The following is a 144,179-nucleotide window of genomic DNA, read 5'->3' as shown; positions in this document are numbered from 1 at the left end:
TGTCTCTCAGGTTGTTACTCTGTCATTTCCGGCCATGCAATGGGCATGGAATATTGGAATGGTTTTTCTCAAGGCATGGAATATTGGAATGGAAGGGAAGGAATATTGGAATGGAATGGAATGCTATTTTCAGCCGTGTTGGATTAGCCTGAATTATTTGTTCTTATTTGTTCGAAAGGGTTGTGCGGCAGTCCTCATTACTCGAGATACAGCAGTACTGAAAATTTGAAAGGGTTGTGTTATTTTAATTTTCATAAAGTTCTCAGATTTTAAAATTTGAAAATCTCATATTTTAGAAAATTTGAGGGGATACAAATCCATTATTTTCTTAGTTTGTTGATTTTCTTAACCATTTTCAATGATATCTTGTTTACTTTTGTGATGCACTTCTAGCATCCAAAAATTCATCCAAAGCAAAGCGGGCCTGCTAGTCTGCTAAAAGCCTATTCCAGTTGGTTAGTTAAACTCTAAATAAGCTCATGAAGGAATTTTCCTGAACTTCAAAAATGTGTGATGACTCATAACTTGTGTGCGGTGTACTTCACTTTTAGTGTCATCTAAAGGCTCCGAGAAGGTTTTTTTCCAAAAGATAAAAGGAAAGGGGTAACAGTAAACTACTATTCCTTATTGAAAGCCAATTCGAGATGGCAAATCTCCTAACAATTCTTTACACTTCAAAAGCTACTCCTCCTTGCACTTAGTCAGCCTTATATAAGGCTTAGCAACTAAAGCAATTCAGTTACAAAGTTGATTACAACTAACTAAAATAACTGCCACTTATACACGTGCAATGCTTATTGAAACAGAATTAACTACTTCATAGAATCTAACTTCATCTAACTGTATTGTTTCTCCTCCAGCTCATCTTCTCTTCCTTGCAAATCTGCCTTAACCTCTTCTGCATCTCCCGTGACATAGCCTCCCCCTCTAAAGCACCTTGCCCACAAGGTGCGGACAAGAATGTTGTAAGTGGAATAATTCCTCCCAAGAAGCATCATCTTTAGTTTGCCCCACCCACTGAACCAACACCTCAGTGATTGCTCAATAGGACCAACCTCTCTGGTTTTTTTCCTTCCTTCTTCATTCTCCTGCCTGGGGGTAATAACATCATGAAGAGGCTGCAACAAAACACTCTTGTTCTCACCTCTAGTTAGTTTCACAGATTCATCATTTTCCATACGAAAACTTGAATTAGCAGCTGATCCATCCAGCAAACAGGTTCGTTCCTCATACACAAACTGCATAGTGAGATTTAGAAAATCCGACAATATAGGTCCTAGAGTTCTTAACCATTGAATGGCAAGTACCATACCACAACCATCCAAAGGTAAGATGTAAAAATCAACAATAAAAATATAACCTTGCATCTTTACCTTTGTGTTTTTGCATTTTCCAGAACTTACAAATTCATCTCCATTGGCTACTTTAACTTTTATAGCTTCCTGAAGCATAGGTTGAATTCCCAATCCTTTAGCCATTTTTTGATCTAAAAAATTATGTGTACTTCCAGAATCAATCAAGATTACTACTTTGTGACGTCTAATCATACCTACAAGCCTCATAGTCTTATGAATAGGAGTTCTAATGAGAGCATATAAGGAAATTTCAGGAAATTCTTCCAAAAACAAAAAGTCACCTGGATCGGGTTCTTCAACATCTTCCAAATTGGTCACCTTGTGCTCAACCACCTCAAGCAAGAACAATCTTGGTGAAGCACAAACATGGCAACGGCTCCACTTAGCATCACAATTATAACATAACCCATTTTTTCTTCTTTCCATCATCTCAACATTAGAAATTTTCTGCACTGGCAACACTGCCGAACCAAAAATAGGAATATTAGACTTGTGCTGATTATCAACAATACCAACATTCTCAGAATTCTTTTGCTGCCCAAACAAATTAGTTTTTCCTCCCAACAACCTAGTACCCTTATTCTCTCCCCCAAAACTTCTGGCAGCATTATTACAGGGAAGGGCATTCCATTGGGGCTTATTGCTCTTTCTGAAATTGAATATATAATCCTCTTGGATTTTGGCTAAAGAATAAGCATCCACTAGAGCCTTAGGTTTAAACATCTTCACTGCCAATCTAATTTCATCTTTTAACCCCCCCCCCCCCCCATAATACAACTCAGTTTATGTGCTTTAGGCAAATCAGCCACCCTATTGGCTAAAACTTCAAACTGTTTTTTATATTCTCCCAAAGATCCTTCTTGTTTCAACTTTGACAATGTTTTCATAGGATCATCATAAGACCCCATACCAAATCTAATCTGTAATGCTCTAGCAAAATCATCCCAAGTAGCAAAATAATTTGATTTAGGCAATTCTTGAAACCAAATTAAGGTTGTACCTTCCATATGAAAAGAAGAAATCTTCAACCTTTGACAATCTGGTGTAGAGTAGTGATCAAAGAACTGCTCAACCTTGTAACACCAATTCAATGGATCCTCCCCATCAAATTTAGGGAACTCCAACCAAATGGACTTAGTGTGGAATCCATCTCCTGCCTGAAACCCTCCACCATCTGCTGCGTGAATCCTTCCTTTTCAGGTTGAACCAAAGTTGGCCTCCATAGGATCAAAAGAGGAACTTTTATGTCTCTGTTCTGGTACCCTCTTCGATTCCTGAATGCATCTCATCACATGTGCCAACTGTTCACTTAAGAAAGCAAACTGGTCATCCTGCTTCTTCTCAAAACGATCCTGTCTTGCACTTATGAAAGCAAACTGGTCATCCCACTTCTTCTCAAAACTATCTTGTCTTGCATTCCTCTCCTGCAACTGTTGATCACGAGCTACACAATCAACCTGGAACTGTTTAAACTCCTTCCTTAACTGCACCAATTTAGACTCTTGCCCCATTGATCTAGTTTTCATGAAAAGAAAACAAATGGCTCTGATACTACTTGTAACAGTAAACTACTATTTCTTATTGAAAAGGTCAATTTGAGATGGCAAATCTCCTAACAATTCTTTACACTTCAAAAGCTACTCCTCCTTGCACTTAGTCAGCCTTATATAAGGCTTAGCAACTAAAGCAATTCAGTTACAAAGTTGATTACAACTAACTAAAATAACTGCCACTTATACACGTGCAGTGTTTATTAAAACAGAATTAACTACTTAATAGAATCTAACTTCATCTAACTGTATTGTTTCTCCTCCAGCTCACCTTCTCTTCCTTGCAAATCTGCCTTAACCTCTTCTGCATCTCCCGTGACAAAAGGAAGGTGAAGGATACAATATTCATGGATCGATTGAAGTAAATAAAGTTGCTGGAATGTTTGATTTTGCACTTGCGAAAAGCTTTCAGCAGCCAAATGTAAAAGATTTAGGAGAAGCTCTGTTTTGGTTGCTTGCCAATAACAGAGTGGTAAGCATCTATTAAATAGCCTTTTCTAGTTTTTTTTTTTTTTTGGATAAGTAATCCACCCTTAAATCAAAATTTGTTCGATATAATTAATATGTTATTTACATTTTTCACTTCTCAACACCTTTTAGGGTGTAATGGGTACATGAAACACCAAATGGTATGCACCAATATTTCATCAAGGTTGGTATTATGTTCTTGTTATGTTTCTGTCTTTGAGGTTTCATAAACAAATGCTGAATGATATTTTCCTATTTATAGAAATTTCATTTTTGCGTTTATTAACTTTGATGTTTATATTGTGATCGAAAACTAAGCAGTGATATAAATTTAATAATTGAATTAAATGCAAGAACAAACAATCAATATCGGAAAGATTTATGATGATTGTAGATCTTGGGCTGCTGTAACACATTGTATCTAAATTGTCTATGGAGTTTTTTATAAAATCGTCATGTGCTTAACTCATTTAAGGAATGGTGTTGTTTTATTAGATCAGAATCATATATATATATTTTGATGACAAGGAACCATTGTGGTAGTCTTGAACATCTAGTTGAAGAATTTTGGTCTTTTATTTTTTGTGACTGTTGTTTCGAAATCAGCAGGGATCTTTATGATTTTCTTATAAATTTGCCAGGTGGTCCCTACTATATACACTGACATTAGAGGCCGTATGATCCGGTCAAATCAAGTAAATTGAAGATGACAAAATCTTATTCTTTTATTTTATTGATTAGATCTACTATATGCCTGAGAAGCACCATCAATGGTTTTATGCAGTATTCCATGACAAAGCATTTTTGGAGTTCCGAATCGGGTTACTTTTTTCAGTCTTCCTGGAATTTTCTTCTTTTATGACATTTCTCCAGTTAAGGTTCGTATATTTGTTCACAGCTAATAGGGTATTTGAAAGTGTGATTGTGGAGTCTGTCATGATTATTGGGGTGGTTTATGTGTCATTGATGAAAGATTATGTTTCTTTTTCTTTTTTCACATGTTTAGTTTTGTTTCCTTTCGAAAGAAAAATTATAAATGCACATTATCATCGCTGCATCTCCACTCATGAGATAGTCAAACATGGATAAGGACCAACAAGGAGAAAAATCCCTGGATTCAGGGAAACTGAGGTAGATTAAGTGTTAACGAACTTAAGTTCATAACAGGATAAATTAGGTTCTAAGGGAACCTAAACCTTTTAAACACAAGGTTTGAGATTACTACTTTTCATGACTTTATTCATAGCATAACCCCTTTAAATAAAAGATTCATTACATATTACATAAGAGAGTTAGGACTGAGTCAACAACTTTTATTAAAATAATATCATAACCTAATAAGTCTAGGGTTAGCCAACTAATGCTAATATAATATAAACCTAATACATGTAACATAAACCTAATACGACTAGCCTAATATGAAAAGGCCCGTAACATTAAGATATATATGGTGGTGTACTCCAACAAGCCAAACGTGGAAGTAATCATACAATTGCACTTCTGGATAGATAAAATAAGGGGCTATTATTATGTTACTGAGATAAACTCGAAAATCAGATGCATCATAATATTCCAGATCATCTTTTACGTACGTTTATATTGCAGGTGACTTTCAAAGAGGAGCATGTTCCTTTTTTACACTTTTTGACCAATATTTCTGCAATAATTGGAGGTACTGTTCTCTCTCTTTCTCTCTCTCTCTCTCTCTCTCTCCCCCCTCCTTTTTACCTAGACATAAGCATGCATACATTTCATCCAAGTATTTCGTTAAAGAAAAATATGAAGGGTTCTCTCTTCTAGTAGTGGACATTTATGTTTCTACATACCAGATGCTTTGCCTGGATACTGGTTTATTATCTCTTTGTTTAGGTATTTTCACAGTTGCGGGAATAATAGATTCATTCATCTATCATGCATAGTCAAAAAGTGATCAAGAGAAAAATGTTAACTGGCAAATATTGCCAATATTGTCGCCATTCTGCACGTGTTGCTCCAATATTCTGGTTGATTTTGTGCAGGAGAAAATTGTTGGGTAGGGAAATCATTGAATCATTTTCTTATGAGGATTATCAATTGATGTTGTAATTATTAAGATCATGTGACTTATTTCTTCGTGGAATGAATTGTGTCAAACTTCTTATTTCATTTTGTCTAATCGCTCACTTTTATTTTCCCCTTCAATTCATTCATTCATTCGTAGATCCACTTGCCAATTGGTTTTTCATGAAGCTTTGGACGGGATTGTGAATCTGATGCATATATATGTCCAGTGAAGTAAACCCAACTTACAATATCTAAATATTGCTAATTGAAACAATAAGAGGCCTGCTGAGATCAAATTTTGATTGCACCCAGTTTTTAACGTGCAAAGCCTAATCTATTTATGTTGGCTTCCAATTTCTTCCAAACTCCATCCCATTCCTTCATTCTGTAGATTTGATAAGAAACTTCTTTAACGTCACCATTATGACAGAAGATAACAGAAGATTACAATGCACTGAACTTAAAAATGGCTCATTCAATATTATTCAATACAATGGCTCAAAGTTTTGTTTGGAAGTCAGAAGGTGGTTGTCACTAAAGACAAAGCAAGAGAATAAAGGAACATGTATATAAGGAAAAGAAGGTTTGGTGACGAAGGAAAAAAAAAAAAGGAATAATTATGTGTTACATGCTCAATTTCTCAATTGTGTAATAGGATAAATTTGAGAAGGTTGTTAGACGGAATCAGGACATCTTTCAAAAATTAGTTTGGGAATAAACTTCTTGGTACCTTTACTCCATGTCTTTAAAAAATCTTTTACAATAATTCCCCAACTCATCTTCATACGTTGGTGAATGATGCGTAGTTAAAGATAATAATAACACCAACTTATGAAAGATAAATGAACGACAACGATAAGAGAAAACAAGAATGACTAACTACCAAATGCTTTTTTTCAATGTTGAGCTGTTATTGCCTCCTCATAGTATTTTTACCCTTGAACTTATTTCCTTTGGCCATTTGTAACGTTATGTTTGCTATAACTCACTTTTGTCATATATTCTTTTGGAGCGTTGCAAAGTTTTTTTTTTCTCTTTTTTTTTTTTTTTTTTTTTCACGAAAGTTGAAATTTTATCCTAAACCATCTCTATGATAATTAGGCCTAGTAGTCAAAGATGATAAACTATAATATTGATGGTAACTTGGTGAGGCTTCCCATCGATATCTAAGTTCACAAGAAAAGGTGTGGATTATTAAAGAGAATAAATGAGCATGCAAAAATAATTTTTAAAAAAGTAGGTAGAAGAAAGGAAAAGAAGATAAAGAGAAGAACAAAGAACAAAGCAAGAGAATAAAGAAGCACGTACAAAATGAAATTATGGCACTGTTTGTTAATGTGTTTTTGGAGGGTGGTTTTTTATTTTTGGTTTAAAAAAGTATTCTGATGCAACATTAAGGTGAAAAGCTTTTTTGTGTTTTTAAGAGTGTTTTATATTTAGGTTGTTTCTTAACGTTTTTGTTTTTAGAAGATAAAATAAAAATTTTAACAAACAAAGTCAAAGGTTTAGAGACAGAAGGAAAAAAAGAGAGAGAAAAATAGGTTCATTGTAACCTGTTTCTTTCATCGTTTTGGGGGCATATCAAATTTTTGTTTTGTCTACCAAAGTGGAAATTTCATCATTTGTAAACCATCTTACTAATAGTTAGGCCGAATATTCATGGGTGATGAACTTCAATATTGGATTTTAACTTTGTAAGTCTTGTAATAAATATAAGAACTTGCAAGAAACGAACTTTTGGGGAAAAAAAAGAAAAGAAAAGAAAGAAAAAGTAAGAGAATAAAAGCCTAAGTACACAAAACAAGAAAAAAAATAATGATGAAGAAGAAAAGAAATGAAGATTTGGAGATGAAGAAAGGAACAAAGAAAGAGAATAGATAACATGTACACAAAGAAAAGAAAGTTTAGAGAAACAGGAAGAAAGAAAGGAATAATTATGTTCATTATTAATCACAGTTTTGGAAGATTAGGAATAATCATATTTTCTACCAAATCATCATTTGTAAACCATCTTTGTGATAGTTAGAAGGCACAACAGATTTGTATTTTCTTTTAACAAAGGAGAAAAAAGGACACGACAAGCTTGAAATTGTATAACAGATACTATTATAAAAAAAAAACCAATCATGAGCTACAAGATAGATAAATCATGCACATGAGCCAACTTATGTGCAATAGAATTTCAAGGATAAGTTAAAAGTCAATTTCCTTGCATTATTTAAAATTAAAGGTTTCAACTTTGAATATATAACCCTTCTCAATTTTTTGGTCTTCAAGAGTATAAAGGTTTGTTAACTAAGTGCTGTGCAAATTCTGATCTTTGAAAAAAATAAAATTAGTGCTAACAATGGTAAGTCACACATTGAGACCCACTTGAAAAGCGTGGGTCAAATGAGTATAGAAAATGCTTTAACATTATCAAGAAAACCCAACTTACAATAAGAGACTGGCCTGAGATCAAATTTTAGCAAGATGTTTCCCCAAAAATCTTTTTTTTATTTTTTATTTTTTATTTTTATTCGTACATGAAATTAGAAGTTTTATCCTTTATAAACCATCTCTATGATAGTAAGGCCTAGTACTCAAGCATAATGAACTTCAATATTGGTGCTAACTTGGTGAGGCTTGCAATAGACATCTAAGATCACTAGAAAAAAAGATGTGGATATTTAAAAAAAAAAAAAAAAAAAAAGGAGGAAGCAAAAAAACCAAGGATATAAAGGCGAAGAAAATGATAAAATAAGAGAATAAATGAGCATGTACAAAAAGAAATAACAGCTTTGTTTGTTAATGTGTTTTGGGGAGTTTTTTGTTTTTAACTTATAAAAGTGTTCTGACGTAATATAAATTAGAATACTATTTTTGTATTTTTGATAGTGCTTTGTGTTTAAATTGTTTGTTAATGTTTTTATTTTGAGAAAAGAAAATAAAAGACAAAAAAAATCTAACTGATGAACCCCCGAAGGTTTGAAGACAAAGGAAAAAAAAAATAAAAAATTAAGGAGGTTCATTATAAACCGTTTCTTCCATACTCTTACGGCCATAGCAATTTTTTTCTTTTTCTTTTTCTTTTTTTGTCTAAGACAATAGAATAGTCATCTTTTGTAAAATATCTAAACTTGCAAGAAACAAAATTGTGGACAAAATGAAAAAGATAGAGTAAGAGAATAAAGTAACACAGATAGAGAAAACAAAAAAATTGATGAAGAAGAAAAGAAAAGAAGATTTGGAGATGAAGAAAAGGACAAATTCAAGAGAATAGAGAAACTTGCACCTAAAGAAAATAATGTTTGGAGAGTAAAGAAAAAAAGAAAGGAATAATTTTTTTTTATTCAAAGCGGGAGAGGGGGAAAAGGGGAAGAAAGGAATAATTATGTTCATTATAAATCATGTCAATCACATTTTTGGAAGCACAGCAATATTGTTTTATTTCTTCTACCAAATCATCCTTTGTTAATCATTTTTGTGATTTGTATTTTCTCTTACGTATCAGAGGAGAAAAAAAAAGAGATTTGTTTGATCATTTAAGGAGAAAGAAAGCACAACAAACTTGAAGTTGTATAACAGGTACTACACGTACACTCTCTCTCCCTCTCTCATTTCTTTCCTCTGTTATCCTCTTTTCTATTGCTAATTTGCTATTGATATTTAACATGTAATTCTTAAAAGCTAAAAAGTTAATAATTTTTATAGTACGTACCTAGCTATTATTGTTCCATTTGATCATACGCGCGTGTACGTGATTGATCATTGATAATAAGAAGTCCAAAACATGCTTAATTTTCTGTATCTCTATCTCACAATTCTTTATCCTTGACAATGTTTATGAAAATACCTATTAAAAAAAATGAGTTAATCCTCACAAAAATAATATTAATAATATAAAAAACCCTAATTACCTTTATATCCTCGATCCGCATCTGTTTGAACTTTGAATGGTAAAGACGAATTAAAGAGCATCATAAAAATGCCTTTGTTATATATATATATATATATATATATATCTAACAAAGATTCCAAAAATCACCAATATAATCTCTCCATTATATTTAATTAACAATTTTATGATTTATCAAAAAGATTCAAAAAATCAGCAATATATATAATCTCCTTTAATTTGACACCATATATACAAAAGGAGATCCTTTTGAAATCGATCACTTCAATATATAATTGTGGTAGCTTAATTGGATTCTTAATTAAATCACTCACTTTGTAGGGCAGGGCGGGGCGAGGTATTAGTATTACTTAATTTGAACTAATCTTTCCCTACCCAAATTTACGTAAATGCCATCTAATTAATTTTTTGGTCTTCAAGAGGATATATATATATATATAAAGGTTTGATAAAATTAATTTAAGTGCAAATTCTGATCTTTGAAAATCTTATATTTTAATTTGACTTCATTCATTCATGATCAGACCCAATTACAAATTATATATTAATTAGCAGATTCATTTTAAAATGTTTACAAACCCTGCTCTACGTATCATCATCCTATATATATATCTGAATGCTAACCCCACCCTTTGGGTTTTGTGCCTCTGTGACTGTGTATTAATTATATATAGCAGAGAGTAAGTAAGATGGCAGGAAGGTTATGGCATCACTTGCAGCTCATAGATAAGCTGGAAAGTGCTGTATATGATTGCCAGCTATGCCGAAAGTCAGTATTGGGAAGTCGCGGCTACAAATGCGGGGAATGCTCCTATTTTTTCATTCATGAATCATGCCCCGAGCCAACAGATCACAACCGATCACATGATTTGAGAAGTACACACCACTTGATATCCATGAAGGAGGTGGAGAAGAAAGGAGATGAGAAGAAAGTAGTAGTTTGCTCATTGTGCGAGGAACCGGTATCGTCTATGTTAATGTTAGGTAACAACGACAACATTAATAATAATGGGCCTACCTTTTATTACAAATGCTGCTTCCCCAACTGCACCTTCCTCATTCATCAACCATGTGCACAATTACCCTACAAAACACCAAAACACCCTCTGCACATCACACATAGCTACCTTTTTCTCATAGCGCCAACAGAGACTCAAAATCATTGCAATGCTTGCCTTAAAGTTTTTAGTAAACGCTTCTATTACGAATGTATCAACTGCAATTATAAGCTCGACATCAAATGTGCTACACGTTGGCGAAATTTTAGTGTTGACAAATGTAACGAGCACGCATTTCTCCCCATCCTAAATCCAATCCAGTTCACTTGCCAAGTGTGTGGTGGGGAAAGCAGAGAAATTGCCAATCTATGTACCAACTGTCTACTTCTAATTCACTCTAACTGTGGAAAATTTCTAGGCACCATCAAAATTAGAGGACATGATCACTCCCTCACTTGCACATTCTCTCTTAGTCAAGTCAAAAAGCACAAGTGTGAAGTCTGTTACGAAAATGTGGATGCAAAGTATGCAGCTTACTGTTGTGATGATAAGACGTGTGATTACATTGCCCACTTACGGTGTGCATATTGGATTAGGAAGAAGGGTGAGACCATTGATTCCTCTGACTATGCTACTCATTTAGTCGAGGGCAACGATCTAAAAGAGGGTGAAAAAGCTACCCCTAAGGAGATTGTACATTTGAGTCATCCACTACATAAATTAAACCTTCAAAATGAAGAGCTCTTGGATGTGAAGCGTTGTGAGGGGTGCATGCAATTTATAGTGTTGTCCCCATTTTATGGCTGTATGGAGTGCAACTTCTCTCTCCATATAAGATGTACTAAACTACCCCAAAAGGTTATGCAACCATTACATCACAAACACCTGCTCAACCTACATGAGGTAGATTCCAATGTGCAATTGTTCAAGTGTTGGGCTTGCGAGCGAAAACGAAGTGGCTTCAACTACAAATGTGTCATGGATCAGTGTGACAATCAAATATTTGATGCTCAATGTATTTTAATTCCAGAAGTCTTTAAACATAAAGGTCACCAGCACCGCCTCTTCCTCGGTGGGTTTCAGCAACCAAATTGCAATGCTTGTGGTGAACGTCCTTATAGAATTCAGGCATTTGAATGCACTACTTGTGGGTTCCGCTTGTGTATTAAATGTGCTACTCTTCCACTAGTAACTAGGCATAAATATGACACACATCTCCTATATCTCACTTATACCGCCGAAAACAACTCTAAAGAATATTATTGTCAAATTTGCGAAGAAGAAAGAGATGAAAAGCTTTGGTTCTATTACTGTAAAAATTGTGACTTCGCTGCACATCCTCAATGTATACTTGGAAGAACTTGTTTCAATTAGTTACATTTGTTTATGTGACAGAAACATGGAGGGAGAACCTTACTGTATATAATTTAATTCAATATACAATCATTATGACTAAAACTCATGCTAATAAAGATATTTTACTCATTGTCTTCAAGCATCAAAGCACAGTGTAAAGGACAACGTAGACTTACCCTTTCCATTAGCAAAGATCAAAACTTTAAAGCTCAAAAAATATTTTGATCTTATTCCCCATTCTCTATGTCATGAACGGCTACAATAGAGAGTGGAATCTCTTTATTTTATCTTCTTCTCGTTTAGAATGAGAAAATATAATAAAAATAAATAAATAATTTGTCTTACAAAAGCATGACCGACCACCCCTTTAGTGGGGATTATACAGAGATAGAGAAGGAAAGTAAAAGAGAAATAAAAGTTGGCTCCAATAAGTCTTGAGTTTCAAGTTATCTCATAACCCCATTGCAAAGTCCTATTAATTATCATTTACTCAACTGTAAATTAAAAATTGTACTATAGGTTTTATTTAATAACAAAAGATCTCTTTATCCTACTAATGTCTACAAATAAATCTCTACATATGATATTCAAAATTGAATAAGGTATTTTAATTTTATAGTCACCTTATCCAATCTAAATCTTTTATCTTTGAGTACTCAATCACATGATCATCCACAATACTTTTATTAAAGAATAAACTCTTTTGAGAGTATTAATTGTAATAACGACTTTACTAAAATTATTAGGCATGGACTTAGACTAGCAATTCTATTAAATTATCTCAAGGAGATACTTATATTTCCTATGACTCAATGTATAAGTATTTAGGGGACAGTAATTTGTACAACACATTATTAACAATTAAAAATACTCAATGCATTCCCAATACATCAACATATGAACTAGAAGCCTCGTTTTCAATAATCAAGACAAACCATTCTATCATATAGTATTGATATGCTATTATGTTATAGTCTTCATGATAAAAATGCTCAATTTTATTATTGACAGTCAACTCAAATTTACAAGTTATAAGGAGCTTGTGATTTAAATCTTTTTAGATTAATCACACTCAATGCTCATGAATTCATTGCATGAATCACAATTTCCCCAACAAAATAAATCTAAAAAACAAAAATTAAACTAAAAAATAAAATAAAATAAAGGCATGCATCTGCCTCCATAGAGGGAGACCCATTTGCCTTGTCAAAGTAAAATCAGTAAACATCATTTTTAAGGGGAAACACAGTTTTGAGTTGGCAATTTTGAAAGAACTTAAGCGGTTTGAAAATAAAAGGGGGGGGGGGGGGGGGGGGGGGTTAAGGACAGCTAACCTAAACAAGCTTTTATTTAAGTTAGAACTCAACTTTGAATCTCATTAATTAAAAAAAAAAAAATCCAACATTAATATCGAGAACAAAGTAGCAAACAAGACAATCATCTATTCTCTGAATCTACCTTTCTAGGCATATCTATCTTCAAGAAAAACAATTAGTTAAATATGACAGCATAAATGCCAAAAATGAGATGGTGAAAATGAATTTGATAAAGAAGATGAATATTCAATTCGCAACAATTCACTTTCAATAGGAACCTGAATTCCTCCCTGATTAATAGAGATAGCTTCAAACTCTGCATTTTGACTCTCTTCATTGGTCAACTACAAAGACACGCAACAATCAATTAAGTCCTTGCTGCAACTCACTGGAGAGCCCCTGTTAAAAATTGGGGACCTCCCAAATCTTGTAATCTTTGCTAGATTCAAATCAGAAAGCTCGTCGGCATAACTCTCTAAAATGTTTCGGATGGCACGACACCAGATCGATTGAGCTACCATAAGGAAGTCATGAGCAGCCAATATAGGAAGGTTCACACTTCCCAATTCAGATTCACCATGCCCACCTCTTCCATGATAATCTGATCCTCCCAGCTTTAAAAGACCATAACCATCTGCTAGGTCACTGTATGCTGTTGACCAACACAAGTAAACTACCATGTAAGTACCAAATGTTTTAATATAAGCAAAAGATGAGGTTCCATATATAGGTTTGAAGGAAATAAATTCCCATCACAATAGCAGCACTGCAAATGTTCTACTACAGCGTATAATCATTAATATGGTCAACAAGGCTCCCAGATTTGTCTCGCATATCAAAAAGTAACTGACCCACACAAAGCTGTGTGAACAGTACTTGTTACACTATATGACCAGTGCACATTAACAGTACCTCTTGAACAGTGTTATAAAGAGTACACAGTACAATATTTTCTGTTTGTGAATGTTAAGAGAATTTGGTGGTCTAGGATTTGAAGATTCAAGTTTTCAAAAAAGAATTCTAAATTTTGTGTTCGTTGGAAAATTGTTGGGAATTTCAATGGGAAAACCTAAATGAGAACGACAAACCTAAGCATCACACCTCAAATGGTTACATCACACAATCCATAAAGTAACAATGGCTGAGAACCACTTTTCTTTTAACCCTTTACATCCATCGTTATGTAGAAACAAAACCAACATCTCATCCATGCACTAAAATATAAAAACATAATAACAAATATGAGTCGAAACATTATAAAGGATGAAGTTTAACTATAACTCAACTTCATCTGCTGATTTATCCCTGGAATTGTTTTGTAAGGATTTTGATATGTTCCTAAGATAGCATCTTTGTTTGACATCCATTACATGTCTGAAGATCGATGGAGAAGTAAATGTTTTACGTTCTATGGCAATTGATTGGACAGTCACCGAAAACAAAATTCCACAAACAACAATGAAAAAGAAAAAGACGTAGCAAAGTAAATAGTATACCTGCTAGTTTTCATCACTTGTGTAAACCTCCATCCCATGAAGGCCAGCCTCTTTCAGCCTCCTGATAATGGCAACAGGATTTTTCAGTGCCCCTGGATGAGCTAGCACAGCTACACCCCCAGTATTAGATATCAATTGTATAGCTTCTTCTGCAAGAGGCTCACTTCCCCGGAAACCATATATATCATAAATTCTAAGTCAACAATATGCATCAAGAGCAACAAGGAAAGGTTTAACTAATCAACAGAGCATCAGAGACATACAAACTAGAACAGGATAAATCCTCACAACTCAGACTCTTCTTGCAACTTCTTGCAATTTTGAATCACAAACAAGGTTTTATAAAACAGCTCTCTCTGATGTCAGAGAAAATCAAAATTACACAACTTTCTTCAAGCAACTACTAAGAACAAAAGGTACACACACATGTGTATGTATTTATGTACATATGTATGTGTATGGATGCATGCATACGCCTCCTAATGCTAGAAATTTAGAAAAATGACCTAATATTGTTCTGATTTCAACATCTGGAATTATCTTGATGCGAAATCTTCTAGCAGCTTCTAGAGCCTCAGGGATGCCTGACATTGTGTCATGATCTGTCAGAGCAAGAACTTTCACCTGTTATGAGAACATTTATTAAACAACTTGCAATACATCTTATGTTGTATTCAAGAATTAAAATATGAGAATTGTATAGCAAATGAACTTTTAAGATCAAGAATAACGTACAAAGTTTTGCAAGTAGTTTGGACATCAATTCCACAAGGGTCCCACACAATTAACAGATAGCATTGTGGAAATTAATACCTCTCTTTCGACCAAATGTCCATCATTAATGTGTCATAGCCCAATTTAATTCAAGTTTCTAAATTATTTTTAGAATGATATGAAACTAAAGTTCCATTATTTTTTCTTTGTTCCAAGACTGTTAGTAGCTAAGAAGTTAAATTCCATTCAAAATAATTGAAAATAGTCATTTTATCCAAATGACAACCGCTACCACAATAAGGATGGCTAAATACTCTCCCCCCCCCCCCCAATAAAAAGCAATAAATTTCCTTATTGCCTTAAATCATTTGGTTGGAAGAATAACTTATTAAAAAGGAGGAAGAATAGATTTCCTCCTTTTTCATCCTTATATCTTATCTAAAATACTACTCTTTGTTACCTCTAGATTTATTATATCCTTATTTGAGACAAATGGTGGTAAGAGCCACAAGGACAAAAGAGTCTTTACCTTCTCAAAGAATTCTGTGTCCAGGACCAAAGCCTCTTACCCAGAGCTTATAGTTTGAGTTTGTCCTGCTTCCATGTCATTAACCAACTGCACTTCTCGGAATCTTAATGAAATCACTTATGCTCCTTCTACCGCATAACACACTATGCCATACACTTCAATAGCACCTTGAAATGTTATCTGATTCTAAATGTGCCCCAATAATTCTAGAGCTCACTTTTTAGGCAATACGGGAGCCCATAAAGTAGCCAGCATGAAGATCCAATTGAATGACAATTGACTTCCCTTAGCGGAGTGATTCTCCGAAAGGATTGATTTACTTCCTTTAGTCTCATACTCGGTTAAAAAAATAAATTAACTAAAGTTAGAGTTGTCACATCCTTTTTAATAAAACAAAGTTCAGTAGTCATCTTGGAATGCCATATGAGCACCATGGCTTTTTCTTTTCCTTTGGAAATCCCTTTATAGTCCTCTTAAAGCTAATCTCTTCCTTACTAACATCAGCGAGCTTGGTGTTATCTTGTGTGTGATTGTTCTCGCCTTATTTAACCATAATTGTGATCGCGTGTTTTTTGCACAACAAGTGGTATCAGAGCTCAGGTTCAAGAAATCAAATTTACGGAAAATATGGCGAGTACCAAGTTTGAAGTGGAGAAGCTTAATAGGAAGAACAATTTCTCTCTTTGGCAAAGAAGGATGAAGGATTTGCTGATTCAGCAAGGAGTTCACAAGGCGTTATTGGGAAAGGCAAAGAAACCCGAGAAGATGGACAATGATGTTTGGGAAGAGATGGATGCAAAGGCTGCCAATGCGATCCGTCTTAATTTGTCAGATGAAGTCATTCACAATGTGATTGATGAAGAAGAGGCAGAACCAATTTGGCAGAAATTGGAGAGTCTGTATATGGCGTAGAATTTAATGAATAAGTTGTACATGAAGAAGCAGCTATATGGTTTACAGATGGAGGAAAATACAGATTTGCTGGAGCACCTCAACAAGTTCAATATGTTGAATACACAGTTGTTGAATTTTGCAGTGAAGATTGGAGAAGAAGATAAAGCGATACTTTTGTTGGCATCGCTTCCCCCTTCTTATGATCACCTGGTTACAACATTGTTATATGGGAAATAGACTCTAGCGTTTGAAGAGGTGACGGGATCTCTCTTGTCACATGAGACACGGAGAAAACCTGTCAATGATCAGACTGATGGGCTTGTGGCACGGTTTGAGCCAAAGCGCCAAAGATATAAGTTTAAGGAGAAGAATGGCAGAGGTAAGCAGTATCGGTCTATGTCACAATCAGCACAGGGTGGAGAATCTCGGTTAGATGCAAAAGACGTGGAGTGCTATTATTGTCACAACAAAACGCACTACAGAAAATTTTGCAAGCTGATGAAACAAGATCTTGAAGATAAGAAGAGTCTGATGACAGCGAGGTTAGCGCAGATGTTCTTTCAGTTTCCTCAGGTAAAAATTCTGTCATAGACTCTTGGGTTTTGGATTCTGCTTGTTCATATCATATGTGTCCGAATAGGCAGTGGTTCGACACATTTAAATCCTATAATGCGAGTACAGTGCTAATGGGCAATGATGCTAGGTGTAAAGTCATTGGACAGGGTACCATAAAAGTCAGGTTGTTTGATGGGATTGTCAGGATACTCACTAATGTCAGATATATTACCGACCTTAAGAAAAATTTGATCTCATTAGGCACATTAGATTCTTGGGGCTATGGTTATTTAGCCAAAGATGGAGTTATGAAAATAACTAAAGGTGCTATGGTGATAATGAAAGGCAAGAAAATTGGCAATTTGTATAAGTTACTCGGGGACACAGTTACAAGTGGCAAAACCAAATAATGACAACGCAGTTTTGTGGCATATGCGGCTTGGTCATTTAGGCGAGCACAGTATGTTTGAACTTCACAAGAGGAATCTGTTGAAAGGTGTGAAGTCATGTAAATTGAGTTTCTGCAAGTCCTGTCTATATGGGAAGCAACGAAGAGTCAGCTTTAAGGTGGTGTCTCATACAAGCAAAGGTGTTCTTGACTATGTTCACTCAGATGTTTGGGGGCCAGTGGCGGTGCCATCAAACGGATGTGCACATTATTTTGTCAGTTTTATTGATGATTTTTCAAGAAAAGTTTGGGTGTATTTTATGAGACACAAGTCAGAGGTTTTCACCATCTTCAAGCAGTGGAAGGCGCAGGTAGAAAATCAGACTGGAAGAAGAGTGAAGTATCTGAGATCCGACAATGGGTTAGAATACAAAGACACTGCATTCTTGGAATTCTGCAAAACAAAAGGCATTACTCGTCACTTCACAGTGAGAGGGACTCCACAGCAAAACGAAGTTGCCAAAAAGATGAACAGAACACTGTTGGAAAAGGCGAGATGTATGAGGTTGAGTGCAAGATTGCCAAAGAGTTTTTGGGCTGAGGTAGTTAATTATGCATGCTTCGTCACCAACCGATCTCCAGCCACTGGGATTGACTTCAAGGTTCCAGAGGAAGTATAGTCAGGTAAACCGGTAGATTGCAGAGTGGAGAACGATCGAAATTAGATTCAAAGTCAAGAAAATGTATTTGTCTTGGTTTGGAATCTGGTGTTAAAGGTTATAGGCTCTGGGATTCAATCTCTAAGAAGAAGATTGTTAGCAGAGACGTGGTGTTTGATGAGGCCTATATGTTAAGGAAGGGTGAGAATGAAGCATCGATTGAGAGCCAGATAGGGAAACAGGTTGTGGAGGTGGAGCTTGATGAACAGCGTTCACTCACAAACATATGTGATGACGAAGAATCGTCAAGAGATTCAAAGCACCAAGAAGAACCTTATTCTTTAGCAAGAGGCAGAGAGAAACGTGATCGAAAAGCACCGGAAAGGTATGGATTTAAGAACATGGTTTCCTTTGCTCTAATAGCTGGTAGTGGAGTCTCATTGTCTTCAGAATGGCATGCCGACAGAGGTGGAGTTACTACAGAAAGGTAAAGCTTGGGAATCGACATAATTGCTCAAGGCAAAGAAGGCTAAAGGATGCAAATGGGTCTATAAAAAGAAAGAGCCAACAGAGAAAGCTGTGTGGCTTAGAGGACTGGTAGAAAAGCATGGTAGTCTGTCTAAACCAGGTCCTATGCTCAAGTTCAAGAGGTGCTTGGACTTGAGTGACACTTATGAATTGTGATAGCCCTCAGGGGCTTGGGCGGAGGCATCAGAAGAAGATTCGTTTTGTTGCGACTTGATGGGTTTCAAGTCAAGATGGAGATTGTTGACTATGTGACTTTTCAACCCTCAATTTAGTCATGGGCCCATGTCTTGCTTTATTGGTTTATGGGTACTGCCGTGGGAGACTAGCTCTCCAAATCCTTCTCTAAGTCGGAGTGTGTGGGGCTCACGTGGTGTACAAGTCTTTCTTGTAAAAGGCTTTATAGTTTTTGTCTTATGGAATCCACGAATGACTTGCATTAGGAGAATTGGAGTGTACCGACTTTGCCCATGTATAAAGCCAAAGTTTTGTGCGTGAATAGGGTGTGCGAAAAACATCAACAGAGCCGCACAAGTGAATTTGTGGGCTGCTGTTTGAAGGGCAGCAGAGTAGTGCGCTGCACCTCTTGTATTTTCTTCTTGGTTTCATGAGTTAGAGACAAGAGAGAAAATAAAGGAGAAAAGACAAAGAGCGCCGACTGTTTTCTTCTTGATTTTGGAGGATCCAAAATAAGAGAGAAAAAGAAAGGGTGCTACTGCGGGAAAGAAAAATAAATAGAGAGACCAACCGCAATCGTATCCCAGCAAAAGAAGAAGAGTTTGTATTCCTGTCTTTTGTTTATTCCTTTGAGGATAATCTCTATTGTGTGATAGTGAGATTTGGGTGTATTGGGGTTTTGGGTCTGAGTGATTTTCTCTACTATATTTTTGTACTCCATCTTTCATAGTGAATTTCTTCGTGATCGCCTCCGCCAGTGGACGTACCTCACATTGAGGGAACCACTTAAATCTTTGTGTTATCTTGTGTGTGATTGTTCTTGCCTTATTTAACAGTAATTGTGATCGCGTGTTTTTTGCACAACATATTGGAAACAGATGATTAGACTATTTATAAACAGATTGAAAAGGATGAAAATATATGTTAACAATTACTAACGAGCCCTAATACCAACAAAAGAATTACTAGGAAATGGTGATCAAAGTGGTGCCAAAATGAGGTAGCCAAACTCAAACAAAGGGTATAGAGCAGCAGTGATTCAAATCAATTACAAAACAGACAGAAAACTACAATCAACTAATTACTGCAAGAACAGTTATCATGGCTGACAAAAACAGAGCAAATAACTGTGTAGCAAGAAACCAGAACCAGTTACGAATTACAAAAGTTTGCAGAGGAATTCTCGCTTTCAGTGGTAGGCTGGTAGCTGTAGAATAAATACAAGAACAATCACCGTTATATCTGCGAACAGAAAAATTTGGAGTAATTTTGGCATTGGCAATACAAAGGAAAGACCACCATAGAGACATAAGACAACCAAGTACTTCTTTTCTGTTGTATTCACAAAACAAATACCGAAACACCATTATGGAGACATTTTATCAAACACTGAGTAGCAAACCAGACATTTTATCTTCCAGCCCAACGAACTCAATCAAAACAAAACAAAACTATACAAAGAAACCCCACACTAAACACCCACAACAAAAATCTATACAGGGTAGAGGCTTATCCAATCTCAACATTCACAGTTCAATGATTCAAGCAACATTTGCAAGCACAAAACAACGCCCTTGCCAAACGACCACTTCTTTCAATAATGCCAAAGAAACAACAACTTTACAATTAGAAGTGAACCAATTAGCATCTTTACCATCCCATTGGCCCAAGACGATCCGGTCGTACAACCCATCGTAGCGAGTTTCAAGACACAGTGAATGAATCCTAGGATGAAATTCTGGGAATTAGCTAGAAATTGAAGTGGGCTGAAAAAGGACGCTTCAGCTGAGAGAGAGGCGGGCTTCACGCTTCACTGCTTCAACCATATCCAGTCCATTGATGCCGTCTGCCGAGCTAGAGAGAGAGAAACAGAGGCGGGAGATGATGAAATAGAGGTGGGAAAGAAAATAAAAGGGTGGAGGATGTTGTAATGTGTGTGTTACAATCATGATTTCCTTTTCTGCCTTCTTTAAATGTTTTTATGAAGAAAAAAAATCAAATGAATTTAATTGATTTTTATTTTTATTTATTTAATTTTTTTACATGTCTGCACGAGGGGAGATTCGAACTAATAATCTCCGTTTTATAAAGCATGGTCTCTAATCAATTGACCTACCCCTTAAGACAATTTAACCATTTTGACCATTAGCCTTTAACAATTTGTTTTGACCGTCATTAACAAATGTTTTATGGCTTTTGACTATGACCGTTTGGTCATTATATTGTCTTTTATGTTCCTATAGGAAAAACCTAACACTCACTTTTATATATATTGAGTGGGAAGGATATCCTTCCCTCTTCTATATCTGTATTGATCATAATGTTTGAAGGAAAAATAGGGAAAATTGTTAATACCCACTTCCAAATATGCGAATAATTATCAATTGATGATGTAGATTTTTTTTTTTTTTTTAAATGAATTTGTTGTTGAGTTGGCAGGGTTTAAAGAAGAAAGAATGTAAACAGGAAATTAGGAAAATAAAAATAAAATCCGGCAGCATCTCTGTAAAAAACATATCCTTTTGAATGGGGGGACCAAATTAAAGCGAGGAAGCTGAAAAACAATAACGGTTGGAGGAGTCTGAGCCTTGTGCTTGTGTGAGCTTGCGAGCAAGACAAAGTTAAGGCATAGTTTGGATGTTTCAGTTTCAGTTTGCCATATCAAGTAGTCCTCACTCCTTGGGATCTACCAAACACCTATACTTCAGAGAACTCCTTTTGCAGATGTCAATTGATATTGACTAGAAAAATGTTTAGTTAGAACTCTTAATGCAGGATGGGAAGGTAATCTAAGCAAATGGATAGATCAAGGTATGCTTCTTTGTATGTTAATCGTTAGTCAGGGTTGAGAGAGCAAATTTCCACCACTTTCAGTTTAAACAAAGCTAAAAATAGACATGCCGGGAGCAGATATAAGCTGACCCATGCCGCATTATCAACAATAAAGCTAAAAAAAAAGAAATCAAAGCACAGATAAACAAGATGCCACTATTATTTACATCAACAATCCACAAAATCAGAGCAGATATTCAGATTTGAGAGAGCAAGAGATTGAAAAGAGAGATACGTAACATACCGGATGCGACATCGGCGGAAGAGAGAGCGGCGGTAGAGAAGTCTGATGACTGAAAGTGGAGGAGCGGCGAGAGAGAGAGAGACCGGCAGTGGCGTGGGCGGTGGGCGTGGGCGTGGGCGTGGGCGTGGGCGGTGAGCTTAGTGAGGGGAGGGCCGTGACTCGTGAGGCCGAGAGGGAGGAATGGGTATGGGTTATGGCCTAACCGGCAGTGGCGTGGGCGGTGGGCCGTGGGCCGTGGGCGTGGGCGTGGGCGTGGGCGCCTGGGCGGTGAGCTCAGTGAGGGGACTCGTGAGGCCGAGAGGGAGGCGGGAGGCTTATGGGTTTCTTCTCGCGGTCTGGGCAGGGGCTGCACCGAATGGGAATCGTTTTTAGCCTTTTAGATTTTTTACTTTAATTCTTTTAGGTTAAAAAAAAAAAAAAAAAAAGAACAAACGGGTCTGGCGGGTCACCCGCGGGTCGACTCGTGACATGACCCGCCAGGCACTCCTAAACGGGTCATAAACGGGTCGACCCGTTTATGACCCAAACCCGTTTAAGGTAAACCCAAACCCGCTAATTTCGTGTCGTGTTCGTGTCGGGTTCGCGGGTCGTGTCAAAATTGCCAGCCCTACCTCATACTCAGTTAAGTTTGATTACAGCCCAAAGCTCCCGTTATTTACATTTTTCACTTCTAGACGACATATCAGTGTGCAATGGGTACATGAAACAACACACGGTATGTACAAGGTGGTCTACATGAGGCATAAAAGTGACTCACCAAACATTAAGGTTGAAAATGCGGGTACAGTTAATGGTTATTAACTAAAATCGCTAATCGTTACCGCCTAGGCAGTTAGTAAAATTCACTAACCGCCTTCGTTAACCGCCTAGGCAGTTAAGCGGTTAACCGGTAGTTAACGGTTAGTAACCCCAATAACCGCTAACCGCTTTTTAAAAGAATTTTTTTTAAAAAAAAAAAATTAAAATTTAAAAGAAAAAACCAAAACATCGTCGATTCTATTGTATTTACAATATAACCCCAATAACCACTAACCGCTTTTTTTAAAAAAAAAAAATTAAAAAAAAAAATTTAAATTTAAAAGAAAAAACTAAAACAACGTCGTTTCTATTGTATTTACATCATTGTTTCTATATATATATATATATATATATATATATGCTGTTAGCGGTTAGGAAAATGGGTTAGCGCGGTTAATAACTACTAACCTTCAAAAGTGGTTAGCAATCCTTTTCACCCCTACCAAACACCAAATAATTAAAAACCAAAGAGTTCAAGTAACTAAGTTTAAACATATAACACCGGTCCATCTTATCTATCCAATGAGAATCTTCTTGAGAGCTATTCTCCACACAAAGAAAGCCATGCTTTAGGCATACCGAACTTTCGTATGTTTGTAGTGTATAGACATATGTACGTGCTCTACACATTCTACCCTCTTTTCATCCAAGTATTTCATTTTGTTATATGATATTGAATGAATTTTAAAAATCTTCATGCAAGAAATGCAAATGAAGGGTTCTCTCTTCTAGTAGTGGAGATTTATGTTCCAAACCAGGTTCTCTCATTCATTCTAGCAAATCAGCAACTTTTATTTTCCCTTTAGCTCATCCATTTGTAGAATTACTTGGCAATTGGTTTTTCTTGAAAATTAGATCTTATTTCAAGGGTCAAAAAGGATTGTGAATAAGATGCGTTGTCAAGAAAACCCAACTTACAATATCTAAACATTGGTGGAAGCCTCGGACTTTGAATGCTCCCAATGGTCTTAAGTTCGAAACCTAATAAGTGCAAAATGCCTCTTAGCTAGAGCCAGCCTCCTGGCTAAGATCTTGACTTGACTAGTCCATGTTGAAAGGGGTGCAAAGCATGGGTACAAGAAGTGACCCTACTGTTGGAATATTTTATATTTTCTAAATTAGGTTTATTAATATTTTCCTTAACAAGTTATTTCTGTTTATGTTAGAATATTTTTATTCTCCATTATTATATTTCCTTGTAAGGTTTATTCTCTTTCTTAATTAGTTTAGGTCTACTTTAGGGTTTCTTAGTAACTATTTATTGTCTCTCTATAAATAGAGAATTATGTAATATTGTTTGATAAAGTGAATATACAAGATGTACTCCATATGTTTCTCTCCGCTTCCGCTCTCTTTTCTTTCTCTTTCATATGTTAGTATTTTATATTTTATATATATTTCAACACCTACCTTGGAGAGATTCCAAGTCATCAGAGAAAAAAAAAAATATAATATATATAGGTTTGAATGAAAATTATTGAAAGAGCTACCATCAACATGCCCCCGAAAATTAAATGCTCCTCTCCTCTAGCCCTCTATGTTGCTTAGGAAAAAACACTAAACTAAGCTAAATTATCACACGTCAAACCTATATAATTATTGACTAAAGTTGGAAGCAAGAATGGTAAACTTCAGTATTGGATGCTAACTTTGGTGAGGCTTGCAACAAATGTCTAAACTCTGCTCAAAAACAAGGTGTAGAGATAGAGAAATTAAAGGATGAAGCAATGGAATAAAGGAGAGCGCACACACATATATATATTATTTTAAGAAAAAAAGAAAAGAAAAGAAGATATGGAAAGCAAGAAAAGGACAAATCAAAATAAAGGAACATGTAGTAATTAAAGAAAAAGAATATTTGGAGACAAAGGAAAAAATAACAAATAATTATGTGTTGCGTGCTCAATTTTTGAAGCGCATTATGAGATAAATTTGAGTAGCTTCTTAGAGCCGAGAGGGAACCAATGCCTTTTTCAGACAGAAGTTTGGGAATAAACTTCTTAATATCTTTATTCATCGACTCCATATCTTCAAACAAACCTACTTTTACATTAGTTTTCTAACTCATCTCATAGGTTGATGAGTGATAGTTAGCTAAAGATAACAAAATCACTAACCGAGGAAAGATAAACGAATGATAACGTTAAGTTAAAAAGACCGACTCTGCCAAGCTCAAAAAATAAAAAAAATAAAAAATCTCCGGGGTCCTTCAGCCCATTAATTAATTACCTCAAGATTAAAAAATGAAAAAAACAAAAAGGTTGTTGCAACAAGTTTTTGCTCATTTGATTCTTCTATTAAAGAAAATGAAAAAAGAAATGTTAAAATCTATTTTCTAGAGAGTCCTTACGCCAATGCTTGTTCATTATAATTTCCTACTCCCCACTTGTGTCGTCAGTTTTTATTTTCTGAAAACACTCTTTTTTTTTTTTTTAATAAAAAATAAAAGTTGTGGGGGCCATGCCCCACTGGTCTCCGGTTCCACCACTTATCTTCATTGATGTTAAACTTTCTAAAAAAGTTCACTTCAAAATACTATCCAATTGACAATGTCCTTCTAAATTTTTAATTGCGACAACTATTAAAAAATGACAATGTACTCTTTAAAGCCAACAAAAAGACAAAAACTACCCAAAATTTAAAACTATATAAAAAAAATAAATGACAATGTACCCTGAATTTTTTATTTCTATTTTATGAAGGGAATTTTGGTCATTGGGGGGGGGGGGGGGGGGGAGACAATGCCACTTTTTAGTAGTTTTTTTTTTTTTTTTTTGGAAAGAAATCAGTTCAGTCTTATTCGTTGATAAACGAGTATAAAGTTCAAATAACACAGAGTAAAAGCTCTAAAGCAACCATAGTCGAAGTTACGAGGTTACAAGCGTCAAAGATGATGTATTACATTCTAGACTCAAAACAAAATCCACTAACCTATGACTAATTTTCAAATTAAACAGCAGATCTGCGCCAAACAATTTCAAACTAATGCATAGGTAGCTCTTATTTCTCGGCACCGAGGGCAAAAAACCCGAAGCCAAAGCTCATTCTCCTCATTTTTTTAGTAGTTTTGGGGAAGGGGAAATTGTCACAACTGAAAGTTGTGAGAGACATTGTGAAATGAGTCGTAATTTGAGTAGGGTACGTAGACTTTAATTTACCCTAATTAAATTTTAATATTGGGTGCTAACTTTGATGTATCTTATAATAAATATCTAAACGTGCAAGATACGAATGTGTAGAGAAAAAAGATAAAGATAAAATAAGAATAAAGGACCATATATGTACCAAAAAAAAAAAAAAAAAAAAGAAAAGAAAATAAAATAAAATAAAATAAAAGAAGGTTTAGAGAGAAAGGAAAAAAGAAAAGAAAAATTATGGTCATTATAAACCAAAGCAATCACAATTTTGGAAGCATAGCAATTTTTTGGTACATAGGTTTCATCTTTAATCCAATATACTAATTATAAGATGGTGTGCCTCATATAAACTGAACTACTTATACAACTCAACTTAGCTGTAATCCCAATTAAATCAGGTCAGCTTTATGGATCATTTTTTTTCAATTAATCGGAAACAGCCCTATCTTACTAAAATACTACTCTTTGTTACTTCTCTATTTATTATCCTTATTTGTGACGTCTAACCATACAATTTTACGGGGGTGTTTGTTAAACAACACCCCACCACACTGCACTGTTCATGAAAAAAATAAAAATAAAATAAAATAATGATTGATATGGGAAAATGAAAAAGTGGTATTGGAAAATAGAAAATTTTGTTTTGTAGTGATTTTTTTATTGAATAGTAATAAAAAGTAAATGATGTGATATAAAAAATGAATGATTTGATATAAAAGTAAGAATTTTTTTTTTTTTTTGAAAAAAATAAAGTGAATAGTGTGGTGGAATGTGGGGGAATGTGAGGGGGTTTAACAAACACCCCCTAGATCTCCCTCTACTTATTTTCACTCCTTGAGCTTAAATAACTCTTTTTCAGTACGTGACCCATTAATTGCTCCTAATGCACATGTCCAAACTGCATGTCTTAAGTTACTCTTCTTCATCTTTTTCAATACGAATTAAGATCTTCTCCAATTCATTTGAATTTGATAATATCTAGTTAGTTTATATTAGATGAGTATTTTTTTTCAATATTAGTTCAAAAAGTGAAAAAACAAAAATGCTCATCAAATAATATAACTAACTGGATACTCTCTAATTCAAATGAACTTGAGAGAATCTGGTTCCTTCCGATATGGACCACTTTATCAACTTTTCCTCAATTGCACATTAACTGTGAAAACCTGAACTAGTTATATTAATGACTACAATTGAGCTTTTTCAAAGCTTAGGTTACACACAAACATACACTCACTCACTTATTGATAACATTATGAAAGAGAGGGAGTAAGAGCCACAAGGACAAGAGTCTTCTAAAATCTGGCCAATTCACTTTCTCAGAGAATTCTGTTTCCTGAACCAAAGCCCTTATCGAGAGAGCTTATAGTTTGAGCTTGTCCTCCTTCCATTTCATTAAAAGAGATGATATGCCAATTAGCCCAGTTTCCTAAAATGGAGACAAAAAAGAGGCAACATAGAATTTATTTTTTTATTTTATTTTATTTTTTTTATAATAAGTAAATCAATCTCATTAGAAGGTGCAGAGGAGTGCATCCTGGGTACATATGGAGTATATAGATATCCTAAAAGGGAGAAAAAGAAGAACCAAGATAAATTTTTAGATGAAAAATTAAAAGAAGCATAAGGGAAGGTCCAATTATTAATTCTTGTCTGGAGTTTAAAATGAACCACACTACCATAGGACTGGCACAAAATCAAGCTAAAGTAAACAGAGCCTCTACCAGCTTTCTCATGTACCAAATAAGACAGTTTATATACATCTTAGCCTTCTTATAATTCCCATAAGATTCAAGCATGTCCTAGTGTTTACTCTCTCCAAAATTATAACAATTTTTTTTTTTTTTTTTGGATAAGTTAGAGACAAAATTATAACTATTTTACCTGATGTAGATGCTCTCAAAAAGTGATGGAACCCCATGACTAATAATAGAAATATGACCACAATAACTTCTTTCGGGTAGGAGAGACCACAATCGAATTCAATTAGGGTTGGAAACAAACCACAAACAAGCTTTTGCTTAATAATTCTTCATTCTCAATAAACTACAACTACTATCCCCTATTTATAATATAAGGAATACAAGATAAAGATGGACTAGAAAGACTAATTAATATTGGACTCAAAGACTAAATAACTTAGACTAGGACTCTCAAGATATTAAATAAGAAAGCAACTAATAGACTCCTTGGTGCAGTAAATAACAAAACACTAATAGACTCTGTATTGTGGTGGAACTCTATCATAACCACTCTAACAGAAAGCCTGTTACAATTGGGCTCAACCATTATTTAGTTACACCACTAAATATACTACTATTATAGCTCTATTATTGTATTCCTTATTGTTAAATGTATTAAAAATGCTTTCAGACACTAGTTTAATTAGTAAAAGCCCACTTGGCGAATCCTTGAAATGTTATGAGATTTTAAATTTGCTTACTAATTCTAGAGGTTCATTCTTAGGGCCAGTTTGGATGTACGTTTGAGATGTTTAAAAGTACGTTTAAAATTCAAAAAGTTTGTTTGAAAAAGTACCCGTTTGGTAAGAGAAATTGAAAGTGTTTTTAAGGGCAAAAAAATGACCAAAACCCACTTTTGAAAAAAGCTTTAAAATGAAGCTTTTGCCAAGAAAAACACATTTTAACTTAAAAGATCTATTTATCAAACACAATCTCAAATATGCTCTTAGGCAATATTAGAGCTGTAAATTAACAAGCGTAAAGATACAATTGAATGAGAATTGACTTTCCCTTAAAGTAGTGCTTCCCCAAGAATCTTCTGTTAATCCCTTTTTCTATTCTTTTTGTGATGCACTAGCATCCAAAAATTCATCCGAAGCAAAGCGGGCCTGCTAGTCCACAAAATAATTTTCCAGTTGGCTATATAGTTAAACTCTTAATTGTTTTACTTCAGTTTTAGTCGTATTCTAAAGGCTTGGAGAGTATATATATATATATAAAACTGAAAAATGCTCAATTGTTTTTTGACACGATTTGCTGGGCGCAGTAGAAATTTTATCTTTTGTAAACATGAAACGAAGTTGTGGAGAACAAGAAAAAGATAAGAGTAAGAGAACTATATATGTACATAGAGAGAGAGAGAGAGAGAGAAATTGATGAAGAAGAAAAAGACGAATGCAAGAGAATAGAAAGAAAAGAATGTTTAGAGAGTAATTAAGGAAAGAAGAAAGGAATAATTATGTTGATTATAAATCATGTCAATCACATGAGTTTGAGAAGCATAGCAATATTGTTTTATTTCTTCTATCAAATCATCCGTTGTAAACCGTCTTTGTGATTTGTATTTTCTCTTACCAAAGGAGAAAAAAAAGGTTTGTGTGATCATTTAAGGAGAAAGAAGGTACAACAAGCTTGAAGTTGTATAACAGGTGCTACTCTCTCTCTCTCTCTCTCTCTCTTTCCTTTCATTATTTATGAGGTTTTCTATTGCAATTATGTTTGTAGTGATATTTAACATGTATTTCAAAGACTTTGAAAAAGCTCAGAAGTTGTTAAATTATTTCCTTGTCATATATATGATTAATCCACGTCCCAAAATCAAATATTTGAAATATGATTAATCATGGATAATATGATTAATCGATCAAAGTAGCCTGGATTCGATCTTAAAATCAGTTTGTGGGCGAGGTAATATTACTTGGAACTAATATTTCCTCAGTTAAATTTAGGTAAATGCCATCTTTATTTTTCGGTATTCAACTAGAGGATATATAATATATAAAAGTTTGTTAATTAATAAAAAATGTGCATCCACAAATTATATATTCATCTAATTTGACTTCATTAATTCATGAAGAGTGAAGACCCAACAAATGCTCTATGAATCATCCTATCACAATATATATCTCAATGCTAACCCCACCCTTTGGGTTTTGTGCCTCTGTGACTGTGTATTACCATAATAGACTAAGATGGCGGGCGAGCAATGGCATCACATGCAGCTCATAGATAAGCTTGAAAGTCGTAGTTATGATGATTGCCAGCTGTGCGGACAGTCAGTATTGGGAACTCGCGGCTTAGCTACAAATGCAAGCATTATTGCGCCTCTTGTTTCATTCATGAATCATGCCTCGAGCCAACCGATCGCAAGAGAGAGATAAGGGCACATGATTTGAGGAATAGACATCACTTGATATCCATGAAAGAGGTGGAGAAGAATGGAGATGAGAAGAAAGTAGTAGTTTGCTCATTGTGTGAGGAACCGGTATCGTCTTTGTTAATGTTAGGTAACAACAACAACAACATTAACTTTTACAAATGCTACTTCCCCAACTGCACCTTCCTCATTCATCAACCATGTGCACAATTACCCTACAAAACAAGACACCCTCTGCACTTCTCAAACCACGAACTTCGTCTCGAAGTACCAGTAGAGACTCAGAATCATTGTAGTGCTTGCTTTAAAGTTTTAAGTGGACGCTACTTTTACAAATGTTTCAGATGTGAATATGCGCTTGACATCAAATGTAATTCTCGTTGGAGAAATATTAGTGCTGACAAATGTAACCCACACGCATTCATCCCCACTCGAGATCCAATCGAGTTCACCTGCACAGCTTGTGGTGTGAAACGCAATGACTTTGCCAGTCATTGCAGCAACTGTCTAATTTTCATTCACACTAATTGTGGTAAATTTCTAGGCACCATCAAAATTAGAGGACATGCTCACTCCCTCACTTGCACCTTCTCTCTTCCCCAAGGCAAAAAGCACGAGTGCCAAGTTTGTTATGAAGAATTGGATACAAAGTATGCAGCTTACTGTTGTGATGATCACAAGTGTGACTACATTGCCCACTTACAGTGTGCATATTGGTTTAGGGTTGTGGGTGAGACAAGTGATTTCGTTGACTATACTACTCATTTGGTCGAGGGCAATGATCTAAAAGAGGATGAAAGAGCTGCTCCTCAGGAGATCCAACATTTGAGTCTTCCACAACATAAATTAATCCTTAAAAATGAAGAGCTCTTAGATGTCAAGCGTTGTAAGGGGTGCATGCAATTTATAGTGCTGTCCCCGTTTTACGACTGTACACATTGCAACTTTTCTCTCCATATAAGATGTACTAAACTACCTCAAAAGGTTATGAGACCATTACATCACGAACACCCGCTCACCCTACATTTCAGTTGGTACTTGTTCGATTGTCAGGCTTGCAAGCGAAAACGAAGTGGCTTCAACTACAAATGTGACAACCGTTGGTGTCGCAATGAAACATTTGATGCTCAATGTATTTTAATTCCAGAAGTCTTTAAACATAAAGGTCACCAGCACCGCCTCTTCCTTGGTGGATTTGATCAACCAAAGTGCAGTGCTTGTGGTCAAAGATTCGGTGGCACTCAGACATTTGATTGCACTACTTGTGGGTTCCGCTTGTGCATTAAGTGTGCTACTCTTCCACTAGTAACTAGGCATAGATATGACACACATCTCCTATATCTCACTTACGCCACTGAAGACAACTCTGATGAACATTATTGTCAAATTTGTGAAAAGGAAAGAGATGAAAAGCTTTGGTTCTATTACTGTAAAAATTGTGATTTTGCTGCTCATCCTCAATGTATTCTTGGAAGCATTTGGTTAGATTAGTTATATTTGTTTATGTGAGAGAGACATGGAGGGAGAACCTTATTGTATACAATTTAATTCAATATTCATTCATTATGACTAAAACTCATGCTAATAAAGATATTTTACTCATTGCATGTCTTCAGGCATCAAAGCACAAAGTAAAGGACAACGAAGACTTAACATTTCCATTAGCAAAGATCAAAACTTTAAAGCACAAAAAATATTTTGATCTTATTCCCCATTCACTACGTCATGCACGGCTACAAGAGAGTGGAATCTCTTTGGCAGTGTTTGCCAAGAGGCTGGATTGGGCCTCTTCTTCAATCCCAAAAAAAAAAATACCTTCACTTCAAAATTAACTCCAACATTCTTACTTTTTATACCACATCAATGATTTTTATTATTATTATTTAAATAAAAAAATCAGTACAAAACAAATTTTTTACATTTTTCCATATAAAATATATTTTTTTCACAAAACATTTTCGCTAAAACCAATCAAACATTTTTTTCTCTTCTTCACGTTTAGAATGAGAAAATATGATAAAAAACAAATAAATAATTTGTTTATTACAAAAGCATGACCGACCACCCCTTTAGTGGAGATTATACAGAGATAGTTACCTCAGCTCCAATAAGTCTTGAGTTTCAAGTTATCTCATAACCCCATTGCAAGTGCTATTAATTATAATTTACTCAGCTGTAAATTAAAAATTGTACTATAGATTTTATTTAATAACAAAAGATCTCAGTATCCTACTAATATCTACAAATAAATCTCTACATAAGATATTCAAAATTGAATAAGGTATTTTGATTATATAGTCACCTTATACAATCTGAATCTTTTATCTTTGAGTACTCGATCACATGATGATCCACAATACTTTTATTAAAGAATAAAATCTTTTGATAACCACTTTACTAAAATTATTAGGGCTGGACTTAGACCAGCAATTCTATTTAATTATCTCAAGGAGATATTTATATTTCCTATAAAGACTATGGATGCCATATTGGTATGGATCATTCTAGATCTCACTTATTGGTAAATCAAAGTGATTATAATTTCAGATATGAGTTCATTATTCCCACAAGATTAATAGCATTTTCAATTAGTAGATATGAGAAATGCATTTAGGTGACGGTAATTTGTACAACACATTATTAACGACCAAAAATACTCAATACATTCCGAATGCATCAACATATGAACTAGAAGTCTCATTTTCAATAATCAAGACGAATGATTCCATCGTATAGTATTGACATGTTATTATGTTATAGTCTTCATTTATAAAAATGCCCAATTTTATCATTGATTGTCAACTCAAATTTACAAGTTATAAGGAGCTTGTGATTTAAATCTGTTTAGATTAAAATCACACTCGATGCCCATGAATTCATCGCATGAATCACAATTTTCCCAAGAAAATAAATCTAAAAAACAAAAATGAAACAAAAATAAATAAATAAATAAAGGCATGCGTCTGCCTCCACAGGGGATAACCCATTTGCCTTGACAAAGTAAAATCAGTAAACAACATTTTTAAGGGGAAACGTAGTTTTGAGTTGACAATTTTGAAAGAACATTGTCCCAGTAAGCAACAAAAACTTAAACCTAATATGAAAATCTAGATTAGCTTTTATTTAAGTTAGAACTCAAATTGAATCTCATTAATTAAAACAAAAGACAATCATCTATTCTCTACATCTTGTTAGATCCTTCACTGTCTAACATCTACCTTTCTAGGCATATCTATCTTCAAGAAAAACAATTAGTTAAATATGACAGCAGAAATGCCAAAAATATTGAGAAGGTGAAAATGAATTTGATAAACAAGATGAATATTCAACTCACAACTATTACTCTCAATAGAACCTGAATTCCTCCCTGATTAATAGAGATATTGGAAAGCTTCAGCTTGATGGTTTCAAACTCTGCATTCTGCCTCTCTTCATTGGTCAATCACAAGATCGACAAGCGATGATTGATTAAGTCCTTGCTACAACTCATGCGGGAGCCCCCTTTAAAATCTGTATGAACAGTGCACATTAACAGTACCCCTTGAACAGTGTTATAAAGAGTACACTGTACAATATTTTCTGTAAATCTTATGAGAATTTGGTGGTCTAGGGTCTGAAGATTCGAGTTTTCAAGAAAGAATATGTCTAAATTTTTAGTGTTTGTTGGAAAATCGTTGGGAATTTCGGAGGAAAAAACATAAATGAGAAAGATAAACCGAAGCATCACACCACAAATGGCTACATCACACAATCCATAAAGCAATAATGGCAGAGAAACAATTTTCTACCGTCACGTAGAAACAAAACCAATATCTCATCTATGCACTAAAATATAAAAACATTATAACAAATACGAGTCGAAACAATACAAATGATGAATTTTAACTACAACTCTATTTCATCTACTGATTTATTCAAGAAATTGTTTTGTTAGAATTTTTATATGTTCCTAAGATAGCATCTTTGACATCCATTACATGTCTAAAGATGGTGAAGGAGAAGTAAATCTTTTACATTCTATGGCGGTTGATTGGACAGTCACTAAAAACAAAATTCCACAAACAACAATAAAAAAGAAAAAGACCTAGCAAAGTAAATAATATACCTGCTAGTTTTCCATCACTTCTGTAAACCTCCATCCTTTGAAGGCCAGCCTCTTTCGGCCTCCTGATAATGGCAACAGGATTTTTCAGTGCCCATGGATGAGCTAGCACAGCCACGGCCCCTATATTAGATATCAATTGTATAGCTTCCCCTGAAATCATAATATATATCACTAATTCTAAGTCAAAAATATGCATCAAGAGCAACAAGGGAAGGTTTATCAATAAGCTTAGAATATTACGTAGAATAAGCCGGTCTACCATCAGAAGTTATTAATGAAAACAAATCCAAATTCACACGCACAAACAAATGCTGATTCTGGAATTTCATCAAACATTACGTACACATAGACTATAGGACTAAAACTGCACCTCATCATTCACTAATAGTAGATTCTCGCAGAAAAGCATCGAAAATACTTCTAAATAATCACAATCCTGCTGAGCAAGATTAATATAATGACATAAGAAACAAAACCCAGAAGTCCAATTTGTGTATTAAAAAAAAAAAAAATCAACCGAAAACACAACGCGGGCATGAACAAACATTGAGCCAAATCGATGAACAGGCATAACCCACATTACTTCAGATCTAAAACCCAATGAAAAACCACATCCAAACATCAACAACCGTCACTAAATGTCAATATGCTTTTCTTTATGTCGATGTTTTATTTTGTACTAGAGTTTTGTTATGTAACTTCTCCAGCTCCTCAGACCTTGTTAGAGTTAGTCCACAGCTGCTATAAATATGCAAGGATGTACACTCTGTTCCTCTAATGTTATGTATTTTCTATATTTTTTGGTGTTTATAAATTGGAATAATGGAATAGAATGAAAATGGTTGAATCTTGAATGGGCTGAAAATAACGAATTGTATTGAATGTAAATGGGCTATTCTAGATGCCCGGGTCTCCTCTTACATGGTAATGACTTTTGACTTATCTATTTCAATACCTCCCTTATGAGCTGGCCTTCCCTTTTATAAATTCTAAGTAGTTATTGAATCCCTTTAACCACTATAACAGAAAGCCTATTACAACCGAGCCAAACTATTATTTAATTACACCACCAAACATACTACGATTATACCCCTGTTATTATATTCTTTAACCTCATATGTGTTTTTCCCTAAAAAAAATATTTGACTATATATATATATATTCTAATTAATATGAGTATGGATTAGAATCATGTGGTTCTACCATATAACTCAGTTAAATGGTAACTTAACTAAAGCTAGAGCTTTTTTTAATAGAACAGAGTTTAGTAGTAAGCTTGTAAAGCAATTATTATAGTCCTCCTAAGTTAATTTCTTCCTCACTGACATCAGAAAGCTTTCATTTGCTCTTTTTATAGCCACTAGTTGGGGAGGCATGCACGTGCTTGATTCCCATGTTCAATAATAATAAATGTAGTTTGTATGTGATATTTAACATTAAAAACTTAATTTCATATGTAAAATGTGATATTTAACATTAACAACTCAATTCTTACACAAACACGTTTATTCAATAGCATAGTATATGTTCTACATGTTGAAGAAACTACTTTTCATTTCTATTTTTTTTTTTTTTTTCCGCTTTTATTTTCTTCATACTCTGCTATTATTATGATTGGTTTTCCAATTACACAACGAAGTCATGTAAACGCTATTATTTAAAACAAAATGCTGCAAATTTGAATATAAGACTATGACCCATCTTAAATTTTTTGTCTTCCGAGGATAAGTGCAATGATCTTTGACAAACAAAAAAAAAAAATTAGTACCCACTATGACCCATCTAATTTAATTTGACTTTATTCATGGAGACCCAACAAGTAGCTTCTACAAATTATTAGCATATTTTATAATGTCTACAAACACAAACCCTGCTAAACATACTCTAAATACTAATTAACCACCTCTAGGTGTTGTGGTTGTGTGTGTAAGAGAGCGAGAAAGATGGGGGGGCAAAGAAGATTTCAGCAAATGGCATCACATGCAGCTCCCAAATAACCTTGAAAGTGATGGAAATTAAATGAGGAAGTTGGTTGCTGGCTGTGCAAAAAGCCAGTACTGGGAACTCACAGCCTACAAGTGCTGTGAATGCAATTTTTTCCTTCGTGAATCATGCCTTGACCCTGTTCGATTATAGACTGTGTGCTGCTCGTTGGCAAATTACGCATTCATTCTCACCCGGAATCCAAACCAGTTCACTTGCGAAGCGTGTGGTGGGAAAAACATTGACATTGCCTATTGTTAGAGACATCTCCTTATCCAACTCTCTTCCAGATAATGAAGATGAAGATTCAAATAATAAGATAAATAGATAACTCTTATTATCTTGTATAGCTTTCAAATTATACTTGATAGAATAGATTTCAAATTGTATTTGCTTTAGTATTTGATTCCATCTCTTTGTAACAAACTCAATTATAAATACAAAGCCTTAGCCTACGTTAAAGGCAAGGCAGCAAGCAAATTCAATTTATTGGATTTTATATGGTATCAGAGCCCTAGTGACTCACGTCAATTTTTTTTTTCCCTGCTCTACGTTTTTTTTTTTCTTTCTTTCCTCAATGGCAGAAATACCACTCCTCCCAACCCAACAAACACCACCACCCATCACAACCCACCAAACGCCACCCTTGGTGACCTTCACCAACTTCAATCCTATTAAGCTCACTCAAGATACATATCCTATATGGCTACCTCAAGTTGTTCCTCATCTCAAGGGAGGAAATCTCTATGGCTATGTTGATGGCACTTACAAGTGCCCTCCAGAAACAATTACCACCACAACAGATGGAGTTGAGACCACATCCTCCAATCCTGCCTATTTGCATTGGTATATGCAAGATCAACTTATTCTTGGTGCTATAACATCTGCTCTATCCAGCAAGATGCTTTCCCATGTCACACGGTGCACCACCTCCATGGAAGCATGGACCACTCTGAAGAATTTATTTTCTTCTCAGTCTAAGGCACGCTCAATGCAGGTGCATTATCAACTGAATACTCTCAAGAAAGGCAACTCCTCCATTGCGGATTATTACCAGAAATTCCAGGCTCTCACTGATACGTTATCTAGTATCGGCCAACCTCTCACTGACGTTCAAATGCAATCTTTTCTCCTTGGGGGTCTAGGATCTGAATATGATCCCTTCGTTACTTCCGTTACCACACGGATTGAACCTCTTTCGGTTGAAGAAATTTATGGCCATCTTCTCTCGCATGAAATGCGCCTAGAACAACACCACAATTCGATTGACTTATCAATTGCTGGAGTTAATGTTGCTGATCGTAGCTATCCCTCACGTGGTCGTGGAGGACGCCACAACTACCGTGGTTTCCAATTTGGGTCATCATCACATCCGTTTCGAGGTAGGGGGCGTGGATCCTCACATGGGGCATCTTCACGCCGTGGCACCTCAAACAATTATTCTCAGTCGCAGTCTCACCGCCCAATCTGCCAGGTATGTAATAAAATGGGTCATATTGCATTCGACTGTTATAATCGATTCAATCAAGCATATCCCAGAGATCTTCACAGAGATCAGTCCAACTCATTACATGCATACTACACCGCTCCTTCCGGTGGAATGGATCCTGCTTGGTACCCTGACTCCGGTGCTACCCATCATCTCACTTCAGACATTGACAATCTGAATCTCACAGCTGATGAATACAAGGGGTCTGATCAAATCCGAGTCGGCAATGGTAATGGGCTTTCAATCAAAAACATTGGAAACACTCGCATTTTTACTCCATCTCAAAACTTTGATCTTTTCAATGTTTTACATGTCCCTGCTATCTCCAAAAACTTAATCTCTGTTCATAAATTCACAAAAGACACTAATACTTTTTTTGAATTCCATCCTCATTACTTTCTTTTGAAGGATCGCAAATCCGGGAAAATCTTGCTCCACGGCCCGAATAAACATGGCCTCTATCAATTTTCAAATTCCGCAAATAAGCTCCCTGCATCTGTCCATGTTGGTGAGCGAGTCTCTACTTCTCAATGGCACTCCCGGCTAGGTCATCCCGCCTTACGTGTGGTCCGTCGTGTGCTCTCAAATTTTCGTCTTCCAGTTGCGTCAAATAAATCGATGTCTCCTTGTCCCGCTTGTCTAAGTTCCAAAAGCAAGCAGCTCGTCTTTCATTCTTCACATTCCATAGCCACGTGTCCTCTAGAATTAATATACACCGATGTATGGGGTCCAGCTCCAGTTCTTTCTAGATCTGGCTCCAAATATTATGTGTCTTTTTTGGATGCTTTTAGCAAATATACGTGGCTTTATCCAATGTCGTGTAAGAGTGATGTTAGCTCTATTTTCTTGAAATTCAAATCTAATGTGGAATGTTATTTTAACTCTACTATCAAATCTGTTCAATCTGATTGGGGTGGAGAATATCGTCCATTAAATAAAATTCTTGTTCAATTTGGCATCTCTCATCGTGTTTCTTGTCCACACACACACCAACAAAATGGTTCAATTGAACGCAAACACCGACACATTGTCGAAACTGGTCTTGCCTTATTATCTCATGCAAAAATGCCCTCAAAATTTTGGGATGATGCTTTCTCTACTGCATGCTACCTCATAAATCGTATGCCAACATCCGTTCTTAAAAATAATTCTCCATTTGAAATTCTTTTTAAATGCTCTCCCGATTACACTTTTCTTCGCACTTTCGGGTGTGCATGTTGGCCAAACCTTCGTCCATATAATTCCAACAAATTTCAAGCTCGATCTATTCAATGCCTTTTTCTAGGTTATAGTCCTTTACACAAGGGTTACAAATGCTTACATTTATCCACTGGCAGAATTTATATTTCCAGAGATGTCCGCTTCAATGAATCAATTTTTCCTTGTGAAATTGAGGCCCCTTCAGAACTACCCACACAAAATCAAGAGATCCGGCCATTTTCCATAGCCCAATTCATACCTCCGGTTGGCCCATCTCACTCTCCCAAAAATTCTGTCTTAGAGTCCAGCCAAAATTCAGCCTTAGAGTCCAACCAAAATTTTCCTGCACCTACGTCATCAAGTACTCCATCTTTATCCACTACATCATCTTCACCCACATCACCCACCTACTCACAATCTCTTCCAGATTCATCCTCTGTTTCTATCGCCTCACCTCCATCTCTCTCACAAGTTGCAATACCCACTGAATCACCCTCACCCAATATTCAATCCAACTCTCATCATCAAATGATCACTCGTGCCAAACACAACATCTCCAAACCAAAACAATTCACAGATGGAACTGTTCGGTATCCCCTTCCTCGAGCGCTCATTGCCGAATCCACTCCATCTTTGGTTGAACCCACTTGCTATTCATCAGCTGTCAAAGACGAAAATTGGAGGAAATCTATGAATGTGGAGTTTGATGCACTTCTCAGGAACCAAACGTGGGTACTTGTTCCACCGTCGACAGCCAAAAACATTGTTGGGTGCAAATGGGTCTTTCGGTTGAAAAGGAAGGCGGATGGATCAATTGATCGCCACAAATCACGGCTTGTCGCAAAAGGTTTTCATCAGCAGCCTGGAATCGATTATGGTGAAACTTACAGTCCGGTCATTAAACCCACAACGGTACGTATTGTGCTCTCTGTTGCTATCTCTGCTGGCTGGCCAATACACCAGATTGATATTCAAAATGCTTTTTTACATGGAAATTTATCTGAGGAAGTCTATATGTCTCAACCACCTGGGTTTGTACACCCTCAATTTCCCTCTCACCTGTGCAAATTACAAAGAGCATTATATGGTTTAAAACAAGCCCCCAAGGCTTGGTTCTCCAGACTTAGCAATAAACTCCTGAGTCTCGGCTTCTATGGGTCAAAATCAGACACCTCTTTGTTTATATTCAAGAGTGAACTGTAGACCATGTTTGTACTTATTTACGTAGATGATATACTGATTACTTCTTCTAAACCTGCTGCTATATCTGAGCTACTTGAAAATCTTCACACTGAATTTGCTGTCAAAGATTTGGGAAAATTAAATTTCTTCCTAGGCATTGAAGTGATTCCCCGCTATCATGGTGTTCTGTTATCCCAACATCGTTACATTTTGGACATTCTGAAGAGGACAAAAATGTCTGAGGCAAAACCAGCAACTTCTCCCATGGCCTCATCCACGAATCTCTCAGCTTTTGAAGGCAGTTTGTTTTCAGACCCAACACTATATCGTAGCACAGTTGGAGCTCTTCAATATTTATGTATTACAAGACCCGACATCTCCTTCAGTGTGAACAAACTATCTCAGTTTATGCATAAACCTACAGACATTCATTGGCAATCAGTGAAGCGGCTACTTCGGTACCTCAAACACACAATTCAGTTTGGTCTCCAGTTCCACAACTCACCTTCAAATTCAATTCAAGCCTACACAGATGCTGATTGGGCTGGCAACCGGGATGATCGTCGTTCCACCGGTGGTTACTGCATATTTCTTGGAAAAAATCTGGTCTCATGGAGTTGTAAAAAACAACAGACAGTCGCACGGTCTAGCACAGAGGCCGAGTACAAAGCACTCTCAAACACAGCAGCTGAACTCCTATGGATACTTTCTTTGTGTTCTGAACTCGGTCTGCAATTCACACAAGTCCCTACCTTGTGGTGTGATAACATAGGAGCCACATATTTATCTTCGAATCCAGTTTTTCATGCACGCACAAAACACATTGAGATCGATTTTCATTTTGTACGTGACATGGTCGCTCACAAGAAACTCACCATCAGATTTTTGTCCAGCAAAGACCAACTAGCAGACATTTTCACAAAACCACTGTCCTCAATTAGGTTCGGATTTCTTCGTGACAAACTCAACATCACTCCGTTACAGCTGAGTTTGAGGGGACGTGTTAGAGACATCTCCTTATCCAACTCTCTTCCAGATAATGAAGATGAAGATTCAAATAATAAGATAAATAGATAACTCTTATTATCTTGTATAGCTTTCAAATTATACTTGATAGAATAGATTTCAAATTGTATTTGCTTTAGTATTTGATTCCATCTCTTTGTAACAAACTCAATTATAAATACAAAGCCTTAGCCTACGTTAAAGGCAAGGCAGCAAGCAAATTCAATTTATTGGATTTTATACCTATCTATGTATACAGCAACTGTCGACTTTGGATTCACTCTAGTTGTGCTCATTTTATAGGCACCATCAAAATTAAAGGACATGCTCACTCCCTCACTTGCACCTTCTATTTTAGTCAAGTCAAAAAGCACAACTCGAAAGTCTGTTTGGAAAATGTCGATATAAAGTATGCAGCTTATTGTTATGATGATCACAAGTGTGACTACATTGTCCACATACGATATGCATATAGGATTATGAAGGTGAGTGAGACCAGTGATCCCGTTGACTATTCTATTCATTTAGTTGCGGACAATGATCTAAAAGAGGATGAAAAATCTGTCCCTTAAGAGATCGAACATTCAAGTCATCTGATAATAACTAGCTTAAAAAATGCTTATTTTCTATATTAAAGTAAGTTTTATTATACTTTATTTTATACCAATTCTTTTATTTTATATTTAGTTGTGAAATAATGTTTAATTATTAAATGTGAGCTTAAAATAATATTATAATACAAATTATTGCCTTTTGTAGGAAAAGAAAGAAATAAAAAATAGAAAAGAAAAGAGAAGCCAAATAAGAGCAAGCCAAGCCATATGCAATGAAAGAAAAGACAAAATAAGAAGAAAAAAAAAGTTCTAGAGGCTTAAGCCAAGCCAAGCCAAGCCAAAACAAAAACTCAAAAGAAATGAAAGGTGGTAACACGTGAAAAGATGAAGAACAATTGCGCAAGAAAAGTATCAAGTGGAGTATCAAGTGGGCCATGCGTAAGCAAAGGAAGAGAAGAGACCCAAGTCAACAAAGGAGACCAAAAAGAAGAGAAAAATCCCTAGCAGAGAAGGATAGAGTACGTGGAAATAAGAAAAGAAGAAAATGCGGTGAAAGCTTGACAAATCAAATTAAAATAAAATAAAATAAAAAAAAAGGAAAACCTTTTCCCTTAAGAAATTTGATGTAAAAGAGGATGAAAAACCAATCTCTCATAAGATCAAATATTTGATTCATTCACAATATAGTTTAATCCTAAAAAATGAGGAATTCCTAGATGTCAAGCGTTGTGAGTAGTGCATGCAATTTATAGTGGTGCCCTTGTTTTACAACTGTGCGTAGTGTAACTTCTCAATTCATACAAGATGTACTAAACTACCCTAAGAGGTTATGCGATAATTACATCACACTACAAAAAATCAATTTTTTACTGACATAGATTTTTTGACGTGTCAGGTGGTCTGACACGTCAGTAAATCTTCCTGACGGGGCAATTTTGACGTGTTTCATGCGTCAATATTATAAGCGTCAGGAATGGAAAATTTCTGACGCGCCAAAGATGGCACGTCAGAAATTTCTGACGTGTTAAATCCAACACGTCAGAAATTTTTGACGTGTTGGATTTAACACGTAAAAAACAAAATTTGACGTGTCTTTTTTTGACACGTCAAAAATTTCTTGACGTGTCAAAATTGACACGTCAGGAAATTTAAAAATTAATTAAAAATAATAATTTTTTTTTTAATTTTTTCTGAATTTTTTTTTCAATTAAAAAATGTATTAATTTATTTATTTATTTTTTTTTTTTGTAATTTATTGAGTGGTGCAGAGAAACGAATTTCTCTGCACCACTCGTTTCTCTGCACCACTGGTGCAGTGAAGTGGTGCAGAGAAACCCAACAAATTGTTGGGTTTAAAACAACGAAAAAATTTTCTCATCTCTGCAAAAATTTTCTCCAAAATCTTTCTCCGTTCTCTCACTTCTTTTCGATCTCCATTTTCAAAAACCCAAACCCACACTGAAAAATCTTCAAACAATCAAAACCCAAATCAAAAAATCAAAAACCGAAATAAAAAAAACAATCTGAAAAATCAAAAACCTAAATGTCAAACCCAACAAATCTTTAAAAACATAAAAAAATCTTCTTCTCTTCTCTTCTCTTCTCCTCCTTTTTTTTTTTTTTTTTTTCTTTTGCGCAGAAACATGCTTCTCTTCTTCTTCTCTTCGATCTCCCTTCTTTTTCTTCTTCTTCTCTTCTCCCTTCTTTTTCTTTTGCTTCTCTTCTTCTTCTCTTCTCCCTTCTTTTTCTTCTGCTTCTCTTCTCCCTTTCTTTTTCTTCTTCTGCTTTCTTTGATCTGCCATGGAGAGAGAAAGGAGAGGAGAGAGATCAGAAAGTGTTGGGAAAATAAATGAGGAGGAAAGAATAAAAAGAGGAAAAAATTGAGGGAAAATAAGAAGTGTTTCAAATTTCAAAAATCCGTCCAAATTTTTTTTTTTTTTTTTTTCTTTCTGACGCTCTATTTTTGGTGCGTCAGAAAATTCTGACGTGTCTAACTGACACGTAAGAATTTTCTGACGCGCCAAATTGGAGCGTCAGAAATCCGCCCAAATTTTTTTTTTTTTTTCTTTCTTTCTGACGCTCTATTTTTGGTGCGTCAGAAAATTCTGACTTGTCCAACTGACACGTCAGAAATCCGCCCAAATTTATTTATTTATTTTTATTTTTATTTTTATTTTTTCTTTCTGACGCTCTATTTTTGGTGCGTCAGAAAATTCTGATGTGTCCAACTGACACGTCAGAATTTTCTGACGCCCCAAATTGGAGCGTCAGAAATCCGCCCAAATTTTTTTTCTCTTTTTTTTTCCTTTCTGACGCTCTATTTTTGGCGCGTCAGAATTTTTTGACGTGCTAAAAATAGCATGTCAGAATTTTCTGACGTGCTATTTTAACACGTCAGAAAAATATTTTCTGACGTGGCATTTTTGCCACGTCAGAAAATAGTGACGTGGCAAAAATTATGTACTGTTTGCCACGTCAGAAAATAGTTATTTTTTTGTAGTGTCACCAACACCCGCTCATCCTACATAATGTAGATTCCAATGTGCGATCGCTCTATTGTTGGGCTTGCGATCGAACACAAGGTGGCTTCATTTATAAAAGTGTCAAGGATTCGTGTTACCTTGATGCTCAATGTATTTTAATTCTAGAAGTCTTTAAATATAAAGGTCACCAGAATAGCCTCATCCTTGGTAGATTTTATCAACCAGAGTGTAATGCTTGTGGCCAAAGACCTCTTGGTGCTAAGACATTTGACTGCACTACCATTGTGAGTTCCGCTTGTGTATTAAAAATGTGCAACTCTTCCACTTATAACTCGGCATAAATATGATACACATCTCTTATTTTTCATTTATGCTTTTGAACATGACTTCAAAGAATATTATTGACAAATTTGGAAGGAAGAAAATAATGGAAAGTATTAGTTCTATTATTGTAAAAATTTTCTTTGAAAAACATGGTTGGATTAATTAGATTTATTTATGTGAGAGAGACATGGAGGGAGAACCTTATTTTATAAAATTTAATTCAATATACATTCATTATTACTAAAACTCGTGCTGATATATACATATATAAAATATGTTATCTTGCCTGCTCTACTTATCAGTGGTTTTCAAAAACACCATATCTTTATCTTGATCATTCTCTCGTCAACAAAAAAGTAGAACCCATGAAATAAAAAAAATAAAAAAAAAAGTAAGATCTACCATCCCAACCTGTAACACCTTGCAAATTTAATAAAAAATATTTTATCAAATTATATTTTAAAAGTATGAATATTTAAATCTCTCCTGCTTCTTCTATTGTAATTTAATTTTTCTCGCAAACTTCAACGTAATATCATACCCTATCATTATTTCAACAACAGGATGCATTGAGGAGTTCATTAGAGATACTTTGAGTATCAAACGAATCATGCATGTCAAAAATATTAAATAGCCTATGAACATCTTAGCACAATCAGTCACAAGTTATTGTCCATACATGTCTAGCTAGGGTACCTATGTTTGGCACGTTGAACATCTCTTATCTCTCTGTTCAGGTATTTTCACAGTTGAGGGAATAATAGATTTATTCATCTATCACAGTCAACAAGTGATAAAGAAAAAAATGTAAACTGGGAAATATAGCAAGGATATTGGTTTTCTGCAGGAGAAACTTGTGACTTATTTTTATTTTATTCTGTCAAATCCCCCACTTTTATTTTTATTTTATTCTGTCCACTCCGTTTCATTCCTTCATTCTGTGGATTTGATAAGAAACTTCTTAACGTCGTGACCATTATGGCTCCGGCAATAAAAAAAAAAAAAAAAAAAAAAAAAAAAAAAAAGGGGGATGTAGAGACCTAGAAAATAACAACTTAAGAGAATAAATGAACATATATGTTAGAATATATGGAAAATATATTATATTTTTCATATATTACATAATTATGTTAATATTTAAATATTCTCTATTTATGGGTTGATTGTAATCATATATTGATATCGTAATCAAATCAAAGGGATTTGATTACCAAACTTATATTTAGACATTACCCTATAAATAAAGACCTTTGTATTGTAGACAAATAAAGTTAATAAGCACAATGTAGCCCTTAGGGGTATTACTAGTGGTGGACGTAGGTGTCTAACACCAAACCACCCGTAATTTCTGTTGTAATATATGTGTTACAAACTATTGTTTTTATTTTCTTTCTTCTTAAGCCCTTTTATTCTTTGATTAATATCCAACTAGTGGTTTCTTAGAAATTATTATTGTGACCGTTTGGTTATTAAATACCATGTAATTTCTCTATACGTTTTTTCACCATGAGTGGTTAAACCCTTCACTTTTATTGCTTATGACCGTTGGTCATTAACAATTCCATGTGTTTTAATTCTTCAACAATTTTGACCATTTACAAGGTTTTATGGCATTGTTCGTTAATAAGCTTTTACGGTTTTTCTTCAATCATTGTTGACCGTTTGGTCATAAAGTCTTTCAAGACTTTGGACAGAAAAAAGTGTGAGCTTGCTTTATATATATTAAGCCAATTTTCTTTGTCTACGTGATATACGAAAAAAAAGCACTTGAGATATATATTTTTATATCTATAAATGTTACTTCTATTTTTTTAATTATGGAGTTGTTGTTCTACAAGAAAAGGTTTGGGTTGTTCTATTACTCTTCGTTATTTGGAAGTGCGTCCTTAACGAAGATAAACGCTATAGTCTAATCCTGGGAGGTTGCGTGTCAAAGGATCCGATCGCACCGAGTTATACACTCCGGGAGGCACGAATCAACCTTTAAGGACAACGCTCTTGCGTGATTCTATAGCACATTGTGAGATCTTTCCATACTCTATTTTCATCTCTTATATTGTATTTATTTTATTGTTAATATTCATATTGTAATTATTTTATATCAATGAGAATTTGTGCACCATCCAAAATTATTTCCAACAATCTTAAAGGTTGATTATGATGGTTGCACAAATATTTTGATTAGTATCATAACAATAGTATTTAAACTTATAAGAAGGCAAATACTATAAGAGTTTGCGGTATGTAGTTCACATATGAGAAAGATGAAATCAAATATTTGAATGGAAAGATTTTGTATTCATTTATCAGAAAAAGAATTTAATTTCTTGTGTAGTTGTTGAAAATGAAAATATTTTAATTGTATGAGTTTTCAATTATTTGAACTCAATCTATTGATTGTCAAATAAACTTTTATTGTTGGGTTACTATTCTTACAATAAAAAGAGTTAAGCATTTTTATGGATTTTTTAGAACTTAGCATTTTTTTTGTTATGATGTGCTAAGCTTGGCTGGAAAACATCCATGTAGATTAATAATAATAACTGTGAGTGATTACTCATTTTTGTGATGGAGAAAATAGATAGACGTTGCTAATTGTGTGTAGAGAATACTACTTTGCTAAAGATTCTTGCAGGAAAGCATATGCTAGGAAAAGGAGATATGGTGCGCGTATTGAGTCGATTGGTTCTCACGACACCTAATTGGTGTATAGTGGCGACAATCTATTTTGGAGGATATTGGTAAAATTGTTGGCTCCACTGTGAGTTCTTAAATTATGATTCATAGATCTTGATTTATTTTTTTTCAAGACATAATATACAATCTCATTTATTAAAATGAGAAAAAAAAAATTGAAGTTATGATGTTGCTCCTTGATTGAATTAAAGCTGGTGCAAAATTTTATAATTACATGAATCTCGTATATGATAAGTGGTGGTTTCTATTGATTCATCTATTTCAAAAAAAAAAAATAGTATCTAGCATTTATGTTAGCTATGACATGCTAGATTAGCATAACTACTTTAAGTTATTTGGTAATTCCTCATATATACCATTCAGCTTTCAAATTTCTCTGACATGATGATTCCGAATAAAATATATGTGATTATTGAGGTTCATTTGATACATGATAAATTTATCATATCATAAGAATGATATCATTGGCGTATTTACTAAAATGAGCCAATAATAGTTGATTATTTGGTTGGGCTTGATACTTTGAATATTTATTGGGGCTTTAGTTAAAAAGATTTTATTTTTAAAATCTTGATAGAACTTGAAATATGCAATCCCTATATATATAATATATAAGGATCATGTTAAAAAATCACAAGTGATGATTAATATTTTAAAAAAAAAAAACAGCTTTAGAACTGTCAATTGACAGAAAATAAAGAAGATGAAGTGACATATCATACTTAGAGAAAGATGAGCTCATAGAAGTCTTTTCTTAAAGCACTTGTGAGCTATTAATGAAAATTTATTTTCTTGTGAATATTTGGTTTATTCCATTAATATTTAGCATGATAGATTTATACATGTAAATCTTGGCTACATCAAGGGGATGAAAAGAAATTAGAATATTGGAATAAATGATGAATTCTATAATTGTCAGTTTTGGGCTCACCACAAAAAAAACAAGGTTTAGCGACATGGTTATTTGGGGCATTTTTGGCCAAAAAAATGTCCCTATTGATTTCGCAACGCTTGATTAGGGGCACTTGGGACACGTCGGTTTTTATGGCGACTAGAATTTAAGATTGAGACGTTTTTTTACTAAAGAGCGCCTCAAAAAGGGGACGTTTGGAACAAAGCGCCCCCTTTTTTAAAAGGGGGCGCTTAGTTGTGAAAAACGCCCCATTTTTAAAATGGGGACGCTTCCTAGGCAAGCGCCCCTTTTTTAAATGGGGGCACTTCCTAGGCAAGCGCCCCCTTTTTTAAATGGGGGCACTTTCTAGGCAAGCGCCCCCGTTTTTAAATGGGGGCGCTTCCTAGGCAAACGCCCCCATTTAAAAAAGGGGGCGCTTCCTAGGCAAACGCCCCCAGTTAAAAAAGGGGGCGCTTCCTAATCAAGCGCCCCAATTTTAGAATGAGGGCGCTTCCTAGGCAAGCGCCCCCCTTTTTTAAAAGGGGTCGCTTGCCTAGGAGGCGCCCCTTTTTTAAAAGGGGTCGCTTGCCTAGGAAGCGCCCCTTTTTTAAATGGGGGCGCTTGCCTAGGAAGCGCCCCCTGTTTTAAATGGGGGCACTTACCTAGGAAGCGCCCTCATTATAAAAATGGAGCGCTCAGGTGGGCAAGAAAGGGGGCGCTTGGTGTAAAGGGCCCCTATTTCTATATGGGAGCACTTCTACGCCGCAAAGCACCTTCAATAATTAATATATAGAGAAAATATTTTTCCCATGCAATCCATATATATTTTTTATATTCTCCTGATATACAATACGCAATACAATATTGTATTGCGTATTTTCTCCATAAATATTGAATTAATCCATAAATATTTTCTCCATTCATCAATCTCATACAATCTTTTATATATATATATATATATATATATATATATATATATATATATATATATCTCACAATACATATCTAATCCATATATACAATCTCATATCTCATAAGACATCTAAATCCAAAATGATGATGTCATAAACACAAACTGTACCACATCTTAAAGAGTTAACAAAAATTGTACCATAGATATGAAATAAAATAACCAAAACGATATCATAAACACAAAGTGTACCACCTCTTAAAAGAGTTCACAAAAATTATATATTGCTCGTAAACGGCCAGTGTATTCTGCATTTTCCATGACCTTGTCATAAGCGTCGTCAGTTGCCCAATTTATTGATCCATGTGTCAAGCTTGAGCTTACTGCAGTGTCTTGTGAACTCAGAGCCCTCATCTTCTCCTATATTTATATAGAATATGGAAAAGTGTTACGCACCAACTAATCGACTCATAAAGACTTACAATATTATAGTGTTTTTGAAAAAATAAACACATGCATACACAAATTAAATATACAAGTTAATCACATACAACTTTGTCCTCAATGTTTGTATTGAGGAAATTGATATGTTACATGGTGAAATGCTTAGAATTTAATTTTTTGGAGCAGATAACTTTTTGGGAGGCATGTCTTACTCTTACTGATTATTATTTGAGACACCTTTTCCTTAGATTGCAAGATCGATGATTAGCTAAGAGTTTAGATTTGCCTTATTTGGTTTTGACTCTAAAATAAATTTTCTTTACTGTTTTACCTAGTGCCCATAAACAAATTTCAAAATGATACAGTAGTCAAAATTTAGCAGTAGAAAGGGACTTCAATGGAGTAGATCACTATTGATGATGCTATATATTTTTCTACCCTTTTCAACACATCCGTGCAAAGTATTTTCTCCAAATGAAAATATTATTTGATCTCAAATTTCTAGCTAGTATGTGTGAAAAGATTTTTGTTAGTTGAAAGTGGCACCTTAATTATCATGAGAAAAATACTTTAAAACTTATTTTTTTTTCGAAAATCAGATGATTGACTAATAATTTCCTGATGATAAGATAAATTTTATGGCAAAGATAAGATCTATCTGGTGGATAAGACAATTAAAATTCAAAAAATGGCACCAATCTCGACGAGTAATTTTGGATAGTAAAGCAGACTATTCTGGCACTACCAATGAAGAGGAAAAACAAAGGAACATGCTAATAAAGGATAAGGAAAAACAATAAAATTAAAAAAAGAAAAAAAAAAAAAAGAGAAGGTATTACGAACGAACTGCACAGTGAAATCAAAACTGAATTAAATCTGAAAGAACACTACAAGACAACCACGGAGATTCTTCAAAATTGTGATTACTGCATTCAACAAACCAACTACACCCTAAAAGCAGAGAAAAATTTGCTGGATTTAAAATCTCTAATTCTCCTAAAAATCATAATACATCAAAAATCTGACTATTAGAATCCTAAATCGACAACTTAAAGAGACAGCAGATACAAAGAAAAACAGAGACAGAGAGAGACTCACTAGTACAGGAACGTAGAGAGAGGCAGGCCGGTTTCGACTAGAGAAGATGGCCGGTGGGTTGGCCAACCGTGCGGGTCACTGGGCGCCGGAGAGAGAGATAGGAAAATCGAGATTGAGAGAGGGGCAACTGGCGCTGTAGAGAGAGATATGGATCGATATATATTGAGGGAGAGGGGAGAGGCTAGGGATCAAAAATATATATCAGGATATATATATATATATCCTGATGCAGAGAGGGGGGACTGGCGGGCCACTCAGGGAGAGGTTAGGGAAAATATATATTGAGGGAGAAATTAAGTCTTAGAGCGGGAGCTGAGGAATCAAAAGGAAAATTAAGTTCCCGCTCGCAAAAACAAAAAATATGAATATATTAAAATTAAAAAACACTTATAAATTTATTTATAAAAATAAACAGTAAATACAAAAATTAAAATACATTTAAAAGAGACTTAAACTAAAAAATATATAAATGCAAAATCAGTTAATGTGGTTGTCTAGATTAAAAATTCATCTATGTGATATGAAAACAAAAATAATACTAATTCAGAAATTATCGGGATAGGCCACAATAATAATTTAATTCCTGTAATCAATTAAATTCTGTCAAAGTAGTTAACGGATTCCATTAGTGTATCACATCATTACCAATAAATACATGTCATTCTTATTTAAAAGTAAATAAATATATTAAATATATAAATTAATTTTAATATTAAAAAAACAATGAGGGCAGGGATCGGAGGGGGTGGCCAACAAGCCACCCCTAGAAATGGCCGAGAGTGGCGTGCGGCCACCCCTAGCCACCATGGGGTGGCCCGCGTCCCACCCCTTAGGTGGGGGTGGCCTTTGGGCCATCGTTGATTAATTTGGTTGGGGGCTGGGGGTGGTGCACGGCCACCCCCAGCAAAATCTGGGAGTGGCTCGACGGCCACCCCACTTGCGGAGTGGCACGCAAGGCACCCCAGGGTGGCCAAGGGTGGCTGCGCGCCACCCCAATGGGTCGAGGGTGGCGGCAAGGCACCAGGATGGCTCCTTGGCCACCCCTGTGGCTACCAACCGGCAACCAACCCATATTTAAAAATAAAAAATAAAATAATAATAATAATTTGTAAATTTTATGGGTATTAATTATCATTTCCCCCCATTGAACTACGACCACTCGATTACCATATACCCCTATCAACTACCAACTTTACATTACAACCCCGACCATCAAATTAAACTATATCCTTTCGCTACTAAAACCCACATTCCGTCCGCCAAGGTTGTTTAGTCAGACGGGATCAACCAGCCATCACGTACGTGCGACTAGTTCATAGGTAGGGATTCGGTGGTGAGTGGGTGGGCGTTGGGTTAGAATTAACGAAAAATTTCATAAGATTTATTTGAATTAAAGATATTGTACGGGGAGAGGGAAAATATTGAAGGGAAAATTAAGCTCACGCACTAACAAAAATAATTTCGGTGCGCCTACTATCCAGGCGCCCCTATTTAAGTGCGCCGGCTGGCAAGTATCCCTAATTAGGGGCGCCTACCAACTAGGCACCCTTAACAAAGGGCGCCTAGCTGGCAGGCGCCTCTAATTAAGGGCGCCTAGATGGCAAACTCCCCTAATTAAGGGTGCTTGCCAGCCAGGTGCACTTAATTAAGGGCACCTAGTTGGCAGACGCCCCTAATTAAGGGCGCCTAGATGGCAAGCGCCTCTAATTAAGGGCGCTTGCCAGCCAGGTGCACTTAATTAAAGGCGCCTAGCTGGCAGGCGCCCCTAATTAAGGGCGCTTGGATAGCAGGCGTCACGAATTAAGAGCGCTTGCAAGCCAGGTGCCCATAATTAGGGGCGCTTGCCAGCCAAGCGCACTTAATTAAGGGCGCTTGCCAGCCAAACGCACTTAATTAAGTGCGTATAGCTGGCAGGTGCCCCTAATTAAGGGCGCCTGGATAGTAGGCGTCCCGAATTAAGGGTGCTTGTCAGCCAGGCACACTTAATTAAGGGCGCCTAGCTGGCAGGCGCCCCTAATTAAGGGCGCCTGGATAGCAGGCATCCCGAATTAAGGGCGCTTCCCAGCCAGGCGCCCTTAATTAGGGTTGCTTCCCAGCCAGGCGCACTTAATTAAGGGCGCCTAGCTAGCAGTCGCCCCTAATTAAGGGCGCCTGGATAGCAGGCGTCCCGAATTAAGGGCGCTTGCCAGCCAAACGCCCTTAATTAGGGGCGCTTGCCAGCCAGACGCACTTAATTAGAGGCGCCTACCAGCTAGGCGCCCCTAATTAAGGGCGCCTAGATAGCAGGCGTCCCGAATTAAGGGCGCTTGCCAGCCAAGCGCACTTTATTAACTAAATTGGGGCATGTCCTATTGGAATGTCCCGAATTAAGGGGACGTTTTTCTGCGCAGGTGTTGCTAATTTTATTTTGTGTCGTTTACACAATAAAACGTCCCTATAAGGGGATGTTTTCTTAAAGCGCCTCTATTCCAAGCGTTACTAAACCTTGTTTTTTTTGTAGTGGCTATTCACCAAAGTGTGGGGGGAAGCCATTATTTTGTTTGTCACATTCATAAGCATTGTTTGGAATACCTCGAAGTGTGGAGGAATTTAACAAATGTTATGTTACCCAAACCTAAAATGAGGAAACTTGGTTTTAAAACCTATGATTGTGATTTTATTGGTTTTACATGTAATAGTTCATGCTATAGACTCCTTATTATCAAGAGTGATGTTTTAGATTACAATACTATTATTGAATCTAAAAATGTTATTTTCCTTGAACATGTGTTTCCTTTGAAAAATAAGAAAAAATTATTTCATGAATTTTCTGTTGCTTCTAATAAATTGTTGATGGTGTGTAAGAATTGAAAAGAAGCAAGCGAGCTAGAATGGAAGGAATCTCGGTAATGATTTTATTGCTTATATTGTTGATAATTATTCAATATATTATGATGAAGCAATTAAATCTCTAGTTGATGCATTTTTTGGTTAAAAGCTATAAATAATAAATTGGAATAAATTATGTCTAACCATGTTTGGGAACTCGTTGAGTTACCTCATAAGACTAAACCAATTGGTTATAAATAGGTGTTTAAGAAGAAACTTAAACCGGATGATACAATAGATAAGTACATGGTAGACTTGGTAGCTAAAAGCTACAAGTAAATGCATATGTTGATTATTTGATACTTATTTTCCGATTACTAAAATTGCATGTATTGGAATGTTATTTGCCATTGCTTATATTTATAAACTTGTTGGACATCAAATCGATGTCAAAGTTATTTTTCTAAACAATGAAGAGATTTATATGGAGCTGCCCAAGGGACTAGTAATCCCCGGTATGGATTAAAGCAAGCTCCTAAACAATGGCATGAAAAGTTTGACAAGGTGATATTGTTTAATTTATATTTGATTAATGATGCAAGTAAATGCATAGCAAGTTTTACATTAATGAATGTGTCATTATTTGTTTATATTCATGACTTGCTTATTTTGTGAACTAACATTGATGTTGTGCATGAAGTTAAAAGATTTCTTGCATCTAATTTTGATAGGTAAGACATAGGTAAAGCGAATGTCATGTTGGACATTAAGGTTATTAGAGATAATTATTACATTATTTTATCTCAGATATATTATGCACGAAAGATGCTTAAAAGATATGAGCACTTTGATTATCTGCCTATGTTTACACCATATGATTCAAAAATATATTTGGTTAAGAATCACGGTGATTGTGTTTTGCAAGAAAAATATGCACAAATCATTAATAGCTTGATGTTTTGACAAACTGTATATGCCTTGATATATATTACATATATTGTTAGTAGATTGAGTAGATATACTCATAATCATGGTATTGAGCATCGAGATGCTATCTCTAAATTGTTGAGAAACTTTAAAGGCACAATTAATTTTGGTTTGTCATGTTGTGATTATCCTGTTATATTGAAAGGATATTGTGATGCTAACTGGATTTTTGATTCAGATAAGCAAAGCCTACTAGTGGCTATGTGTTTACTCTGGCTAAAGGAGTTATCTCTTGGAAGTCCTTTAAAAAGAATTGCTTAGCAAGGTTTACTATGGAGTCAGAGTTAATTGCCTTGGAGAAGGCAGGAACTGAAGATGAATGGCTAAGAACCTATTGGTTAATTTATTTTTATAAGCTAACACAGTTCCACCTATGTGTTTATTGTGATTTTCAGGCTGCCAAAGCTCGAGCAAATAATTTATAATAAGAAAGTGCACAATATTGTGAGACAGCTTATTGAGACCGGTATATGTCCATGGACTTTGTGAGGTCATAAAAGAATTCTGCAGATTCTTTGACCAAACCACTAGCAAGAAGGCTAGTGAGAGAAGCATCGAGGGGGATAGGACTGATACCCAAATCATGACACTGTGATTGATACCCAACCTCTGTGATTGGAGATCCCATGAATGAGGTTTAATGGGAAACGAAGTCACAAGTGAAATGAGTTATGGTACTGTCAATTTATGTTTATTAACTATCTTGTTGAAAAGATTAGTTATGAGTCCATCCCTATGGTGTAAGACAGTACAAGATGCAGAGTGATTAAGGATGAGCTTAAAGCTCTTAATGGATCCATAGTCCCTACCTGTTGGGATGGGGTGTTCCCTGCACACACTCTTGATGGATACCACCTATATGAGTGTGGAGGTGCTATCTCCTATGAGACTTGGGTAGGTCTCTAAAGCGCTCATGAAAGCCATTTTATGGTGTAATAACAAAAGATGCAGAGTGAGTAAGGATGAGTTTAAAACTCTTAATGGGTCCATAGTCCCTACTTGTTGGGATGGGATGTTCTCTGCACACATTCTTGATGGACACCACCTATGTGAGTGTGGAGGTGGTGCCGCTTCCTATGAGACTTTGGCAAGTCTCTAGAGCACTCATGAAGCCCAAAGGCGCATGGCCTGTATAAGGCGCCAACCCGCTATAGAACAACCCAATTTTCTTTATTTGATTTGATTTGACTTTTTGTTTATTTGATTTGATTTAATTTTTTTTGTTTTTGGAGAAAGTTATGCGGATGATAAGTTTGTTTAACTTGTGGATTTGGTTAAAAGAGTTTAACTCTACCACGATTCATTAAGTTCCTACTTATTTATCCTGGGTGCGATTAAAACCTTCGGGTACCACACCGATGCGTGCTTTCAATCTCCTTTTATTTTAATGTTTGTAACATGTGGGGGATTGTTGTAATATATGTGTTACAAACTATTGTTTTTATTTTCTTTCTTCTTAAGCCCTTTTATTCTTTGATTAATATCCAACTAGTGGTTTCTTAGAAATTATTATTGTGACCGTTTGGTTATTAAATACCATGTAATTTCTCTATACGTTTTTTCACCATGAGTGGTTAAACCCTTCACTTTTATTGCTTATGACCGTTGGTCATTAACAATTCCATGTGTTTTAATTCTTCAACAATTTTGACCATTTACAAGGTTTTATGGCATTGTTCATTAATAAGCTTTTACGGTTTTTCTTCAATCATTGTTGACCGTTTGGTCATAAAGTCTTTCAAGACTTTGGACAGAAAAAAGTGTGAGCTTGCTTTATATATATTAAGCCAATTTTCTTTGTCTTCGTGATATACAAAAAAAAAGCACTTGAGATATATATTTTTATATCTATAAATGTTACTACTATTTTTTTAATTATGGAGTTGTTGTTCTACAAGAAAAGGTTTGGGTTGTTCTATTACTCTTCGTTATTTGGAAGTGCGTCCTTAACGAAGATAGACGCTATAGTCTAATCCTGGGAGGTTGCGTGTCAAAGGATCCGATCGCACCGAGTTATACACTCCGGGAGGCACGAATCAACCTTTAAGGACAACGCTCTTGCGTGATTCTATAGCATATTGTGAGATCTTTCCATACTCTATTTTCATCTCTTATATTTTATTTATTTTATTGTTAATATTCATATTGTAATTATTTTATATCAATGAGAATTTGTGCACCATCCAAAATTATTTCCAACAATTTCTTTGTGTTTATTTTATCTATATTGCTTCCGCTTATTTCCGCATAATCATTATTTCAACAATATACAAAATGAAAGAAAGTTTTGGAGACATACGAATAGAAAGAAGAAAGGAATAAATATGTGTTATGTGCTCACTTTCTCAAGCATGTAACTGGATAAATTTGAGTAAGTTCTTAGAGGCTTATTCCAAACAAAAGTTTGGGCATAAACTTCTTGATACCTTTATTCATCGACTCCATTCCTTTAAATAATCCAGCTTTTACAATAATTCCCCCAACTCATCTTCACAGGTTGATGAGTGACAGGTAGCTCAAGATAATAATAACACTATCTAATGAAAGATATAACAAGAATGGTTAAATAGCTTAAGCTTTATTGAAATGTTGAGCTGCTGTTGCCTCTTCATAATATTCTTGCCCTTGCACTTACTTTCTTTGGCCATCACTATTAAAAATTAGAAATTTTGGAAGCGTAGCAAAGTTTTTGTTTTTTTTTTTTTTTCGTCCAAGAAATTAGAAGTTTTATCCTTTATAAGCCATCTCTATGATAGCTAGGCCTATTACTCTAGGATAATGAACTTCAATATTGGTGCTAACTTGGTGAGGCTTGCAATAGATATCTAAGATCGCTAGAAAATAGGATGTGGTTAAAAAAAAAAAACAAAAAGAATAAATGAGCACATATAAAAAGAAAAGAAAAGGTGGAAGCAAAAAGAAAAAGATGTAAAAAAGAAGAAAATAATAAAATAAGAGAAGAAAGGAGCATGTACAAAAAGAAATAACAGCTTTGTTTGTTAATGTGTTTTGGGAAGTTTTTTTGTTTTTAACTTGTAAAAGTGTTATGATGTAAAATAAATTAGAAAACTATTTTTGTATTTTTAATAGTGTTTTGTGTTTAAATTCTTTGTTAATGTTTTTATTTTGAGAAAAGAAAACAAAAGACAAAAAATCTAACTAATGAACCCAAAGGTTTGAGGACAAAAGAAAGAGAAAAAAAAAAGTAGGTTCATTATAACCCGTTTCTTTCATACTTTTGGGTGCATATCAAATTTTTGTTTTGCCATCGACAGTAGAAATTTCATCTTTTGTAATCCATCTGAACTTCCAAGAAATAAAGTTGTGGAGAAAATAGAAAAGACAGAGTATCAAAATCAAGGACTATTTATATTGAGAGAGAAAAAAAAAATTGATGAAGAAGAAAAGCAAAGAAGATTTGAAGACCAAGAAAATGACAAATTCAAGAGAATAGAAGAACTTTCACCTAAAGAAAAAAATGTTTAGAGAGCAACTAAGGAAAAAAGAAAGGAATAATCATGTTCATTAATATAAATAATAATATCAATCACGGTTTTGGAAGCATAGCAATATTGTTTTATTTCTTCCACCAAATCATCCTTTGCAAACCATCTTTGTGATTTCTCTTGCCAAAGGAGAAAAAAAGGTTTGTGTGAAAATTTAAGGAGAAAGAAGGCACTACAAGCTTGAAGTTGTATAATGTAAGGTGCTACACTCTCTCTCTCTCTCTCTCCCTCTCTCATTCCTTTCATTGGTTAGGCTCTTTTCTATTGCAATTATGTTTGTAGTGATATTAAAAATGTAATTCAAAGATTTAAAATATTTAAAATGTATTTAAAAGTTGTTAATTTTTATGGTATTTTTATAGTACCTGTTATTTCAAAATTTCCTTTCAGCCATAGATCTACTCAACATGAAACCATGTTTGTAAAGTTGGAAGTTGTTTCTTCCGGAAGGAAACCAATCAAGAGTTATAAGATAGAAAAATAGATTAATCCAGCCAAAATCAAATTTACAAGGATAAGCTAAAAGACAATTTCCTTGTTATAAGATTAATCCACCAAAAAATGACCATGACAATCTCCTTTGGACAGAAATTTTTTCCGAACCAGTCTGGAGGAAATATCCTCAAACCCATTTAAAATATTGTCTATAAACATTTAAAAAAACATATTAAATTTAGTCTAAGTTAGTAAACTGTTATTAATGACTTTAAAAATTTAATGTGTCTTTTAAATGTTTATAGACACATGACACTATTTTAAATGGGCTTAAAGATATTTCCTCCATACTGGTTTGGAGGAAATTTCTGTCCAATCTCCTTTAATAACAACCATATGTATATACCCTTACAAAAGGAAAATAAGATCCTTTTGAAATCACTTAAATAATTGCAGTAGCTTGGATTCGATCTTAAATCACGTATTACTTGGAACTAATCTTTCCTTAGTCAAATTTACGTAAAGGCCATCTTAATTTTTCAGTCTTCAAGGGGATATATATATATATATATAAAGGTTTGTTAATTAATTAAAATATTATATATTAATCTAATTTGACTTCATTCATGAAGACTGAAGACCCAACAAATGCTCTATGTATCATCATCCTATCACAATATATATATATATATATATATATATATATATATATCTGAATGCTAATTAACCACCCTTTGGGTTTTGTGCCTCTGTGACTGTGTATTAATTAGCAGAGAGTAAGATGGCGGCCGGTGAGATTTGGCATCATTTGCAGCTCATAGATAACCTGGAAAGTTATAGAAACTGCTGGCTGTGAGGAAAGTCAGTATTGGGAAGTCGCGGCTACAATTGCGGGGAGTATTGCGATTTTATCATTCATGAATCATGCCCTGAGACAACAAATCGCAAGATATGGATAGAGGCCAGACATGATTTGAGCGAGAACCATCACTTGATATCCATGAAAGAGGTGGCGAAGAATGGAGATGAGAAGAAAGTAGTAGTTTGCTCATTGTACGAGCAACCGGTATCATCTTTGTTAGTGTTAGGTAACAACAACATTACCTTTTACAAATGCTACTTCCCCAACTGCACCTTCCTCCTTCATGAACCATGTGCACAATTACCCATCGAAACAACACACCCTCTCCACTTCTCATACCACAACCTTTATCTCATACCGCCAACAGAGATTCAATATTGTTGCGGTGCTTGCGGTAAAGTTTTCAGTGGACGCTTCTATTACAAATGTAGCACATGTGATTATAGGCTCCATGTTACATGTGCTTCTCGTTGGCGAAATATTAGTGCTGACAAATGTAACCCACACGCATTCATCTCCACTCGAGACCCAATCGAGTTCACTTGCCAAGTGTGTGGTGTAAAATGCAGTGGCATTGCATGTCTATGTAATAGCTGTCTACTTCTAATTCATTCTCACTGTGGTAAATTTCTAGGCACCATCAAAATTAGAGGACATGGTCACTCCCTCACTTGCACATTTTCTCTTAGTCAAGTCAAAAAGCACAAGTGTGAAGTCTGTCAAGAAGAGGTGGATACAAAGTATGCAGCTTACTATTGTGATGATCAGAATTGTGACTACATTGCCCACTTACGGTGTGGATATTGGATTAGGAAGGAGGGTGAGGCCTGTGATTTTGTTGACTATGCTACTCATTTGGTCGAGGGCAATGATCTAACAGAGGATGAAAAAGCTGCCCTTCAGGAGATTGAACATTCGAGTCATGCACAACATAAATTAATACTTAAAAATGAAGAGCTTTTGGATGTCAAGCGTTGTGAGGGGTGCATGCAATTTATAGTGTTGTCCCCATTTTACGGTTGTGTGCAGTGCAAGTTTTTCCTCCATATAAGATGTACTAAACTACCCCAAGAGGTTATGCGACCATTTCATCACCAACACCTGCTCAGCCTACATAATGTAAATTACAATGTGCAATCGTTCAAGTGTTATGCTTGCGAGCGAACTAAAAGTGGCTTCAGCTACAAATGTGTCAAGAATTCGTGTCGCAATAAAATATTTGATGCTCAGTGTATTTTAATTCCAGAAGCCTTTAAACATAAAGGCCACCAGCACTACCTCTTCCTTGGTAAATTTGGTCAATCAAAGTGTAATGCTTGTAGTCAAAGACCTTATGGCACTCAAACATTTGATTGCACTACTTGTGGGTTCCGCTTGTGCATTAAATGTGCTACTCTTCCACTAGTAACTAGGCATAGATATGACACACATCTCCTATATCTCACTTATGCAGCTGAAGATGATTCTGGAGAATATTATTGTCAAATTTGCGAAAAAAAAAAAGGAATGAAAAGCTTTGGTTCTATTACTGTAAAAATTGTGATTTCGCTGCTCATCCTCAATGTATTCTTAGAAGAACTTAGTTGGATTAGTTACATTTGTTTATGTGACAGAGATATGGAGGGAGAACAATTGTATACAATTTAATTTAATATACATGAAGGGAGAATCTTTTTTCTTATGAATGTAAAATATTTTGATATTTTGAATGTAAAAATAATGTAAAATGTAAACCCTAAAATATTTTGATATTTTGAATTCTCAATGTCATGCACGGCTACATGAGAGGGTGAAAAAAAAAAAAAAAAAAAGAAAAGAAAAAAAAGTTATATAGAAATAGGGAAGGACCTAAAAATAAAACTTTGCAAGCCCAATTAATTATAATTTACTCAACTTAAACCTCTCCTTGAGATATTCATAATTGAATGAGGTATTTTGATTTTACGTTCACCTTATCCATCTTTTATCTTTGAGTACTCAATCACATGATCATCCACAATACTTGTATTAAAAATAAAATCTTTTAAGAGTACTAATTTTAGTAACCACTTAACTAAAATTCTTAGGCATGGACTTAAACGATCAATTCTAGTAAATTATCTCAAGGAGATATTTATATTTCCTACGAAGAATATCTCAGTGCAACAACCAAAAATACAAGCTATGGATCTCAATTGGTGATGAGTGCTAAATATTATATATTTTGGCCCCTTAACTTGTATTTGTTAAGTCCTTAACTTTGTTATTTTCTGATATTTTTGTTAGTTTTAGTATCTTAGTGCTTTGCAGATTGTTAAGAGAGAACTGCGGGTTGAAGGGGAAAATTACGAAGAAATTGAAGGTTTTTGGAACTGCGCTCGAGTGCACGTCCATGTCAGCTCTAAGCGCAGCGCTTAAGTGCTACACCGCAGACGCCTTGAAGACCCGAGTGCGCTCAAGCGCACTCACGCTGACATGGAAGCGCTGAAGCCCTAATTTTTTAGTATATAATGCATTCTTTTCTATTATAAACACATTGGGAGGTGCCATTTAGAGCCGTTTTTCGACTTGTTGTCGTTCTTACGCTCTGTCTACGTTTCTCTTCATAAGTTTTTGGTTTTTTTTTTTTATGATTTTAATTCATTTTAATATGAGTTTTGTAATAATAAGAGGCTAAAACCTTCAACTAAGGTTAAAGATGACACCTTGCCATTGATAAAAAATTACGTTCTTGTCGTTTTATGTATACAATTCGATGTCTGATCAAATTGTTGTTCAAATTTAATTCAATTGCTTGATTAATTTCATGTGATTGAATGTTGTGTCTTTTATTCATACAAAGTTTTATATTCGTTGTGTTTCATTCATGGATACATCGAATGATTCGATTGAGAACTTATATCCATTGTGATTCGTCTATCAAACGGATACAGTGGATGATTTGATCTCAATTGGATATTCGTTGTGATTGGTTTAACAGTTGGATTCATCGAATGATTTAATATACATGTCTACAAATTTGAACAATGTATAAAACTTATTGTTTGTCGGTTGTATGTATAAAATGCAAGAATGTGTTGTTTGATTTGGTGAGGTGGATTCGAAAAACCTTAATGTTTTTCCATTAATTGTTTTTAATTATTTTAATTAGTTTATTTTATTTTGCACGACATAATTCAAAATTGCAGAACTAGGTTAAAATAGAGTTAGTTTAAATAGAAATTAATTTTTGCAACACAACTCCCTGTGGTTCGACCTCGCACTTGCACAATCTACACTACACACGACTCATGCGCTTGCGAGTTATTAAATTTGCACACATCGATTGGTAAATCAAAGTGATTATTATTTCATATCTGAGTCTACTATTCCCTCAAGATTAATAGTATTTTCAATTAGTAGATGAAACATATTCAGGTGAAAGCAATTTGTAGTACACATTCTTATGGTGGTTCATTTCAATGCTTTCTGAATGCGTCAACATATATATGAACTAGAAGAATCACTTTCAAAAAAATGCTGAATTTTATCATTGACTATCAACTCAAATTTACAAGTTATAAGCAGCTTGTGATTTAAATCGTTTTACATTAATCATACTCAATGCCGTCGAATCCATCTCATGAATGACAATTTCCCCAACAAAATAAGTCTAAAAAACAGAAGGATTTATATACAAATCAAATCAAATTCAAAATGATTCATAGGGCACCAACCCTAACATTAATCCTAACAACATCATGCATACTCAAGATCATCCCTAGTGGCCACTAAATGTTGTTGAACAAAAAAGAAAAAAAAAATGGATGAGAAAATTAATATATATAATACATTAAGTTGAGATTAAAAATAATTAGAATGAAATACAAGTGCTTACAAGATGAAAATGATAACAATAAAATTCAATGAAATAAGATAACACCACCATAATTTTAATTAAACAAACATTAAATTAATAAATAAATAAATAATGAAAGGCATCCAGCCCCACAAAGGCAAGCCCATTTGCCTTGACAAAGTTAATCAGTTAACAATATTTTTAATGGAGACGCAATTTTGGCGTGTCAAATTTGAAAGAACATTTTCCTAGGAAGCAACAAAAACTATAACAATGTGATAATAAAAGGGGAGGATAAGGATAGCTAGCCTCAACAAGCTTTTATTTAAGTTAGAACACAAATTGAATCTCATTAATTTAAAAACAAAACCTAAAATCCAACTTTATATCGACAACAAAGTAGCAAACAAAAGAGTCATCTAATTTCAGCGTCTTGTTAGATTCTTCAATGTAATATCTCCTCTTCTAGACATATCTATCTCAAAGAGAAACAATTAGTTAATAGCAGAAATGCCAAAAATGAGAAGGTGAAATTGGATTTGAGAAACAAGATGGATATCATCACCTAGGAAGAAAATTAGTACAAGGAAACAACTCACAACTATTTACTCTCAATAGGAACCTAAAGTCCTCCCTGATTAATAGAGATACTAGAAAGCTTCAACTTAATGGCTTCAAACTCTGCCTTTTTTCTCTCTTCATTGGTCAACCACAAAGACAAGTAACGATCTATTAAGTCCTTGTTACAACTTGTGAGGGAGCCCCCTTTAAAAATCTGGGTCCTCCCAATTCTTGTACTCTTTACTAGATTCGAATCTGAAGGCTCCTTGGCATAACTCTCTAAAATGTCCCATATGGCATGACACTAGATTGGTCGAGCTATGTTTAGGAACTCATGAGCAACCAATACTAGAAGGTTCACACTTCCTAGTTGCAACGGCCCGAAAATTAATTAATTAGTAATTAACTCCACGATTCCTCTCTCAGCCTTATCTCTCGCGGGACAAGACTTAGGGATCTCTACTCCTCAAAAAGAGAAGATACTAAGCAACGGAAAGTATTAAAATTCTATAAACATAATCATTATAACTAGAGCATCTACCAAGGAACATCAAATTAGCTGAAATTACGCTATACAAGTCATCTTTACAAGGGATCTATGTTATACCTTAATATGCAAGCATACATCAAAGTTTCTAGGTCTACAGCATAACTCAAAAGTAATAGTTACCATGATTATCCGCCTAAGCTTGCAATAAGTCCTCAAGCATCTTCCGGATCGAATCCTCTACAATAACCGGATGCTTCGCGGTATCCATCTTCTGCTAAACCATCTATAACCGCATAGTTGTACATATGGAGAAAAAAAGGAAAATAATACAAGGGTAAGTCCGACGACTTAGTGAGTATAAATGCACATGACGTACCCGTCATTAAATGGTGAACTCAGTTGTTTATAAAGCACATACAACATTACGAGATGACAGTTTATCAAGAATGCAATATAGCTATAATATATGCTTATAACATAGAAATCATGTTATAGTTCAATAGTATGGTTTACCCGAGATATTACCCCTTCTCAGCAGGGTTGGCGCTGTCCCGAGGGACCTGTAATACAACATTGGTGCCCTGAATATTGTACGCTACCGTCCATCCCATTAGTGGCAGGATGGAGTCCGACCTCAGGTAGTCCACACCACTAATGATGTCCGTCCTACAATGACCAACCATTTGGAAATGGCTGCATTGGTCACGAAACTATTGAATCCAAAGCCCACACACACACATTGACCATAAAGTTAACCTGTATAGTAAGCCCATGGCCGTTATCTCGCATATACCGGTGTACCATATCATACGATGCAATTAATCTTATCAGTATTTTATATGCATAGTTTTACAAAGCTCATCATTATCTTGTTAATCAACATACGTTTTTGCGAAAGGGAGTTCAGAGTCGTTCCAAAATGTATTTAATGAGAGTTGCAAAATATGCATGTTTGATATATATAAAATAGACGTGCAATGCGGGAAAAGTAACAACAAGCATCCATGCGAGTTTGTACTCACCCAGGTCTTAAGGCTCTTCCATAAAATTCCCTTGAGGCTCTATAACCTCGAATACTAAGAAAAAACCTATCATTAGTTCTAAATCCAATTAAAACGAACATAGAACATTAAAACAGAGGTTACCAGACGACTGGCCAAAGTGGTGTTTCCTAGAACGCTTCTGATTGTACGTCTGGGTCTGTGGCCGTACGTCCGCCCAGAAGGCACATACATCTGGTCTTGTGGCCGTACATCCGCCCAGAAGGTTCAAGTAGAACCTCACTTGGTTCAACCATTCTCCTATCCTCCCAAACTAGTTCTAAAGCTACCAAAAGGATTCCTAGGACCTCCTTTCTCAAAACAATACTTCCATGTAAAAGGAAATATGCCCAATAAGAATTAAACACTAACCCATGCTTAAACCTAGATTAAGGACAACAACATAACTAGAAGCTACAAACTACCAACTAAGTTAACTATGAAAAATACTTAAACAACATAACAACTAAGGAACAAGCAAAGCTTAGAAGATTACCTCCTTGATGCCAAACCTCCAAGAAATCTCTCATTCTCCTCCAAGAATTCTCAAAACTCACAAAACACTCATAGAGGAGTCTCCAGAGGGTTTAGGGGCGGAAATGAGAGTGAAAGGGCGAGCGGGTAAGGGGTATTTATAGGTGAAAAACAGCTGAGGCGCTGCAAGGCAATTTTGAAAAGCAGCATACATCCGGTACTATTTATCCAGCGGTCTAAAGGCTGTAACATACGTCTAGTCAGGGATTAACCAAAAGTAGCATACATCCGGTGGTCCCCCTGCGTACGTCCGTGTACTGGTGTCAGCGTTCATGTACTATTTTGCAGGCATTCGTACGGTGGTCCTTCTACGTACGTCTATACTAAAAATAAGAGCGTACGTATAGTGGTCCCCCTGTGTACATCCTTTACTAAAGATAGGAATGGACGTACAATACTGTTGGGCATACATATGATTAGAAAGTCCAAAATTCTTAAAATGCCTTTCCACCTATTCCTAGTGACCCAAAGTCCAAATTATCCCTCTAACTAAGCTACTTAAGCTTAGTTAATTATTTAGGTCACTACACCAGTTCAGACTCACCATGCCGATCTCTTCCATAATAATCTAATCCTCCCAGCTTAAAAAGACCATAACCATCTGCTAGGTCACTGTATGCTGTTGACCAACACAAGTAAACTACCATGTAACTGCCAAATGTAGCATATATACAAAAATGAGATTCCATGACTTTGAAGGACATAAATTCCCTTCAAAATATCAGCATTGTAAATGTTCAACAACATCATATAATCATATTAATAACGTCAACATGGCTCTACAGTGCAGAAAGCATACAAGGAGAATGTCTTGCATATATAAAAGTAAATGACCCACACAACACTATGTGAACGATACCCGCGATGCTGTATGAACAGTACCATCGACTAATGTTATAAACAGTACCTTGTACAATATTTTATGTTTGTGAATCTTATGAAAATTTGGTGATCCCTAGTTTGAAGATCTGAGTTTTCGAGAAATAATGGGGCTGAATTTTTTGGATATGCTGGAAATTGTTGGGAATTTCAAAGGAAAAACATAAATGGGAAAGACAAACCTAGCAGCACACCTCGAAAGGTTACATGAGACAATCCATGAAAAAAAAAAAAAAAAACGATAATGGCTTGGAACCAATTTTCTTTCAACCTTTTACATCCAACCTTAAGTAGAATCAAAACCAATATCTCATCTATGCAATAATATATATAAAAAAATTATAACAAATATGAGTCAAAACATTACAAAGGATAAATTTTAAGTCTAAGTCATCTTCATTTGATGATTTATTACTGAAACTATTTTGTGAGGATTTTGATATGTTCCTAAGTGTTAATATATTGTTGAATATATTGTAGAGCAGAAGAATGAGAGAGAGAGGAGAGAGAGTGGAAGGAAACAATGGACTACATTGTATTGAGTGATATGTTATACGATACGCTTACATAACTCTCTATATATAGAGAGCGAAGAAGTAGTGGGCAAGAAACCCTAGACTAAACCCTAGAACATATAAGGCAACATAATAAACTAGAATAATATAAAATATTCCAACACTAAGAGATACAACTTCTTTACTTATTAAAAAAAAAAAAGAAAAAGGAATATGAAGAAAGATAGGCAGCATCTACGAAAGAAAATCAAAATTACACAGCTTTCGCCAAGCAACTACTAAGAACAACAAGTACACGCACGCACACACATATGTATGTATTTATGTATGTATGTGTATGTATGCATGCATACATATGCCTCCTAACCCAGGAACTCTAGAGAAATTACCTAGGGGAAAATATTGTATTGATTTCAACACCTGGAATTATGTTGATGCCAAATCTTTGAGCAACTTCTAGAGCCTCGGGGATCCCTAAAAAACATTTATTAATTAAATTGCAATACATCTTATGTTGTATTCAAGAATCTAAATATGAGAATAGGAAAGCAAATGAAACCATATCCTCAAAGCCATATCTCTTTGTTGCTTTTTGATCACATTTCTCTTTTCCTCTTGCTATAGAATAAGACTCTTCCCGGTGCTGTGAGTCTCTTGAAGATTCTCCGTCATCACATTCATCCGTGAGTGAACACTGTAAATCAAGTTCCACCTCCACGAATTGTTTCTCTTTCTGCACTGTACTTTCAGAAAGATCATCTAAGTTAACAAACTTAGACCTTTTCGGTTCTTGCTCTGTAACTTCATGTTCTACACTTGACCCATCCTTGTACATAGCACACTCATTAAAAGTCACATTCCGACTTCTAATGATTTTCCGATTTTGATCATCCCAAAATTGATAACTGAAGGCCTCATCTCCATATCCAATGAAGTAACACTTACTAGATTTACCATCTAGTTTACTCTGAGCATCAAACTCAACATGGACATACGAAGCACAACCAAAAACTTTCACATGTGAAAGATTTACCTTTTTTTCGCTCCAAACTTCTCCTGGTAGTCTATGGCTCAGGGGAATGGAAGGCCCCCTATTTATCAGGTATAGCACTGCATCAGCCCAGAAAGTCTTTCGTAACGCAAAATGCAACATCATACTCCTAGCACGCTCATTGAGGGTCATGTTCATGCGCTCAGCCACACCATTCTGCTATGGTGTTCCCGGGATAGTTTTCTCCATTCTAATCCCATTCACTGCACAAAACTATTTAAACACCCTATCTTCGTATTCTCGTCCCTTGTCTGATCTCAAACACTTGAGCTTCAAGCCAGTTTCAGTCTCAACTATGGCCTTCCATTTCTTAAAAGTCTCAAATACATCAAATTTGCTTTTCAAGAAATAAGCCCATACCTTCCTGCTTGAGTCATCAATAAATGTGATGTAATACTGCGAGCCTCCAAGAGATGCCACTGGTGCGGGACCCCACAAATCTAGGTGTACTAGCTCCAGCTTTCCAAGCTTAGGTGCTTTGTCAACTTTCACGAAACTCACCTTCTTCTGCTTCCCTAGGATGCAGCTTTCACACAAATCAGACTCAACTAACTTCAACTCCCGTAGTTTCCCCTTTGACATAAGTACCTTCATCCCTTTCTCGTTCATGTGCCCAAGCCTTATGTGCCATAGTTTTTAGTCAGTACCCGTATCTGCAACAGCAACTGTATCCTTGTTGTTCGTGGTCATATAGAGAGTATCTGTCTTATAATCACGAGCCAAAATTCTGGCTCCCTTGCTCACCTTCCACTTTCCATTGTGTAAATGAATTGAATGCCCTTCCTCATCAAGCTGTCCCACTGAAATTAGATTCTTCTTCAGCTTTGGAACATGCCTGACCTTTTACAGCTTCCATACCGAGTTAATGTGAACTCTAATGCGAACATCGCCTAGACCCACAACATCTAGCGCCATTCCATCAACCAAATACACTTTCCCAGAATCTCCAGCTACATAATTGTCGAAAACTTCTTGGATCAGTGTGGTATGAAAAGAAGCTCATGAGTCCAAGACCCAAGAATCAAGAGGACTCTCAACAGATAGAAGTAGGACATCGTGCACTTCTTCTGTTACCACAACATTTGCAGTGTCGTTGTCAGTCTTCTTCTTTAGCTCTCTACAATTCTTCTTGAAGTGGCTTGTCTTGCCGTAGTTCCAACACTTAGGTTGTTGTTCGAATCTGGATTTACTTCTCTCTTTTCTAGAATTTGATCTGCCTTGACCAGAGTTTCTGTCTTGTCCTCTGCCCCAAGTCTCGAGGTTTAAAGCAACACCAGAACAAGAGGCTTCACCCGCATCTCTTCTACGAACCTCTTCACTAAGAATCAAATCCCTGACGTCTTCATAGCTTAGTTTACTCTTTCCTATAGAGATACTCACAGCCATCCTCACGGCTTCTCAGCTATTTGGCGAAAAAGCCAAGACGATCAATGCGCGAACCTCATCATCAAAATCAATTTCCACCGAGGACAATTGATTTGTGATAGTGTTGAACTCATTGAGATGTTGTGCCACCGAAGCCCCTTCCGCCATCTTTAGGTTGAACAATTTCTTCATCAGGTGCACCTTGTTGTTAGCCGACGGCTTCTCATACATGCTTGACAAAGCTGCCATTAGACCTGCTGTGGTCTTCTCCTTTACAACGTTGTGCGCAACTGATTTTGACAGTGATAACCTGATAACTGCCAGAGCTTTACGATCAAGAGCCCACTCGCTCTCATACATGTAGTCAGGTTGTTCTCCCAAAAGAGGTTGATAAAGGTCCTTCCCATAAAGAATATCTTCAATCTGCACCTTCCAGTACCCAAAATTTGTGCCGTTGAATTTTTCGATTCCTATCTTTCCTTCTTCTATTGCCATCGCTCCCACTCAAACCAAAAACTTTGATACCAGTTGTTAGGAAATTAATCCTATTTCCCAAGACCCGTCAGATGTGAAAAATAAGAAGAATGCAGAATAACAAAGATTAGGCAATCAACACACGACACCAAGATTTAAGTGGTTCGACTTAATAAGCCTACATCCAGTGGCGGAGACGACCTGAAGAAAAATCCACTATCAAAAGATGGAGTACAAAAATAGTAGAGAAAAAAATCACTCAGATCTCAAAGCCCCAATACACCCAAATCTCACTATCACACAAGAGAGATTATTCTCAAAATAGAATACAAAAGACAGATGTACAAACTATTCTTTTGCTGGAACTGATAGTGGCTGATCTTTATTTTCTTCTCTCACTCCGCAACACTTTTTTTTCTTCTAATCACTTGTTTTTGGCTCCTCCAAAAAACACCAAGAAGAAAAACACCTTGTGCAGCACTCCCACTTTGTGCTTGCTGCCTTGCACACTTTTGATATCTCTCTCACGTTTTGTCCCACTCTAATTGAAGCTATTTAGCTTGTGGCACTAACACAAAAGACTAAACATGCCTTTAAATAGTGCTCCTAAGTCGGTCAAGTAAATCCTAGTACAAGTAGATCTCGAAAACCAAATACAAGACAAACTAGGAAAAAAAAAAACCAAATATGAGTCAAACTTAGAGTGAGATCTCCAAAACCCACAAAGAGAAGAAAAAACCAATAGGGCCCGCATATATTGATGACAGGTTGAAAGTCACAACGCTAACATTTTCTAACCCTTATCTATCCCAGTACACTTAGCCATTGGAAATAGATGATTGGACTATTCATAAATAGACTCAAAAATATGAAAATATATGTTAACAATTACTAACGAGACTTTTGGCTTTGATACTATGTATGTTAAAATTACCAATTATCCCATAAGCTTAAGTTTATAGAAAGAAGTAACTTTAACAAAGAGACCGACCATAAGGTTACAACCCAATCGGCTTATATGTTTTTACTTTGGCATCACCATACCACTAGAGGTCTATTTTTGGCTATGGACTTCTCCTTATCTTAAAGAAATCAATTATTATACGCTCCTTCTACCATGTAAGATACTATTACACCTTAACGTTGATTTTTCTTTTTTTTTTTTTTTTTTTTTTAATTTGTTGGAGCAAATACAAACAATAGGGAATCCATCCGACTATATTGATCCTAATACCACTTGACAAATCCTTGAAATGTTATGTAATTTTAAATGTGCTCACTAATTCTAGATGTCCTTTCTTAGCAAGCATAAAGATACAATTAAATGACAAATGGCTTTCACTTAAAGTAGTGCTTCCCCAAAAAGATTGATTTGCTTCCTTTTACCTCATAATAATTAACTTTTGCCAAAGCTTCCTACCCTTAAATAATTTTGTATATAGACTAAAAGTTTGTTTGAGATTGCGTTTGATAAATAGAGTTTTTAAGTTAAAAAACACTTTTTGACAAAAACATCATTTTAAAGCTTTGCCCAAAGTGTTTTTTTAATCATTTTTAGGCTTTTTGAACCCTTAAAAGCGCTTTTAATTTTTTTACTAAATCAGTACTTTTTTTTTTTTTTTTTTCAAATGAATTTTTTGAGTGTTAAAAGTACTTTTAGGCACCTCAAACACAATCTCAAACCGAAATTGCGTTTGAGGTGGGCCGATTGGGAATTGCATTTGAGAGACCTAAAAATACTTTCCAAACAAATTTTTTGTAAAAAAAATAAAAAATAAAAAATTACATTAATATTAACAGATATATACTTGGAAAAAAAGTAAAATTCAGATATTATTCTAAAAATAATATTGAAATGTTAAGTATGATTCTTTTCATTATTTCCACCATATTTCTATTATTCTCTTCTCCCAATTCTTCTAACCCTCATCATCTATCCCATATTCTCAATACTGCCGGCCCACTCTTTCAGAGGTTAGTTTTGTGACGCCATCCTTCTAGTTTTCTTATTCATGGTTTTTCACTCTCTGTGTCCCTCTGTCTCTCAGGTTGTTACTCTGTCATTTCCGGCCATGCAATGGGCATGGAATATTGGAATGGAAGGGAAGGGATATCTTCCCAACCAATGGGTCGAACCCTCCGCCGCACAATCAATGGTACGTACTCTGTTTGTTTAGCCCGCATACCCATTGAAGTTTGAACCCGTCCTTCTCTTTAATTTGGGGCCAAAACCCCACAATTTCGTCTTGCCTTTTCTCTTCTAGTCCCTCATCAATCCTCTCAAAATCTACCTAATTAAGAACCCAAAGACATATCCAATCAAAAAGACATTGCCAATGTGAGAATATTGCCAATGTCATATGGAATGCTATTTTCAGCCGTGTTGGATTAGCCTGAATTATTTGTTCTTATTTGTTCGAAAGGGTTGTGCGGCAGTCCTCATTACTCGAGATACAGCAGTGTGCTTAGTTTTGATGGAAGAAGTAGAGTGTTTTTTTTTTTTCAAATTTCTTTTGACTGGGCAACTGCTCTGCATCTTAATTTCGGATCAACATCCCCTCAAAATTTTTTTACATATGAGATTCTCAAATTTTAAAATTTGAAACCCTCTATTTACATAATTTATATCTAACAGTCCAAATAAATGAAGAGATTTGTGTGTTATTTTAATTTTCATAAAGTGCTCAGATTTTAAAATTTGAGAATCTCATATTTTAGAAAATTTGAGGGGATACAAATCCATTATTTTCTTAGTTTGTTGATTTTCTTAACCATTTTCAATGATATCTTGTTTACTTATTAAAATGTAATTTTTTTTTTTAAAAAAAAAAAATCTTCTGTTAATCCCTTTTTCTATTACTTTTGTGATGCACTTCTAGCATCCAAAAATTCATCCAAAGCAAAACGGGCCTGCTAGTCTGCTAAAAGCCTATTCCAGTTGGCTAGTTAAACTCTAAATAAGCTCATGAAGCAATTTTCCTGAACTTCAAAAATGTGTGATGACTCATAACTTGTGTGCAGTGTACTGCACTTTTAGTGTCATCTAAAGGCTTTGAGAAGGTTTTATCCAAAAGATAAAAGGAAAGGAAGGTAAAGGGTGTAATATTCATGGATCGATTGAAGTAAATAAAGTTGCTGGAATGTTTGATTTTGCACTTGCGAAAAGCTTTCAGCTGCCAAATGTGAAAGATTTAGGAGAAGCTCTGTTTTGGTTGCTTGCCAAGAACAGAGTGGTAAGCATCTGTTAAATAGTCTTTTCTTGTTTCTTTTTTTTTAAGATAAGTAAGCAACCCTTAAATCAAAATTTGTTCGATATAATTAATATGTTATTTACATTTTTCACTTCTCAACGCCTTGTAGGGTGTAATGGGTACATGAAACACCAAATGGTATGCACCAATATTTCATCAAGGTTGGTATTATGTTCTTGTTATGTTTCTGTCTTTGAGGTTCATAAACAAATGCTGAATGATATTTTCCTATTTATAGAAATTTCATTTTTTCGTTTATTAATTTTGATGTTTGTATTGTGATTGAAAACTAAGCAGTGATATAAATTTAATATTTGAATTAAATGCAAGAACAAACAATCAATATCGGAAAGATTTATGATGATTGTAGATCTTGGGCTGCTGTAACACATTGTATCTAAATTTTCTATGGAGTCTTTTATAAAATCATCATGTGCTTAACTCATTTGAGGAATGGTGTTGTTTTATCAGATCAGAATCATATATATATATATATATTGATGACGAGGAACCATTGTGGTAGTCTTGAACATCTAGTTGAAGAATTTTGGTCTTTTATTTTCTGTGACTGTTGTTTCAAAATCAGCAGGGATCTTTATGATTTTCTTATAAATTTGTCAGGTGGTCCCTACTATATACACTGACATTAGAGGCCGTATGATCCAGTCAAATCAGGTAAATTGAAGATGACAAAATCTTATTCTTTTATTTTATTGATTAGATCTACTATATGCCTGAGATGCACTATCAATGGTTTTGTGCAGTATTCCGTGACAGCATTTTTGGAGTTCCGAATCGGGTTACGTTTTTCAGTCTTCCTGGAATTTTCTTCTTTTGTGACATTTCTCCAGTTAAGGTTCGTATATTTGTTCACAGCTAATAGGGTATTTGAAAGTGTGATTTTGGAGTCTGTCATGATTATTGGGGTGGTTTAGGTGTCATTGATGAAAGATTATGTTTCTTTTTCCATTTTCACATGTTTAGTTTTGTTTCCTTTCGAAAGAAAAATTATAAATGCACATTATCATAGCTGCATCTCCACTCATGAGATAGTCAAACACGGATAAGGACCAACAAGGAGAAAGATCTGTGGATTCAAGGAAACTGAGGTAGATTAAGTGTTACGAACTTAAGTTCATGACAGGATAAATTAGGAAGGGAACCTAAACCTTTTAAACACAAGGTTTGAGATTACTACTTTTCATGACTTTATTCATAGCATAACCCCTTTAAATGGAGGATTCATTACATATTACATAAGAGAGTTAGGACTGAGTCAACAACTCTTATTAGAATAATATCATAACCTAATAAGTCTAAGGTTAGCCGACTAATGCTAACATAATATAAACGTAATACATGTAACATAAACCTAATACAACTAGCCTAATATGGAAAGGCCCGTAACATTAAGATATATATAGTGGTGTACTCCAACAAGCCAAACGTGGAAGTAATCATACAGTTGCACTTCTGGATAGATAAAATAAGGGGCTATTATTAAGTTACTGAGATAAACTCGAAAATCAGATGCATCATAATATTCCAGATCATCTTTTATGTACGTTTATATTGCAGGTGACTTTCAAGGAGGAGCATGTTCCTTTTTAACACTTTTTGACCAATATTTCTGCAATAAGTGGAGGTACTGTTCTCTCTCTTTCTCTCTCTCTCTCTCTCCCCCCTCCTTTTTACCTAGACATAAGCATGCATACATTTCATCCAAGTATTTCGTTTAAGAAAAATATGAAGGGTTCTCTCTTCTAGTAGTGGAGATTTATGTTTCTACATACCAGATGCTTTGCCTGGATGCTGGTTTATTATCTCTTTGTTTAGGTATTTTCACAGTTGGGGGAATAATAGATTCATTCATCTATCATGCATAGTCAAAAAGTGATCAAGAAAAAAATGTAGACTGGCAAATATTGCCAATGTTGTTGCCATTCTGCACGTGTTGCTCCAATATTCTGGTTGATTTTCTGCAGGAGAAAATTGTTGGGGTAGGGAAATCATTGAATCATTTTCTTATGAGGATTATTAATTGAAGTTGTAATTATTAAATTCATGTGACTTATTTCTTCGCGGAATGAATTGTGTCAAAATTCTTATTTCATTTTGTCAAATCGCTCACTTTGATTTTCCCCTTCAATTCATTCATTCGTAGATCCACTTGCCAATTAGTTTTTCATGAAGCTTTGGACGGGATTGTGAATCTGATGCATATATATGTCCAGTGAAGAAAACCCAACTTACAATATCTAAATGTTGCTAATTGAAACAATAAGAGGCCTGCTGAGATCAAATTTTGATTGCGCCCAGTTTTTAACGTGCAAAGCCTAATCTATTTATGTTGGCTTCCAATTTCTTCCAAACCCCATCCCATTCCTTCATTTTGTAGATTTGATAAGAAACTTCTTTAACGTCACCATTATGACAGAAGATTACAATGCACTGAACTAAAAAAAGGCTCATTCAATATTATTCAATACAATGGCTCAAAGTTTGGTTTGGAAGTCGGAAGGTGGTTGTCACTAAAGACAAAGTAAGAGAATAAAGGAACATGCATATAAGGAAAAGAAGGTTTGGTGACGAAGGAAAAAAAAAAGAAGGAATAATTATGTGTTACTTGCTCAATTTCTCAAGTGTGTAATAGGATAAATTTGAGAAGGTTGTTAGACGGAATCAGGACATCTTTCAAAAAATAGTTTGGGAATAAACTTCTTGGTACCTTTACTCCATGTCTTCAAAAATAAAATAAAAAAATAAAAAATCTTTTACAATAATTCCCCAACTCATCTTCATACGTTGGTGAATGATGCGTAATTAAAGATAATGATAACACCAACTTATGAAAGATAAATGAATGACAATGAAAAGAGAAAACAAGAATGACTAAATACCAAATGCTTTTTTTCACTGTTGAGCTGTTATTGCCTCCTCATAATATTTTTACCCTTGCACTTATTTCCTTTGGCCATTTGTAACGTTATGTTTGCTATAACTCACTTTTGTCATATATTCTTTTGGAGCGTTGCAAAGGATTCTTTTTTTTTTTTTTCACGAAAAGTTGAAATTTTATCCAAAACCATCTCTATGATAATTAGGCCTAGTAGTCAAAGATGATAAACTTTAATATTGATGGTAACTTGGTGAGGCTTCCCATGGATGTCTAAGTTCGCAAGGAAAGGTGGGGAGATTAATAAAGAGATAAAGCAAGAGAATAAATAAGCTTGCAAAAAGAATTTCTAAAAAAGTAGGAAGAAGAAAGGAAAAGAAGATGAAGAGAAGAAGAAAAGAACAAGGCAAGAGAATAAAGAAGCACGTACAAAATGAAATTATGGCACTGTTTGTTAATGTGTATTTGGAGGGTGGTTTTTTATTTTTGGTTTAAAAAAGTATTCTGATGCCACATTAAGGTGAAAACCTTTTTTGTGTTTTTAAGAGTGTTTTATATTTAGGTTGTTTCTTAACATTTTTGTTTTTAGAAGAGAAAATAAAAATTTTAACAAACAAAGTCAAAGGTTTAGAGACAAAAGGAAAAAAAGAGAGAAAAAAATAGGTTCATTGTAACCCGTTTCTTTCATCGTTTTGGGGGCATATCAAATTTTTGTTTTGTCTACCAAAGTAGAAATTTCATCATTTGTAAACCGTCTTACTAATAGTTAGGCCGAATACTCATGGGTGATGAACTTCAATATTGGATTTTAACTTTGTGAGTCCTATAATAAATATATGAACTTGCAAGAAATGCAGTTTTGGGGAAAAAAAACAAAAGAATAAAGGCCTAAGTACACAAAACAAGAAAAAAATAATGATGAAGAAGAAAAGAAAAAAAGATTTGGAAATGAAGAAAGGAACAAAGAAAGAAAATAGATAACATGTACACAAAGAAAAGAAAGTTTAGAGAAAAAGGAAGAAAGAAAGGAATAATTATGTTCATTATTAATCACAGTTTTGGAAGATTAGGAATAATCATATTTTTCTACCGAATCATCCTTTGTAAACCATCTTTGTGATAGTTAGAAGGCACAATAGATATGTATTTTCTTTTACCAGAGGAGAAAAAAGGACACGACAAGCTTGAAATTATATAACAGATGCTATTATAAAAAAACCAATCATGGGCTACAAGATAGATAAATCATGCACATGAGCCAACTTATGTGCAATAGAATTTCAAGGATAAGTTAAAAGTCAATTTCCTTGCATTATTTAAAATTAAAGGTTTCAACTTTGAATATATAACCCTTCTCAATTTTTTGGTCTTCAAGAGGATAAAGGTTTGTTAATTAAGCCACACATTGAGACCCACCTGAAAAGCGTGGGTCAAATGAGTATAGAATATGCTTTAACATTATCAAGAAAACCCAACTTACAATAAGAGGCTGGCTGAGATCAAATTTTGGCAGGATGTTTCCCAAAAAAATCTTTTTTTTTTTTTTTATTTTTTTTTTATTTGTGCATGAAATTAGAAGTTTTATCCTTTATAAACCTTCTCAATGATAGTTAGGCCTAGTACTCAAGGATAATGAACTTCAATATTGGTGCTAACTTGGTGAGGCATGCAATAGATATCTAAGATCGCTAGAAAAAAGGATGTGGATATTAAAAAAAAAAAAAAAAATCAAGGAGCACGTATAAAAAGAAAAGAAAAGGAGGAAGCAAAAAAACCAAGGATGTAAAGGCAAAGAAAATGATAAAACAAGAGAATAAATGAGCATGTACAAAAAGAAATAACAGCTTTGTTTCTTAATGTGTTTTGGGGAGTTTTTTGTTTTTAACTTATAAAAGTGTTCTGACATAACATAAATTAGAATACTATCTTTGTATTTTTAATGGTGCTTTGTGTTAAAATTGTTTGTTAATGTTTTTATTTTGAGAAAAGAAAATGAAAGACAAACCCGTTTCTTCCATACTTTTACGGTCATAGCATTTTTTTTTTTTTTTTTTTGGTCCAAGACAATAGAATATTCATCTTTTGTAAACTATCTAAACTTGCAAGAAACAAAGTTGTGAAAAAAAAAAAAAAATGAAGATAGAGTAAGAGAACAAAGTACCATGTGCCTATAGAGAAAACAAAAAAAAAAAAAAAAAAATTGATGAAGAAGAAAAGAAAGGAAGATTTGGAGATGAAGAAATGGACAAATTCAAGAGAATAGAGAAACTTGCACCTGAAGAAAAGAATGTTTGGAGAGTAAAGAAAAAAAGAAAGGAATAATTATGTTCATTATAAATCATGTCAATCATAGTTTTGGAAGCACAGTAATATTGTTTTATTTCTTCTACCAAATCATCCTTTGTAAATCATCTTTGTGATTTGTATGTTCTCTTACGTACCAGAGGAGAAAAAAAAAAAGATTTGTTTGATAATTTAAGGAGAAATAAGGCACAACAAGCTTGAAGTTGTATAACAGGTACTACACACTCTCTCTCCCTCTCTCATTTCTTTCCTCTGTTAGCCTCTTTTCTATTGCCAATTTGCTATTGATATTTAACATCTATCTATTATTGTTCCATTTGATCGTACGTGTACGTGATTAAGCATTGATAATAAGAAGTCCAAAACATGCTTTTCGATCTCACAATTCTTTATCCTTGAAATCTTAAAGGAATTAATTAATTCTAATTGACAAGATAACAAAAATGACTTATTATTATTCATCCTGGACAATGTTTATGAAAAATACCTTAAAAAAAAAAACGAGTTAATCACTTAATCCTCACAAAAATAATATTAATAATATATATAAAAAAACCCTAATTACCTTCATATCTAAAGACGAATTAAAGAGCATCATAAAAATGCCTTTGTTATATATATATATATATGCACTTCTCGATGTCTCCATTATATTTAATTAACAATTTTATGATTTATCAAAAAAATTCCAAAAATCACCAATATATATAATCTGTTTGAACTTTAGAATATTAATAATATAAAAAACCTAATTACCTCTATATCCTCGATCCGCATCTGTTTGAACTTTGAATGGTAAAGTCGAATTAAAGAGCATCATAAAAATGCCTTTGTTATATATATATATATATATATATATATATATATATATGCACTTCTCTCGATGTCTCCATTATATTTAAGGGTTAAATACTCCAAAACTCCCTGGGGTTTCCCAACTTTATTTTTTTTCTCCTGGGGTTTCATTTTTATCACAGGAGGTCCATGTGGTTTTGATAAGTGACCAAATTAGTCCATCCGTTAGTTGACCGTTAGGACACGTGGACCAATCAGACGTCGACACGTGGCATATATTTAATTTTTTTTTAAAATAAAAAAAAAATGTATTTTTTTTTTTAATTTTAAAAACATATTAAAAAAAAAAAAAAAAAAAGAAGGGAAAAACTGGGGGTGGCCGAGTCACCCCCTTGGCAATTTGGGGGTGGCCGAGGCCATGGGGGTGGCCAGGCCACCCCCATCTGGCCGGATGGGGGTGGCCGAGCCACCCCCTGGGCACCAGGGGGTGGCCGAAACCACCCCCAGTACCCACTGGGGGTGGCTCGGCCACCCCCATGGAGCCTTGGGGGTGGCCGAAACCACAGGGACCTCCTGTGATAAAAATGAAACTTCAGGGGGGGAAAAATAAAGTTAGGAAACCCCAGGGGGGTATGGAGTATTTAACCCTATATTTAATTAACAAATTTATGATTTATGAAAAAGATTCCAAAAATCGGCAATATATATAATCTCCTTTAATTTGACACCATACAAAATTAAGGAGATCCTTTTGAAATCGATCACTTCAATATATAATTGTGGTAGCTTGGATTCTTAATTAAATCACTTTGTGGGCGGGGGGCGAGGTATTAGTATTACTTTGAACTAATCTTTCCCTACCCAAATTTACGTAAATGCCATCTAATTAATTTTTTGGTCTTCAAGAGGATATATAAAGGTTTGATAATTAAAATTAATTTAAGTGCAAATTCTGATCTTTGAAAATCTTATATTTTAATTTGACTTCATTCATTCATGATCAGACCCAATTACAAATTAGGGGAAAATGTAGTTTACCCCCCTGAAGTTTCAGAGGTTTTTCAATTTTAACCCCAAAGTTCAAAAATTGGCAATCTACCCCCCTGAAGTTTCAAAAATTGGCAATTTAAACCTTCTGTTTAATTTTTCCGTTAAATTGGACGGAATTTTTTTAAAAAAAGCCTGAGGGTGATGATGTAATTTCACATATTTCCGTCCATTTAGACGGAAAAATTAAACGGAAGGTTTAAATTGGCAATTTTTGAAACTTCAGGAGGGTATATTGTCAATTTTTGAACTTTGGGGTTAAAATTGAAAAACCCCTGAAACTTCAGAGGGGTAAACTGCATTTTTCCCTACAAATTATATATTAATTAGCAGATTAATTTTAAAATGTTTACAAACCCTGCTCTACCTATCATCATCCTATATATCACAATATATATATATCTGAATGTTAACCCCACCCTTTGGGTTTTGTGCCTCTGTGACTGTGAATTAATTATAGCAGAGAGCAAGATGGGGGTTGTCCGATGGCATCACTTGCAGCTCATAGATAACCTGGAAAGTCATAGAAATTGCTCGTTGTGTGGAAAGTCAGTATTGGGAAGTCGCGGCTACAAATGCGGGGAATGCACCTATTTTTTGATTCATGAATCATGCCCCGAGACAACAGATCGCAATAGAGAGATAGGGGCCACACATTATTTGATAGATGTACATCACTTGATATCCATGAAAGAGGTGGAGAAGAATGGAGATGAGAAGAAAGTAGTAGTTTGCTCATTGTGCGAGGAACCAGTATCGTCTTTGTTAATGTTAGGTAACAAAGACAACATTAATAATAATGGGCCTACCTTTTATTACAGATGCTGCTTCCCCAACTGCACATTCCTCATTCATCAACCCTGTGCACAATTACACAACATAACACCAAAACACCCTCTGCACATCTCACACCGCTACCTTTTTCTCAGAGCGCCAAGAGGGACTCAATATCATTGCGGTGCTTGCCTTAAAGTTTTCAGTAAACGCTTCTATTACCAATGTATCGACTGCGATTATACGCTTGACATCAAATGTGCTTCTCGTTGGAGAACTAGTGTTGACAAATGTAACCAGCATGCATTGTTCCCCAACCGGAATATGATCCAGTTCACTTGCGAAGTGTGTGGTGGGGAAAGCAGTGAAATTGCCTATCAATGTAGCAATTGTCGACTTCTTATTCACTCTAAATGTGCCCAATTTCTAGGTACCATCAAAATTAGAGGACATGATCACTCCCTTACTTGCACCTTCTCTCTTAGTCAAGTCAAAAGGCATAAGTGCGAAGTCTGTTACGAAAATATAGATACAAAGTATGCGGTTTATTGTTGTGATGAACAGAAGTGTGACTACATTGCCCACTTACGATGTGCATATTGGTTTAGAAAGGAGAGTGAGACCAGTGATTCCGTTGACTATGCTACTCATTTGGTCGAGGGCAATGATCTAAAAGAGGATGACAAAGCTACCCCTCAAGAGATCGAACATTCGAGTCATCCACAACATAAATTAATTATTAAAATGAAGAGCTCCTAGATGTCAAGAGCTGTGTGGGGTGTATGCAATTTATAGTGTTGCCCCCCATTTTACGGCTGTGTGCAGTGCAACTACTCTCCATATAAGATGTACTAAACTACCCCAAAAGGTTATGAGAACATTACATCATGATCATCCGCTCACCCTACGTAATGTAGATTCCAAAGTGCAATCGTTCAAGTGTTAGGCTTGCAAACGGACTCGAAGTGGCTTCATCTACAGATGTGTTGTGTGTTCATCTTATAGTGGAATATTTGATGCTCAATGTATTTTAATTCCAAAAGTCTTTAAACATAGAGGCCACCAGCACCACCTCTACCTTGGTAAAAAATTTCAACCAGAGTGCAATGCTTGTGGTCAAAGACCTGGTCATGCTCAAACATTTGATTGCACTACTTGTGGGTTCCGCTTATGCATTAAATGTGCTACTATTCCACTAGTAACTAGGCATAGATATGACACACATCTCCTATATCTCACTTATGCCGCCGAAGACAACTCTAAAGAATATTATTGTCAAATTTGCGAAGAAGAAAGAGTTGAAAAGCTTTGGTTCTATTACTGTAAAAATTGTGACTTCGCTGCACATCCTCAATGTATACTTGGAAGAACTTGTTTCAATTAGGCTCCGTTTACTTCGACGTAAAATGGTTTTCGTCGGAAAATATTTTCAGGGAAGTCATTTTTCCTGAAAATATTTTCCACCGAAAACATTTTACGGTGTTTACCTCGCGCACGGAAAATCAATTTTTAAAAAAAATATTTTAAAAAACAATTTTTAATTTTTTTAATTTTTGAAAATATTTTTAAAAAACTATTAATATAAAAAAAACTATTAATTTTTATATTAGCTATTCAACTGTACTGAAAATCAATTTTTTAATTTTTTTTTTAAATATTTTATACTAACCTATAAAATATAATTTTTATTCAAAATATAAAAATATTAATATAAAATAATTTATGTTTGATTGTTAAAATTCGACAAAAACAATCAACCTATTTGAGAATATTTTTGGATTTTTTATTTTTTCAGAAAAAAAAAAAAAAAGAAAAAAAAGAAAAAGTATTTTGAAAGTACTGTATCTAAAAATGTCCATACATCAATATTACGAATATTCCACATCTAGGAAGATTGATATATATGAAAGTGTACGTTACTTTCATCTTGCTTGAAAAAACAAAAAAAGAAAAAGAAAAAGAAAAAGAAAAAACCATGAATTCTAAAATTCAACCACAAATATTACAATATTTTGGCCAAAGAACTACCATCCAAATTCATTAGTATCTTACTACATATCAATAATACACAAATTCTAATTTCCATGGTTTTTGAAGAAGTTGTCCAACCAAAACTTTCTAAGTTTAGCATTCTTTACCTAAAATCCTCTTGCAAGCTTCTCATCTCCATTCAAATGGTCGAACGCAGTTGCAAGCATAAACTCATCGTACCCTTCCACCTTCATCACTTCCTGATACAGATGATCTGCGTCGACTCCCTTATTAAGAGCTTGAAGCGTTAATGCAACCTCTCCCAACTTTTCAGATATCAAATTATATCCATCTTCACTATCATCACGACTTCTTTTCCTATGTGACCTTTTGGTTGAACCTGAATCGGAGGAAGCCACATATTTTCCTTTTGATGACACATCATCAAAATCCAAATCCAAATCCGAATCAAGAATGTTATCATGCTGCACTACATATTTTCCTGAAGGTAAGTATTACCAAGATAATACTTACCTTCAGGAATTTTGAATCCCCCTGGCCTAGTGAGTGCATCGTTTAAAACACGAGAATCATGTGCACTTCCTTCCCAACCAGCTAACACATATGTGAATTTTACATCAAAAGTAATGCCAGCTAACACATTATGCCCAATAATGTGTAAAAATATCAACACCTGTTCCTTAATAGACATGTGAATGGTCTCACGTATAAGGTTGTTCTCAGCAAGAATTTTACATAATTCAAAGAAAGATACAGGACTCATTCTTATTTGGTCAATACAATCTTGTCTGCTTCCATAAAGAATACTATCCATATAAATCCCTCTTTCATACTCTCGATTAACATGAGGTTCCCTTCGTAATACTCTCCTAGATCTAATATCTTTTAAGATTACAAGCCCAACAGCAAGAACAGATGCAACTGTGGTCGTAACTGTCGAAAGAATTGTTTCATCCATCTACAAACAACATAAAAATAAGCAATAAGCAATAAATCATATATGCATTGTTTCCAATTCATCCTCAAAACTTGTAAGGATTCCAATAAATCAATAAATCATATTAATAAGTGATAAGCAATAAATCATATTAATATTTTAATATTTTTCATCAACACTATTTAACTAAAACAGAGCAAACTGCTCTTTCCATATGTTGTAGAAAAACTCCCACTTCAACCCTAAATAATAGAGAGGCTTCATTATATGAAGTGGTTGTGAGGGAGAGTATTCTAATAGAAAGAATACAAGCTTAAAAACATTGTCATTTCTTAATGGGTGATAAACAAAAAAATGTAGTGGGAAAAGAGATAGAAGTTAGGTGGTTGAACTTCATTTATATCAACTGGTTACAAGTGCGATTATTGTAATGCAAAACGACGAGAGAGAGAGAGAGAGAGAATTCCTATGATTCTAATTGAATAAACCAACAACTAGCAGGAATGGTGGCCAGAGTTGGACAGGAATTAAAATGCATGCACCAATAATTAAGTGGCCATGTTGTTCTATATATATATCGATAATATATTGGTTGGGTTTTGTTTTGTATGCATTTATGTATATATAGGATAGGAAAAGAAAAAGAGATTTAAATTAGTCATTGAAATTTTAAAAGCTGTAATCAAGCTGCAGGTGTGTTTTATTGAGATTGCACATATCCTTGTCGGCTATCCAAAATTGAATTGGTTGCAATGGTCCGTCTGTCTTGTAATTGGGATGTTATCATGTGCTAACGATTGGGGTACAAAGTGGGCTGCAGGTTGCATCAGGGGTTGGTTTACTGGGCCATTTTGCCCAAATATGGGGGGAACCACTAGCATGACACCCTCCGCTCCCTCAGACTCTGCAACTCTTGAGCTGCTACTAATGAAAACTACTTGACACCACTAAGAGGGGTTTATCCCAGCAACTACGTACACAAGGACAAGGTGTACTCTTCCTTAAAACAAGCCTAGGACTACAGACCCCCAAAGTTCCCTTTATGCTTGTCCTTTCAGACTCACACTAGCTAGCTAGCTATTGTTCTTGGTAGAGATCAATCAATCATTTGTTCTTCCTAAATCCTAAGAAACAACTTGAGCAGATGCCTAAAGCTTTCCTTTTGGAAGGGCAATGACCTAAGCTCAGGTGGGGGGCTAGGTTACGTGAGAGCAGGGTTGTCTTTCCCATAGATGGAGGAGGGCAAGCCATGAATCAAAAGAGTATATATGCAGCTACCATTTGAATCAAGTTAATGAGACAGCTTTTAAGGTGCCGTAGGATTGTAGGAAACACTAACATGTTTCTCAATCTCCTAAAAATAGAATTGTTGGACACTAAATTCGGAAAGGAGGTCATAAAGAGTAGTATCACGACACTACCAACTCACCATGAAAGCATTAACCAACAGATCTGGAACGATCGATGCTAGCAAGAATTCAAAATACAAATGATACAGCTGATTAAATGATACACTTCTCAGAAAGAACAAAAAACATAGTGAAATGAAATAAAAAGACAGACCATATATGAAATATATAGAGGTAGGATTTATTCAGAAACCAACAACCTCCAACAATATAGGAATATTAGGAAGAACATGCAGCATCATTCACCAGTATGCCTTGAGGGGAAAGAGAACAGAGGATCTAAAAATTTCCTGTACACGAGAATCAAACAAAGAGCCAAGAGCCACAGAAAATCAAAAGGAAATAAAAACCCATTTGGTTGAGGTTCATCTCAAACTCAGAACTTCCAAGAATCAACAATCAAAAACAACCCATAACAACAAAGATCATAGAAGTTCTCATTTTCCAAAATCCACACCCTAGACCCAAAACCTAAATCGCAAATCTGATACGTTAATAGGGAAAGAAACCAAAATCAAAATCGCTCCATGATTTCCAGTTGTCCAACAGAGATAGAAACCAAAATCAAACGAAAATTACCAAGAGAAATTCGTAGATTTGAATCACTCCATACATATGGTTCAACAAAGGAAGAAAAAGATGAGAGTCCCTGCGTCGGGCCTGAAGAGTGAAGCTCGGCCGAGGGAGAGATGAGCTGTGCAGGTGAAGGAGAATCAGCAGCTGTGCGTGAAGGAGAAGGTGAAGGTGAACGTGAAGGAGAGTGCGCGAAGGTGAGGAGTCGGGGGGAGGGGGGGGTGTTTGGGCTTTTTTTGTAATCAGGAGAGTGTCGGGTTTTTTTTGGATGGGGCTGGGAAAATGGTTTACGAATTTAAAAAGTGTAAACCATTTTCCCTATAAATGTAAAGGTTTTTTGGTCAAACCGAAAATGATTTCGGTTTGACCACCATTTTACGTCGTAGTAAACACCGTAAAATGCGGAAAATATTTTCTCGAAATCATTTTACGTCGAAGTAAACGGAGCCTTAGTTACATTTGTTTATGTGACAGAACATGGAGGAAGAACCTTACTGTATATAATTTAATTCAATATACAATCATTATGACTAAAACTCATGCTAATAAAGGTATTTTACTCATTGTCTTCAAGCATCAAAGCACAGTGTAAAGGACAACGTAGACTTACCCTTTCCATTAGCAAAGATCAAAACTTTAAAGCTCAAAAAATATTTTGATCTTATTTCCCATTCTCTATGTCATGAACGGCTACAAGAGAGAGTGGAGTCTCTTTATTTTATCTTCTTCTCGTTTAGAATGAGAGCCGCTTGCATGCCCCCCTAAAGAGCCGTTAAGTCTAAATCTCATCCGGCAGGAGGATGCGCAAAAATGTAAATAAATAATTTGTCTTACAAAAGCATGACCAACCACCCCTTTAGTGGGGATTATACGGAGATAGAGAAGTAAAGTAAAAGAGAAATAAAAGTTGGCTCCAATAAGTCTTGAGTTTCAAGTTATCTCATAACCCCATTGCAAAGTCCTATTAATTATCATTTACTCAACTGTAAATTAAAAATTGTACTATAGGTTTTATTTAATAACAAAAGATCTCTCTATCGTACTAATGTCTACAAATAAATCTCTACATATGATATTCAAAATTGAATAAGGTATTTTAATTTTATAGTCACCTTATCCAATCTAAATCTTCTATCTTTGAGTACTCAATCACATGATCATCCACAATACTTTTATTAAAGAATAAACTCTTTTGAGAGTACTAATTTTAATAACCACTTTACTAAAATTATTAGGCATGGACTTAGACTAGCAATTCTATTAAATTATCTCAAGGAGATACTTATATTTCCTATGACTCAATGTATAAGTATTTAGGGGACAGTAATTTGTACAACACATTATTAACAATTAAAAATACTCAATGCATTCCCAATACATCAACATATGAACTAGAAGCCTCATTTTCAATAATCAAGACAAACAATTCTATCATATAGTATTGATATATTATTATGTTATAGTCTTCATGATAAAAATGGTCAATTTTATCATTGACAGTCAACTCAAATTTACAAGTTATAAGGAGCTTGTGATTTAAATCTTTTTAGATTAATCACACTCAATGCTCATGAATTCATTGCATGAATCACAATTTCCCCAACAAAATAAATCTAAAAAACAAAAATTAAACTAAAAAAAATAAATAAATAAAGGCATGCATCTGCCTCCATAGAGGGAGACCCATTTGCCTTGTCAAAGTAAAATCAGTAAACATCATTTTTAAGGGGAAACACAGTTTTGAGTTGGCAATTTTGAAAGAAGAACTTAAGCGGTTTGAAAATAAAAGGGGAGGGTAAGGACAGCTAACCTAAACAAGCTTTTATTTAAGTTAGAACTCAAATTGAATCTCATTAATTAAAAAAAAAAAAAAAAAGTCCAACATTAATATCGAGAACAAAGTAGCAAACAAGACAATCATCTATTCTCTGAATCTACCTTTCTAGGCATATCTATCTTCAAGAAAAACAATTAGTTAAATATGACAGCATAAATGCCAAAAATGAGATGGTGAAAATGAATTTGATAAAGAAGATGAATATTCAATTCGCAACAATTCACTTTCAATAGGAACCTGAATTCCTCCCTGATTAATAGAGATAGCTTCAAACTCTGCATTTTGACTCTCTTCATTGGTCAACCACAAAGACACGCAACAATCAATTAAGTCCTTGCCGCAACTCACTGGAGAGCCCCTGTTAAAAATTGGGGCCCTCCCAAATCTTGTAATCTTTGCTAGATTCAAATCAGAAAGCTCGTCGGCATAACTCTCTAAAATGTTTCGGATGGCACGACACCAGATCGGTTGAGCTACCTTAAGGAAGTCATGAGCAGCCAATACAGGAAGGTTCACACTTCCCAATTCAGATTCACCATGCCCACCTCTTCCATGATAATCTGATCCTCCCAGCTTTAAAAGACCATAACCATCTGCTAGGTCACTGTATGCTGTTGACCAACACAAGTAAACTACCATGTAAGTACCAAATGTTTTAATATAAGCAAAAGATGAGGTTCCATATATAGGTTTGAAGGAAATAAATTCCCATCACAATAGCAGCACTGCAAATGTTCTACTACAGCGTATAATCATTAATATGGTCAACAAGGCTCCCAGATTTGTCTCGCATATCAAAAAGTAACTGACCCACACAAAGCTGTGTGAACAGTACCTGTTACACTATATGACCAGTGCACATTAACAGTACCTCTTGAACAGTGTTATAAAGAGTACACAGTACAATATTTTCTATTTGTGAATGTTATGAGAATTTGGTGGTCTAGGATTTGAAGATTCAAGTTTTCAAAAAAGAATTCTAAATTTTGTGTTCGTTGGAAAATTGTTGGGAATTTCAATGGGAAAACCTAAATGAGAACGACAAACCTAAGGTTCACACCTCAAATGGTTACATCACACAATCCATAAAGCAACAATGGCTGAGAACCACTTTTCTTTTAACCCTTTACATCCATCGTTATGTAGAAACAAAACCGACATCTCATCCATGCACTAAAATATAAAAACATTATAACAAATATGAGTTGAAACATTATAAAGGATGAAGTTTAACTACAACTCAACTTCATCTGCTGATTTATCCCTGGAATTGTTTTGTAAGGATTTTGATATGTTCCTAAGATAGCATCTTTGTTTGACATCCATTACATGTCTGAAGATCGATGGAGAAGTAAATGTTTTACGTTCTATGGCAATTGATTGGACAGTCACCGAAAACAAAATTCCACAAACAACAATAAAAAAGAAAAAGACGTAGCAAAGTAAATAGTATACCTGCTAGTTTTCATCACTTGTGTAAACCTCCATACCATGAAGGCCAGCCTCTTTCAGCCTCCTGATAATGGCAACATGATTTTTCAGTGCCCCTGGATAAGCTAGCACAGCTACACCCCCAGTATTAGATATCAATTGTATAGCGTCTTCTGCAAGAGGCTCACTTCCCCTGAAACCATATATATCATAAATTCTAAGCCAACAATATGCATCATGAGCAACAAGGAAAGGTTTAACTAATCAACAGAGCATCAGAGACATACAAACTAGAACAGGATAAATCCTCACAACTCAGACTCTTCTTGCAACTTCTTGCAATTTTGAATCACAAACAAGGTTTTATAAAACAGCTCTCTCTGATGTCAGAGAAAATCAAAATTAAACAACTTTCTTCAAGCAACTACTAAGAACAAAAGGTACACACACGTGTATGTATTTATGTACGTATGTATGTGTATGGATGCATGCATACGCCTCCTAATGCTAGAAATTTAGAAAAAATGACCTAATATTGTACTGATTTCAACATTTGGAATTATCTTGATGCGAAATCTTCTAGCAGCTTCTAGAGCCTCAGGGATGCCTGACATTGTGTCATGATCTTTCAAAGCAAGAACTTTCACCTGTTATGAGAACATTTATTAAACAACTTGCAATACATCTTATGTTGTATTCAAGAATTAAAATATGAGAATTGTATAGCAAATGAACTTTTAAGATCAAGAATAACGTACAAAGTTTTGCAAGTAGTTTGGACTTCAATTCCACAAGGGTCCCACACAATTAACAGATAGCATTGTGGAAATTAATACCTCTCTTTCGACCAAATGTCCATCATTAATGTGTCATAGCCCAATTTAATTCAAGTTTCTAAATTATTTTTAGAATGATATGAAACTAAAGTTCCATTATTTTTTCTTTGTTCCAAGACTGTTAGTAGCTAAGAAGTTAAATTCCATTCAAAATAATTGAAAATAGTCATTTTATCCAAATGACAACCGCTACCACAATAAGGATGGCTAAATACTCCCCCCCCCAAAATAAAAAGCAATAAATTTCCTTATTGCCTTAAATCATTTGGTTTGGAAGAATAACTTATGAAAAAGGAGGAAGAATAGATTTCCTCCTTTTTCATCCTTATATCTTATCTAAAATACTACTCTTTGTTACCTCTAGATTTATTATATCCTTATTTGAGACAGATGGTGGTAAGAGCCACAAGGACAAAAGAGTCTTTACCTTCTCAAAGAATTCTGTGTCCAGGACCAAAGCCTCTTACCCAGAGCTTATAGTTTGAGTTTGTCCTGCTTCCATGTCATTAACCAACTGCACTTCTCGGAATCTTAATGAAACCACTTATGCTCGTTCTACCGCATAACACACTATGCCATACACTTCAATAGCACCTTGAAATGTTATCTGATTCTAAATGTGCCCCAATAATTCTAGAGCTCACTTTTTAGGCAATACCGGAGCCCATAAAGTAGCCAGCATGAAGATCCAATTGAATGACAATTGACTTCCCTTAGCGGAGTGATTCTCCGAAAGGATTGATTTACTTCCTTTAGTCTCATACTCGGTTAAAAAAATAAATTAACTAAAGTTAGAGTTGTCACATCCTTTTTAATAAAACAAAGTTCAGTAGTCATCTTGGAATGCCATATGAGCACCATGGCTTTTTCTTTTCCTTTGGAAATCCCTTTATAGTCCTCTTAAAGCTAATCTCTTCCTTACTAACATCAGCGAGCTTGGTGTTATCTTGTATGTGATTGTTCTCGCCTTATTTAACCGTAATTGTGATCGCCTGTTTTTTGCACAACAAGTGGTATCAGAGCTCAGGTTCAAGAAATCAAATTTACGGAAAATATGGTGAGTACCAAGTTTGAAGTGGAGAAGCTTAATAGGAAGAACAATTTCTCTCTTTGGCAAAGAAGGATGAAGGATTTGCTGATTCAGCAAGGAGTTCACAAGGCGTTATTGGGAAAGGCAAAGAAACCCGAGAAGATGGAGAATGATGTTTGGGAAGAGATGGATGCAAAGGCTGCCAATGCGATCCGTCTTAATTTGTCAGATGAAGTCATTCACAATGTGATTGATGAAGAAGAGGCAGAATCAATTTGGCAGAAATTGGAGAGTCTGTATATGGCGTAGAATTTAATGAATAAGCTGTAGGCGAAGAAGCAGCTATATGGTTTACAGATGGAGGAAAATACAGATCTGCTGGAGCACCTCAACAAGTTCAATATGTTGAATACACAGTTGTTGAATTTTGAAGTGAAGATTGGAGAAGAAGATAAAGCGATACTTTTGTTGGCATCGCTTCCCCCTTCTTATGATCACCTGGTTACAACATTGTTATATGGGAAATAGACTCTAGCGTTTGAAGAGGTGACGGGATCCCTCTTGTCACATGAGACGCGGAGAAAACCTGTCAATGATCAGACTGATGGGCTTGTGGTACGGTTTGAGCCAAAGCGCCAAAGATATAAGTTTAAGGGGAAGAATGGCAGAGGTAAGCAGTATCGGTCTATGTCACAATCAGCACAAGGTGGAGAATTTCGGTTAGATGCAAAAGATGTGGAGTGCTATTATTGTCATAAGAAAAGGCACTACAGAAAATTTTGCAAGCTGATGAAACAAGATCTTGAAGATAAGAAGAGACATGGTTCCGAAAATTCAGTCAGTGTGGCCGATGGTGAGTCTGATGACAGCGAGGTTAGCGCAGATGTTCTTTCAGTTTTCTCAGGTAAAAATTCTGCCATAGACTCTTGGGTTTTGGATTCTGCTCGTTCATATCATATGTGTCCGAATAGGCAGTGGTTCGACACATTTAAATCCTGTAATGCGAGTACAGTGCTAATGGACAATGATGCTAGGTGTAAAGTCATTTGACAAGGTACCATAAAAGTCAGGTTGTTTGATGGGATTGTCAGGATACTCATTAATGTCAGATATATTCCCGACCTTAAGAAAAATTTGATCTCATTAGGCACATTAGATTCTTGGGGCTATGGTTATTCAGCCAAAGATGGAGTTATGAAAATAACTAAAGGTGCTATGGTGATAATGAAAGGCAAGAAAATTGGCAATTTGTATAAGTTACTCAGGGACACAGTTACAAGTGGCAAAACCAAATAATCACAACGCAGTTTTGTGGCATATGCGGCTTGGTCATTTAGGCGAGCACAGTATGTTTGAACTTCACAAGAGGAATCTGTTGAAAGGTGTGAAGTCATGTAAATTGAGTTTCTGCAAGTCCTGTCTATATGGGAAGCAACGAAGAGTCAGCTTTAAGGTGGTGTCTCATACAAGCAAAGGTGTTCTTGACTATGTTCACTCAGATGTTTGGGGGCCAGTGGCAATGCCATCAAATGGATGTGCACATTATTTTGTCAGTTTTATTGATGATTTTTCAAGAAAGGTTTGGGTGCATTTTATGAGGCAGAAGTCAAAGGTTTTCACCATCTTCAAGCAGTGGAAGGCGCATGTGGAAAATCAGACTGGAAGAAGAGTGAAGTATCTGAGATCCGACAATGGGTTAGAATACAAAGACACTGCATTCTTGGAATTTTGCAAAACAAAAGGTATTACTCGTCACTTCACAGTGAGAGAGACTCCACAGCAAAACGGAGTTGCCAAAAAGATGAACAGAACACTGTTGGAAAAGGCGAGATGTATGAGGTTGAGTATAGGATTGCCAAAGAGTTTTTGGGCTGAGGCAGTTAATTATGCATGCTTCGTCACCAACCGATCTCCAGCCGCTGCGATTGACTTCAAGGTTCCAGAGGAAGTATGGTCAGGTAAACCGGTAGATTGCAAAGTGGAGAACGATCGAAATTAGATTCAAAGTCAAGAAAATGTATTTGTCTTGGTTTGGAATCCGGTGTTAAAGGCTATAGGCTCTGGGATCCAATCTCTAAGAAGAAGATTGTTAGCAGAGACGTGGTGTTTGATGAGGCCTATATGTTAAGGAAGGGTGAGAATGAAGCATCGATTGAGAGCCAGAAAGGGAAACAGGTTGTGGAGGTGGAGCTTGATGAACAGCGTTCACTCACAAACATATGTGCTGACGAAGAATCGTCAAGAGATTCAAAGCACCAAGAAGAGCCTTATTCTTTAGCAAGAGGCAGAGAGAAACGTGATCGAAAAGCACCGGAAAGGTATGGATTTAAGAACATGGTTTCCTTTGCTCTAATAGCTGGTAGTGGAGTCTCATTGTCTTTAGAATGGCATGCCGACAGAGGTGGAGTTACTACAGAAAGGTAAAGCTTGGGAATCGACAGAATTGCTCAAGGCAAAGAAGGCTAAAGGATGCAAATGGGTCTATAGAAAGAAAGAGCCAATAGAGAAAGCTGTGTGGCCTAGAGGACTGGTAGAGAAGCATGGTAGTCTGTCTAAACCAGGTCCTATGCTCAAGTTCAAGAGGTGCTTGGACTTGAGTGACACTTATGAATTGTGATAGCCCTCAGGGGCTTAGGCGGAGGCATCAGAAGAAGATTCGTTTTGTTGCAACTTGAAGGGTTTCAAGTCAAGATGGAGATGGTTGACTATGTGACTTTTCAACCCTCAATTTAGTCATGGGCCCATGTCTTGCTTTATTGGTTTATGGGTACTGCCGTGGGAGACTAGCTCTCCAAATCCTTCTCTAAGTCGGAGTGTGTGGGGCTCACGTGGTGTACAAGTCTTTCTTGTAAAAGGCTTTATAGTTTTTGTCTTATGGAATCCACGAATGACTTGCATTAGGAGAATTGGAGTGTACCGACTTTGCCCATATATAAAGCCAAAGTTTTGTGCGTGAATAGGGTGTGCGAAAAACATCAACAAAGCCGCGCAAGTGAATTTGTGGGCTGTTGTTTGAAGGGCAGCAGAGTAGTGCGCCGCACCTCTTGTATTTTCTTCTTGGTTTCATGAGTTAGAGACAAGAGAGAAAATAAAGGAGAGAAGACAAAGAGCGCCGATTGTTTTCTTCTTGATTTTGGAGGATCCAAAATAAGAGAGAAAAATAAAGGGTGCTACTGCGGGAAAGAAAAATAAATAGAGAGACCAACCGCAATCGTATCCCAGCAAAAGAAGAAGAGTTTGTATTCCTGTCTTTTGTTTATTCCTTTGAAGATAATCTCTATTGTGTGATAGTGAGATTTGAGTGTATTGGGGTTTTGGGTCTGAGTGATTTTCTCTCTACTATATTTTTGTACTCCATCTTTCATAGTGAATTTCTTCGTGATCGCCTCCGCCAGTGGACGTACCTCACATTAAGGGAACCACTTAAATCTTGGTGTTATCTTGTGTATGATTGTTCTTGCCTTATTTAACCGTAATTGTGATCGCGTGTTTTTTGCACAACATATTGGAAACAGATGATTAGACCATTTATAAACAGATTGAAAAGGATGAAAATATATGTTAACAATTACTAACGAGCCCTAATACCAACAAAAGAATTACTAGGAAATGGTGATCAAAGTGGTGCCAAAATGAGGTAGCCAAACTCAAACAAAGGGTATAGAGCAGCAGTGATTCAAATCAATTACAAAACAGACAGAAAACTACAATCAACTAATTACTGCAAGAACAGTTATCATGGCTGACAAAAACAGAGCAAATAACTGTGTAGCAAGAAACCAGAACCAGTTACGAATTACAAAAGTTTGCAGAGGAATTCTCGCTTTCAGTGGTAGGCTGGTAGCTGTAGAATAAATACAAGAACAATCACCGTTATATCTGCGAACAGAAAAATTTGGAGTAATTTTGACATTGGCAATACAAAGGAAAGACCACCATAGAGACATAAGACAACCAAGTACTTCTTTTCTGTTGTATTCACAAAACAAATACCGAAACACCATTATGGAGACATTTTATCAAACACTGAGTAGCAAACCAGACATTTTATCTTCCAGCCCAACGAACTCAATCAAAACAAAACAAAACTATACAAAGAAACCCCACACTAAACACCCACAACAAAAATCTATACAGGGTAGAGGCTTATCCAATCTCAACATTCACAGTTCAATGATTCAAGCAACATTTGCAAGCACAAAACAACGCCCTTGCCAAACGACCACTTCTTTCAATAATGCCAAAGAAACAACAACTTTACAATTAGAAGTGAACCAATTAGCATCTTTACCATCCCATTGGCCCAAGACGATCGGGTTGTACAACCCATCGTAGCGAGTTTCAAGACACAGTGAAATTAGTGAATGAATCCTAGGATGAAATTCTGGGAATTAGCTAGAAATTGAAGTGGGCTGAAAAAGGACGCTTCAGCTGAGAGAGAGGCGGGCTTCACGCTTCACTGCTTCAACCATATCCAGTCCATTGATGCAGTCTGCCGAGCTAGAGAGAGAGAAACAGAGGCGGGAGATGATGAAATAGAGGTGGGAAAGAAAATAAAAGGGTGGAGGATGTTGTAATGTGTGTGTTACAATCATGATTTCCTTTTCTGCCTTCTTTAGAGCCTAGAGGGAACCAATGCCTTTTTCAGAGAGAAGTTTGGGAATAAACTTCTTAATATCTTTATTCATCGACTCCATATCTTCAAACAAACCTACTTTTACATTAGTTTTCTAACTCATCTCATAGGTTGATGAGTGATAGTTAGCTAAAGATAACAAAATCACTAACCGAGGAAAGATAAACGAATGATAACGTTAAGTTAAAAAGACCGACTCTGCCAAGCTCAAAAAATAAAAAAAATAAAAAATCTCCGGGGTCCTTCAGCCCATTAATTAATTACCTCAAGATTAAAAAATGAAAAAAACAAAAAGGTTGTTGCAACAAGTTTTTGCTCATTTGATTCTTCTATTAAAGAAAATGAAAAAAGAAATGTTAAAATCTATTTTCTAGAGAGTCCTTACGCCAATGCTTGTTCATTATAATTTCCTACTCCCCACTTGTGTCGTCAGTTTTTATTTTCTGAAAACACTCTTTTTTTTTTTTAATAAAAAATAAAAGTTGTGGGGGCCATGCCCCACTGGTCTCCGGTTCCACCACTTATCTTTATTGATGTTAAACTTTTGAAAAAAGTTCACTTCAAAATACCACTCAATTGTCTCCAAGAGGTAGCTCAATCGGCTCGAACCACACTTCAAGAAGTGGAGGTCACTAGTTCGAATCCCCCTCCCTCCTCTTGTGCGGACATCTCCAAAAAAAAAAAAAAAAAAAAATACCACTCAATTGACAATGCCCTTCTAAATTTTTAATTGCGACAACTATTAAAAAATGACAATGTACACCTTAAAGCCAACAAAAAGATAAAAACTACCCTAAATTTAAAACTATATAAAAAAAATAAATAAATAAATAAAAAATGACAATGTACCCTGAATTTTTTATTTCTATTTTATGAAGGGAATTTTGGTCATTGGGGGGGGGGGGGGGGGTGCCACTTTTTAGTAGTTATTTTTATTTTTATTTTTTGAAAGGAATCAGTTCAGTCTTATTCGTTGATAAACGAGTATAAAGCTCAAATAACACAGAGTAAAAGCTCTAAAGCAACCATAGCCGAAGCTACGAGGTTACAAGCGTCAAAGATGATGTATTACATTCTAGACTCAAAACAAAATCCACTAACCTATGACTAATTTTCAAATTAAACAGCAGATCTGCGCCAAACAATTTCAAACCAATGCATAGGTAGCTCTTATTCCTCGGCACCGAGGGCAAAGAACCCCAAGCCAAAGCTCATTCTCCTCATTTTTTTAGTAGTTTTGGGGAAGGGGAAATTGTCACAACTGAAAGTTTTGAGGGACATTGTGAAATGAGTCGTAATTTGAGTAGGGTACGTGGACTTTAATTTACCCTAATTAAATTTTAATATTGGGTGCTAACTTTGATGTATTTTATAATAAATATCTAAACGTGCAAGATACGAATGTGTAGAGAAAAAAGATAAAGATAAAATAAGAATAAAGGACCATATATGTACCAAAAAAAAAAAAGAAAAGAAAAGAAAATAAAATAAAAGAAGGTTTAGAGAGAAAGGATAAAAGAAAAGAAAAATTATGGTCATTATAAACCAAAGCAATCACAATTTTGGAAGCATAGCAATTTTTTGGTACATAGGTTTCATCTTTAATCCAATATAGTAATTATAAGATGGTGTGCCTCATAAACCATATAAACTGAACTACCTATACAACTCAACTTAGCTGTAATCCCAATTAAATCAGGTCAGCTTTATGGATCATTTTTTTTCAATTAATCGGAAACAGCCCTATCTTACTAAAATACTACTCTTTGTTACTTCTCTATTTATTATCCTTATTTGTGACGTCTAACCATACAACTTTACGGGGGTGTTTGTTAAACAACACCCCACCACACATTCATGAAAAAAATAAAAATAAAATAAAATAATGATTGATATGGGAAAATGAAAAAGTGGTATTGGAAAGTAGAAAATTTTGTTTTGTAGTGATTTTTTTATTTGAATAGTAATAAAAAGTAAATGATGTGATATAAAAATTTGATAATATCTAGTTAGTTTATATTAGATGACTATTTTTTTTCAATATTAGTTCAAAAAGTGAAAAAACAAAAATGCTCATCAAATAATATAACTAACTGGATACTCTCTAATTCAAATGAACTTGAGAGAATCCGGTTCCTTCCGATATGGACCACTTTATCAATTTTTCCTCAATTGCACATTAACTGTGAAAACCTGAACTAGTTATATTAATGACTACAATTGAGCTTTTTCAAAGCTTAGTTTACACACAAACATACACTTACTCACTTATTGATAACATTATGAAAGAGAGGGAGTAAGAGCCACAAGGACAAGAGTCTTCTAAAATCTGGCCAATTCACTTTCTCAGAGAATTCTGTTACCTGAACCAAAGCCCCTTATCGAGAGAGCTTATAGTTTGAGCTTGTCCTCCTTCCATTTCATTAAAAGAGATGATATGCCAATTAGCCCAGTTTCCTAAAATGGAGACAAAAAAGAGGCAACATAGAATTTATTTTTTTATTTTTATTTTTATTTTTTTTATAATAAGTAAATCAATCTCATTAGAAGGTGCAGAGGAGTGCATCCTGTGTACATATGGAGTATATATATATCCTAAAAGGGAGAAAAAGAAGAACCAAGATAAATTTTTAGATGAAAAATTAAAAGAAGCATAAGGGAAGGTCCAATTATTAATTCTTGTCTGGAGTTTAAAATGAACCACACTACCATAGGACTGGCACAAAATCAAGCTAAAGTAAACAGAGCCTCTACCAGCTTTCTCATGTACCAAATAAGACAGTTTATATACATCTTAGACTTCTTATAATTCCCATAAGATTCAAGCATGTCCTAGTGTTTACTCTCTCCAAAATTATAACAATTTTTTTTTTTTTTGGATAAGTTAGAGACAAAATTATAACTATTTTACCTAATGTAGATGCTCTCATAAAGTAACTATTTTCGTTTTATAGACTCTAAACTATTATTGAATCCCTTTAACTTGATGGAACCCCACGACTAATAATAGAAATATGACCACAATAACTTCTTTCGGATAGGAGAGACCACAATTGAATTCAATTAGGGTTGGAAACAAACCACAAACAAGCTTTTGCTTAATAATTCTTCGTTCTCAATAAACTACAACTACTATCCCCTGTTTATAATATAAGGAATACAAGATAAAGATGGACTAGAAAGACTAATTAATATTGGACTCAAAGACTAAATAACTTAGACTAGGACTCTCAAGATATTAAATAAGAAAGCAACTAATAGACTCCTTGGTGCAGTAAATAACAAAACACTAATAGACTCTTTGTTGTGGTGGAACTCTATCATAACCACTCTAACAGAAAGCCTGTTACAATTGGGCTCAACCATTATTTAGTTACACCACTAAATATACTACTATTATAGCTCTATTATTGTATTCCTTATTGTTAAATGTATTAAAAATGCTTTCAGACACTAGTTTAATTAGTAAAAGCCTACTTAGCGAATCCTTGAAATGTTATGAGATTTTAAATTTGCTCACAAATTCTAGAGGTTCATTTTTAGGGCCTGTTTGGATATACATTTGAGATATTTAAAAGTACGTTAAAAACTCAAAAAATTCATTTAAAAAGTACTCGTTTGGTAAGAGAAATTGAAAGTGCTTTTAAGGGCAAAAAAAATGATCAATACGCACTTTTGGAAAAAGCTTAAAAATGAAACTTTTGCCAAAAAACACATTTTAACTTAAACACAATCTCAAATATGCTCTTAGACAATATCAGGGCTGTAAATTAGCGAACGTAAAGATACAATTGAATGAGAATTGACTTACCCTTAAAGTAGTGCTTCCCCAAGAATCTTCTGTTAATCCCTTTTTCTATTCTTTTTGTGATGCACTAGCATCCAAAAATTCAACCGAAGCAAAGCGGGCCTGCTAGTCAGCAAAATCATTTTCCAGTTGGCTAGTTAAACTCTTAATTGTTTTACTTCAGTTTTAGTCGTATTCTAAAGGCTTGGAGAGTATATATATATATAAAACTGAAAAATGCTCAATTGTTTTTTGACACGATTTGCTGGGCGCAGTAGAAATTTTATCTTTTGTAAACATGAAACGAAGTTGTGGAGAACAAGAAAAAGATAAAGAGTAAGAGAACTATATATGTACAAAGAGAGAGAGAGAGAAAGATTAATGAAGAAGAAAAGAAGAGAAGATTTGAAGACGAAGAAAAAGACAAATGCAAGAGAATAGAAAGAAAAGAATGTTTAGAGAGTAATTAAGGAAAGAAGAAAGGAATAATTATGTTGATTATAAATCATGTCAATCACATGAGTTTGAGAAGCATAGCAATATTGTTTTATTTCTTCTACCAAATCATCCGTTGTAAACCGTCTTTGTGATTTGTATTTTCTCTTACCAAAGGAGAAAAAAAAGGTTTGTGTGATCATTTGAGAAAGAAGGTACAACAAGCTTGAAGTTGTATAACAGGTTCTACTCTCTCTCTCTCTCTTTCCTTTCATTGTTTATGAGGTTTTCTATTGCAATTATGTTTGTAGTGATATTTAACATGTATTTCAAAGACTTTGAAAAAGCTCAGAAGTTGTTAAATTATTTCCTTGTTATATATATGATTAATCCACGTCCCAAAATCAAATATTTGAAATATGATTAATCATGGATAATATGATTAATCGATCAAAGTAGCCTGGATTCGATCTTAAATCAGTTTGTGGGCGAGGTAATATTACTTGGAACTAATATTTCCTCAGTTAAATTTAGGTAAATGCCATCTTTATTTTTCGGTCTTCAACTAGAGGATATATAATATATAAAAGTTTGTTAATTAATAAAAAATGTGCATCCACAAATTATATATTCATCTAATTTGACTTCATTAATTCATGAAGAGTGAAGACCCAACAAATGCCCTATGAATCATCCTATCACAATATATATCTCAATGCTAAACCCCACCCTTTGGGTTTTGTGCCTCTGTGACTGTGTATTACCATAATAGACTAAGATGGTGGGCGAGCAATGGCATCACTTGCAGCTCATAGATAAGTTGGAAAGTATATATAAATATTGCTCGTTGTGCGGAAAGTCAGTATTGGGAAGTCGCGGCTACCAATGCAGGAAGAGATGTGCCTTTTTGATTGATGAATCATGCCTCGAGCCAACAGATTGCAAGAGAGAGATAAAGGCACATGATTTGAGGAATAGACATCACTTGATATCCATGAAAGAGGCGGAGAAGAACGGAGATGAGAAGAAAGTAGTAGTTTGCTCATTGTGCGAGGAACCGGTATCGTGTTCGTTAATGTTAGGTAACAACAACAACAACATTAATAATAATGGGCCTACCTTTTTCAAATGCATCTTTCCCAACTGCACCTTCCTCATTCATCAACCATGTGCACAATTACCCTACAAAACAACACACTCTCTGCACTTCTCAGACCACGAACTTCGTCTCGAAGTACCAGTAGAGACTCAAAATCATTGCAGTGCTTGCTTTAAAGTTTTAAGTGGACGCTACTATTACAAATGTTTCAGATGTGAATATGTACTCGACATCAAATGTGATTCTCGTTGGAGAAATATTAGTGTTGACAAATGTAACCCACACGCATTCATCCCCACTCGAGATCCAATCGAGTTCACCTGCAAAGCGTGTGGTGTGAAACGCAATGACTTTGCCAGTCATTGTAACAACTGTCTCATTTTCATTCACTCTAATTGTGGTAAATTTCTAGGCACCATCAAAATTAGAGGACATGCTCACTCCCTCACTTGCACCTTCTCTCTTCCCCAAGGCAAAAAGCACAAGTGCCAAGTTTTTTATGAGGAGGTGGATATAAAGTATGCAGCTTACTGTTGTGATAATCACAAGTGTAACTACATTGCCCACTTACAGTGTGCATATTGGTTTAGGGTTGTGGGTGAGACAAGTGATTCCATTGACTATGCTACTCATTTGGTCGAGGGCAATGATCTAGAAGAGGATGAAAAAGTTGCCCCTCAGGAGATCCAACATTTGAGTCTTTCACAACATAAATTAATCCTTAAAAATGAAGAGCTCTTGGATGTCAAGCGTTGTGAGGGGTGCATGCAATTTATAGTGTTGTCCCTGTTTGACGACTGTACACATTGCAACTTTTCTCTCCATATAAGATGTACTAAACTACCTCAAAAGGTTATGAGACCATTACATCACGAACACCCACTCACCTTACATTTCAATGGCCGGTACTTGTTCTATTGTCAGGCTTGCAAACGAAGACGAAGTGGCTTCAACTACAAATGTGACAACCGTTGGTGTGACAAAAAAATATTTGATGCTCAATGTATTTTAATTCCAGAAGTCTTTAAACATAAAGGTCACCAGCACTGCCTCTTCCTTGGTGGATTTGATCAACCAATATGCAATGCTTGTGGTCAAAAATTCAGTGGCACTCAGACATTTGATTGCACTACTTGTGGGTTCCGCTTGTGCATTAAATGTGCTACTCTTCCACTAGTAACTAGGCATAGATATGACACGCATCTCCTATATCTCACTTACGCTGCTGAAGACAACTCTGATGAGCATTATTGTCAAATTTGTGAAAAAGAAAGAGATGAAAAGCTTTGGTTCTATTACTGTAAAAATTGTGATTTCGCTGCTCATCCTCAATGTATTCTTGGAAGTATTTGGTTAGATTAGTTACATTTGTTTATGTGAGAGAGACATGGAGGGAGAACCTTATTGTATACAATTTAATTCAATATACATTCATTATGACTAAAACTCATGCTAATAAAGATATTTTACTCATTGCATGTCTTCAAGCATCAAAGCACAAAGTAAAGGACAACGAAGACTTACCCTTTCCATTAGCAAAGATCAAAACTTTAAAACTCAAAAAATATTTTGATCTTATTCCCCATTCACAGACTGCTCATCCCTCTCTCTCAATTTTACAGTCTGTTTCTTTTAATAATTCTCACGGACTATTTCTCTCAAATCTTTTCTCTCTCTGTCTCATGGCTTCTCACTTTTTCTCACTGTTCTCCTTTCTCTCTCCCTCAATCTCACCAGCTTCATCATTAAACAACCAGTAAATCCATCCCAAAACTCATCAACATTTAGAAGCTCTAAAGCCTCCCAGTTCGGTCATGGTAGCACCTCAAGACTCATTCAGCCATAATCAACTAGAACTACCCAAAAACAAACTCCAACTCCAAAAATCAAAACTTCCAAACCACTTCAAGAGCTCCATCGGCCAAGACACTAAAATTGCCCAGATTTTACACTCAGAAACAGCCATGACAGAGAACACTCAAGCACATATGAAATCCTCAAGAACTCCCATACCCGAAACCTCTAGACCCAATTGGTTACCTAGCAAACCCACACACACTCAGCCAACCAACCCCCACAAGCTATATGAATTAATTCAGAATGTTTCATCAAGAACCCAATCAACCCATAAAGCCAAACTACCCCAAAACATGATGATCCACAATACTTTTATTAAAGAATAAAATCTTTGGATAACCACTTTACTAAAATTATTAGGGCTGGACTTAGACCAGCAATTCTATTTAATTATCTCAAGGAGATATTTATATTTTCTATAAAGACTATGGATGCCATATTGGTATGGATCATTCTAGATCTCACTTATTGGTAAATCAAAGAGATTATAATTTCAGATATGAGTTCATTATTCCCACAAGATTAATAGCATTTTCAATTAGTAGATATGTGAAATGCATTTAGGTGACGGTAATTTGTACAACACATTATTAACCACCAAAAATACTCAATACATTCCGAATGCATCAACATATGAACTAGAAGTCTCATTTTCAATAATCAAGACAAATGATTCTATCATATAGTATTGATATGTTATTATGTTATAGTCTTCATTATAAAAATGCCTAATTTTATCATTGACTGTCAACTCAAATTTACAAGTTATAAGGAGTTTGTAATTTAAATCTGTTTAGATTAAAATCACACTCAATGCCCATGAATTCATCGCATGAATCATAATTTCCCCAAGAAAATAAATCTAAAAAACAAAAATGAAACTAAAATAAATAAAGGCATGCGTCTGCCTCCACAGGGGGAGACCCATTTGCCTTGACAAAGTAAAATCAGTAAACAACATTTTTAAGGGGAAACGTAGTTTTGAGTTGACAATTTTGAAAGAACATTGTCCCAGTAAGCAACAAAAACTTAAACCTAATATGAAAATCTAGATTAGCTTTTATTTAAGTTAGAACTCAAATTGAATCTCATTAATTAAAAAAAAAAAAGACAATCATCTATTCTCTACATCTTGTTAGATCCTTCACTGTCTAACATCTACTTTTCTAGTCATATCTATCTTCAAGAAAAACAATTATTTAAATATGACAGTAGAAATGCCAAAAATATTGAGAAGGTGAAAATGAATTTGATAAACAAGATGAATATTCAACTCACAACTATTACTCTCAATAGGAACTTGAATTCCTCCCTGATTAATAGAGATACTGGAAAGCTTCAGCCTGATAGCTTCAAACTCTACATTCTACCTCTCTTCATTGGTCAATTACAAGACAAGCAATGATCGATTAAGTCCTTGTCACAACTCATGCGGGAATTTCAGAGGAAAAAACATAAATGAGAAAGACAAACCTAAGCATCACACCCCAAATGGCCACATCACACAATCCATAAAGCAATAATGACTGGGAACCAATTTTCTACTGTCACGTAGAAACAAAACCAACATCTCATCTATGCATGACTAAAATATAAAAACATTATAACAAATACAAGTCGAAACAATACAAATGATGAATTTTAACTACAACTCTACTTCATCTACTGATTTATTCAGGAAATTGTTTTGTTAGAATTTTTATATGCTCCTAAGATAGCATCTTTGACATCCATTACATGTCTGAAGATGGAGAAGGAGATGTAAATCTTTTACATTCTATGGCGGTTGATTAGACAGTCACCAAAAACAAAATTCCACAAACAACAATAAAAAAGAAAAAGACCTAGCAAAGTAAATAATATACCTGCTAGTTTTCCATCACTTCTGTAAACCTCCATCCTATGAAGGCCAGCCTCTTTCAGCCTCCTTATTCTGGCAACAAGGTTTTTTCAATGCCCATGGATGAGCTAGCACAGCCACAGCCCCTGTACGTATTAGATATCAATTGTATAGCTTCCCCTGAAATCTTAATATATATCACTAATTCTAAGTCAAAAATATGCATCAAGAGCAACAAGGGAAGGTTTATCAATAAGCTTAGAATATTACGTAGAATAAGCCGGTCTACCATCAGAAGTTATTAATGAAAACAAATCCAAATTCACACGCACAAACAAATGCTGATTCTGGAATTTCATCAAACATTACGTACACATAGACTATAGGACTAAAACTGCACCTCATCATTCACTAATAGTAGATTCTCGCAGAAAAGCATCGAAAATACTTCTAAATAATCACAATCCTGCTGAGCAAGATTAATATAATGACATAAGAAACAAAACCCAGAAGTCCAATTTGAGTATTAAAAAAAAAAAAAAAAATCAACCGAAAACACAACGCGGGCATGAACAAACATTGAGCCAATCGATGAACAGGCATAACCCACATTACTTCAGATCTAAAACCCAAAGATGAGTTTTGTTATGTAACTTCTCCAGATCCTCAGACCTTGTTAGAGTTAGTCCACAGCAGATATAAATATGCAAGGATGTACACTCTGTTCCTCTAATGTTATGTATTTTCTATATTTTTTGGTGTTTATAAATTGGAATAATGGAATAGAATGAAAATGGTTGAATCTTGAATGGGCTGAAAATAACGAATTGTATTGAATGTAAATGGGCTATTCTAGATGCCCGGGTCTCCTCTTACACGCTAATGACTTTTGACTTATCTATTTCAATACCTCCCTTATGAGCTGGTCTTCCCTTTTATAAATTCTAAATAGTTATTGAATCCCTTTAACCACCATAACAGAAAGCCTATTACAACCCAGCCTATTTTAATGTCTATTTTATTTTCTTCATACTCTGCTATTATTATGATTGGTTTTCCAATTACACAACGTAGTCATGTAAACGCTATTATTTAAAACAAAATGCTGCAAATTTGAATATAAGACTATGACCCATCTTAAATTTTTAGTCTTCCGAGGATCAAGTACAATGATCTTTGAAAAAAAAAAGAAAAATTAGTACCCACTATGACCCATCTAATTTAATTTGACTTTATTCATGGAGACCCAACAAGTAGCTTCTACAAATTATTAGCATATTTTATAATGTCTACGAACACAAACCCTGCTAAACATACTCTAAATACTAAATTAACCACCTTTAGGTTTTGTGGTTGTGTGTGTAAGATCGAGAGCGAGAAAGAAGATTTCAGCAAATGGCATCACATGCAGCTCCCAAATAACCTTGAAAGTGATGGAAATTAAATGAGGAAGTTGGTTGCTGGCAGTGCAAAAAGCCAGTACTGGGAACTCACAGCCTACAAGTGCTGTGAACGCAATTTTTTCCTTCATGAATCATGCCTTGACCCTGTGCGATTATAGACTCTGTACGTGCTGCTCGTTGGCAAATTACGCATTCATTCTCACCGGGAATCCAAACCAGTTCACTTGCGAAGCGTGCGGTGGGAAAAACATTGACATTGCCTATCTATGTATACAGCAACTGTCGACTTTGGATTCACTCTAGTTGTGCTCATTTTATAGGCACCATCAAAATTAAAGGACATGCTCACTCCTTCACTTGTACCTTCTCTCTTAGTCAAATAAAAAAGTACAACTCTAAAGTCTATTTTGAAAATGTCGATATAAAGTATGCAGCTTATTGTTGTGATGATCACAAGTGTAACTACATTGTCCACATACGGTATGCATATATGATTATGAAGGTAAGTGAGACCAATGATTCCGTTGACTATGCTATTCATTTAGTTGCGGACAATGATCTAAAAGAGGATGAAAAATCTGTCCCTTAAGAGATCGAACATTCAAGTCATCTGATAATAACTAGCTTAAAAAATGCTTATTTTCAATATTAAAGTAAGTTTTATTATACTTTATTTTATACCAATTCTTTTATTGTAGATTTAGCTGTGAAATAATGTTTAATTATTAAATGTGAGCTTAAAATAATATTATAATACAAATTATTGCCTTTTGTAGGAAAAGAAAGAAATAAAAATAAAAGAGAAGCCAAATAAGAGCAAGCGAAGCCATATGCAATGAAAGAAAAGACAAAATAAGAAGAAGAAAAAAATTGTTCTAGAGGCTTAAGCCAAGCCAAGCCAAGCCAAAACAAAAACTCAAAAGAAATGAAAGGTGCTAACACGTGAAAAGATGGAGAACAATTGCGCAAGAAAAGTATCAAGTGGGCCATGCGTAAGCAAAGGAAGAGAAGAGACCCAAGTCAACAAAGGAGACCAAAAAGAAGAGAAAAATCCCAAGCAGAGAAGGATAGAGTATGTGGAAATAAGAAAAGAAGAAAAGGCGTTGAAAGCTTGACAAATCAAATTAAAATAAAAAAATAATAATAATAATTAAAAAATAAATAAAAAAATAAAAAGAAAAAAAGAAAAACCTTTTCCCTTAAGAAATTTGATCTAAAAGAGGATGAAAGACCAATCTCTCATAAGATCAAATATTCGATTCATTCACAATATAGTTTAATCCTAAAAAATGAAGAATTCTGAGATGTCAAGCATTGTGAATAGTGCATGCAATTTATAGTGGTGCCCTTGTTTTACAACTGTGCGCAGTGTAACTTCTCATTTCATACAAGATGTACTAAACTACCCTAAGAGGTTATGCGATAATTACATCACCAACACCCACTCATCTTAGATAATGTAAATTCCAATGTGCGATCGCTCTGTTGTTGGGCTTGCGATCGAACACAAGGTGGCTTCATTTATAAAAGTGTCAAGGATTCGTGTTACCTTGATGCTCAATGTATTTTAATTCCGGAAGTCTTTAAACATAAAGGTCACCAGCATAGCCTCATCCTTGGTAGATTTTATCAACCAGAGTGTAATGCTTGTCGCCAAAGACCTCTTGGTGCTAAGACATTTGACTGCACCACCATTGTGAGTTCCACTTGTGTATTAAAAATGTGCTACTCTTCCACTTGTAACTCGGCATAGATATGATACACATCTCTTATTTTTCACTTATGCTTTTGAAGATGATTTCAAAGAATATTATTGACAAATTTGAAAGGAAGAAAATAATGGAAAGCATTAGTTCTATTATTGTAAAAAATTTCTTTGAAAAACAAGGTTGGATTAATTAGATTTATTTATGTGAGAAAGACATGGAGGGAGAACCTTATTTTATAAAATTTAATTCAATATACATTCATTATTACTAAAACTCGTGCTGATATATACATATATAAAATATGTTATCTTGTCTGCTCTACTTGTCAGTGGTTTTCAAAAACACCATATCTTTATCTTGATCATTCTCTCGTCAACAAAAAAGTAGAACCCATGAAATAAAAAAAAATAAAAAAAAGTAAGATCTACCATCCCAACCTGTAACACCTTGCAAATTTAATAAAAAATATTTTATCAAATTATATTTTAAAAGTATGAATATTTAAATCTCTCTTGCTTCTTCTATTGTAATTTAATTTTTCTCGCAAACTTCAACATAATATATATCATACCCTATCATTATTTCAACAACAGGATGCATTGAGGAGTGCATTAGAGATACTTTGAGTATCAAACGAATCATGCATGCCCAAAAATATTAAATAGCCTATGAACATCTTAGCACAATCAGTCACAAGTTATTGTCCATACATGTCTAGCTAGGGTACCTATGTTTGGCACGTTGAACATCTCTTATCTCTCTGTTCAGGTATTTTCACAGTTGAGGGAATAATAGATTTATTCATCTATCACGGTCAACAAGTGATAAAGAAAAAAAATGTAAACTGGGAAATATAGCAAGGATATTAGTCTTCTGCAGGAGAAACTTGTGACTTATTTTTATTTTATTCTGTCAAATCCCCCACTTTTATTTTTATTTTATTCTGTCCACTCCGTTTCATTCCTTCATTCTGTGGATTTGATAAGAAACTTCTTAACGTCGTGACCATTATGGGTTCGGCAATATAATGTTATTGATAACAGAGGATGACAGTTCACTGAACCAAAGGCTCATTCACAAGTATTAATATCCTCAAAATAACTAGAAAGAAACAATGTGATAAGGAAAAAGATATAGCAAGTAAATAAAGAAGCATGTACAGATAAAAACAAAATCAGAAAAGCCAAAAAAAACAAAAAAAAAAAAGGGATGTAGAAACCTAGAAAATGACAATGCAAGAGAATAAATGAACATATACAAAATGAAAGAAAGTTTTGGAGACATACGAATAGAAAGAAGAAAGGAATAAATATGTGTTATGTGCTCACTTTCTCAAGCATGTAACTGGATAAATTTGAGTAAGTTCTTAGAGGCTTATTCCAAACAAAAGTTTGGGCATAAACTTCTTGATACCTTTATTCATCGACTCCATTCCTTTAAATAATCCAGCTTTTACAATAATTCCCCCAACTCATCTTCACAGGTTGATGAGTGACAGGTAGCTCAAGATAATAATAACACCATCTAATGAAAGATATAACAAGAATGGTTAAATAGCTTAAGCTATATTGAAATGTTGAGCTGCTGTTGCCTCTTCATAATAATATTCTTGCCCTTGCACTTACTTTCTTTGGCCATCACTATTAAAAATTAGAAATTTTGGAAGTGTAGCAAAGTTTTTGGTTTTTTTTTTCATCCATGAAATTAGAAGTTTTATCCTTTATAAGCCATCTCTATGATAGTTAGGCCTATTACTCAAGGATAATGAACTTCAATATTGGTGCTAACTTGGTGAGGCTTGCAATAGATATCTAAGATCACTAGAAAATAGAATGTGGTTAAACAAAAAGAATAAATGAGCACATATAAAAATAAAAGAAAAGGTGGAAGCAAAAAGAAGAAGATGCAAAGAAGAAGAAGAAAATAATAAAATAAGAGAAGAAAGGAGCATGTACAAAAAGAAATAACAGCTTTGTTTGTTAATGTGTTTTGGGAAGTTCTTTTGTTTTTAACTTGTAAAATAAATTAGAAAACTATTTTTGTATTTTTAATAGTGTTCTGTGTTTAAATTCTTTGTTAATGTTTTTATTATGAGAAAAGAAAACAAAAGACAAAAAATCTAACTAATGAACCCAAAGGTTTGAGGACAAAAGAAAGAGAAAAAAAAAAAAAAAAAGTAGGTTCATTATAACCCGTTTCTTTCATACTTTTGGGTGCATATCAAATTTTTGTTTTGCCAACGACAGTAGAAATTTCATCTTTTGTAATCCATCTAAACTTCCAAGAAATAAAGTTGTGGAGAAAATAGAAAAGATAGAGTATCAGAATCAAGGACTATGTATATAGAGAGAAAAAAAAAAAAAATTGATGAAGAAGAAAAGCAAAGAAGATTTGAAGACCAAGAAAAAGACAAATTCAAGAGAATAGAAGAACTTTCACCTAAAGAAAAAAATGTTTAGAGAGCAATTAAGGAAAAAAGAAAGGAATAATCATGTTCATTAATATAAATAATAATATCAATCACGGTTTTGAAAGCATAGCAATATTGTTTTATTTCTTCCACCAAATCATCCTTTGCAAACCATCTTTGTGATTTCTCTTACCAAAGGAGAAAAAAAGGTTTGTGTGAAAATTTAAGGAGAAAGAAGGCACTACAAGCTTGAAGTTGTATAATGTAAGGTGCTACACTCTCTCTCTCTCTCTCTCCCTCTCTCATTCCTTTCATTGGTTAGGCTTTTTTCTATTGCAATTATGTTTGTAGTGATATTAAAAATGTATTTCAAAGATTTCAAATATTTAAAATTGAAAAACACTATGCCAACTCCAAAAACTTGTTTATCACAATTTATGCGGAATTAATATTATGTAGCAATAAACAATTCAATCACCCAAAATATATAAAGCAATAAAGAGGCAGACACAGATATTTTGGTTACGAAGAGGAAACCTTTTAGAAACCGATCTAAGAGTAAAACCTCTCCGGGGCAACCAAACCCAGGAAATCACTATCAAAAGATTATCCAGAGATTACAGACATTAGGAACACTTACAACCCTTTGCAAGACCTTGGCTCTGTAAGATCGACAAGCCTACAACTCGTCTCCTTGCTCACAATCTTCTTCAACGTGATTCTTCTTTACCGGACCCTTCCGATAGACTTCTCAATCGTAGATTTATCAAAAGAATGACTAAAACTCTAAGAGATTCAATTTAACGCTCACCACATATGATCTCTTTTAGCACAGCCTCCGACGAACTCTCTGGGGGTGAAAATTCGTACTTCTCTCTTCTATAATGATGTATATATACCCCCGACAAAACCCTAGACCTAACCCACTTAAAATCACGTTTTTGGGCCTAAAACTTACGGGGTGTCCGGACATGTTAATGGCGGTCCGGACACGGCTTTGCGGAGCAAGATTTTAGTTTCTGGAATGAGGTCCGGACCCGGGGAATTGCGGTCCAGACCCGGCCTGTCCAGTCTTGATCAACAGCTCCGATCGATGGGCGTTTGTGGTCCGATTGAGCTAAAATTTTGCAGAGACGTTCATAACACATGAATCTACATTATGAACGGTGGAGATTGGATTCTGAGCATTCTATATCAGTGTTTGAGCCCGTGAACATTAGCATCTGCATTTTGAAACTGAATTAAGCCAACACAAGAACTAACAAAAATGTATTTAAAAGTTGTTAATTTTTATGGTATTTTTATAGTACCTGTTATTTCAAGTTTTCCTTTCAGCCATAGATCTACTCAACATGAAACCATGTTTGTAAAGTTGGAAGTTGTTTCTTCCGGAAGGAAACCAATCAAGAGTTATAAGATAGAAAAATAGATTAATCCAGCCAAAATCAAATTTACAAGGATAAGCTAAAAGACAATTTCCTTGTTATAAGATTAATCCACCAAAAAATGACCATGATAATCTCCTTTGGTCAGAAATTTTTTCCAAACCAGTCTGGAGGAAATATCCTCCAACCCATTTAAAATAGTGCCATGTGTCTATAAACATTTAAAAAAACACATTAAATTTAATCTAAGTTAGTAAACTGCTATTGATGACTTTAAAAATTTAATGTGTCTTTTAAATGTTTATAGACACATGACACTATTTTAAATGGGCTTAAAGATATTTCCTCCATACTGGTTTGGAGGAAATTTCTGTCCATCTCCTTTAATAACAACCATATGTATATACCCTTACAAAAGGAAAATAAGATCCTTTTGAAATCACTTAAATAATTGCAGTAGCTTGGATTCGATCTTAAATCACGTATTACTTGGAACTAATCTTTCCTTAGTCAAATTTACGTAAATGCCATCTTAATTTTTCAGTCTTCAAGGGGATATATATATATATATATAAAGGTTTGTTAATTAATTAAAATATTATATATTAATCTAATTTGACATCATTCATGAAGACTGAAGACCCAACAAATGCTCTATGTATCATCATCCTATCACAATATATATATATATATATATATATATATATATATATATATATATATATATCTGAATGCTAATTAACCACCCTTTGGCTTTTGTGCCTCTGTGACTGTGTATTAATTAGCAGAGAGTAAGATGGCGGCCGGTGAGATTTGGCATCATTTGCAGCTCATAGATAACCTGGAAAGTTATAGAAACTGCTGGCTGTGCGGAAAGTCAGTATTGGGAAGTCGCGGCTACAATTGCGGGGAGTATTGCGATTTTATCATTCATGAATCATGCCCTGAGACAACAAATCGCAAGATATGGATAGAGGCCAGACATGATTTGAGCGAGAACCATCACTTGATATCCATGAAAGAGGTGGCGAAGAATGGAGATGAGAAGAAAGTAGTAGTTTGCTCATTGTACAAGCAACCGGTATCATCTTTGTTAGTGTTAGGTAACAACAACATTACCTTTTACAAATGCTACTTCCCCAACTGCACCTTCCTCCTTCATGAACCATGTGCACAATTACCCATCGAAACAACACACCCTCTCCACTTCTCAAACCACAACCTTTATCTCATACCGCCAACAGAGATTCAATATTGTTGCGGTGCTTGCGGTAAAGTTTTCAGTGGACGCTTCTTACAAATGTAGCACATGTGATTATAGGCTCCATGTTACATGTGCTTCTCGTTGGCGAAATATTAGTGCTGACAAATGTAACCCACACGCATTCATCCCCACTCGAGACCCAATTGAGTTCACTTGCCAAGTGTGTGGTGTAAAATGCAGTGGCATTGCATGTCTATGTAATAGCTGTCTACTTCTAATTCACTCTCACTGTGGTAAATTTCTAGGCACCATCAAAATTAGAGGACATGGTCACTCCCTCACTTGCACATTTTCTCTTAGTCAAGTCAAAAAGCACAAGTGTGAAGTCTGTCAAGAAGAGGTGGATACAAAGTATGCAGCTTACTATTGTGATGATCAGAATTGTGACTACATTGCCCACTTACGGTGTGGATATTGGATTAGGAAGGAGGGTGAGGCCTGTGATTTTGTTGACTATGCTACTCATTTGGTCGAGGGCAATGATCTAACAGAGGATGAAAAAGCTGCCCTTCAGGAGATTGAACATTCGAGTCATGCACAACATAAATTAATACTTAAAAATGAAGAGTTCGTTGTGAGGGGTGCATGCAATTTATAGTGTTGTCCCCATTTTACGGCTGTGTGCAGTGCAAGTTTTTCCTCCATATAAGATGTACTAAACTACCCCAAGAGGTTATGCGACCATTTCATCACCGACACCTGCTCAGCCTACATAATGTAAATTACAATGTGCAATCGTTCAAGTGTTATGCTTGCGAGCGAACTAGATGTGGCTTCAGCTACAAATGTGTCAAGAATTCGTGTCGCAATAAATTGATGCTCAGTGTATTTTAATTCCAGAAGCCTTTAAACATAAAGGCCACCAGCACTACCTCTTCCTTGGTAAATTTGGTCAATCAAAGTGTAATGCTTGTAGTCAAAGACCTTATGGCACTCAAACATTTGATTGCACTACTTGTGGGTTCTGCTTGTGCATTAAATGTGCTACTCTTCCACTAGTAACTAGGCATAGATATGACACACATCTCCTATATCTCACTTATGCAGCTAAAGATGATTCCAGAGAATATTATTGTCAAATTTGCGGAAAAAAAAAAAATGGATGAAAAACTTTGGTTCTATTACTGTAAAAATTGTGATTTCGCTGCTCATCCTCAATGTATTCTTAGAAGAACTTAGTTGGACTAGTTACATTTGTTTATGTGACAGAAATGTGGAGGGAGAACAATTGTATACAATTTAATTTAATATACATGAAGGGAGAATCTTTTTTCTTGTGAATGTAAAATATTTTGATATTTTGAATGTAAAAATAATGTAAAATGTAAACCCTAAAATATTTTGATATTTTGAATTCTCAATGTCATGCACGGCTACATGAGAGGGTGAAAAAAAAAGAAAAAAAAAAAAAAAAAAAAAAAAGCGTCTTCCAGAAAAAAAAAAAAAAAAAAAAAAAAAAAAAAAAAAAGTTATATAGAAATAGGGAAGGACCTAAAAATAAAACTATGCAAGCCCAATTAATTATAATTTACTCAACTTAAACCTCTCCTTGAGATATTCATAATTGAATGAGGTATTTTGATTTTACGTTCACCTTATCCATCTTTTATCTTTGAGTACTCAATCACATGATCATCCACAATACTTGTATTAAAAATAAAATCTTTTAAGAGTACTAATTTTAGTAACCACTTAACTAAAATTCTTAGGCATGGACTTAAACGATCAATTCTAGTAAATTATCTCAAGGAGATATTTATATTTCCTACGAAGAATATCTCAGTGCAACAACCAAAAATACAAGGTATGGATCTCAATTGGTGATGAGTGCTAAATATTATATATTTTGGCCTCTTAACTTGTATTTGTTAAGTCCTTAACTTTGTTATTTTCTGATATTTTTGTTAGTTTTAGTATCTTAGTGCTTTGCAGATTGTTAAGAGAGAACTGCGGGTTGAAGGGGAAAATTACGAAGAAATTGAAGGTTTTTGGAACTGCGCTCGAGCGCAAGAGGACAATGATCGAGCGCACGTCTATGTCAGCTCTAAGCGCAGTGCTTAAGTGCTACACCGCAGACGCCTTGAAGACCTGAGTGCGCTCAAGCGCACTCACGCTGAAATGGAAGCGCTGAAGCCCTAATTTTTTAGTATATAATGCATTCTTTTCTATTATAAACACATTGGGAGGTGCCATTTACAGCCGTTTTTCGACTTGTTGTCGTTCTTACGCTCTGTCTACGTTTCTCTTCTTAAGTTTTTGGTTTTTGGTTTTTTTTTTTTTTTTTTTATGATTTTAATTCATTTTAATATGAGTTTTGTAATCATAAGAGGCTAAAACCTTCAACTAAGGTTAAAGATGACACCTTGCCATTGGTAAAAAAATTACGTTCTTGTCGTTTTATGTATACAATTCGATGTCTGATCAAATTGTTGTTCAAATTTAATTCAATTGCTTGATTAATTTCATTTGATTGAATGTTGTGTCTTTTATTCATACAAAGTTTTATATTCGTTGTGTTTCATTCATGGATACATTGAATGATTCGATTGAGAACTTATATCCATTGTGATTCGTCTATCAAATGGATATAGTGGATGATTTGATCTCAATTGGATATTCGTTGTGATTGGTTTAACAGTTAGATTCATCGAATGATTTAATATACATGTCTACAAATTTGAACAATGTATAAAACTTATTGTTTGTCGGTTGTATGTATAAAATGCAAGAATGTGTTGTTTGATTTGGTGAGGTGGATTCGAAAAACCTTAATGTTTTTCCATTAATTGTTTTTAATTATTTTAATTAGTTTATTTTATTTTGCACGACATAATTCAAAATCGCAGAACTAGGTTAAAATAGAGTTAGTTTAAATAGAAATTAATTTTTGCAACACAACTCCCTGTGGTTCGACCTCGCACTTGCACAATCTACACTACACACGACTCATGCGCTTGCGAGTTATTAAATTTGCACACATCGATTGGTAAATCAAAGTGATTATTATTTCATTTCTGAGTCTACTGTTCCCTCAAGATTAATAGTATTTTCAATTAGTAGATGAAACATATTCAGGTGACAGCAATTTGTAGTACACATTCTTATGGTGGTTCACTTCAATGCTTTCTAAATGCGTCAACATATATATGAAATAGAAGAATCACTTTCAAAAAAATGCTGAATTTTATCATTGACTATCAACTCAAATTTACAAGTTATAAGCGGCTTGTGATTTAAATCGTTTTACATTAATCATACTCAATGCCGTCGAATCCATCTCATGAATGACAATTTCCCCAACAAAATAAGTCTAAAAAACAGAAGGATTTATATACAAATCAAATCAAATTCAAAATGATTCATAGGGCACCAACCCTAACATTAATCCTAACAACATCATGCATACTCAAGATCATCCCTAGTGGCCACTAAATGTTGTTGAACAAAAAAGAACAAAAAAATGGATGAGAAAATTAACATATATAATACATTAAGTTGAGATTAAAAATAATTAGAATGAAATACAAGTGCTCACAAGATGAAAATGATAACAATAAAATTCAATGAAATAAGATAACACCACCATAATTTTAATTAAACAAACATTAAATTAATAAATAAATAAATAATGAAAGGCATCGAGCCCCACAAAGGCAAGCCCATTTGCCTTGACAAAGTTAATCAGTTAACAATATTTTTAAGGGAGACGCAATTTTGGCGTGTCAAATTTGAAAGAACATTTTCCTAGGAAGCAACAAAAACTATAACAATGTGATAATAAAAGGGGAGGATAAGGATAGCTAGCCTCAACAAGCTTTTATTTAAGTTAGAACACAAATTGAATCTCATTAATTTAAAAACAAAACCTAAAATCCAACTTTATATCGACAACAAAGTAGCAAACAAAACAATCATCTAATTTCAGCGTCTTGTTAGATTCTTCAATGTAATATCTCCTCTTCTAGACATATCTATCTCGAAGAGAAACAATTAGTTAACAGCAGAAATGCCAAAAATGAGAAGGTGAAATTGGATTTGAGAAACAAGATGGATATCATCGCCTAGGAAGAAAATTAGTACAAAGAAACAACTCACAACTATTTACTCTCAATAGGAACCTAAAGTCCTCCCTGATTAATAGAGATACTAGAAAGCTTCAACCTAATGGCTTCAAACTCTGCCTTTTTTCTCTCTTCATTGGTCAACCACAAAGACAAGTAACGATCTATTAAGTCCTTGTTACAACTTGTGAGGGAGCCCCCTTTAAAAATCTGGGTCCTCCCAATTCTTGTACTCTTTGCTAGATTCGAATCTGAAGGCTCCTTGGCATAACTCTCTAAAATGTCCCATATGGCACGACACTAGATTGGTCGAGCTATGTTCAGGAACTCATGAGCAACCAATACTAGAAGGTTCACACCTCCCAGTTGTAACGGCCCGAAAATTAATTAATTAGTAATTAACTCCACGATTCCTCTCTCAGCCTTATCTCTCGCGGGACAAGACTTAGGGATCTCTACTCCTCAAAAAGAGAAGATACTAAGTAACGGAAAGTATTAAAATTCTATAAACATAATCATTATAACTAGAGCATCTACCAAGGAACATCAAATTAGCTGAAATTACGCTATACAAGTCATCTTTACAAGGGATCTATGTTATACCTTAATATGCAAGCATACATCAAAGTTTCTAGGTCTACAGCATAACTCAAAAGTAATAGTTACCATGATTATCCGCCTAAGCTTGCAATAAGTCCTCAAGCATCTTCCGGATCGAATCCTCTACAATAACCGGATGCTTCGCGGTATCCATCTTCTGCTAAACCATCTATAACCGCATAGTTGTACATATGGAGAAAAAAAGGAAAATAATACAAGGGTAAGTCCGACGACTTAGTGAGTATAAATGCACATGACGTACCCGTCATTAAATGGTGAACTCAGTTGTTTATAAAGCACATACAACATTACGAGATGACAGTTTATCAAGAATGCAATATAGCTATAATATATGCTTATAACATAGGAATCATGCTATAGTTCAACAGTATGGTCTACCCGAGATATTACCCCTTCTCAGTAGGGTTGGCGCTGTCCCGAGGGACCTGTAATACAACATTGGTGTCCCGGATATTGTACACTACCGTCCATCCCATTAGTTGCAGGACGGAGTCCGACCTCGGGTAGTCCACACCACTAATGATGTCCGTCCTACAATGACCACCCATTTGAAAATGGCTGCATTGGTCACGAAACCATTGAATCCAAAGCCCACACACACACACATTGACCATAAAGTTAACCTGTATAGTAAGCCCATGGCCGTTATCTCGCATATACTGGTGTACCATATCATACGATGCAATTAATCTTATCAGTATTTTATATGCATTGTTTTACAAAGCTCATCATTATCTTATTAATCAACATACGTTTTCGCGAAAGGGAGTTTAGAGTCGTTCCAAAATGTATTTAATGAGAGTTACAAAATATGCATGTTTGATATATATAAAATAGATGTGCAATGCGCGAAAAGTAACAACAAGCATCCATGCGAGTTCGTACTCACCCAGGTCTTAAGGCTCTTCCATAAAATTCCCTTTAGGCTCCATAACCTCGAATACTAAGAAAAAACCTATCATTAGTTCTAAATCCAACTAAAACGAACATAGAACATTAAAACAGAGGTTACCAGACGACTGGCCAAAGTGGTGTTTCCTAGAACGCTTCTGACTGTACGTCTGGGTCCGTGGCCGTACGTCCGCCCAGAAGGCGCATACATCTGGTCTTGTGGCCGTACATCCGCCCAGAAGGTTCAAGTAGAACCTCGTTTGGTTCAACCATTCTCCTATCCTCCCAAACTAGTTCTAAAGCTACCAAAAGGATTCTTAGGACCTCCTTTCTCAAAACAATACTTCCATGCAAAAGGAAATATGCCCAATAAGAATTAAACACTAACCCATGCTTAAACCTAGATTAAGGACAACAACATAACTAGAAGCTACAAACTACCAACTAAGTTAACTATGAAAAATAATAAACCCTAGACTAAACCCTAGAACATATAAGGCAACATAATAAACTAGAATAATAATATAAAATATTCCAACACTAAGAGATACAACTTCTTTACTTATTAAAAAAAAAAAAAAGGAATACGAAGAAAGATAGGCAGCATCTACGAAAAGAAAATCAAAATTACACAGCTTTTGCCAAGCAACTACTAAGAACAACAAGTACACGCACGCACGCACACACATATGTATGTATTTATGTATGTATGTGTATGTATGCATGCATACATATGCCTCCTAACCCAGGAACTCTAGAGAAATTACCTAGGGGAAAATATTGTATTGATTTCAACACCTGGAATTATGTTGATGTCAAATCTTTGAGCAACTTCTAGAGCCTCGGGGATCCCTAAAAAACATTTATTAATTAAATTGCAATACATCTTATGCCGTATTCAAGAATCTAAATATGAGAATAGGAAAGCAAATGAAACCATATCCTCAAAGCCATATCTCTTTGTTGCTTTTCGATCACATTTCTCTTTTCCTCTTGCTATAGAATAAGACTCTTCCCGGTGCTGTGAGTCTCTTGAAGATTCTCCATCATCACATTCATCCGTGAGTGAACACTGTAAATCAAGTTCCACCTCCACGAATTGTTTCTCTTTCTGCACTGTACTTTCAGAAAGATCATCTAAGTTACCAAAACCTTTTCGGTTCCTGCTCTGTAACTTCATTTTCTATACTTGACCCATCCTTGTACATAGCACACTCATTAAAAGTCACATTCCGACTTCTAATGATTTTCTGATTTTGATCATCCCAAAATTGATAACTGAAGGCCTCATCTCCATATCCAATGAAGTAATACTTACTAGATTTACCATCTAGTTTACTCTGAGCATCAGACTCAACATGGACATACGAAGCACAACCAAAAAATTTCACATGTGAAAGATTTACCTTTTTTTTTCTCTCCAAACTTCTCCTGGTAGTCTATGGCTCAGGGGAATGAAAGGCCCCCTATTTATCAGGTATAGCACTGCATCAGCCCAAAAAGTCTTTCGTAACGCAAAATGCATCATACTCCTAGCACGCTCATTGAGGGTCATGTTCATGCGCTCACCCACACCATTCTGCTATGGTGTTCCCGGGATAGTTTTCTCCATTCTAATCCCATTCACTGCACAAAACTATTTAAACACTCTATCTTCGTATTCTCGTCGCTTGTCTGATCACAAATACTTGAGCTTCAAGCCAGTTTCAGTCTCAACCATGGCCTTCCATTTCTTAAAAGTCTCAAATACATCAAATTTGCTTTTCAAGAAATAAGCCCATACCTTCCTGCTTGAGTCATCAATAAATGTTATGTAATACCGCGAGCCTCCAAGAGATGCCACTGGTGCGGGACCCCATAAATCTAGGTGTACCAGCTCCAGCTTTCCAAGCTTAGGTGCTTTGTCAACTTTCACGAAACTCACCTTCTTCTGCTTCCCTAGGATGCAGCTTTCACACAAATCAGACTCAACTGACTTCAACTCCGGTAGTTTCCCCTTTGACATAAGTACCTTCATCCCTTTCTCGTTCATGTGCCCAAGCCTTATGTGCCATAGTTTTTAGTCAGCACCCGTATCTGCAACAGCAATTGTATCCTTGCTATTCGTGGTCATATAGAGAGTATCTGTCTTATAATCACGAGCCAAAATTCTGGCTCCCTTGCTCACCTTCCACTTTTCATTGTGTAAATGAATTGAATGCCCTTCCTCATCAAGCTGTCCCACTGAAATCAGATTCTTCTTCAGCTTTGGAACATGCCTGACCTTTTACAGCTTCCATACCGAGTTAATGTGAACTCTAATGCGAACATCGCCTAGACCCACAACATCTAACGCCATTCCATCAACCAAATACACTTTCCCAGAATCTCCAGCTACATAATTGTCGAAAACTTCTTGGATCAGTGTGGTATGAAAAGAAGCTCATGAGTCCAAGACCCAAGAATCAAGAGGACTCTCAACAGATAGAAGTAGGGCATCGTGCAATTCTTTTGTTACCACAACATTTGCAGTGTCGTTGTCAGTCTTCTTCTTTAGCTCTCTACAATTCTTCTTGAAGTGGCTTGTCTTGCCATAGTTCCAACACTTATGTTGTTGTTCGAATCTGGATTTACTTCTCTCTTTTCTAGAATTTGATCTGCCTTGACCAGAGTTTCTGTCTTGTCCTCTGCCCCAAGTCTTGAGGTTTAAAGCAACACCAGAACAAGAGGCTTCACACGCATCTCTTCTGCGAACCTCTTCACTAAGAATCAAATCTCTGACGTCTTCATAGCTTAATTTACTCTTTCCTATAGAGATACTCACAGCCATCCTCACGGCTTCCCAGCTATTTGGCGAAAAAGCCAAGACGATCAATGCGTGAACCTCATCATCAAAATCAATTTCCACCGAGGACAATTGATTTGTGATAGTGTTGAACTCATTGAGATGTTGTGCCACCGAAGCCCCTTCCGCCATCTTTAGGTTGAACAATTTCTTCATCAGGTGCACCTTGTTGTTAGCCGACGGCTTCTCATACATGCTTGACAAAGCTGCCATTAGACCTGCTGTGGTCTTCTCCTTTACAACGTTGTGCGCAACTGATTTTGACAGTGATAACTTGATAACTGCCAGGGCTTTACGATCAAGAGCCCACTCGCTATCATACATGTAGTCAGGTTGTTCTCCCAAAAGAGGTTGATAGAGGTCGTTCCCATAAAGAATATCTTCAATCTGCACCTTCCAGTACCCAAAATTTGTGCCGTTGAATTTTTCGATTCCTATCTTTCCTTCTTCTATTGCCATCGCTCCCACTCAAACCAAAAACTTTGATACCAGTTGTTAGGAAATTAATCCTATTTCCCAAAACCCGTCAGATGTGAAAAATAAGAAGAATGCAAAATAACAAAGTTTAGGCAATTAACACACGGCACCAAGATTTAAGTGGTTCGACTTAATAAGCCTACATCCACTGGCGGAGACGACCTGAAGAAAAATCCACTATCAAAAGATGGAGTACAAAAATAGTAGAGAAAAAAATCACTCAGATCTCAAAGCCCCAATACATCCAAATCTCACTATCACACAAGAGAGATTATTCTCAAAATAGAATACAAAAGACAGATGTACAAACTATTCTTTTGCTGGAACTGATAGTGGCTGATCTTTATTTTCTTCTCTCACTCCGCAACACTTTTTTTTCTTCTAATCACTTGTTTTTGGCTCCTCCAAAAAACAGCAAGAAGAAAAACACCTTGTGCAGCACTCCCACTTTGTGCTTGCTGCCTTGCACACTTTTGATATCTCTCTCACGTTTTGTCCCACTCTAATTGAAGCTATTCAGCTTGTGGCACTAACACAAAAGACTAAACATGCCTTTAAATAGTGCTCCTAAGTCGGTCAAGTAAATCCTAGTACAAGTAGATCTCCAAAACCAAATACAAGACAAACTAGGAAAAAAAAAACCAAATATGAGTCAAACTTAGAGTGAGATCTCCAAAACCCACAAAGAGAAGAAAAAACCAATGGGGCCCGCACATATTGATGACAGGTTGAAAGTCACAACGCTAACATTTTTTAACCCTTATCTATCCCAGTACACTTAGCCATTGGAAATAGATGATTGGACTATTCATAAATAGATTCAAAAATGTGATAATATATGTTAACAATTACTAACGAGACTTTTGGCTTTGATACTATGTATGTTAAAATTACCAATTATCCCATAAGCTTAAGTTTATAGAAAGAAGTAACTTTAACAAAGAGACCGACCATAAGGTTACAACCCGATCGACTTATATGTTTTTACTTTGGCATCACCATACCACTAGAGGTCTATTTTTGGCTATGGACTTCTCCTTATCTTAAAGAAATCAATTATTATACGCTCCTTCTACCATGTAAGATACTATTACACCTTAACGTTGATTTTTCTTTCTTTTTTTTTTTTTTTTTTTAATTTGTTGGAGCAAATACAAACAATAGGGAATCCATCCGACTATATTGATCCTAATACCACTTGACAAATCCTTGAAATGTTATGTAATTTTAAATGTGCTCACTAATTCTAGAGGTCCTTTCTTAGCAAGCATAAAGATACAATTAAATGACAAATGGCTTTCACTTAAAGTAGTGCTTCCCCAAAGAGATTGATTTGCTTCCTTTTACCTCATAATAATTAACTTTTGCCAAAGCTTCCTTCCCGTAAATAATTTTGTATATAGACTAAAAGTTTGTTTGAGATTGCGTTTGATAAACAGAGTTTTTAAGTTAAAAAGCACTTTTTGACAAAAGTATCATTTTAAAGCTTTGCCCAAAGTGTTTTTTTAATCATTTTTAGGCTTTTTGAACCCTTAAAAGCGCTTTTAATTTTTTTACTAAATCAATACTTAATTTTTACTTTTAATTTTTAATTTTTTTAATGCCTATTCCAGTTGGCTAGTTAAACTCTAAATAAGCTCATGAAGCAATTTTCCTGAACTTCAAAAATGTGTGATGACTCATAACTTGTGTGGGGTGTACTTCACTTTTAGTGTCATCTAAAGGCTGCGAGAAGGTTTTATCCAAAAGATAAAAGGAAAGGAAGGTGAAGGATTTAATATTCATGGATCGATTGAAGTAAATAAAGTTGCTGGAATGTTTGATTTTGCACTTGCAAAAAGCTTTCAGCTGCCAAATGTGAAAGATTAAGGAGAAGCTCTGTTTTGGTTGCTTGCCAAGAACAGAGTGGTAAGCATCTATTAAATAGTCTTTTCTAGTTTCTTTTTTTTTAGATAAGTAAGCAACCCTTAAATCAAAATTTGTTCGATGTAATTAATATGTTATTTACATTTTTCACTTCTCAACGCCTTGTAGGGTGTAATGGGTACATGAAACACCAAATGGTGAATGATATTTTCCTATTTATAGAAATTTCTTTTTTTCGTTTATTAATTTTGATGTTTATATTGTGGTTGAAAACTAAGCAGTACGATATAAATTTAATATTTGAATTAAATGCAAGAACAAACAATCAATATCGGAAAGATTTATGATGATTGTAGATCTTGGGCTGCTGTAACCCATTGTATCTAAGTTGTCTATGGAGGTTTTTATAAAATCATCATGTGCTTAACTCATTTAAGGAATAGTGTTGTTTTATCAGATCAGAATCATATATATATATTGATGACGAGGAACCATTGTGGTAGTCTTGAACATCTAGTTGAAGAATTTTGGTCTTTTATGTTTTGTGACTGTTGTTTCGAAATCAGCAGGGATCTTTATGATTTTCTTATAAATTTGTCAGGTGGTCCCTACTATATACACTGACATTAGAGGCCGTATGATCCAGTCAAAACAGGTAAATTGAAGATGACAAAATCTTATTCTTTTATTTGATTGATTAGATCTACTATATGCCTGAGATGCACCATCAATGGTTTTGTGCAGTATTCCGTGACACAGCATTTTTGGAGTTCCGAATGGGGTTACTTTTTTCAGTCTCTGCCTGGAATTTTCTTCTTTTATGACATTTCTCCAGTTAAGGTTCGTATATTTGTTCACAGCTAATAGGGTATTTGAAAGTGTGATTTTGGAGTCTGTCATGATTATTGGGGTGGTTTAGGTGTCATTGATGAAAGATTATGTTTCTTTTTCCATTTTCACATGTTTAGTTTTGTTTCCTTTCGAAAGAAAAATTATAAATGCACATTATCATAGCTGCATCTCCACGCATGAGATAGTCAAACATGGATAAGGACCTACAAGGAGAAAAATCTGTGGATTCAGGAAAACTGAGGTACATTAAGTGTTACGAACTTAAGTTCGTAATGGGATAAATTAGGTTCTCAGGGAACCTAAACCTTTTAAATATAAGGTTTTAGATTACTACTTTTCATGCCTTCATTCATAGCATAACACCTTTAAATGGAGGGGGCGGAGTCAACAACTCTTATTAGAATAATATCATAACCTAATAAGTCTAGAGTTAGCCGACTAATGCTAATATAATATAAACCTAATACGACATGCCTAATATGGAAAGGCCCGTAACATTGAGATATATATAGTGTACTCCAACAAGCCAAACATGGAAGTAATCATACAATTGCACAAGAGGCTATTATTATGTTACTAAGATAAACTCGAAAATCAGATGCATCATAATATTCCAGATCATCTTTTACGTACGTTTTATATTGCAGGTGACTTTCAAGGAGGAGCATGTTCCTTTTTTACACTTTTTGACCAATATTTCTGCAATAATTGGAGGTACTGTTCTCTCTCTCTCTCTCCCCCCTCCTTTTTACCTAGACATAAGCATGCATACATTTCATCCAAGTATTTCGTTTAAGAAAAATATGAAGGGTTCTCTCTTCTAGTAGTGGAGATTTATGTTTCTACATACCAGATGCTTTGCCTGGATGCTGGTTTATTATCTCTTTGTTTAGGTATTTTCACAGTTGCGGGAATAATAGATTCATTCATCTATCATGCATAGTCAAAAAGTGATCAAGAAAAAAAATGTAAACTGGCAAATATAGCCAATATTGTCGCCATTCTGCAATTGTTGCTCCAATATTCTGGTTGATTTTGTGCAGGAGAAAATTGTTGGGTAGGGAAATCATTGAATCATTTTCTTATGAGGATTATTAATTGAAGTTGTAATTATATATTAAGATCATGTGACTTATTTCTTCGCGGAATGATTTGTGTCAAAATTCTTATTTCATTTTGTCAAATCGCTCACTTTGATTTTCCCCTTCAATTCATTCATTCGTAGATCCACTTGCCAATTGGTTTTTCATGAAACTTTGGACGGGATTGTGAATCTGATGCATATATATGTCCAGTGAAGAAAACCCAACTTATAATATCTAAATGTTGCTAATTGAAACAATAAGAGGCCTGCTGAGATCAAATTTTGATTGCACCCAGTTTTTAATGTGCAAAGCCTAATCTGTTTATGTTGGCTTTCAATTTCTTCCAACCCCATCCCATTCCTTCATTCTGTAGATTTGATAAGAAGCTTCTTTCACGCACCATTATGACAGAAGATAACAGAAGATTACAATGCATTGAACTAAAGAAAGGCTCATTCAATATTATGGACAGAAATTTCCTCCAAACCCATGTAAAACAGTGTCAAATGTCTATAAACATTTAAAAGGTACATTAAATTTAAATTAGTAAACTACTATTAATGAGGTTAAGAATTTAATTTGTCTTTTAAATGTTTATAGACACTTGGCACTATTTTACATAGGTTGGAAGATACTTTCTCCATACCGGTTTGGAGGAAATTTTTGTCCCAATATTATTCAATACAATGGCTCAAAGTTTGGTTTGGAAGTCAGAAGGTGGTTGTCACTAAAGACAAAGTAAGAGAATAAAGGAACATGTATATAAGGAAAAGAAGGTTTGGAGACGAAGGAAACACAAAGGGAATAATTATGTGTTACATGCTCAACTTCTCAAGTGTGTAATGGGAAAAATTTGAGAAGGTTGTTAGACGAATCAGGACATCTTTCAAAAAATAGTTTGGGAATAAACTTCTTGGTACCTTTACTCCATGTCTTTAAAAAAAATAAAAAAATAAAAAATCTTTTACAATAATTCCCCAACTCATCTTCATACGTTGGTGAATGATGCGTAATTAAAGATAATAATAACACCAACTTATGAAAGATAAATGAATAACAACGTTAAGAGAAAACAAGAATGACTACATACCAAATGCTTTTTAATCGACTGGGACCACACTTAATGAAGTGGAGGTTACTAGTTTGAATCCCCCTCTCCTCTGTGTGGACATATCAAAAAAAAAATGCTTTTTTTCAATGTTGAGCTGTTATTGCCTCCTCATAATATTTTTACCCTTGCACTTATTTCCTTTGGCCATTTGTAACGTTATGTTTGCTATAACTCACTTTTGTCATATATTCTTTTGGAGCGTTGCAAAGATTTTTATTTTTATTTTTTTTTTCACGAAAGTTGAAATTTTATCCTAAACCATCTCTATGATAATTAGGCCTAGTAGTCAAAGATGATAAACTATAAGATTGATGGTAACTTTGGTGAGGCTTCCCAAAGATATCTAGGTTCACAAGAAAAGGTGTGGAGATTATTAAAGAGATAAAGCAAGAGAATAAATAAGCATGCAAAAATAATTTTTAAAAAAGTAGGGAGAAGAAAGGAAAAGAAGATGAAGAGAAGAAGAAAAAAACAAAGCAAGAGAATAAAAGAACACGTACAAAATGAAATTATGGCACTGTTTGTTAATGTGTTTTTTGAGGGTGTTTTTTGTTTTTAGTTTAAAAAAGTATTCTGATACGACATTAAGGTGAAAACCTTTTTTGTGTTTTTAAGAGTGTTTTATATTTAGGTTGTTTCTTAACGTTTTTGGTTTTTAGAAGAGAAAATAAAAATTTTAACAAACGAAGTCAAAGGTTTAGAGACAAAAGGAAAAAAAAAAAAAAAAAAAAGAGAAAAAAATAGGTTCATTGTAACCTGTTTCTTTCCTCGTTTTGGGGGTATATCAAATTTTTGTTTTGTCTACCAAAGTGGAAATTTCATCATTTGTAAACCATCTTACTGATAGTTAGGTCAAATACTCATGGGTGATGAACTTCAATATTGGATTTTAACTTTGTGAGTCTTGTAATAAATATAAGAACTTGCAAGAAACGAACTTTTGGGGAAAAAAAGAAAAGAAAAGAAAAGAAAGAAAAAGTAAGAGAATAAAGGCCTAAGTACACAAAACAAGAAAAAGAAGTAATGATGAAGAAGAAAAGAAAAGAAGATTTGGAGATGAAGAAAGGAACAAAGAAAGAGAATAGATAACATCTACACAAAGAAAATAGAGTCTAGAGAAAAAGGAAGAAAGAAAGGAATAATTATATATGTTCATTATTAATCACAGTTTTAGAAGATTAGGAATAATCATATTTTCTACTGAATCATCCTTTGTAAACCATCTTTGTGATAGTTAGAAGGCACAATAGATTTGTATTTTCTTTTAACAACGGAGAAAAAAGGACACGACAAGCTTGAAATTGTATAATAGATGCTATTATAAAAAAACCAATCATGGGCTACAAGATAGATAAATCATGCACATGAGCCAACTTATGTGCAATAGAATTTCAAGGATAAGTTAAAAGTCAATTTCCTTGCATTATTTAAAATTAAAGGTTTCAACTTTTAATATATAACCCTTCTCAATTTTTTGGTCTTAAAGAGGATAAAGGTTTGTTAATTAAGCCACACATTGAGACCCACCTGAAAAGGGTGGGTCAAATGAGTATAGAATATGCTTTAATATTATCAAGAAAACCCAACTTACAATAAGAGGGTGGCTGAGATCAAATTTTAGCAGGATATTTCCCCAAAAATCTGTTTTTTTTATTTTTTATTTTTATTCGTGCATGAAATTAGAAGTTTTATCCTTTATAAACCGTCTCTATGATCGTTAGGCCTAGTACTCAAGGATAATGAACTTCAATATTGGTGCTAACTTGGTGAGGCTTGCAATAGATATCTAGGATCGCTAGAAAAAAAGGATGTGGATATTAAAAAAAAAAAAAAAAAAGGAAAAAAGAATCAAGGAGAACGTATAAAAAGAAAAGAAAAGGAGGAAGCAAAAAAACCAAGGATGTAAAGGGGAAGAAAATGATAAAACAAGAGAATAAATGTGCAAGTACAAAAAGAAATAACAGCTTTATTTGTTAATGTGTTTTGGGGAGTTTTTTGTTTTTAACTTATAGAAGTGTTCTGACGTAATATAAATTAGAATATTATTTTTGTATTTTTGATAGTACTTTGTGTTTAAATTGTTTGTTAATGTTTTTATTTTGAGAAAAGAAAATAAAAGACAAAAAAAATCTAATTGATGAACCCCCAAAGGTTTGAAGACAAAGGAAAAAATAAATAAAAAATTAAGGAGGTTCATTATAACCCGTTTCTTCCATACTTTTATGGTGATAGCAATTATTTTTTTATTTTTTTATTTTTTTAAGACAATAGAATATTCATCTTTTGTAAACTATCTAAACTTGTAAGAAACAAAGTTGTGGAGAGGAAAAAAAAAAAAAGATAGAGTAAGAGAATAAAGTACTATGTACAAATAGAGAAAACAAAAAAATTGATGAAGAAGAAAAGAAAGGAAGATTTGGAGATGAAGAAAAGGACAAATTCAAGAGAATAGAGAAACTTGCACCTGAAGAAAAGAATGTTTGGAGAGTAAAGAAAAAAAGAAAGGAATAATTATGTCCATTATAAATCATGTCAATCAATGGTTTTGGAAGCACAGCAATATTGTTTTATTTCTTCTACCAAATCATCCTTTGTAAATCACCTTTGTGATTTGTATTTTTTCTAACGTACCAAAGGAGGAAAAAAAAAGATTTGTTTGATAATTTAAGGAGAAAGAAGGCACAACAAGCTTGAAATTGTATAACAGGTACTACACGTACAGTCTCTCTCCCTCTCTCATTTCATTCCTCTGTTACCCTCTTTTCTATTGCTAATTTGCTATTGATATTTAACATGTAATTCAAATATTTTGTAAAAGCTAAAAAGTTGTTAATTTTTATAGTATCTATCTATTATTGTTCCATTTGATCATACGTGTACGTGATTAATCATTGATAATAAGAAGTCCAAAACATGCTTAATTTTCTGTATATCTATCTATCTCACAATTCTTTATCCTTGAAATCTTAAAAGGAATTAATTAATTCTAATTGACAAGATAACAAAAATGACTTATTATTATTCATCCTGGACAATGTTTATGAAAATACCTAAAAAAAACGAGTTAATCACTTAATCCTCACAAAATAATATTAATAATATATATATATAAAAAACCCTAATTACCTTTATATCTAAAGACGAATTAAAGAGCATCATAAAAATGCCTTTGTTATATATATATGCACTTCTCGATCTCTCCATTATCAAATCACCAATATAATCTCCTTTGACAGTTGACACCATACAAAAGGAGATCCTTTTGAAATCGATCACTTCAATATATAATTGTGGTAGCTTAATTGGATTCTTAATTAAATCACTCACTTTGTAGGGCAGGGCGGGGCGAGGTATTACTTAATTTGAACTAATCTTTCCCTACCCAAATTTACGTAAATGCCATCTAATTAATTTTTTGGTCTTCAAGAGGATATGTATATATATATATATATATATATATATATAAAGGTTTGATAATTAAAATTAATTTAAGTGCAAATTCTGATCTTTGAAAATCTTATATTTTAATTTGACTTCATTCATTCATGATCAGACCCAATTACAAATTATATATTAATTAGCAGATTCATTTTAAAATGTTTACAAACCCTACTCTACCTATCATCATCCAATATATATATCTGAATGCTAACCCCACCCTTTGGATTTTGTGCCTCTGTGACTGTGTATTAATTAGCAGAGAGTAAGGAAGATGGCAGGAAGGATATGGCATCACTTGCAGCTCATAGATAAGCTGGAAAGTGATGAATATGATTGCTGGTTGTGCGAAAAGTCAGTATTGGGAAGTCGCGGCTACAAATGCGGGGAATGCACTGATTTTTTAATTCATGAATCATGCCCCAAAAAGACAACAGAGGCCACACATGGTTTGAGAAGTAGACATCACTTGATATCCATGAAAGAGGTGGAGAAGAATGGAGATGAGAAGAAAGTAGTAGTTTGCTCATTGTGCGAGGAACCGGTATCGTCTAATTTGTTAATGTTAGGTAACAACGACAACATTAATAATAATGGGCCTACCTTTTATTACAAATGCTGCTTCCCCAACTGCACCTTCCTCATTCATCAACCATGTGCACAATTACCCTTTGAAACAACACACCCTCTGCACTTCTCAGACCACAACCTTAATATCTTTGGGCCAGAGGAGACTCCATATTGTTGTGATGCTTGCAGTAAAGTTCTTCATGGACGCTTCTTTTACGGTTGTCTCAAATGTATTTATACGCTCGACATGAAATGTGCCTCTCGTTGGCAAAATATTAGTGTTGACAAATGTAACTCACACGCATTAAGCCCCATTCAAGATCTGATCGAGTTCACTTGCAAAGCGTGTGGTGTGAAGCGCAGTGACGTCGCCTGTCATTGCAGCAATTGTCTAATTCTGATTCACTCCAATTGTATTAAATTTCTAGGCACCATCAAAATTAGAGGACATGATCACTCCCTCACTTGCACCTTCTCTCTTAGTCAAGTCAAAAAGCACAAGTGTGAAGTATGTTACGAAAATGTGGATACAAAGTATGCAGCTTACTGTTGTGATGATAACAAGTGTGACTACATTGCTCACTTACGGTGTGCATATTGGTTTAGGATCATAGGTGAGACCAGTGATTCCGTTGACTATATTATTCATTTGGTTGAGGGCAATGATCTAAAAGATGATGAAAAAGCAACCCCTCAAGAGATCAAACATTCGAGTCATCCACAACATAAATTAATCCTTAAAAATGAAGAGCTCTTGGATGTTAAGAGTTGTGCGGGGTGTATGCAATTTATAGTGTTGTCCCCATTTTACGACTGTAAGCAGTGCAAGTTTTCCCTCCATATAAGATGTACTAAACTACCCCAAAAGGTTATGAGAGGATTACATCACCAACACCCGCTCACCCTACGTAACGTAGATTCCAATGTGGAATCGTTCAGATGTTGGGCTTGCTATCGAACTCGAAGTGGCTTCAGCTACAAATGTGTTGTGTGTTCGTCTGACAGTGGAATATTTGATGCTCAATGTATTTTAATTCTTGAAGTCTTTCAACATAGAGGTCACCAGCATCACCTCTTCTTAGGTGAATTTGATCAACCAACGTGCAATGCTTGTGGTCAAAGAGCTGGTGTAGCTCGGGCATTTAATTGCACTACATGTGGGTTCCGCTTGTGCATTAAATGTGCCACTCTTCCACTAGTAACTAAGCATAGATATGACACACATCTCCTATATCTTACTTATGCTGCTAAAGACAACACCGAAGAATATTATTGTCAAATTTGCGAAAAAGAAATGGATGAAAAACTTTGGTTCTATTACTGTGAAAATTGTGACTTCGCTGCTCATCCTCAATGTATTCTTGGAAAAACTTGTTTCGATTAGTGACATTTGTTTATGTGACAGAGACATGGAGGGAGAACTTTATTGTATATAATTTAATTCAATATACATGAAGGGAGAATCTTTTTTCTTGTGAATGTAAAATATTTTGATATTTGATATTTTGAATGTAAAAATAAAGTAAAATGTAAACCCTAAAATATATTTGATATTTTGAATTCTCAATGTCATGCACGGCTACATGAGAGGGTGAGAAAAGACCAAAAAAAAAAAAAGAAGAAAAAAGTGTCTTACCTGCAGTAATAAAACTTATATAGAAATAGGGAAGGGACCTAAAAATAAAACTTTGCAAGTCCTATTAATTATAATTTACTTAACTTAAACCACTCCTTGAGATATCCAAAATTGAATAAGGTATTTTGATTTTACATTCACCTTATTCATCTTTTATCTTTGAGTACTCAATCACATGATCATCCACAATACTTGTATTAAAGAATAAAATCTTTTGAGAGTATTAATTTTAGTAACCACTTACCTAAAATTATTAGGCATGGACTTATAAGACGATCAATTCTAGTAAATTATCTCAAGGAGATATTTATATTTCCTATGAAGAATAGCCCAATGCAACAACCAAAAATACAAGGTATGGATCATTATGGATCTCTATTGGTAAATCACTTGGTAAATCAAAGTGATTATTATTTCATATCAGAGTCTACTATTCCCTCAAGATTAATAGTATTTTCAATTAGTAGATATAAGAAATGCATTCAGGTTATAAGGAGCTTGTGATAGTCTTCACCATAAAAATGCTCAATTTTATCATTGACTATCAACTCAAAATTACAAGTTATAAGGAGCTTGTGATGTAAATCTTTTTACATTAATCATACTCGATGCCCATCTCATGAATGACAATTTCCCCAACAAAATAAATCAAAAAAAACAGAAGGATTTGTATACAAATAAAATCAAATTCAAAATGATTCATAGGGCACCAACCTTATCATTAATCCTAACAGCATCCTGCATACTTAGGATCATCCTTCTTGTCACTAAATGTTGTTGAACAAAAAAATGGATGAGAAAATTAACATATATAATATATTAAGTTGAGATAAAAAATATTTGGAATGAAATACAAGTGCTTAGAAGATGGAAATGATAACAATAAAATTCAATGAAATAAGATAACAACACCATAATTTTATTTAACCAAACATTAAATTAAAAAATAAATAAATAATGAAAGGCATCCGGCCCCACAAAGGCAGACCCATTTGCCTTGACAAAGTTAATCAGTTAACAGTATTTTTAAGAGAGACGCAATTTTGGCATGTCAAATTTGAAAGAACATTGTCATAGGAAGCAACAAAAACTGTAATGATGTGACAATAAAAGGGGAGGGTAGGATAGCTGGCCTAAACAAGCTTTTATTTTTAAGTAACAACTCAAATTGAATCTCATTAATTAAAAAAAAAAAAAAACCTAAAATCCAACTTTATATCAACAAAGTAGCAAACAAAACAATCATTTGTTTTCGTGTCTTGTTAGATTCTTCAATGTAATATCTCATCTTCTAGACATATCTATCTCGAAGAGAAACAATTAGTTAACAGCAGAAATGCCAAAAATGAGAAGGTGAAATTGGATTTGAGAAACAAGATGGATATCATGGCCTAGGAAGAAAATTAGTACAGAGAAACAACTCACAACTATTTACTCTCAATAGGAACCTGAAGTCCTCCCTGGTTAATAGAGATATTGGAAAGCTTCAGCCTAATGGCTTCAAACTCTGCATTTTGCCTCTCTTCATTGGTCAACCACAAAGACAAGCAACGATCGATTAAGTCCTTGCCGCAACTCATGGGGGAGCCCCCTTTAAAAATCCGGGTCCTCCCAAATCTTGTAATCTTTGCTAGATTCGAATTCGAAGGCTCCTCGGCATAACTCTCTAAAATGTCCCAGATGGCACAACACCAGATTGGTCGAGCTACCTTAAAGAAGTCATGGGTAGCCAATACTGGAAGGTTCACACTTCCCAGTTCAGACTCACCATTCCCACCTCTTCCATGATAATCTGATCCTCCCAGCTTCAAAAGACCATAACCATCTGCTAGGTCACTATATGCTATTGACCAACACAAGTAAACTACCATGTAAGTGCCAAATTTAGAATATAAGCAAAAGATGAGATTCCATGACTTTGAAGGACATAAATTCCCTTCACAATATCAGCATTGTAAATGTTCAACAACAGCATATAATCATATTAATATCGTCAACAGGGCTCTACAGTGCAGAAAGCATACAAGGAGATTGTCATGCATATACAAAAGTAAATGATCCACACAGCGCTATGTGAACGGTACCCACAATGCTGTATGAACAGTATCAATGAACGGTATTATAAACAGTACCCTGTACAGTATTTTCTGTTTGTGAATCTTATGAAAATTTGGTGATCCCTAGTTTGAAGATTCGAGTTTTCGAGAAATGGGCTTGTTTGGGAAGACAATTCTTCCCAATTCTTCTCAACTTTTTTCTCTTTTTTTAGTTGATTTGACACTACTAACACTCAACTTAACTCAAAATTTTTCAACTTTATTCAAAATTTTATATTCTTCAAATAACCCAATTATAATCTCAACTCTTTTTTCTCCTCAATATTTACAATTTTGAATTCCGTTCAGTAGAATAGAAAAAATTCGCAAAGGTATGCTTGAAATTGTTGGGAATTTCAAAGGAAAAACATAAATGAGAAAGACAAACCTAAGCATCACACCTTGGAAGGTTACATCAGACAATCCATGAAAAAAAGCAATAATGGCTGGGAACCAATTTTCTTTGAACCTTTTACATCCGACGTTAAGTAGAAACAAAACCAATATCTCATCTATGCAATAATATATAAAAAAAATTTATAACAAATATGAGTCAAATCATTACAAAGGATAAATTTTAAGTCTAACTCATCTTCATCTGATGATTTATTCCTGAAACTGTTTTGTGGGGATTTTGATATGTTTCTAAGCTATACAACTTCTTTACTTATTAAAAAAAAAAAGGAAGAAGAAGAAAGAGAGGCAGCATCTTTGACATCCATTACATATCTGAAGATGGAGAAATAAACCTTTTACATTCTATGCCAATTGATTGCACAGTCACCACAAACAAAATTTCACAAACAACAATAAAAATAAAAGATATATACCTGCTAGTTTTCCATCACTTCTGTAAACCTCGATCCCATGAAGGCCAGCCTCTTTCAGCCTCCTGATAATGGCAACAGGATTTTTCAGTGCCCATGGATGAGCTAGCACAGCCACACCCCCTGTATTAGATAACAATTGTATAGCTTCCTCTGCAAGAGGCTCACTTCCCCTGAAACCATTTATATATATATCATCAATTCTAAGTTAACAATATGCATCCAGAGCAACAAGAAAAGGTTTAACCATATGCTCAGAATATTACGTAGAATAAGCCTGTCCACCATCAAAAAGATACCATGCAAAAGCTTGTTTCAGATTTTCCACAAAACCTGCTTCAACCATTGCACGGGCCACATGCAGTCTCCCAGGAGCAACTCCCATGCCTGCTATCTTGGCAACATGCTCCCACTTAAGAGGTAGCTTAAGCTTGTTCAGTTTTGACACCATGTTTTTTGCGCGGAGGACACGACCATCTCTTATATTAGCCAATAACTTCTCCAACTCCTCAGACCTTGTTGGTCCACAGCTGCTATAATATGCAAGGATGTGCACTGGTTCCTCTAATCCAGACTCTCCACTGTTAATTAATCTCCAGAGCATCAGAGATACACAAACAAGAATGGAAGAGGATAAATCCTCACAACTAAGACTCTTCTTGCAACTTCTTGCAATTTTGAATCACAAACATGGTTTTACAAAACAGCTCTCTAATATAAAAGAAAATCAAAATTACATAGCTTTCGCAAAGCAACTACTAAGAACAAGTACACGCACGCACACACATATGTATGTATATATGTATGTGCACGTGATGCAGATTGCATACCCATCAGTTTGTTTTATTTCTAAAATTGACTTTATCTTAAAGGAATTAATTAATTCTAATTGACAAGATAACAAAAATGACTTATTATTATTCATCCTGGACAATGTTTATGAAAATACCTAAAAAATAAAAAACGAGTTAATTAATCCTCACAAAAATAATATTAATAATATATAGAAAAAACCCTAATTACCTTTATATCTAAAGACGAATTAAAGAGCATCATAAAAATGCCTTTGTTATATATATATGCACTTCTCGATCTCTCCATTATCAAATCACCAATATAATCTCCTGTGACACCAAACAAAAGGAGATCCTTTTGAAATCGATCCCTACCCAAATTTACGTAAATGCCATCTAATTAATTTTTTGGTCTTCAAGAGCATATATAAAGGTTTGATAAAATTAATTTAAGTGCAAATTCTGATCTTTGAAAATCTTATATTTTAATTTGACTTCATTCATTCATGAAGACCCAATTACAAATTATATATTAATTAGCAGATTAATTTTAAAATGTTTACAAACCCTACTCTACCTATCATCATCCTATATATCTGAATGCTAGCTAACCCCACCCTTTGGGTTTTGTGCCTATGTGACTGTGTATTAATTAGCAAAGAGTAAGTAAGATGGCAGGAAGGAGATGGCATCACTTGCAGCTCATAGATAACCTAGAAAGTCACAGAAATTGTTCGCTGTGTGGAAAGTCAGCATTGGGAAGTCGCGGCTACAAATGCGGGGAATGCAGTTTTTTGCTTCATGAATCATGCCCCGAGACAACAGATCACTTGATATCCATGAAAGAGGTGATAGAGGCCAGACATGATTTGAGCGATAGACATCACTTGATATCCATGAAAGAGGTGGAGAAGAATGGAGATGAGAAGAAAGTAGTAGTTTGCTCTTTGTGCGACGAACCGGTATCGTCTTTGTTAATGTTAGGTAACAACGACAACATTAATAATAATGGGCCTACCTTTTATTACAAATGCTGCTTCCCCAACTGCACCTTCCTCATTCATCAACCATGTGCACAATTACCCTACAAAACACCAAAACACCCTCTGCATATCTCGCACCGCTACCTTTTTCTCAGTGTGCCAAAAGAGACAAAATCGTTGCGATGCTTGCCTTAAAGTTTTCAGTAAACGCTTCTATTACGAATGTAGCGACTGCGATTATATGCTCAACATCAAATGTGCTACACGTTGGCGAAATTTTAGTGTTGACAAATGTAACCAGCATGCATTGTTCCCCATCCGAAAGCCAATCCAGTTCACTTGCGAACTGTGTGGTGGGGAAAGGAGTGAAATTGCCTATGTATGTAGCAACTGTCAACTTTTGATTCACTCTAAATGTGCTCAATTTCTAGGCACTATCAAAATTAGAGGACATGATCACTCCCTCACTTGCACCTTCTCTCTTAATTAAGTCAAAAAGCACAAGTGTGAAGTCTGTTACGAAAATGTGGATGCAAAGTATGTAGCTTACTGTTGTGATGATAAGACGTGTGATTACATTGCCCACTTAAGATGTGCATATTGGCTTAGGAAGGAGAGAGAGACCAGTGATTCCGTTGACTATGCTACTCATTTGGTCGAGGGCAACAATCTAAAAAATGATGAAAAAGCTGCCCCTCAAGAGATCCAACATTCGAGTCATCCACAACATAAATTAGTCATTAAAAATGTACTAAACTACCCCAAAAGGTTATGCAACCATTACATCACGAACACCTGCTCAACCTACATGAGGTAGATTCCAATGTGCAATTGTTCAAGTGTTGGGCTTGCGAGCGAAAACGAAGTGGCTTCAACTACAAATGTGTCATGGATGAGTGTGACAATCGAATATTTGATGCTCAATGTATTTTAATTCCAGAAGTCTTTAAACATAAAGGTCACCAGCACCACCTCTTCCTCGGTGGATTTCAGCAACCAAATTGCAATGCTTGTGGTCAACGTCCTTATAGAATTCAGGCATTTGAATGCACTACTTGTGGGTTCCGCTTGTGTATTAAATGCGGTACTCTTCCACTAGTAACTAGGCATAAATATGACACATATCTCTTATATCTCACTTATACCACCGAAGACAACTCCAAAGAATATTATTGTCAAATTTGTGAAGAAGAAAGAGATGAAAAGCTTTGGTTCTATTACTGTGAAAATTGTGACTTCGCTGCTCATCCTCGATGTATACTTGGAAGAACTTGTTTCAATTAGTTACATTTGTTTATGTGACAGAGACATGGAGGGAAAACCTTATTGAATATAATTTAATTCAATATACAATCATTATGACTAAAACTCATGCTAATAAAGATATTTTACTCATTGTCTTCAAGCATCAAGGCACAGTGTAAAGGACAACGTAGACTTACCCTTTCCATTAGCAAAGATCAAAACTTTAAAGCTCAAAAAATATTTCGATCTTATTTCCCATTCTCTATGTCATGAACGGCTACAATAGAGAGTGGAATCTCTTTATTTTATCTTCTTCTCGTTTAGAATGAGAAAATATAATAAAAATAAATAAATAATTTGTCTTACAAAAGCCTGACCGACCACCCCTTTAGTGGGGATTATACAGAGAGAGATAGAGAAGGAAAGTAAAAGAGAAATAAAAGTTGGCTCCAATAAGTCTTGAGTTTCAAGTTATCTCATAACCCCATTGCAAAGTCCTATTAATTATCATTTACTCAACTGTAAATTAAAAATTTACAAGTTATAAGGAGCTTGTGATTTAAATCATTTTAGATTAATCACACTCAATGCTCATGAATTCTTTGTATGAATCACAATTTCCCCAACAAAATAAATCTAAAAAACAAAAATTAAACTAAAAATAAATAAATAAATAAAGGCATGCATCTGCCTCCATAGAGGGAGACCCATTTGCCTTGTCAAAGTAAAATCAGTAAACATCATTTTTAAGGGGAAACACAGTTTTGAGTTGGCAATTTTGAAAGAAAAACAAAAGCAATGTGAAAATAAAAGGGGAGGGTAAGGCAGCTAACCTAAACAAGCTTTTATTTAAGTTAGAACTCAAATTGAATCTCATTAATAAAAAAAAAAATCCAACATTATATCGAGAACAAAGTAGCAAACAGGACAATCATCTATTCTCTGAATCTACCTTTCTAGGCATATCTATCTTCATGAAAACCAACTAGTTAAATATGACAGCAGAAATGCCAAAAATGAGAAGGTGAAAATGAATTTGATAAAGAAGATGAATATTCAATTCACAACTATTCACTTTCAATAGGAACCTGAATTCCTCCCTGATTAATAGAGATAGCTTCAAGCTCTACATTTTGCCTCTCTTCATTGGTCAACCACAAAGACAAGCAACAATCAATTAAGTCCTTACCGCAACTCACTGGGGAGCCCCTGTTAAAAATTGGGATCCTCCCAAATCTTGTAATCTTTGCTAGATTCAAATCAGAAGACTCGTCGGCATAACTCTCTAAAATGTTCCGGATGGCACAATACCAGATCGGTTGAGCTACCTTAAAGAAATCATGAGCAGCCAATACCGGAAGGTTCACACTTCCCAATTCAGACTCACCATGCCCACCTTTCCCATGATAATCTGATCCTCCCAGCTTTAAAAGACCATAACCATTTGCTAGGTCACACTGTATGCTGTTGACCAATACAAGTAAACTACCATGTAACTACCAAATGTAGAATATAAGCAAAAGATGAGGTTCCATAGGTTTGAAGGAAATAAATTCCCATCACAATATCAGCACTGCAAATGTTCTACTACAGCGTATAATCATTAATATGGTCAACAAGGCTACCAGATTTGTCATGCATATCAAAAAGTAACTGACTCACACAAAGCTGTGTGAACAGTACCTGTTACACTATATGACCAGTGCACATTAACAGTACCTCTTGAACAGTATTATAAAGAGTACACTGTACAGTATGTTCTGTTTGTGAATGTTATGTGAATTTGGTGGTCTAGGGTTTGAAGATTTGAGTTTTCGAAAAAGAATAGGTCTAAATTTTGTGTTTGCTAGAAAATTGTTGGGAATTTCAACGCAAAAACATAAATGAGAACGACAAACCTAAGCATCACACCTAAGGTTTCTCGGCATCACATCTCAAATGGTTACATCACACAATCCATAAAGCAACAATGGCTGGGAACCACTTTTCTTTTAGCCTTTTACATCCATCGTTATGTAGAAACAAAACCAACATCTCATCCATGCACTAAAATATAAGAGCATTATAACAAATATGAGTCGAAACATTATAAAGGATGAAGTTTAACTACAACTCAACTTCATCTGCTGATTTATCTCTGAAATTGTTTTGTAAGGATCTTGACATGTTCCTAAGATAGCATCTTTGTTTGACATCCATTACATGTCTGAAGATCGATGGAGAAGTAAATGTTTTACATTCTGTGGCAATTGATTGGACAGTCACCAAAAACAAAACTCCACAAACAACAATAAAAAAGAAAAAGACTTATCACAGTAAATGGTATACCTGCTAGTTTTCATCACTTCTGTAAACCTCCATCATCCCATGAAGGCCAGCCTCTTTCAGCCTCCTGATAATGGCAACAGGATTTTTCAGTGCCCAAGGATGAGCTAGCACAGCCACACCCCCTGTATTAGATATCAATTGTAGAGCTTCCTCTGCAAGAGGCTCACTTTCCCTGAAACCATATATATATATATATATATATATATATATATATATATATATATCATCAATTCTAAGTTAAAAATCTGCATCCAGAGCAACAAGAAAAGGTTTAACCATATGCTCAGAATATTACGTAGAATAAGCCGGTCAACCATCATAAAGATACCGCGCAAAAGCTTGTTTCAGATTTTCCACAAAACCTGCTTCAACCATTGCACGGGCCACATGCAGTCTCCCAGGAGCAACTCCCATGCCTGCTATCTTGGCAACATGCTCCCACTTAAGAGGTAGCTTAAGCTTGTTCAGTTTTGACACCATGTTCTTTGCACAGAGGAAACGACCATCTCTTATATTAGCCAATAACTTCTCTAGCTCCTCAGACTTTGTTGGTCCACAGCTGCTATAATATGCAAGGATGTGCACTGGTTCCTCTAGTCCAGACTCTCCACTGTTAATTAATCAATAGAGCATCAGAGGCATACAAACTGGAACAGGATAAATCCTCACAACTCAGACTCTTCTTGCAACTCTTGCAATTTTGAATTACAAGCATGGTTTTACAGAACAGCTCTCTCTGATGTCAGAGAAAATCAAAATTACACAACTTTCTCCAAGCAACTACTAAGAACAACAGGTACACACACACATATGCATGTATTTATGTATGTATGTATGTGTATGGATGCATGCATACGCCTCCTAATGCTAGAACTTTAGAAAAATGACCTTGGGCAGAGTATTGTACTGATTTCAACACCTGGAATTATCTTGATGCCAAATATTCTAGCAGCTTCTAGAGCCTCGGGGATGCCTGACATTGTGTCATGATCTGTCAGAGCAAGAACTTTCACCTGTTATGAGAACATTTATTAAATAACTTGCAATACGTCTTATGCTGTATTCAAGAATTAAAATATGAGAATAGCATAGCAAATGAACTTTTGAGATCAAGAATAACGTACAAAGTTTTGCAAGTAGTTTGGACTTCAATTCCACAAGGGTCCCACGCAATTAACAGATAGCATTGTGGAAATTAATACCTCTCTTTCTACCAAATGTCCATCATGAATCATAGCCCAATTTAATTCAAGTTTCTTAATTATTTTCAGAATGATATGAAACTAAAGTTCCATTATTTTTTCTTTGTTCCAAGACTGTTAGTAGCTAAGAAGTTATTCCATTCAAAATAATTGAAAATAGTCATTTTATCCAAATGACAACCGCTACCACAATAAGGATGGCTAAATACTCCCTCCCACCCCCAAATAAAAAGCAATAAATTTCCTTATTGCCTTAAATCATTTGGTTGGAAGAATAACTTATGAAAAAGGAGGAAGAATAAATTTCCTCCTTTTTCATCCTTATATCTTATCTAAAATACTACCCTTTGTTACCTCTCTATTTATTATATCCTTATTTGTGACATCTACGCCTACAGCTTTAGACCTCCCTCTACTTATTTTCACTCCTTGAACTTCAATAACTCTTTCTTAGTGGGGCATTAGTTGACTCTTTCTTAGTGCACATGTCCAAACTGTCTCAAGTGACTCTTCTCCATCTTCTCCAATATGGACCACTCATCATTTTTTCCGCAATTGCACATTAACTGTGGAAACCTGAACTAGTTATATTCATGACTACAATTGAGCTTTTTCAAAGTTTAGTTTACACACAATACAGTCACTCACTTTTAATATCATATGAGACAGAGGGTAGTAAGAGCCACAAGGACAAAATAGTCTTCACGTTCTCAAAGAAATCTGTTTCCTGGACCAAAGCCTCTTATCCAGAGCTTATAGTTTGAGTTTGTCCTGCTTCCATGTCATTAACCAACTGCACTTCTCGGAATCTTAATGAAATCACATATGCTCCTTCTACCACGTAACATACTATGCCATACACTTCAATAGCACCTTGAAATGTTATCTGATTCTAAATGTGCCCAATAATTCTAGAGGTCACTTTTTAGGCAATACCAGAGCCCATAAAGTAGCCAGCATGAGATCCAATTGAATGACAATTGACTTCCCTTAGAGGAGTGATTCTCCAAAAGGATTGATTCACTTCCTTTTGCCTCGTACTCAGTTAAAAAAATAAATTAACTAAAGTTAGAGCTGCCACATCCTTTTTGATAAAACAGAGTTCAGTAGTCAGCTTGGAATGCCATATGAGCACCATGGCTTTTTCTTTTCCTTTGGAAATCCCTTTATAGTCCTCTTAAAGCTAATTTCTTCCTCATTGACATCAGCGAGCTTGCATCTGGATCACAAAATATTTATTCATTACACTGGATCCTCAACCTCTAATCTCTTATAAACCAAGAAAAAGAGTTCCTTGCTATGATCAAGTAAGTTGCGATGATCCTCCAGAACCTAGCATGATATGACCAAAAAAGTTGCCCCCCTCGATATAGAGGACTTCTTTGTTCCTTTTATAACCATATATGCCCATTTTCATTATTTCTTCTTTCAACACAAAGCCTGATAGAAAAGTGCATCAAGAATTTCCTGGTGGGTCCTGGTGTTACAATATGACAGGATAATTTTCATCTGAACAGAGTATATAATTATTTTACAAGGGGACAACACCACAAGTATGAGCTTCTTATTTTCCATCTATTTCCACTATATTTCTATTATTCTCTTCTCCCAATTCTTCTAACCCTCATCTATTCAAGATCACCTTAACTATTGGAAACAGATGATTGGACTATTTATAAACAGATTGAAAAGGATGAAAATATATGTTAACAATTACTAACGAGCCCTGATACCAACAAAAGAATTACCAGGAAATGGTGATCAAAGTGGTGCCAAAATGAGGTTGCCAAACTCAAACAAAGGGTATAGAGCAGCAGTGATTCAAATCAAGTACAAAACAGACAGAAAACTACAATCAACTAATTACTGCAAGAACAGTTGTCATGGCTGACATAAACAGAGCAAATAACTGTGTAGCAAGAAACCAGAACCAGTTACGAATTACAAAAGTTGTAGAGGAATTCTCGCTTTCAGTGGTAGCTGTAGAATAAATACAAGAACAATCACGGTTATATTTGCGAACAGAAAAATTTGGAGTAATTTTTACATTGGCAAAACAAAGGAAAGACCACCATGGTCCATAGAGACATAAGACCACCAAGTACATCTTTTCTGTTGTATTCACAAAAAAATACCGAAACACCACCATGGAGACATTTTATCAAACACTGAGTGCAAACCAGACATTTTATCATCCAGCCCAACAAACTCAATCAAAACAAAACAAAACTATACAAAGAAACCCCCCATTAAACACCCACAACAAAAATCTATACAGGGTAGAGGCATATCCAATCCCAACATCAAGCATTGAAGCTTGAACCCAGAACCCAGACCGACCACCATATAGAAATTACAGTAAACCCAGAAAATATTTCACAGTTCAATGATTCAAGCAACATTTGCAAGCACAAAACAACGCCCATGCCAAAAGATCACTTCTTTCAATAATGCCAAAGAAACACCAACTTTACAATTAGAAGTGAACCAATTAGCATCTTTACCATCCCTTTGGCCCGAGACGATCCGATACAACCCATCGTAGCGAGTTTCAAGACACATTGAATGAATCCTAGGATGAAATTCTGGGAATT

At 35.0% G+C, this 144,179-nt stretch overlaps 6 protein-coding genes, 1 long non-coding RNA gene and 6 pseudogenes across 18 annotated transcripts; 9 read left to right on the top strand and 4 right to left on the bottom strand.

Annotated features, from left to right (window-relative positions):
- The first annotated feature begins 2,982 nt into the window (after window positions 1–2,982).
- LOC148586303 (uncharacterized) lies at window positions 2,983–5,645 on the top strand (annotated as a pseudogene). The gene is made up of 6 exons (XR_015912021.1): window positions 2,983–3,377; window positions 3,506–3,557; window positions 4,015–4,068; window positions 4,158–4,251; window positions 4,979–5,045; window positions 5,243–5,645. The product of XR_015912021.1 is annotated as an uncharacterized LOC148586303 (transcript).
- A 4,358-nt stretch (window positions 5,646–10,003) lies between these two features.
- LOC148586302 (uncharacterized) lies at window positions 10,004–11,686 on the top strand. Its single transcript, XM_088515552.1, has one exon. It carries the CDS (start codon window positions 10,004–10,006, stop codon window positions 11,684–11,686), a length of 1,683 nt encoding a protein of 560 aa, XP_088371678.1.
- A 1,473-nt stretch (window positions 11,687–13,159) lies between these two features.
- LOC148586301 (uncharacterized) lies at window positions 13,160–20,843 on the bottom strand. 2 transcript variants are annotated; one of them, XR_015911985.1, is made up of 4 exons: window positions 20,576–20,843; window positions 14,987–15,104; window positions 14,481–14,541; window positions 13,160–13,636 (listed from the first exon to the last, which is right to left on the bottom strand). It is a non-coding gene; the product is annotated as an uncharacterized LOC148586301 (long non-coding RNA). The 2 variants fall into 2 exon arrangements; XR_015911984.1 differs by lacking the exons at window positions 14,987–15,104; window positions 20,576–20,843 and having other exon boundaries at window positions 14,481–14,965.
- A 9,023-nt stretch (window positions 20,844–29,866) lies between these two features.
- Window positions 29,867–31,542, top strand: LOC148586300 (uncharacterized; annotated as a pseudogene).
- A 27,392-nt stretch (window positions 31,543–58,934) lies between these two features.
- On the top strand, window positions 58,935–61,482 carry LOC148586299 (uncharacterized; annotated as a pseudogene).
- A 10,160-nt stretch (window positions 61,483–71,642) lies between these two features.
- On the top strand, window positions 71,643–125,381 carry LOC132179431 (uncharacterized). Of its 7 annotated transcripts, XM_088515947.1 has the most exons (8): window positions 71,643–71,715; window positions 71,790–71,897; window positions 72,763–72,974; window positions 73,102–73,153; window positions 73,614–73,667; window positions 124,163–124,258; window positions 124,918–124,984; window positions 125,314–125,381. In XM_088515947.1, the coding sequence occupies exons 4-8, from the start codon at window positions 73,133–73,135 to the stop codon at window positions 125,370–125,372; spliced, it is 297 nt and encodes a 98-aa protein (XP_088372073.1). In that variant the 5' UTR covers window positions 71,643–71,715; window positions 71,790–71,897; window positions 72,763–72,974; window positions 73,102–73,132; the 3' UTR covers window positions 125,373–125,381. The 7 variants fall into 7 exon arrangements, with proteins under 7 accessions (XP_088372073.1, XP_088372075.1, XP_088372068.1 ...); XM_088515949.1 differs by lacking the exon at window positions 72,763–72,974; XM_088515942.1 differs by lacking the exon at window positions 73,102–73,153.
- LOC132178066 (uncharacterized) lies at window positions 80,506–81,567 on the top strand. The gene has a single exon (XM_059590527.2). It carries the CDS (start codon window positions 80,506–80,508, stop codon window positions 81,565–81,567), a length of 1,062 nt encoding a protein of 353 aa, XP_059446510.2.
- Window positions 87,691–104,630, bottom strand: LOC148586298 (uncharacterized). 3 transcript variants are annotated; one of them, XR_015911998.1, is made up of 3 exons: window positions 95,145–95,209; window positions 89,012–89,180; window positions 87,691–88,167 (listed from the first exon to the last, which is right to left on the bottom strand). XR_015911998.1 is itself a non-coding variant. In XM_088516086.1 (2 exons), exons 1-2 carry the CDS (start codon window positions 104,564–104,566, stop codon window positions 87,695–87,697), a joined length of 507 nt encoding a protein of 168 aa, XP_088372212.1. In that variant the 5' UTR covers window positions 104,567–104,630; the 3' UTR covers window positions 87,691–87,694. The 3 variants fall into 3 exon arrangements, 1 of the variants encoding a protein (XP_088372212.1); XR_015911997.1 differs by lacking the exon at window positions 95,145–95,209 and adding an exon at window positions 89,517–89,623; XM_088516086.1 differs by lacking the exons at window positions 89,012–89,180; window positions 95,145–95,209 and adding an exon at window positions 104,533–104,630.
- On the top strand, window positions 112,211–113,276 carry LOC148586297 (uncharacterized; annotated as a pseudogene).
- A 4,797-nt stretch (window positions 125,382–130,178) lies between the features above and the next one.
- LOC148586296 (uncharacterized) lies at window positions 130,179–131,858 on the top strand. Its single transcript, XM_088515551.1, has one exon. It carries the CDS (start codon window positions 130,179–130,181, stop codon window positions 131,856–131,858), a length of 1,680 nt encoding a protein of 559 aa, XP_088371677.1.
- Window positions 131,859–133,337: 1,479 nt separating this feature from the next.
- Window positions 133,338–135,805, bottom strand: LOC132178922 (uncharacterized). The gene is made up of 3 exons (XM_088515814.1): window positions 135,333–135,805; window positions 135,037–135,206; window positions 133,338–133,953 (listed from the first exon to the last, which is right to left on the bottom strand). The coding sequence occupies exons 1-3, from the start codon at window positions 135,635–135,637 to the stop codon at window positions 133,538–133,540; spliced, it is 891 nt and encodes a 296-aa protein (XP_088371940.1). The 5' UTR covers window positions 135,638–135,805; the 3' UTR covers window positions 133,338–133,537.
- A 693-nt stretch (window positions 135,806–136,498) lies between these two features.
- LOC148586295 (uncharacterized) lies at window positions 136,499–137,627 on the top strand (annotated as a pseudogene).
- Window positions 137,628–139,122: 1,495 nt separating this feature from the next.
- Window positions 139,123–143,931, bottom strand: LOC132179932 (uncharacterized; annotated as a pseudogene). The gene is made up of 6 exons (XR_015911899.1): window positions 143,862–143,931; window positions 143,453–143,565; window positions 141,272–141,396; window positions 140,679–140,993; window positions 140,370–140,555; window positions 139,123–139,519 (listed from the first exon to the last, which is right to left on the bottom strand). The product of XR_015911899.1 is annotated as an uncharacterized LOC132179932 (transcript).
- Between the last annotated feature and the right edge of the window lie 248 nt (window positions 143,932–144,179).

The sequence above is a fragment of the Corylus avellana genome, chromosome 4, assembly GCF_965113065.1.
Source record: "Corylus avellana chromosome 4, dhCorAvel1.hap1.2, whole genome shotgun sequence".
NCBI classification, from domain to species: domain Eukaryota; kingdom Viridiplantae; phylum Streptophyta; class Magnoliopsida; order Fagales; family Betulaceae; genus Corylus; species Corylus avellana.
This window is presented reverse-complemented; position numbering and strand designations above follow the sequence as displayed.

Bases quoted from the DNA above. Each gene is read 5' to 3' on its own strand.
- LOC148586302 (XM_088515552.1), top strand. From the start codon at position 10,004: ATGGCAGGAAGGTTATGGCATCACTTGCAGCTCATAGATAAGCTGGAA.
- LOC132179431 (XM_088515942.1), top strand. From the start codon at position 72,882: ATGTTTGATTTTGCACTTGCGAAAAGCTTTCAGCTGCCAAATGTGAAA. The intron at 124,259-124,917 runs GTTCGTATATTT...TTTATATTGCAG, and splicing joins ATGACATTTCTCCAGTTAAG to GTGACTTTCAAGGAGGAGCA. The intron at 124,985-125,313 runs GTACTGTTCTCT...GATTTTGTGCAG, and splicing joins TATTTCTGCAATAATTGGAG to GAGAAAATTGTTGGGTAGGG.
- LOC132178066 (XM_059590527.2), top strand. From the start codon at position 80,506: ATGGGGGTTGTCCGATGGCATCACTTGCAGCTCATAGATAACCTGGAA.
- LOC148586298 (XM_088516086.1), bottom strand. From the start codon at position 104,566: ATGGAGGTTTACAGAAGTGATGGAAAACTAGCAG. The intron at 88,168-104,532 runs GTATATTATTTA...GTTGGTCAACAG, and splicing joins AAGTGATGGAAAACTAGCAG to CATACAGTGACCTAGCAGAT.
- LOC148586296 (XM_088515551.1), top strand. From the start codon at position 130,179: ATGGCAGGAAGGATATGGCATCACTTGCAGCTCATAGATAAGCTGGAA.
- LOC132178922 (XM_088515814.1), bottom strand. From the start codon at position 135,637: ATGCTCTGGAGATTAATTAACAGTGGAGAGTCTGGATTAGAGGAACCA. The intron at 135,207-135,332 runs GTATCTTTTTGA...AAATGGTTTCAG, and splicing joins CTGAAACAAGCTTTTGCATG to GGGAAGTGAGCCTCTTGCAG. The intron at 133,954-135,036 runs GTATATATCTTT...GTTGGTCAATAG, and splicing joins AAGTGATGGAAAACTAGCAG to CATATAGTGACCTAGCAGAT.